This window comes from Diceros bicornis, chromosome 1, assembly GCF_020826845.1.
Source record: "Diceros bicornis minor isolate mBicDic1 chromosome 1, mDicBic1.mat.cur, whole genome shotgun sequence".
Lineage (NCBI taxonomy): Eukaryota > Metazoa > Chordata > Mammalia > Perissodactyla > Rhinocerotidae > Diceros > Diceros bicornis.
Window position 1 is genome coordinate 8,921,722 of NC_080740.1, and position 121,896 is coordinate 9,043,617.

Consider the following 121,896-nt stretch of genomic DNA (forward strand, 5'->3'; position numbering starts at 1 on the left):
ACCAATGGAGTTTAATCACATTTTAAACAAACTGGCTAATTAGATCCATGGGAAATAATATCTCTCCTCTTCATTTCATTATTAATGAATTTGAACATGAGTAAAATATGTAGTAGGCATTTAAATTTCCTATTTTGTGAATTGACCATTCATGTATATGCTTTTCCCTATCTATCTAAGGTCTTAAAGTTGTCAACTTCTATTCTTTGTCCTCACACTACACTATATAAATACTTCTATCCAAATATACATTTGTTTACATGAGTCTCCACTATTAGACTGTGGTTCCATAAGGGCAGTGACCCCATTTTATTGATCTGTGAACAACACGTAACACATAGTAGAGAAAAGGCATACTGTACTTTGTGGAATTATTCTTACTTAGGACTACACGAGATAATGTAAGCAAAGCATCTAACGCAGCGTCTGTCACACAGCGGATGTTAGATAAATTATTTTAAGCGATCAGTAAGTTTCACGGTTTCGCTAAAACCACACACTTCTATTGCAGAATTCTAAAAAGTCAAGATTAAAGAAAATCAATACTAAATATCTTTGAAAGATCACAAACTATAGTTGTAAACTGCAGATTTAGGATTTGAGCACTGATTCTCAACTCTTTCACCACAAATCACACGTGACTAAACTACTCCTGAAATATTACAACTCTCGAAAGTTTCGAAAGACCAGTATGAATTTTGCGCTGGTAAAACCTTTTGGCAACCGATGGATTCTTTCCCCCAGGCCGTAATGATACCCTGATCCCACACGGATGTCTCTTCTTCCCTCCTTTAACCGTATAGGATCTTGTGGTAAAAATAGTCAAGCTCCACAAGCACAAATGTACATCACGTGAGCGGCATTTTATTTCTCCATCAGATGAGCTGGCCTTTGTTTTCAGACAGAGGCGGCAGCTGTTCTCGTGGCCCGTTTACGAAAGCAGAACTACAGCCACGAGACGGAGGGCAGGGCCGTTGGGAATGGCCAGCTGGAGGGCCTGAAGCCCGGGGTGGGTTGAGAGCATTTCCGCTGCTGCCGGGGGAGAGGGACGGGTTGTAAGGCCCGTCTGAAGTAAAACGGTAGGCGTTCGGGGAGGGCAGCGGCGCGGGGAGCGGGCCTGGTCAGCTGCCCGGCAGGTGGGCGTGTCCGGTACAGGCCGGAGCGCCCACCGGCTCCGCGGACGCAGAGGCTGGGGCGGGGGAAGCTGCGTCCAGGTCAGCGAAGGGCGAAGGAAGCCGGACACTGGCGCGCACCGCCTCCCGAGTTCGGCTCCACCGCGTCTAGTGGGAAACCGAGTCGCCTCTAAGGCCGATCTTCGGGAGTTTCCGTCACCCCCGAACCTTCTCAGGCACTTCCGGTAAGAAGCCCGGCGCCCCAGCCTCGGACCGGGCATCGCAGCGCGCAGGCGCCTCGGGCCGGGGGAGGCCGCAGGCGCGGAGGGAGGGGGCGTGTGAGCCGAGGAAAGCCTCCTGTGCGCCTGCGCCGTCTGTTTTCTCGGGGTTTGCGGGGGAAAACAAACGCGGAGCCGCCGCCGCCGCGCAGTCCCGGGACTCCGGGCGGGGGTCGCGTCAAGTCGCCAGAGAGCTTCGCAGTGGGCGGGGAGGTAAGAGCGGCCCGTAACAGACATCCTGGCCTCTCCTCACCCCTGCTGCCCTCCGGAGGGGGCGAGGTGGCCGCGGGACCGGCCGGCCTGGGCGCCGGGTCGGGCCCTCCCCTTCCTCCAGGGCCCCTGACCGGTTCCTTTTCCGCGCCCCCGGAGCTGGCCGGGGAATCACGACCCGCCAACCGCGCGTCCCGTCGGTAGAGCCAGGAGGGCGGGCCCGAGCAGGGAGGGCAATCTCGGCGGCTGTTTGCCGGGTCCCACCCACGCGGGCCGCCCGAGCGCTCGGCGTCGCGGGGTAGCGGCGCCCGGGGCGGCCTGTGCCGCCGGGGGAGGGGCTGCGCCTGCGGGAGGGGACTCGGCGCCCGCGGGAGGGGACGGTCGCGCCTGCGGAGCGGTAGCCTCGGCGCGGAGGGGCCTCGGCCCCCGCAGACGGGTCTGTCATCGCCGCCCGTGCTCTCGCGAAGCCCCTTCTCGCACCGATGCGTTCTCTCATCGTTCTAGACCAGAGAGATGCGATCGTCTTCCTTCCCACTACCTTTCCTTAGGTACCTTGGAAAAATTCTAAAAGGTGACCTAACTTTTCGCTGTTAACTTATTTGTACTACCGTAATTGCAAATTATTATATTCTAGACTGAGTGTTCTTGTTAGTTTGACTTGTACGGAAACTAGCCCAGAGATTTGATTAATCTTTTTCATTTAACAAAATAGGCAATTTGTTGGTCGAGTTAGGTTCCTCCATTTGTTATTTTGAGCTTGTTGTCTTTTGAATTGGCAGAAGTTTAATGGTGTGACCCAGTAGAACTGTATGTAATTTTTCATCTGATTTCTTCCTTTGTTTCTCCCCTGGATATTAAACTGCATGCTTAGTGTCCAAAAATTTTTTTAAATATAATAAAGAATAAGGAAAAATTACTATAATTCCAGCACTGAAAGGTAATCAACCACAGTTAATATTTTGACTTTTGAGTCTTTTTTTCCATGGCATTTTCTTAATGAAGATGATGAGATTTTATATACAGTTGGATTGCCTGCTTTTGTAGCTTGAAATTATATTTTAAGCCTTTCCCCAAAACTTCATGAACGTAACTTTTATGATTTTTGATTACACAGGTAAGACATGAGCAAAATATCCTTGGAAACAGTTCCGTTACAGATAAAGCTAAATTCCCATTTAATTATTATCCCCAATAATAATGTTACATAATATGATGGTATCACAGTTTATTTAACCCGATGGGTCCCTTTACACACTTAAAAATTATTGAGGACTAACAGTTTTTGTTTTCTAATGCAGTATACTTACCTTTTTAGAAATTAAAACTCAGAAAATTTTAAAATTTTCATTTATTCATTAAAAATAACAATAGTAAACCCATTTTATATCAAATTAAATAATATTTTTGAAAAGTAACTATTTTTTTAAAAAATTTACTGAGAAGGGTGGCATTGTTTTATATTTTTGCAGATCGCTTTCATGTCTGGCATTATAGAAGACAGCTGGATCCTCATATTTGCTTCTCCCTTCAATCTCGTGTGCTGTTTTGTTTAGGCTGAAGCATATTAAGAAAATCCAACTTTGCACAGATAGGTATTTGGAAGAGGAAGGACCTCACATACTCCCTAAAAAGCTCCTGAGGTTTTCCAGGGGTCCTCAGAGCCCAGTTTGAGAAAGCTCATACATCATTCTTGTATTGATGAGCTGTTAGGTTCTTGGCAGTTTTATACTATTACAGACACTGCAACATTGAAAGTTCTTTGTGATGTGTTCTTGTGCACAAGTGCTAGTGTTTCTGTAGAAGTGGAATTGCTAGTTCAGAGTATGTACTTAAAAAACAATTTTTTTTTGTTAGATGTAAACATTATTTTTGATGCCTGCATAATTTTCTTCGTGTCCTAATGTTGGTGTTTAGATTGTTTCAATTAATGATTTGGCAAAATATTTTTGTCCGCATATTTTCAGGTGTTTGGATTATATTCTTAAATTTTTAAAAAGAGAATTGTTAGATCAAATGTTGGGAATCTTTTTGATATATATTGTCAGATTGTTTCCTGAGAGAGTGTACCAGTTTACTTCCTGTCAGAAGTGTCTGAGATGCTTTTTATGGCACCCTTACCAACATTAAGTACTTTTATTATTAAAAAAATTATGTTCTGATTTAGTAGGCAACAAGTGGTGTATGTTCTAATTCACATTACTTTGTGCAGATTGTGCATTGAACGTTTTTGCATAATCAGACTGGTGGTGTGCTCATATTATTTGCCCATTTATAGTCCAGTGTCCAAGTATTTTCTAACAGATTTTTATTATCTTTTTTATATTGTAAGAATACATGCTATAATTTTTTAAGGAAAGGAACAAAATTATCTTTCTTTTTTCCTGTTTACAAAATAGTACATTTTTGTTAAAAGAAAATTAAAATACTGTAGAGATGTAGTGTAGATGTGAAAGGCTTACATAATCTCAGATACCATTATTAACAGTTTGGTGTTTTCTTCTCTCTATTTTTTTTCCTGGGCCTTTGCTAATACTTTTTTTTTTTTAACAACTTATTTGTAAAAATGGGTTTGTACTATACGTGCAGTTTTACAATTTGATTTTTTGTTTTTTAACGTTATTGGATATTTTTCTATAGAAGTACATACATCTCCAGGAAAGGTTTTATCCAGAGTGGCTTTAGAACACTGGTTGTGCTCTTTGGTTATCTGATGTCAGGCTCTTGTTCTCTTCTATATTCTCTTCCTAGGTGCTCTCATCCATTAACAGCTGTGTGCTGCCAATTCCCAAATCTTTCTCTCAGACTTCTCTCCTGCATTCCAGATCTTATATTCAACTGCCTATTGGACATCTCCCCCAGGATGTTCTCAAGGTACTTCAGACAACAGTCCAACGTGAACTCATGTTTTCCCTCAGTCCTGCTCCTCCTGTATTGCCTTCATGGTCAGTGGTACCACCATCTACCCATGGTGGTTCCCATGATGGGAACCTGGCAGTGATCTTAGCTTTCTCCCTTGCTCTCTCCAAACGTTCCCATTCTTTAGCCGCTTTATATCGATCTCGTTTCCATCTGCCCTGCAAAGGCCTTCATCATCTCTCACTTTAACCATTTTAGGAGTCTCCTTACTATTGGTTTTCTGATTAATGTTCCATGTTGCTGCCAGTTTTTTTTTAAATCATGAAGAGAATTTTCAAAACCATTTTTTGTAAATATTGCAAATATTTGTTTGTAAATCTGAGAGTACATAAATGGCCAAGTGAGGAAAAATATTACCTAAAACAGGTTATCATATATACACATAAACTTCTTTACAATAGGGAGTATATCTTATTTATCTTATGTGTCTTCTACTATACGGGTAGGTTACTGGCACAATAAGTACATCTTGTTTAATGGAAGTGGGAAGTATGTGCAGTTTAAGATTTCATGTTAAAAGGTTTTGATGCACAGTATTTGCATTGTCATACCTTTTACAAATTGTTGGATTATATTATTGTTATTTATCTTACCTTTTATATATCTTTTTAGGTGCCTCAAATAACATCATACTTAGTAGTACATTGCTATATAGATAGAGATAGTCTGTAAATAGATATTATTCAATGAATCCCATAATTTTTTAGAAAAATTCTGTAGCTTTTTCTAATGAGAAACTATTTCTAGACCTTTCAGTTCCTGTGCTTTATTATTTTTTTATATGTTCTGTATTCAGAGTTCCTTTACTACTTTTTGCTATTATATATTTTTTTAATATAATGTTTATGTTTATCAAAGGGATAGCTGTACATAATTTAAAGATTCAAATCATACTACAAGACTTAAAGGAAAAATAATAGTCTTCTACCCCAGTGCTTCTCTCCCCTGAATCCCACTCTGTTGAAGCAGACTTGCTCAATCAGCATTCCTTATTGGAATCACAAAACACAGAAAATGATTTGAGTAACTGTTTTCTCACTTTGCTCGAGGATGTTTATAACTATTAACACTTTAGATGCATGGGAGAGAAGTTAATTCATTACATCAAGTGGATGCCTTAAGGCATTAAGGCTTATTAGTTCTTTCACAGAACCCTTGTTGAGAAAGGCTGTTCCAGAGTCAGTGGCTCAACTCTTTTTCACCTCTAGGTTTTTAATATGGTTTTTTTTTTTTTTTTGTGAGGAAGATCAGCCCTGAGCTAACATCGTGCCAACCCTCCTCTTTTTGCTGAGGAAGACCAGCTCTGAGCTAACATCTATTGCCAATCCTCCTCCTTTTTTTTTTTTTTGTCCCCCCAAAGCCCCAGTAGATAGTTGTATGTCATAGTTGCACATCCTTCTAGTTGCTGTATGTGGGACGCGGCCTCAGCATGGCCAGAGAAGTGGTGCATCAGTGCGCACCCAGGATCCCAACCCGGGCCGCCAGCAGCGGAGCACGCGCACTTAACCACTACGCCACAGGGCCGGCCCTCACATCTAGGTTGTTAAATAACATGCTTACTTGAACAGCTGTTTCCCCTCCCTACCCCCATCCTACCACAGTTTTAGATATTATTTACCAATTTCCTATTATAGAAGATGGGAGTTTAGGTTTGTTACACCAACCTCCACCTTTAAACACTGCACTTCACCCCTCCTCTATATTTGCAAATTAGTTATATGTCAATTTTTAGTTAAATTGTTAGTGTTCACATTATTTAACTGTATAAATATTGTGTACAGCTGAACCAGGTAGTATATTGTGATGATATTTCCATTCTTACATAATTTTTTTTCCTGGAGTTAAAAATTATCTTCGTTCTTTTATGTATCTTTCTTGTATCTTTATAAAAGTATGTTTTATGCCTTTTTTTTTTTTTGGGTGAAGAAGATTGGCCCCTGAGCTAACAGCTGTACCCATCTTCCTCTATTTTGTATGTGGGATGCCACCACAGCGTGGCTTGATGAGCGGTGCATAGGTCCATGCCCGGGATCCGAATCTTCAAACCCCAGGCCACCAAAGCAGAGCATGCAAACTTAACCACTCTGCCATGGGGCCGGCCCCCTGTTTTATATCTTTTTAATGTATCTTTTATATCTTTTATTTAATCTATTAACAACCCTTCAGACAAGATATGTAAATCTCCTTTTGGTAGATTGAAACCCATCAGATAATCTATGTTTGTCTTGCAACATCTTTCCTGTAATGGTCTGTTACCCTGCATTCTTCTTGATGGGTTACCCTCTAGGCTTGTTGCACAGCTGTCTTCCTAGAGTGTCCTTTCACCATCATCTGTGAATGCCATTTGTCTCTCCCTTGTGTTGGATAGCCTCTTTCCAGGATTTCAGGTCTTCCTTTTTTATGGTGTGTCTCTCATGTTGGTAGAGTACATCTTCTAGGAGCTTCCTGAGAAAGACTGAATGGGAGGCAAATTTTGGGGATTTTTACATGTCTGAACATGTGTTTTTATTCTACCCTCACACTTGATTGATAGCTGAACTGAGTATAGAATTCTAGGTTGTAAATAATTTACTTTTAGAATTTTAGAGGCATGGTTCCATTGTCTTCTAGCTTCTAGTGTTGCTGTTGAAAAGTCTATACTAAGTTGGATAATCAGTCCTTTGTATGTGACCTGTTATTTCTCTCTGAAAACTTTTATATTTGTTCACAAAGTATGTGTTAAGCACATTTTATGTGGCAGGCACTGGTCAAGATACTTTGAATATATGGGTAAACAAAAATACAAGATCCCTACCCTCCTGGAGCTTAAATTTGTTGGAGGGAGAAGTTGTTCCAGATGGTAAACAACAAATTTAATAAATACATTATACAAAATGTTAGAAGGTCATCAAGTAAATAAGTGCTTTAGAAAAGAGAAAAGAAGAGCAGGATGGGATGGAGAGGTGGGGGGGAAGGAAAGATGAGGAATGTAGATTGCCGTCTGAAATGGGTGATCGTCCCTTAAACCACTCAGGTGTTCTGAAATTTCACAATGATGTGGCTTGGTAAGGGTTTTTCATTCATTATGTTGGGCCCTAAATGGACCCTTTCCACCTGGAGACCATATCCTTCAGTTCTGAAGTATTTTATTTGACAACTTCTTCCTTTTCTCCGCCTGCACTTTCTTTCTGGACTTCTTGTTATTTGAATATTGAACCTCATTAGATTGACTCTAGTTTTCTAATCTTTTCTCATGTTTTCCTTCTCTTTCTTTGTGTTCTACTTTCAAGGATATTTTCTCAAGTTTATTTTCCAATGCCTTGATTTCATTTTTTAAAATAATCTTTTTATTTTAGAACAGTTTTAGATTTACAGAATTATTGCAAAGATAGTACAGAAAGTTCCCACACCCAGTTTCCCTATTATTACATCTTACATTAATATGGTACATTTGTGGTGTTTAATGAATCAATATTGATACATTATTATTAACTAAAGTCCAAACTTTATTCACATTTCCTCAATTTTTCGCTATTATGCTTTTTCTGTTCCCGGATCCCATCTAGGATACCACGTTACACTGAGTAGTCTTTTCTCCTTTGGCTCCTCTTGGTTGTGACAGTTTCTCAGACATGGTTTGTTTTTGATTCTCTTGACAGTTTTGAAGATTACTAGTCAGGTATTTTGTAGAATGTCAGTTGTGATCTGTCTGATGTTTTTCTCGTGATTAGATTGGGGTAATAATATGTTTTGGGAGGAAGACAGCAAAGTGCCATTCTCTTCACGTCATATCCAGGCTACATAGCATCAACATGACTTACCACTGTTGGTGTTAACCTTGATCCCCTGGCTTGAGGTAGTGTTTGTCAGGTTTCTCCACTGTGAAGTTATTTTCTTTTTTTCTCCCTTTCCATACTGTACTCTTTAGAAGAAAGTTGCTGTGTGCTGCACACACTTAAGGAGTGGAGAGTTATGTTCCACTTCCTTGAGAGCAAAGTATCTAAATAAATTATTTGGAATTTTCTGCATGAGAGATTTGTTCCCCTTTATTTATCTCAGTATGACCTCAGATTTTTTTTATGTTTTGGGTTATAATCCAGTATTACTTTATTTATTTTATTGTTCAGGTTGTTCCAATTTGGTCCTTGGGAGCTCTTTTGGTTGGCTCCGTATCCCTTTGACATACCTCCTTCATTGTCTGTGTGTATGCACGCGCACGCGCACTTGTACTTTCTTTCTGGCCTTACAAGGAGCTCCATGTTCATCTTGGAGCGTGTATATTTCCCACCCCAATCTTAGAATCAGCTGTTTCTCCAAGGAGCCTTGGTTCCTTTTGTTGGGGAAACCAAGATCTGGGTGCTAAATGTGCTTGTTGCCACTGGGATGCCTTGCTCCTAGGCCCTCTCAGCTGACAGAACAAGAGATATATGTGTTTATACTAACATCTATAAATATTTCAGATAAAATATTAGCACAGATGTGTAACCATCTGCATCCATATTAAGCTAAATATGAGTTTATACTGATGTCTCCAACTCAAATCCATTACCACGTGGATCATTGTAGCTTCCTCACCTTGCTTATCTATAACCTTCCCCTCCAACAGTGAGAAACCTGGCTCCCATATCAGCCATCCATTTACTTAATTTCAATTCCAGTGTACATGTATGATGGTTCGGAATTGTTAACCCATACCCCCATGGGAAACAACTCTATCAGCTAGAGTAAATGCTTGTGTTCCTTTTGCCTTTAGTCGTACAGACTCCACTCATTTCCAAAGGTAGCACTTTATTCCTCCACCCCCTTCAGGAAGGTTGTTTTATACATTTGTAATACATTTAGACTTTTTTGTCACATTCTGCATTCCGTTCTGAGATCCCCCCACCTTCTAAACAGTTTTTTCAAATTTGCATGCATTGAGGTTTATTCTTTGTACTATAAAGGTCTGTGGGTACTGACAAATGCTTGACCTTGTATTCACCATTGTAGTATCCTACAGAATAGTTTCACCACCCTAAAAGATCCACTGTGCTTTACCTGTTCAGACCCCACCCCCCAACCACTGGCAATCATTGCTGTGTTTACTGTCACTGAACTTTTACCTTTTCCAGAATATCATACAATTAGAATCGTACAGTGTGTAGATTTTTTTAGACTGGCTTCTTTCCCTTAGCAATATGCATTTAAGATTCATCCATGTCTTTTTGTGGCCTATTAGCTCATTTCTTTGTATAACTGAATAATATTCCATTGCGTGGATGTACCACAGTTTATTTATCCATTCACTTACTGAAGGACATCTTGGATGCTTCCAGATTTTGGCAGTTATGAATAAAGCTGCTATAAACATTTAGATCTAAGTTCTTGTGTGGACGTAAATCTTTAAATCAGTTTGGTAAATACCTAGTAGTATGATCACTGGATCATATGGTAAGACTATGTTTAGTTTTGTAAGAGACTGCCAAACTGTCTTCCAAAGTGGTTGTACCATTTTGCATTCCCACCAGCAATAAATGACAGTCCCTGCTTTTCAGCATCCTTGCAGCATTTGGTGGTGTCAGGTTTTTGGATTTTAGCCATTACATGTAATAAATGTGAAACGGTATCTCATTGTTTTACTCTGCAGTTCCCTAAAGACAAATGACGTGGAGCGCTTTATCATATGCCTGTTTGCTAACTCTGTGTCTTCTTTGGTGAGATATCTGTTCAGAACTTTTGCCCATTTTTAAAATTGGATTGTTTGTTTTCTAATTATTGAATTTTAAGTGTTCTTTGTAGATTTTGGATACAAATCCTTTATCAGATACGTGTTTTGCAAATATTATCTCCCAGTCTGTGGCTTGTCTTCTCATTCTCTTAACCGTGTCTTTTTCAGAAAAGTTGTTTTTATTTTAATAAGGTCCAACTTATCAACTGTTTTGTTTCATGGATCATGCCATTGGTGTTGTATTTAAAAACTCATCACCAAACCCAAGGTTATGTAGATTTTTGCTCATGTTTTCTTCAAGAAGCTTTGTAATGTTGAATTTTACATTTAGATCTGTTACCCATTTTATTTATTTACTTTTAATTAATTTTTTTTTTTTTTGATGAGGAAGATTAGCCCTGAGCTAACACCGGTTGCCAGTCCTCCTCTTTTTGCTGAGGAAGATTGGCCCTGGGCTAACATCTGTACCCGTCTTCCTCTACTTTATATGTGGGACACCTGCCACAGCATGACTTGAGCAGTGTGTAGGTCCACATCGGGGATCCAAGCCTGTGAACCCCAGGCTGCTGAAGTGGAGTGTGCGAACTTAACCATTATGCCACCGGGCCGGCCCCTGTTATCCATTTTAAACACATTCTTATGTAAGGTGTAATGTCTGTATGTAGGTTCATATTTTTGCATAGGGATGTCCAGTTTTCTCAGCACCACTAGTTGAAAAGATTGTCCTTTCTCCTTGGAATCGCCTTTGCTCCTTTGTTAAAGATAAGTTGACTGTATTTGTGTGGGTCTATTTCTAGGCTTGCTGTTCTGTTCTGTTGATCTGTATGTCTGTTCTTTTGCAAATACTACATTGCCTTGATTACTGTAGCCGTGTTGAAAGTCTTAAAATCAGAGAGTGTGAGTCCTCCAAATTTCTTCTTGTTTTTCAGTATTATATTGGCAATTCTAGGTCCTTTGCCTTTCCATTTACACTTTAGAATCAGTGTCCTGAGACCTACAAAATAGTTTGTGGGGATTTTGATTGGGATTGCATTGAATCTAGAGATCAGGTTGGGAAGAATTGACATCTTAACAATATTGAATCTGCCTATTCATGAACATGGAATATATCTCCATTTATTTAGATCTTCTTTGATTTTTTTTATCAGTATTTTGTAGTTTTCCACATATAGGTCCTGTATATATTTTGTTAGATTTATATTCAAATATGTTTAATAATGTATATCTTTTTGTATGTATCATTGCAAAATTTGTATTGTTTTGTTGTGTTTTACAAAAGTAGCAGTTTTTTAAAAAGTAATAGTTTGCAACAGATTGGACGTTTAAAAAAAGAAAGGTCATTCACCATAGACAGTTTGAGGAACATTGCTGTAGAGTGTTCCACCTTCTGAATTCAGCTGATTGCTTTCTTTTGATATCATTTAAATTGCCCCTCTGTGTTTGAATTTCCTGCAAACATGGGGTTAGTTCTAAAAGCCTGAATAGATTCATGTTCAAATTTTTTAGGTGGGAATACTTTATACGTGATGCTGTATCTTCTTCTTCTTCTTCTTTTTTTTTTTTTTTTTTTGTGAGGAAGATTAGCCCTGAGCTAACGTCTGTTGCCAATCCTCCCCTTTCTGCTGAGGAAGACTGGCCCTGGACTAACATCCATGCCCATCTTCCTCTACTTTATATGGGACGCTGCCAGAGCATGGCTTGACAAGCGGTGCGTTGGTGTGCACCCGGGACCCGAACCTGCGAACCCCGGGCCGCCACAGCGGAGTGTGCGCACCCAACCACTACGCCACTGGGCCGGCCCTTGTATCTTCTACATGAGGCACATGGTGTTTGGTTCTTCCACATTTATTGATGGTGAAATTGATAACTAGATTCAGATCTGTTGGCCTGATCCCACTATTATAAAATTCTGCTCCGACCTTTCATCTAACAGTTTTAACATCCATTGATAGTCATCACCTAGTCCATTTATTGCATTAGGGACTGTGAAGAGATGATTTTTAAAATTTTAAATGAATTTAAAATCCTTTATATTTATTCTCTGGAATTCTTATCTAAAGAACTTTCCCTCAGCAACTATTTTGTTATCCTAAAGGACATTTTGTAAATAAAGGGCAGGATAAATTCTTGGCTCTTTTCCCTTAGTGTATCAACTTTCAGGGTCATGGGTTAGTGCGCTAGCAACCCTCCAGTGAGTGGTGTTTTTGTGGTAGTGTCATGATGATCTCTTGGTTTTTTATGTGTTTGATTTGTGTTCAGTCCTTTGTAGTCTTCATTCATGTGATGTTCAGTTGTCCCATTTAAGCCAGTGGGAGCCCCTTTAACTTCGCTCCTGTGTCCTTTTGGTATTATCTCATTAGTCATTGATAGATTCCTTCAGGGTGTCTCAGGCTCATTTGGTGGAATTCCTGCCACAACTCAGAGGTTCATCTAATTTAGTCATAAAACTGATTTTTAGTTTTCTTGTACCTCTCTTCTATGCTTGTTTTCCATTTCTTTAATTTCTGCTGTTAGCTTATTAGTTCAATCTTTCTTCCCTCATATAAGCATCTAAGGCTCTAAGCATCTATTGAAGACTTTTGCTGAATCTCATAGTTTTTATATGTGTATTTTTATTTGTATGTAGTGTATTTTATATTATTTGATATATGGTACTTATAACTATTTTTAGCTTTCAATTATGAATTCTTCTTTGACCCATGAGTTATTTAGATACGTGTTTTATTTATTTATTTTTTTTGTGAGGAAGATCAGCCCTGAGCTAACATCATGCCAATCCTCCTCTTTTTGCTGAGGAAGACCGCCTCTGAGCTAACATCTATTGCCAATCCTCCTCTTTTTTTTCCCCCTTTTTTTCCCCAAAGCCCCAGTAGATAGTTGTATGTCATAGTTGCACATCCTTCTGGTTGCTTGTGTGGGACGCCGCCTCAGCATGGCCGCAGAAGTGGTGCGTCAGTGTGCGCCCGGGATCTGAACCCGGGCTACCAGTAGCAGAGTGCACGCACTTAACCGCTAAGCCACCGGGCTGGCCCCTAGATAAGTGTTTTAAAATTTACAATAGTTTATATATGCATGTTATGGCAGTAGAGTTGGTTTTCATGTCATTTTTGTACATATAGAGGCAATTTGCCCGACTAAATCGTAGATTCCTCAAAGCAATACTCTTAAATTTTATTTGTGTCTGTTCTGTATGTTTCTTGGATGCAATAGATGGCATAATATTTATACATTAGAGAATTCAATGAACTATCATATTTTTTATTTCTTAGGCATACAAGAATTAAATTTTGAATAACTCTGCAAGTAGGATGGACAGTTATTTTAAAGCAGCAGTCAGTGACTTAGACAAACTCCTTGATGATTTTGAACAGAATCCAGGTTTGTTGGTTTTTCATTTTTGTCACTAATGGAATTTTAAAATGTCTGTAATTCAGTTATCTTAGTTATAGAGTACTTAGCAAAATTTGGTTTCAATTTTGGTCACATGGTTATCTTTTGTAAAAAGTTCACTTATTTCATTATAACGTGTTAATTTATTCTTATGCTGAATGGAACCAATAGCCAGAAATAGGGGGAAACTAGAAGTTTCTGTCCAGATACAAATTTAGCTAAAAGAAAACCCAAAACCAACGTATAAGCCAGCTAAAAGCAACTGGAAAGCTCTACATAAATGGGTATTTCGTTGCTCTGAGAGATTGTGTTTCCTCGTCTTAGAATGAAGACCAGGAAGCTGGAGGGCAGGATAAAGAAGTTAGGTCGTTTTTCGCCTCTTCCGTAGTCTGCCTTTAGAGTACAACTGAGTTATTTTGAGTGAAATTTCTATCATTTTACAACAGTAAAAACCCCAGGTACTTCAAATAAAAATAATTTTGGAGGTTATTACCATTTTGCAAGAGAGTAATCTATCTCTGGTCTAAAAAAAAAAAGTTTAGTTAGTTTGGAAGTCTTAGAAAACATCTTTGTAATAATTTTCACTTGGGTCTCCTGAATAACATCGTATCTCTGTTTTAATTAGACGAACAAGATTATCTCCAAGATGCACAAAAAGCATATGATTCTAACCACTGTTCAGTTTCTTCAGAGTTGGCTTCCTCACAACTAACTTCACTGCTATCAAAGGATCAACAATGTATTAATTGTGCCTCATCAGAAACATGCTATGAAACAAATCAGATTTTCCTGAATGAAAAAACACTTGAGGGACTAACTTCTATACAGAGTGAAAAAAATGTAACAGGACTTGATCTCCTTTCTTCTGTGGATGGTGGCGCTTCAGATGAAATCCAGCCTTTGTATATGGGAAGATGTGGTAAACCTGTTTGTGATCTGATAAGCGACATGGGTAACTTAGTTCATGTAACTAATAGTGAAGAAGATATTAAAAAATTACTGCCAGATGATTTTAAGTCTAGTGCAGATTCTTTAATTGGATTGGATTTATCTTCAGTGTCAGAAACTCTTTGTGTTTCTTCAACAGACCATGGTAATGATGCTGTCAGAAAGGAACAGAATGATGTCATCAACTCTGAATTACAAAATAGAGAAATCAGTGGAACTAAAGAACTGGGTATAAAAGTGGATACAGCACTTTCAGATTCATGTGATTACATCGGAAAAGAAAATTTACGTGATAAAAAGATCTCTAATCGGTTAGAACCAGTTGTTAATTTTAACACATCATCTGCCTTGACTCAACAAAGTTCCAAAACATTTGATGCCAAGGACAACCTACAATACAAGAACCAGCCATGTGAATTAGTAGAAGCTGATGGCTGTTTGGTAAAAGAGGAGATACATGTAGCAGCCATAGCTCCCACAGAATGTTTAAAAGAAGGAGGCAGCACAAGTGCTTTGCCTTGCAGACTTCCAAAAAATGAAGATTTATGCTTAAATGATTCAAATTCAAGAGATGAAAATTTCAAATTACCTGATTTTTCCTTTCAGGAAGATAGGACTGCTATATTTATAAAACAGTCTGCAAAAGAAGACTCAAGAAATTTAGATCTTAATAAAGATGTAATCCAAGATTCCTCTTCAACTTTACATGTTTCAAGTGAAAATACATACTCCTCATTGTCCTGTCTTCCAGTAGTACCTGGGTCTTTGTGTGGATCATTAATTGAAAGTAAAGCACATGGTGATTGTTTACCTCATAATGAACATAAAGATAATATACAAGATGCAGTCACTCTGCATAAAGAAATACAGAAGAGTGTTATTCTAGGTGAGGAGCCATTGAAGGAGACTGATCTTTTGAAACAGGAAAAATGTAAAAACATAGTTCATCAGCCATTAATCGAAGAGATGGGAGATAGAAAGGTAGATCCCCACCAGATGGTAATCAGAGTTGAATCTTTGGATTCCCTTGATAACACCCGTTCTTCTGTAGCAGCAGAATCTCAAATGGAGCTTTCTGGTGCTGATGCCCCAGAGTCTCCTGATTGTTGCAAAGGTCTCACTTTTTCAAGCAGTGATATCGATGGGCAAGACTTAGATTACTTTAATATTGATGAAGGCATGAAAAGTGGTGCACTAATTAGTGATGCTGAACTTGATGCCTTTCTGACTGAACAGTATCTTCAGACTAGTAACATAAAGTCATTTGAAGAAAATGTAAATGACTCAAAATCTCAGATGAATCAGATGGATATGAAAGGCCTAGATGATGGGAACATCAGTAACATATACTTCAATGCTGAAGGAGGAGCTGCTGGGGAAAGTCCTAGTATTAATATGATTTGTGAAACAGTGGATAAACAAAATACAACAGAAAATGGTGGCCTTTCTTTAGGGGAAAAAAGTACAGTTACAATTGAACAAGGGTTATCCAGCAGTAAGTCTGAGATGATGAATGAATTATCAGTCTCTGATATTAATAGTCAGTCTGTTCATGTTGGAGGGGCCAGACCTAAGCAATTGTTTAGCATTCCATCAAGAGCAAGGAGTTCAAAGGAACCAAATAAGCCGGATGTTCCAAATATGCCTGAGAGTGAACCCAGCGTGGCAGATACCATCGTTCCAACAGATTCTACAGATTCTACAACTGACCCTCAGGTTGGCTTCAACTCTAATTACATTGATATAGAAAGTAATGTTGAAGGTGGAGCCAGTTTTGTAACTACAAGCGAAGAGCCTCTCCCTGCAAACACTTGCAAAGAAGGCCTGGTTTTGGGCCAGAAACAACCTACTTGGGTTCCTGATTCAGAAGCTCCAAACTGTATGAACTGTCAAGTCAAATTTACTTTTACGAAACGGCGACACCACTGCCGAGCATGTGGGAAAGTAAGTTATAAAAATCTTTAAGTCTTTTGTTCTTTTGAGACATTTTAAATGAAATTTAACGTGACAAAATAGCTGATTAATAGCTGGTTAAAAGATTAAATTTTTAAATGATAATTTAAAATCATTGTTTTTCACCTACATGGAAATATATAAAGCATCATCATTTTACAGATTGCTTGAGAATCGAATAAATGTCACATTGTCATGGGTATTAAGTACTGGGAAATGAGGAACACTTGTTTGTGAAACTTAAGAATGCATCTCCATATCTCTGTAATGTTAACACATCAGTGGTCCAAATTCAGCTGGATCCTCGTTTGTCCTTGAATACTTAATTTCAAGACCACTCTGCAGCTAGTGTTGTGATCAATACCCAGGGAAACACTGGGAAAAAAAAAAAGCACATTGTCTTCTACGAGATTCAGAACACCGAAGCAGACCTCATTTTACTTTGACTGCCTTAATCATCTATAAACTCAAAGTTGCCTATAGAAATAACATTGCATTTTTTATTCAGCATTTTTTAGTCATATGTTGGTCTCAGATCAACTCTACTCTTTTAGAAAAATAGTATTCTGCTTTTAAAAGTTTTAAATAACCGCAGAAAGCTTTTTAAATTATAAACTTATTCGTTAAAGAGTTTTTGTTCTTCCAATTAAGAGAATTGATTTAAAGGAATTCTCCTTGTCAGAGAGATATTTTAAATTGCAGAAACCTCATTTAAGTAGTAAAAAAGAGAATCATTTTAATAATTACCTATGATTATGGTGATTAGAAAAATTATATCAGAAAAATGGCCTTTGGTTAATTAGATTTTGAGCTTCCCCTCCCCCTTACTTACTTCAGTAGGTATAAGTATGCTTGAAACAAAACCAAATTTGATATTTTATTTTTTATAGGTATTTTGTGGTGTCTGTTGTAATAGGAAGTGTAAACTGTGGTATCTAGAAAAGGAAGCAAGAGTATGCATAGTCTGCTATGAGACTATTAGTAAAGGTGAGTATTAACTGAACATATTTTCTTCTAGTAATTGAATATATCTTAAAAACAATTGAATTGTGACAAAGATAAACTTCTTTATTTTCTTAAGGCGAGGACCTAGTGTTGACTTATCTGGCTTAGGTGGGACATCCCAAGGCTTGGTTTCTCTTTTTGTTCCACTCTCACAATTCATACTACCAGTCTGGAAAGGAAGCATTCAGTTTCTGGAGTGGCAGTTCATTAACTTTTAACAGGTACCAAGTCCCTAAATGCTGCATTTCATCTGCCTATTTGTTTTTGTCATCATCATTGTCATCCTCATCATCTTAATCTAAACATTTATAGAATACCTACCAATAAATAGTATTCAGTCTTATATATTAATAGCATAAGGCAAGATAATAGTTCCCACCCTTTAGAAAATTACAACCTAAAATGAGAATAAAAGATAAGGTAGTAATATTTATGATTTTATACATAAATTCATAGGACTGCCACACTATTTGCACATTTTTGTCTCACATATTTTTTTTCCCTTCTCAGTTTTTAGAGTTTTCTTTGTATGTGTTTCCCGTTGTTTCTCTGGCTCCCTAGCTAGCTACCATTATCAGTAATAATCTTGGTGGTCTTATTTGAGTTCTCACAGTTATGTGTGTGTGTTTTTTCCCTCAAATACACTTTTGTTGTTTTGAGTACTTCTTGGCATTTTCAAAGATTTGTTGACAGTTTGATTCCCAGCAAATATTACTTGGGACTTTTTAAGACTAGGCCTGTGCACTAGCTCAGGCACTGCTTCCTGTTAGCCAGGAGATAAATACCTGATAATAATTTGTTTTTCTCTTTTGAATGAAGATAAATTTTTTCAGCAATTCTCCAAAAAGCTCTGATGTGAGTCTGTTAGCCTGAGGTAAGCTGCTTTACTCCCTGCTGTTGACCTCTGCTCTGGAAGATAATAGAGTGTACATCTTTTTATATTTCCATATTACCACCATTGTTCACCAAGAGGTTAGTTTAAGTGCTTATAGTTGTTTTGTTTTTTCTTAAGCTCTCTGAATAGCCTAGAAGATGACTGCTGGTGCTGTTAGCCAAGGCAGCCTGTTAGAATTCAGAAGTATTAGAGCAAGTTCCTATGTAACTCTCTCTACCCACTTAAAAATAAATAAAACAGCCATGAAGATTTGAGACATTATTTGAGTTGACAGGCCAGATTTTTGGATGAGCATTAAAACATATTCTGACTATAAGGATCCGGAGGGGAGAAATCTAGTCATTAAAGAGACTTGGTAGGATATTGAGCTCAAGCTTTGGTTTATCAAAGAAAATATTTTGGAATGGCTTTGTTTATTTAGTTATCTGTTTTATTTATTCTGTTTTGACGTCTTATAGCATGTAATTTTATTTATGGTTCTCTATCATTAATTTATGCACCACCAGAAACAGAACTAAAAGCTATGTTAACATCAGCTTTAGGGTTGAAAATGGTAGAAGTGATCATTTAAAATAATGTTATTAAATAGGAGGAGAAAGATAGCTCAGGGGTTGTAAGACAAATTTCATGAAGGATTAGAAGAAAAGATAGTTTGAACAGAGATTGTGGATAATGAGGAAGTTGTGCTGAGACTGTGTAAGTTTCAAGGAAGCATGTGTGTTAGTGCCGTTCGGTAGATTTGCGGCAAGTTGGAAATTACTTTGAAACCCAGAGTAAGATATTTGGATTTCACTTGGTTAGTGGAAGCCATTTCGTGAGAGTGCTATCACTGAGTGGCACTCGAGGAAGATTATTTTAGCAGTGGCAGCGTTTATAGCATATCAGTTTGGAAAAATGCTGAAGGGAGAGCTACCAGTGCTACTCCATGTTATTTGGGTGAAAAATCATTCAGCAACGTTCAGGCACTTTTCTGCATTTTGGAGCTCCAGCTGAGACCAAAATAGACTCCCTGTTCTCATGGAGCTTATGGATGTGGGAGAAATGGACAGTAAGCAAAGAGACTATCAGATGATGGTAATATCCTAAACGAGAATAGAAGAGTGTAAGAGGGATAGATAGTAACCGATTGATGGCAAGAGGCATAGTATCTTTTATAGGGTGGTTATAGTAAGGCCTTATGATAATATGATATGTGAGCAGAGACTTGAAAAAAGTAAGAGAATAAAGCTATGTGAGTATCTGTGGGAGAAACATTCCGGAAAGAGAGAACAATATGAGCAAAGAGCCTGAGCTAGGAGAGTGCTTGCTTGACTCTTTGAGGAACAAGGAGGCCTGGGTGGCTGGATCATAGTGAGCGAGTTGAGATTGTAGTGAGAGATGAGGTCAGACAGCCTAATTGGGAAGGCAGAGGAAGTAGGGATGCAGACTGTGTAGGGTCTTGTGAGCTACCGTAACAACTTAAATTTTCACTCCAGTTGGGAAACCATTAAAGGATTTTATTTTAAATGGAGGAATGATGTGATATGAGTTATGTCTTAAAGGAATCTCCCTGAACTATGTTAGAAATAGACTCTCGGGGTACAAGGGCAAAAACAGAGACAGTCATAATAAATAACAATTATTTTCTTTAGTAGATATCAAACATATGCCAAATATAGTATTGAAATAACTAATTGGTAGCTTATACTGAAGTGGAGTGCTGCCAGCTAAAATAAGGACATTATCTTTGCCAAGTGCCACTTCTTTTTCTTGCTTAGCCATTGATTTCTTGCTCCTTACAACATACAAAATAGAATATTTATCATAATTTACTTTGAAGTTCAAAAACATCTGAGATTTTAATATTATTCCTTTCCCTTTATAGCTCAGGCCTTTGAAAGGATGATGAGTCCAACTGGTTCTAATCTTAACTCTAATTGTTCTGATGAATGTGCCACCATCCAGCCTCTTCAGGAGACTCACACATCCAGTGTAACTTCACTTACAACTTTACCAATCTCAGCACTTAAACAACCAGGTGTTGAAGGTAACTAGGAGAAAATGCTGTGTCTTACACTAAAGATAAATTATTAAAATAGAATTTTCCAGTGTTGACGGAGTCTAGTGAGAAAAGAGAAAGCAGACTAGGTATCAGAAGGGATTTAATATGGGGACTGGTTGTATATGTGTGTTAGAAGGCTGGAAGAGCACAAAGAGCACGCTCTGGTGACTCAGAGATGAGTGACTGCGGGAGGCAGCCACCAGCCCTGGGGCTGGGGGAGCGAGAGGGGAAAGGCAGCCTTACTAGAGCTCAGAGCAGGAGCACCAGGAGGTGCTTGGTTCTCAGACCTGGGATTCAGACGCTGGGGTACCATGTGGCTGGTGCCGTGACCTCTGGGGGAACACCAAGTGCCAAATGTTAGAACCACCAAGGAGCCTCATAGGGTTAGTGCTCAGATGCCTGAAGGAATGTTCCAGGGTTGATGTAGGAAGCAGTGAAAATCCTGGGGCATGCAGCTGTATCTGGTGGTGCTGCTGCTGCAAGAATCCTAGCAGGACCTAGAAACAGAAAGAATTCCTTCTCTTCCCACCTTCCAGTCTCCCACCAGTGCCTACGATTGGCAGAACCTGACCTGAGCCAACTAGCAAGGGGGTTTGGGGGTTGCACTTTCCTGACTTCTAGCCTGGCATCAAAGAGCATGGTGCAGACGGGTGGGCTTGGGTTTGAGAGACAATAGGTAGATAACTGGCATATCTCCCTTTCCTTAAAAATCTATTTTTAAATGTATATTTTACCACAATAAAAAATGTTTTTTAAATCTGTTTTCGAATGTTTGGGCTCTCTGTTCTTTTTTACAACCTGTTGTAATTTAGGATCTTGAGTAAAGCCTATGTACATTTTTAAATATAAGCTATTAGTCTGTAACATGCTAGAAAATAGTAAATGCCAGTTAAAGGCAAATTAATATACTTCTGACAATTATTTTGGACTTTAGTTTCTCTCTCACTTAATAGCTATTTTCCATTTATCATTATAACTTAAGGAGATTCAGCATATATGGTTGTATATTATACTCTAAAGATAAATAAATTTGCTTTTAAAAATATTTATGTATTCTCATAATATTAACATTCTAAATTATTAAATTATAAAAGTATTGCAAGTACAAAAAAGATACCTTATTTAGTATGTACACCCATATTGCAAAAATTATATATGATCCCAGTGTTTTCAGTGTTATCTGTATTCTGTTCTGGAAGGTAGATATTGATCCTTTTGATTTTTATGTTGTTCTAAAATCATTTGGCAGCAGTTTTCATAACCTTCCTTTGTAGATGCTATTGTATAACAAAAGAGAACATATTTATGCTGATATCTAGTTATTTCATCCAAATATGGGAGGAAAATAATCACTTAATAAAGTTCAATACCCACATTATAAGAACCAAATGTCATGCTTCTCTTGTTAAATAAATGAAAAGTAAGACGTGACCTCTGATGCACAAGTGATCCTGTTTCCTTTTTTTATGACTCTTTCTGTTCTTCATATGTTTTTCTTTGCTTATGTGCCATGCTCTGGTCTAGTCTATTTCCCATCCCCAATGCCTTCTTCCTTAAATTTTATTCAGTCTCCACTCCACACTCACAGACGTAGCCTTAATAATATTGGCTTTAAACCTGCCCCTGCATCTTCTAAGGTGTAACTGCTCCTGTCCACTCCTTTTCTGAGTAGTGATTCCCAGGGCCACCCCTGCCTTTGCAAAAATTAGAAGAAGCCTTCCACTCTGGGTTTATGCATCACAAAAGGGCATTTCTCTAGGCCTTTGAAACCCTGAGAAGGCAGAGCTTGCCAATGGATAGCAAAAAGTTTTTGGGAACATTTCCTGACCCATTTAGTATTAAATCGTTGCAATAATGCCAAATTAAAATGCTCTCCTTTTTTACCTGATTCTAGGATTATGCTCCAAAGAACAGAAGAGAGTATGGTTTGCAGATGGCATATTGCCCAACGGTGAAGTTGCAGATACAACAAAATTATCTTCTGGAAGTAAAAAGTGTTCTGAAGACTTAAGTCTTCCCCAACCTGATATGCCCTTGGTAAGGAATCTAAAGAATGACTTGTTAATTTAATAAAATTTTATTTTGTAGATAATTCCTTATATGATTATTAGAGTACTTATTTTTAATACTGTGAGCTTCCTAAAATGAGAAATATATGACGTAGTGAATATATTTTAGATTTTACCTTTTTTAATGTCAGTTTAAGGCAATGATTCTCAAACTTGTTGGTCTCAGGATAGCTTTATGCTCTTAAAAATTATTAAAAACCCCCAAAGAGCTATAGGTTTTGTGAGTTTTACCTATTGATAAGTACTGTATTAAAATTAAAATTGAGAAAAAAAATTTAAATTAATTAAAAGATAAACTCATTATAGTCGTGTCGCTTAACAACTGGAATATGTTCTGAGAAATGCGTTGTTGTCAGGTGATTTTGCCATTGTGTGAACATCATAGAGTGTACTGAAGGGGAACAAAATTTGCCACCCCAAAATGTGTCTTTTTTTTTTTTTTTTGTGAGGAGATCAGCCCTGAGCTAACATCCGCCAATCCTCCTCCTTTTTTGCTGAGGAAGACGGCCCTGGGCTAACATCGGTGCCCATCTTCCTCCACTTTATATGGGACGCCGCCACAGCATGGCTTACCAAGCAGTGCGTCGGTGCGCGCCCGGGATCCGAACCAGCGAACCCCGGGCCGCCGCAGCAGAGTGCGCGCACTTAACCGCTTGCACCACCGGGCCAGCCCCCAAAATGTGTCTTTTTAACAGGATTATTTTAGGCTGATTATTTTTAAGAAACAAAAAACTCAAGAGTTTTTCTTGTTACCTCCCCCTTAACTGCCTAAAAGAATTCAGATTAAAAAAACCTGTCTCAGGAAGCGAGCTGTCACCTTAGCACAACATGAACCAGAGGGTAGACAGGGAGGAACCTAGAAAAGCCTCTTTGTTGGGCTCCCCTCTGTGTTCTTCTGTTTCTGTGTGGCCAAAAAAACACCTGTTTTCCAAATTTGCTGCTTTTCACCTACCTGTGAATTGCCCTCCTTCCCTTTGAAGTCCCAGACTCTCCCCACCCCCAGTATCATCTTTTGTCGTTAGCTGAGGATGGTAGTTAAGGTGAGGGCTTTGGCCATTTTGGCAAGTCACTCAGTTTTCCTGGGTTTCTCCCGTGGATACATGTTATTAAACTTTTGTTTTTGTCCTGTTAATCTGTCTCATGTCAATTTAATTCTTAGACCAGCCAGAAGAACCTAGAAGGGTAGAGGAAAATTTCTTCCTCCCCTACAGTACTTAGACAAACCTAGATGGTAGAGCTTACTATACACCTAGGCTATATGGTACTAATTATATGGGACCACCACTGTATATGCGGCCCATCGTTGACTGAAACATCATTATGCAGTGCATGACTGTATATTAATAGAAATATTTTTATGAAAAAATTTCAAAACAAAAGTTTAGTGAGAGGAATAACATTGTTTTACATTTTTGCAAATTTCTTTAATGTCTAGCTTAATAGAAGACATTCTCACGTCTGCTTCTGTATTCAATCTGTTGTGATATGTTGTTTGGTTAAATTATATGAAGAAAATCCTGGGGCCTCACTGACTTCCTGAAAGGATCTTGGGAACCCAGGGATCCATGGACCACATTTTGAGAACCACTGGTGTAGGGATATAGAACTGAGATTTAGTAATTTAATTTAGACTAATAGTTGTTTAATGATTTTCCAACATTTAGTAAAGTATCTGATGGTTATACTTATGTTTGCATTGACAAAATGTGCTAGGTGTTAAATAGACGATAATATAGAATCCCAGCCCACTAAGAACTCTCATTGTAAAGGAGCAAGATACTCATAGAAGCAAGTATTAATACATGAAATAGGAATGTTTTTATTCGTTGAACAATATTTATTGAGCATCTACTCTGTGCCAGTTACATGGTTTATCCTGGGTACATACATTAGGCAAGATGGATATGTATCCTGCTCTGTTTAGTTTTACATACCATATAAACATATACTGTTTTTTGATAAGAATTCATGAGCTGGATTTTACAAATAGCCATAATTACCAAAGGTATGTTTCTTAGCTAGCTTCTACTCTTAATCAATATTTTAACAAAATGAAAGCTCTGAACAGGCTAGTAAGTATTACTTGAGTTCGTAAATGGTTCTCATTTAATATTCACTCAGGTTTGGCCAGTCTAAAAATAAAGGGCTTCATTTAAGCAGACCCGAGGTGTAATTTCTTCCAGGTGGTTACTATTGTGGCATATATTCACCACTCTGCTTCCCAACCACTCCCACTCCCCTCCCAGTCTTCCTCCCTTTTCCTCTCCCTTGCCCACTCAAGGCTTTTTTGGCCATCATGAGAAGGAGAGCCTTGGGTTGAACTCAGCTTGCTCACTGTTGTGATATGGTAAGGATTCTGAAGTTTGCCTTGCCTCTTGTTTCCAGTCTATAAAATTAAAGTCATTAATACCTACCCCAAGCTTATGGCAAAGCCAAACCTTATACTTCTGAATTTAAAAAAGTAAAATGGTACTATTTCTTTGGAAATTTGGCTTCTAAAGAATTTCTGAGCCCATTTTGGTTTTATATATTCTTATTAAAAAGATACGTTTGGTGGACCGGCCCCGTGGCCTAGCGGTTAAGTGTGCACGCTCCGCTGCTGGCGGCCCGGGTTCGGATCCCTGGCGTGCACCGACGCACCGCTTCTCCGGCCATGCTGAGGCCGCGTCCTGCATACAGCAACTAGAAGGATGTGCAGCTATGACATACGACTATCTACTGGGGCTTTGGGGGGAAAATAAATAAATAAAATCTTAAAAAAAAAAAAATGAGTTTGGTTATAGAGATCAACATTTCACAGTTGAACAGAGAATATGAACTGGTTTGTTTTTTTTATTCCATATTTTACAGATGGTAAACACAGTGGATCATGCCCCTTCTCCTACAGTGGAAAAACCAAACAATGAGATAGGAGATATTACAAGAAACGAGATAATTCGGAGTCCTATTTCTCAGGTTCCATCTGTGGAAAAACTGCCTATAAACACAGGAACTGAGGGGTTATCTACTTCTGGTTCTTTTACACTAGATGATGATGTTTTTGCAGAAATTGAGGAACCATCTGGTCCTACTGGTGTCCTAGTTAACAGCAATTTACCTATTGCTAGTGTTTCAGATTATAGGTTACTGTGTGGTATTGACAAGAATGTTTGCAATAAGATTAGCCTTCTACCTGATGATGAGGACAGCTTGCCCCCTCTTCTGGTTGCATCTGGAGAAAAGGGATCAGGTAGGATAATAGTTATTTAAATTTAAAAAAGAGGTTTTTTTTTTTTAAAAAGGATGTACTGATGGATTTTGTCTGTATTGTATGAAATGCATTTTTTTACACTTAGACAATTTGGTTGAAATATGTACTAAGGCTTGGTAACTTTAATTTACAGAAAGTCTTACATAAAAACAAATTCTAAAAAGATCTGAACTTTTGAGTTGAGTCGAATATGATTCATTTATCACATCTGGGTCCCTAACTTAGAATGAGGCAAAAGTCCAGTACAACAGGGAAACTCATAGAGTTTTGAGTGAAACTCAAAATTAAAATATTTCCATTGTATTGGAGTTTTGACTCCATGCCATTTTTTTGTTAAAGGAGCATAGTGCCTAAAAAAAAAGAGTATTGGATTGGACGACAAAGCTAGAAATTTTAGATCCTCATCTGCTACTTAATACATGTATGACTTGTAGCATGTTATTTAATCTCTTTAGGCCTCAGTTTCCTTTGTAAAAGAAGAGAACCTAGATGATCTCTAACATCCTTTTCAAGTTGGAGATTCTGTGGCTAGCTCCGACCTCAAAAGTAGTTCTCTAGGATATATCCTTGTCACCCCAGGCATTAAGCTGCATCCTGCAGCATGAAATGATTATGTTCTGTGCATGATAACATATGGGAATGAAGCTTAGGATCTCTGTTCTGTGAGTAGGACCTATTTCATGAACCTAGCTGTAGTAGCAAAACTACCTTAAGCTTTTTTCTTTGCATGCCATGCATATTTTCCTATTGATTGTCAAGATCTTTTTTTGCCACTTGTCACTGACATAGGGCATATGGCAGCAAGCAGCATGTGCAACTTGGGTCTAGGTTATTTTCACAGACTTGTAGATTTCAGAATTTATAATTATAGCAGCTGGCAGACTGGAATCCACTTTACAAAAATGTTTTAAAACTTTAAAGGTGCTAAAATTGTATAAATATGCTGTTTAACATATTTGCATGTACACTATATATATATCAGGATTATATGTATTACAGTATTGATATCTTTACTAAACAGAAAAGTAACGATGAGTATATAACAGTTGTCTAGGGTGTTGATTGATTTTATGAAACATGTTTGCTTTTGTTTTTAAATTTGATTAAACCATTGGTAGATTTATAAATGTGTTTTTTTCCTTGCAAGCATATTTAACAGGAAGTCCTATTTATCCTAATTAACATGTTACTTTCATGGTTTAGTGCCTGTAGTAGAAGAACACCCATCTCATGAGCAGATTATTTTGCTTCTTGAAGGCGAAGGTTTTCATCCTGTTACGTTTGTCCTAAATGCTAATCTACTTGTGAATGTCAAGTTAGTATTTTGTAAGTAATGATTCATCTTTTTTTGCCTAATTGCTAAGCAGAGTTTCTGAATTAATTACTCTTCAGGTTAGATTTTGACTGGCAACTGTGAAAAATAAGGTGCATTGGATATTGATTTTTCAGCCAATATGAATATAAATAAATTTTGCAAATTTATATTCAGTAAGACTTGAAATACAAGCTTACAGATTTTTACTAGTGTCCCTCAGTCAGTACTAGGTTAAGGTCATGGGCTCAGCTGAGCTGTATTTTTGTGCTCATGATATAATTGAGTCTTTCATATAGCTTTTAGATAAACTGAAATTTGGTAATTGAGATAAGCAAGAATCCTGATTTAGTAGCAATAAAGACACTTTTAAAGTAAGTGACATGTGACCTAACTAAAAGTAAGGAAATAAATAATCCTCAGTAATAAATAATCCTCAATACTCAACAATGCATCTCTCAGCTTTTTGTTCTTTGAAACTAAACTGATTCTTACCCACTACATTTCAGCATATTAGTGCATCTTTTATTTTAGTGTTATTTATTAATTAACTCCATAAGATAATGTTTCATCCTTTATCTTGTTTATACTAATCTTATACAATTCAATTTAAAGTTTTTGTGAAGAGAACTTTGGGAAAATAAGGAATTTGAAAAGTGGTGCTTCACGCAAAGAATAATTATGTTTAGTTTTTTTGGTTAATAGAAGTTGACATTTATAATTGTATGCTTTTATCACTTAAGATTCCTCAGACAAATATTGGTACTTCTCAACCAATGGATTGCATGGCTTGGGACAGGCAGAAATTATTATTCTATTGTTATGTTTGCCAAATGAAGATACTATTCCTAAGGACATCTTCACACTATTTATCACCATATATAAGGATGCTCTCAAAGGTATAGCATTTTATTTTGAACTGTTCAGACTAGGGAATGGATAAATTAATTAAAGGCATTTATGCTTTTCACTATGCTAACTGTACTAAAGATTTGTTTTGTGAAGAGACTGTTGATTTCTTAACAAATCGTAATCATTTTCAGTCTCCTTAAATCTAGCATTTTATGTGATTAGTGTCTTTATACAGATTTTTTAAAATTTAAGAAATGGAAATATATTTGCCTTCTTGATTTTTTTTTTTTTTTTTTAATGTCTATATACTTTTCTTACTGTCTCTATAAGATTGAGGGAACAGGATGATTTTTCACTTGACCATGCAGTAAGGAGAAAATTTTAAAAACACCTGTGGTTAGAAACATTTTCAAATTTTTGTTCACAATTCCGAGTCTCCAGGAATAACTGAGCTTTGTGCACACAAGGTATTCAATAGATGCTTCTTTAAGAATGGAAATAAGAAAAAAAAATTCTACATTGCCTTAATTTAAGAAAGTTTACATTGAGACATTCAAACTTAGAATGCCTCTTTAAAACAACTTAAAATCTTTTTATTAATGATTTTATTTCCAGGAAAATACATAGAAAACTTGGACAATATTACCTTTACTGAGTGTTTTCTCAGTAGCAAGGATCATGGAGGATTTCTGTTTATTACACCTACTTTTCAGAAACTTGATGATCTCCCATTACCAAGTAATCCTTTCCTTTGTGGAATTCTTATTCAGAAGCTAGAGATTCCTTGGGCAAAGGTTTTTCCCATGCGTTTGATGTTGAGATTGGGTGCAGAATATAAAGGTAAGTTTTAGAATCATAAGTTAAATTACATAGGTTCAAATATACTGATTGTAAAATAAGAATTTCAGGGATATCATTAAAATCAATTTTTTTGTTTTTTGTGAGGAAGATCAGCCCTGAGCTAACATCCATGCTAATCTTCCTCTTTTTGCTGAGGAAGACCGGCTCTGAGCTAACATCTATTGTCAATCCTCCTCCTTTTTTTTCCCCCCAAAGCCCCAGTAGATAGTTGTATGTCATAGTTGCCCATCCTTTAGTTGCTGTATGTGGGACGTGGCCTCAGCATGGCCGGAGAAGTGGTGCGTCGGTGCGCGCCCAGGATCTGAACCTACCAGTAGCGGAGCGCGCGCACTTAACCGCTAAGCCACGGGGCTGGCCCTTTTAAAATCAATTTTTTAATGGATTAATGGGACTACTTTTGTATTGATGTACTTTTAAAATTCCAAAACAACCCTCCTCTACTACCAAATTAGTCTACACAACCTTGGTGTGTCATGAAGTTTCTGGATGTTCATAATTATTATATTAACTTACCTTAAAGAAATTTTTTTTGAATTTCAGAACAAAACATATAAACCTTGAAAAGTTTTCTTTTTTTTTAAATATTTTGTATTTTATAATTTTATTTATTTATTTATTCCCCCAAAGCCCCAGTAGATAGTGTATGTCATAGTTGCACATCCTTCTAGTTGCTGTATGTGGGACGCGGCCTCAGCATGGCCGGAGAAGCGGTGCATCGGTGCGCGCCCGGGATCCGAACCCGGGCTGCCAGCAGCAGAGGACGCACACTTAACCGCTAAGCCACAGGGCCGGCCCTTGAAAAGTTTTCTTAAAAGCATGTACTGTAAGGAGTTCATTTTGTTATGTTGCCTACATATTAAGGTAAATTTTTGCCCCCCCATTTGTGTACATCATAAAGCCAAACATAAAGGATTTTTGGATTATCAGTGCTATTGCTTTTAGTTACTTACTATAATCAGGAATTGACTTTCTAGAGAAGGAAATACTTAAAAATAGTGCGTGCCATCTTTTTTAAGCTTGAGGTTCCCGATTCTTAATTTTATATTCCTGATGTTTAGCTTATCATCCAAAAGTGATGTAGACTATATCATTTATGTATAGACTATATCATTTATGTATATGTGAGTGTGTGTGTGTGTATTTACATATCAACTGGAGAGTCTAAAGCTGTTATGAAATATGTTTACAGTTATTTCTAAGTTGAAATCATTTCTAGTGTTAAACTTTTTGAATTCCTACCTTTATCCCTTGCTTTTTTCAAGAAATAACTTATTTATTTCATGTGCAGTACATCACATGTAATGAAGTTTCAGGCATTGGATTCTAATATAACTTAATAGATATTTTTTTGGAGGAAAATTAAATGTAGGGAAGTTATAAAAGTGACCATTACTATTTCAAAATGGGCAAATTCAGTGAAAGAGATATTCATTTAAATCCCTCTATTTGGCAAATTTTATTAAACTCTGATTTGGGGGGAGGCCCTACCATTTAGGATGTAAATATGTAATGCTATTAAATTGTGTGAAAAGAAAGAAGATTTAACTTTCATCTCAGGTTTTGTACTATGTAAACCAAAGAGCTTAAGAAATTTCATTCTAAGCCAACTGTTTCATCCATTCAGCCTGATATTTTCTCTGATGTTAATATTTGAATGCTATTTTTATAGGTTAGGTCAATATACTAGCTAATCTTAAATCATTATGGCACATATAATCTGTACGTTTGGCCAGTATCACTTCTAGATACTAAGTCTGTGTGTCTCACATTGAAGTAGGGAAATCATGGAGCAACATGAGGAACCTCTCAAGAGATCACAGGGCTTGGTGCTGTAAAGCTGTGACAGCTGTTCAGCGATGATGAGGGCAAATCACTGGTTACACACACAAGTTAACCAGCCTCGGCTGTTTCCTGAGTTCTTGGTGTTCTGCTGGAGTTTAGATAGACTGGCATTTGATGTTATTGGTGCCTGTGCCTCTTTAGATATCAACTTGGAAGTGTGATGTGTGTGAATGTGCGTTTACTTTGTTGTAGAGGTACATACGTATGGAAAAGTTAACGTCAGATGTTAGAGTTCCAAGATTAAAGACTGAAAGACTGTCCGAAGTTAGTAATTTTCAAATGGGGATTATCTGTGCTTTTAGGTTGAGACCATTTGTTTGGATTATTACCATTAAATGTTAGATTAGATGATTTATGGAGTGCCTTTGTAACTTTAACGGGATGTCATTCTAAGCCATAACCTTTTGAAAATAGTGTTTTAAATAAAATTACCTCTATCAAGTTGCAAGGATGCTTCCACATTCATAAAAGATGAAGTAAAAAGTCAGCATTTACCTTAATCATATTATATATCATTTTAATGTCTTTTACACTCTTATTTTTTTTGTTATCTACACCCTCTGTCCTCCAAATAACTTAGTTGTCCTTTTTGAAACTACAAAATATGTTTGTAATAGCAAAGATGTGAGTTACTGTGACTTAAGTTTTTAGAATAGATAATGTCAGGGGCCAGCCTGGTGGCATAGTGGTCAAGTTCGCATGCTCTGCTTCAGCAGCCCAGGGTTCACGTCGCAGGTGTGGACCTGCACACTGCTCATCAAGCCATACTGTGGCGGCGTCCCACATACACAAAATACAGGAACATTGGCACAGATGTTAGCTCAGGGACGGTCTTCTCAAGCAAAAAGAGGAGGATTGGCAATCGATGTTAGCTCAGGGCCAATCTTCCTCACCAAAAAAAAAAAAAAAAGATAATGTCAAGTGTGTTTTCTTAGAATTTTAAGGAAGTATATTTATATAATAGGTATTAGAGAGGTTTGTTTGCTTATGACCTAAGCTGAGAACTGAAGGTTAAAAATGTGTCTGCTTTTTGTCATCATAGAAATAGTCGTACCTTCTCTTTTCACCTTCCTTTTCTTCCAGAGGCCCTGCTGCATTGCCAGCAAGTTATCTTTTCCTTTTTGGTGCACAGTATTTTTAGTGCCCTAAAGAAAGAGAAAAGTAGTTAGGTGACAGACTCCACGTCCCCTCTTCTCTGCATTGATTTCACTCACTCTGCATGCCCCTTTTCATCATGCTGACACAAGAACTGTAAAAGTTTACTACCATCCATGAATTAGCACAATTGAAAATTAATTGTAAATGCCTTAAAAATCTTTAATTCTTTGTATTTCTTTTTTAAATTATCAGAGCTTTAGGAGTCTAGCCCATTATTGTAATTTTCCAGCCATAATAATTTGGTGGAAACAGGTATAATGAAAACATGAAATGCTTTGGAATCAGGCAAGCCTAGTTTCAAGTCTGTTTCACTGGTTATTAACTTAGTCACCATAGGCAAATTTATTAATCTCTGTGTCTCTACTTTCCCATTTGTAAAGTAGGGATAGACATACTTGCCTCATTGGGTTGTTATAGGGTTTAAATAAGATAATGTATGTAAAGTTCTCAGTTCAATGTAGCATCTAGTAGATACACAGTATGGGTTAATGTCATCTCTCACTTTCCACAAAGAACTGATTTGGTGGTATTTATCTACAATGTTTGAAAAATGAGAATTAAAGGTAATAAATTCAAGACTTTTTTGGGTTTTTGTTGACAGTCACCTGTTGTCCTTTCTTATATATAGCATATCCTGCTCCTCTAACAAGTATCAGAGGCCGAAAACCTCTTTTTGGAGAAATAGGACACACTATTATGAACTTACTTGTTGTGAGTAATTGAACTATTTTTATTAAATGTTCTTCTATTGTTACTTTAAAATTTTATTTAGCAGATTTTACACATTTGTATTTTCCTATTTTACTTTGGCATATTTGGTATGATGAAAGTTCATTGGTAATAAATCCTAATTCATTTAATATAAATGGGTCCTGTTTTTGATGAATTGCTTTTTAGAACACATCTCCTAATTTATGTGTACCTGATTCTAATTGCCTTTTGATTCATTCTGCTGCAGTGCTTACACATTTAGGTAATATGAGATCACACAATTGTTGAAGCTTTTGAAGCTTTAGTGAAAGTGTTAGTAAAGTCAATCAGTTGGGTGATATTGAGCAAATTGTGGCCTAAGTTTCCTCATTTGTAATAGGAAGGATTGGATTAGATGAAGTCGCAGGTTCCCTTCCACCTCTAATTTCTGTAATTTTGTGTTTACCTGTTACCATAGAAAAGTATTTCAGTGAACTTTAGTTTTCTTTATATGTGTTCAGTTGAAGACTTATTCTATTTTGGAAGATCTATAACTAGGAGGAGATGAACCCCAAATATTACAGAATTCTTCCTGAGAACAATATTCCTTATTACTGTTGTGGAGGAGCTAGAAGGATTAGTTGGTTTTTTAAGTTGGTACTGCTTTCTGGATGGCATTTGGACAGTTATGTATCACAAGTCTTAAAATGATGGATCCTCCTAAAAAAGGATTTAATGAATGGGTAAATGCTCATGGATAGTAGTTTAAGGTTTATGGAAATGTCATTATTTTGTGTAGGACCTTCGAAATTACCAGTATACCTTGCATAATATAGATCAGCTATTGATTCATATGGAAATGGGGAAAAGCTGCATAAAAATACCTCGGAAAAAATACAGTGATGTAAGTATAATCACTTTCTTCAAATCTGGAAGATAATTATTGAACATTAGATTTCCTTTGAAGTGTGTCAAATTAAATTTGTTTTGAATCAGACTAATATATAATGGCAAAAAATACTATTTTTGAAATTTTAGATTTGTTTCCTAGTAAGGGATTTGTTTAATCCTATTTTTTCATCTTTTTTCTTTTCTGTTTTATCTGTCTGTTAATTGAGGTGATTTTGTCTTCAAACATTTGTTTCTATCACATTCTCAGAGAGTTGTTCAGATCAAAGCTTGATAATTATGAAGCTGGTCAGAAATGTGACTCTTTGAATTACTGTAACTGATAAAGGCATAAAATGTTAATAAAAGTGTTTCTAAATGGATGTTGTTTTTTTCCAGGTAATGAAAGTAATAAATTCTTCTAATGAGCATGTCATTAGCATTGGAGCTAGTTTTAGTACAGAAGCAGATTCTCATCTAGTCTGTATACAGAATGATGGAGTTTATCAAACACAGGCCAGCAGTGCCACTGGCCATCCTAGAAAAGGTGAGTGTTGGTTCCTAGTGTTGACCCGTAAAACCACCTCAATAAATAGAATTCCTTTCAAAGAGGAAATATATATATTTTACTTATTTGCTTAATCCATGGTAATAAAACAGTATGCTTTAAAATTTTAGCTACACAGATTAAAAAATTGCTTTTGTGTTTTTCTCTTGGGCGACATTAGGTTTAAAGACTTGGAATACTGTATTTAGGTATCTTCAGGCTTATTGTGTCCCGTATGGTAGAAGTCTTATTTTCAGGAATTTCTCTCTGGAGTGAGGTTTTTTCACCTTTGTTTGCTGTCTGCTCCAACTCCTCTTAGTTAGGGGAACGCAGGGTGGATAAGGATCAAGAATGATTTATAAAACCATAAGTGGTTGGAGATATAAAAACTATAAAAATGGTGGAGTGTGTAGCGTGTGTGGGTGACATTACTCTCAGCTCTGGCTGAATGGCCTCAGTAAATGCTGCAATTACCAAACCCTTGCAGTAGAGGGCCTAACAAGTTGAAAGTTAAGTGGAAGTAAATATTCCATAAAATGAATACATTATGATAAAATAACATATTTAAAATAGTCTGACATTCTGGCAGCTAATAAAATGTTTTCTTCTGCTTATAAAATTAATGTATACTTATTTGCAGTAAGCTTGGAAAATATGTTTTGAAAAATAGTAAAAGAAAAGAAAGTGCCAACATATGGCCATTGTTGACATTTTACTATATTTCCTTCCTATATTAATATATATGTTAAATAGATGATTTTATACTGGATATTTTTATACTTTTATATTGTGCTTTTTTAACTTAACATGTTATTGACATTTTTGTCATTAAAAGTTAACAACTATTTGATATTTATTTGTTGAGTAGATATATATTTCTGTGGTATAAAATTCAAAAGATAAAGGGCCGGCCCGGTGGCGCAAGCGGTTAAGTGCGCGCGCTCCGCTGCGGCGGCCCGGGGTTCGCTGGTTCGGATCCCGGGCGCGCACCGACGCACTGCTTGGTAAGCCACGCTGTGGCGGCGTCCCATATAAAGTGGAGGAAGATAGGCACAGATGTTAGCCCAGGGCCGTCTTCCTCAGCAAAAAAAGAGGAGAATTGGCGGATGTTAGCTCAGGGCTGATCTCCTCACAAAAAAAAAAAAAAAAAAAAAATTCAAAAGATAAAAATATTTATACTATAAAATCTCGTTTCTTCCTGTGACCCCCAAGCCTCCCTCTTCCCCTCCCCACAGACAACCAAACCAGTGTTACCAGTTTCTTGTATATCCTTTCTGAGACTTTTTTGCTTATATGTGTAATTAAGCAAACACACACACATCTTTCTTCCACTTTTTTAAACAAGTGGTAACATTTGTTCCATTCTGTACCTTGCTTTTTCTTTTGTTAACATATCTTCAATATTATTTTATGTTAGTATTTAAAGAATTTTCACATTCCACATAACTTTCCACTTTATACGTTTACATCATTTAATTGTCCCTTATTGATGGATATAGCTGTTACCAATCCTTGGCTATTTATAAAAATGTACTGTGGGGGCTGGCCCGGTGGCCTAGTGGTTAAGTTTGGCGTGCTCCGCTTTGGCAGCCTGGGTTTAGTTCCTGGACATGGACCTATACCACTCATCAGCAGCCATGCTGTGGCAGTGACCCACATACAAAATAGAGGAAGATTGGCACAGATGTTAGCTCAGGCCGAGTCTTCCTCAAGCAAAAAGGGAAGATTGGCAACAGATGTTAGCTCAGGGTGAATCTTCCTCAGCAAAAAAAAGTACTGTGAATAACGTTGTATTCGTGCCATTTATTCCTAGATGTGGAATTGGTGCATCAAAGGATACATGTATTTGTAACTTTAATAGATAATTTTCAAGTTGTCCTCCACAGAGAGAGTTTTGATTTATGCTTTCACCAGTAGTGGATGTTTGATTTCCCACACTCTCTCTGACACAGACATAAACATTTCAAATAATACAACACTCCATCGATTATTAGATACAAACATTAAATTACCTTTATACAGTATTTTATCTTAATTTTGTTTAGTTTGGTTGTTTATTAGCTTTCTAATGTAAGTGGTATGGGCATGGCATTCATTGAGTACTTAAAATTTGCCATGCTCCAAATCATGCATTTAACAAATAGCAGATAAAAAAGAGGAGCTTAAAACATAATTGTTGTATTTTTTTTTTTATCAGTTACAGGTGCAAGTTTTGTGGTATTCAATGGAGCTCTAAAAACCTCTTCAGGATTTCTTGCTAAGTCCAGCATAGTTGAAGGTATGAGCACCATCTTTAAGGTTGTTTTAATGTAAAGATTTTTTCCATTTCCTTTTAAAACTGCATTTGATACTTATAAAAGAATATATGTAAGTTATAAAGCATAGCACTGCAAACTTATATGAAATTAACCCAACCCAAGAACTAGAACATGACCAGTATTTGGGTCTACTTACGCCTTCTTCCTCCTCTATCCAAGAATTAACTATTAGACTGAATATTGTGTTTATCATTCTCTTAATTTTTTTTTACTCTGTATAAACATATGCCTAAACATATGTTATTGTTTGTTTATGCTTATTTGGGAGATTTATAAAAGTGATATCATTCTTCACATAGTCTTATGGAACTGTATTTATACAACATTATGTCTCTAAAATTTTTGCATGTTGTTGCCGGCAACTACAGCTTATTCAATTTCAAGGCTATTAAATATTTTATTTTGTGAAGGTATGATAGTTTATCCATCTTTTGATCATGAACATCTGGTTTTCTTGCTTTGTTGCTATTATCAAATGTTGCTCATAGCATTCTTAGTGGTGTATGTGGGCATTTGGCACGTGTCTGAGAGTTTCTTAGAGTATGTATCCAGGAGTGGAATTTCTTGGCCAGTAGATTAGTAAATGTTCAGCTTTACAAAATATTGCTAAATCGTTCACCAAAGTGGTTGTACCAGTTTACATTACCCTCAGAATATATAAGATTTTCCATTGATCTGCATGTTCTCCAAACATGGTGTTATCAGACTACTTAATTACGTCAATCTGGTAGGTATCTCTGAACATGGTCATAATTAGCATTCCTCTAATAAGTAGAACATCTTATGACATATTTACTGGACACATATATTGCCTCTTCTGTGAAATGCCTGTTCACATCTTTTGCCCATTTTTCTATTGTTTTGTGTCTTTTTCTAACTGATTTATAGTTATATAGTTTTCTATGTGTTGTAGATTTCCCCTACCATTTTATAGTCTCTTTTTAATAGAAGGCCTTCATTTTAATACAGTATAATTTATTAATCTTTTATGGTTATTGTTTTTTGTTTAAGAAATCTTCCTATCCTGTGGTTAAAAAGATGTTCTCTTGTCTTGTCCCTGAAGATTTAAAGTTTTACCTTTAACACTTAAGTCCTTAATTTATCTGGAATTTATTTTTATGCATTGTGTAAGGTAGGGATCCAGTGACGTTTTTCTACATTTGAATAGGAATTGATCAAGCGTCAGTCATTGAATAGTCCTAATGAGAGAGATTTTTCACTCACACCACCTCTCATACCAAATGTGTGAGTTTTTTTCCTCACACTAACCAGTTTTCTCTGACACCAACTGGGTGTCCAACAATTCAGTTCAGTTCTGACATGAACCACCCAGAGTTAGCACAGACCCCGTAGGTTAAGGGCTCAGTCCCACAAGACTGCCCCCTACTTTAGATGCCAGTCACAAGTCGGGCCTGTTGTACTTCTGAATAACTGGCTATAAATCAAGGGATCCCACCACCTTCTCCTCAAGTTGGCTGACTTGCTAGAATGGCTAACAGAAATCGCTTTACTTATGTTAACCAGTTTATTATAAAGCATTTGTAAAGGATACAACTCAGGAAAAACCAAGTGGAAGAGATGCATAGGGCAGGGTATGGGGAAAGGGTCATGGAGTTTCCACACTCTCTCCAGGTGTACCACCCTCCCAACACATCACCCTTCCAGCACTTTAGGTGTGTTCACCAATGTGAAAACTCTCCAGACCCCAATGTTTAGGGGTTCTCATGGAACTTTCATTATAGAGGCATGATTGATTAAATCATTGGCCATTGCTGATTGAACTCAACCTCCAGCCTCTTTACCCTCCCGAGAGGAGATGGGGGTGGGATGAAAGTTCCAACCTTCAATCCTCTAATCATGCCTTAGTCTGTCTGGGGATCAGCTCCTATACTGAAGCTATCTAGGGGCTCTTAGCCACCTCTTATCTCATTAGCATACAAAAGATACTCCTATCCCTCTGGAGATTCCAAGGGTTTTAGGAGGTGTGTGCCAGGACCCAGGGACAAAGACCAAGTATACATTTCCTATTATACCACAGTCCCTTTTCCCCAGTAATCTGTAATGTAATCCTGTTGCATATCAGGTTTTACTTGTGCAAGACTCTGTTTCTGGGCTCTGTGTTCAGTTTTTATAACTGTTTTGGCTGGTCTGTCTTACTTGGCACCAGTACCATACTATCTTATTTTTATTTTTTCATTTTTTACTTTTGCTATGAAAACATCAAAGATACATAAAAGTAAAAAAGAATAATAAACCCTTAATGGACCCATCATCCATCTTTAATAATTATTAATTTAGGGCCAATCTTATTTTACTTATATCCTTATCTATTCTCCCCTCATTGGATTATTTTATTATATAATTTCATTCATAAATATTTCAATATATATCTCTAAAAGAAGCATCTTTTCAGAAACACAATCACAATACTATTATCACACCTAAAAAATGTATCAATAATTTCTATATATCAAATATCCAATCCCTAGTCACATTTCCCCCATTATCTCACTTTTTTTTAAGTTTGTTCAAATCAATATCCAAATGAGATCCAATAACTTCAGATGATTATGTCTCCTCAAGCTCTTTTAATATTTAATGTATTAGTCCACTTGGGCTGCCATAACAAAATACATAGACTGAGTGGGTTAAAGAACAGAAATTTATTTTCTCACAATTCTGGAGGTTGGAAGTCCCAGATTGAAGTGCCAGCAGGGTTTGTTTTTGGTGAGGCCTCTCTCCTTGGCTTGCAGATGGCACCTTCTCACTGTGTCCTCATAGGGCCTTTTTCTGTTCATGTGTATGGCTAGTGAGCTCGGTTGTCTATTTTTATACAGATGCCAGTCCTATCAGATTAGGGCACCTCCCTAATGATTTCCTTTAAATTTAATTACCTCCTTAAAGGCCTTGTCTCCAAATACGGTCACAGTCTGTTTTTATTGGTCATCCTAGCTAAAGATTTGTCCATTCTTTTTTGTTTCTTTATTCCTCCATTACTGCCTTCTTTTGTGTTAAATATTTTCTAGTGTACCATTTTAATTCATTTGTCATTTCTTATATATGTATTTTTTGAGTTATTTTCTTAGTGCTTACCATGGGCATTACAATTAATATCTTAACTTATAATAATATAGTTCAAGTAAATATCAACTTAATTTCAATAGTATACCAAAACTTTGCTTCTATGTAGCTTCATTCCCTCTCTCCTCCTTTGTGCTATTATTGTCATACAAATTACATCTTTATACATTGTGTGCCCATCAGCAATGATTTATAATTATTGCTTTATGCAGTGTCTTTTAAATCAGATAGGAGGAGGGCCGGCCCCGTGGCTTAGCGGTTAAGTGGGCACGCTCCGCTGCTGGCGGCCCAGGTTTGGATCCCAGGCGTGCACCGATGCACTGCTTCTCCCGCCATGCTGAGGCCGCGTCCCACATACAGCACCTAGAAGGATGTGCATCTATGACATACAACTATCTACTGGGGCTTTGGGGGAAAAAAATAAATAAATAAAACATTTAAAAAAAATAATCAGATAGAAGGAAAAAAGAGTTACAACCAAAAATACATTTATATTGTCTTATATATTTACCTATGTAGTAACCTTACCAGTGCTCTTTATTTTTTCATGTAGATTCGAGTTACTGTCTAGTGTCCTTTTAGTTCTGTGTGACAGACTCCCTTTAATATATCTTGTAGGTCAGGTGTGCTACCAACAAATTGTCTCAGTTTTTATCTGGGAATTTCTTAAATCCTCCTTCATTTTTGAAGGACAGTTTTCCTGGATATAGAATTTCCTGTTTAACAGTCTTTTTCTTTCAGCACTTTGAATATGTCATCTCACTGTCTTCTGGCCTTCATAGTTTCTGATGATAAGTTAGCTGCTAATTTTATTTGGGATTGTTTGAATGTAATGAGTTGCTTCTCTGTTGCTACTTTCATGAGTCTCTCTTTGTCTTTCACAGTTTGATTAAGATGTGTCTAGGTATGGATCCCCTTGAGTTTATCCTCATGAAGTTAAGTTTCTTGGATGTGCAGTAATGTTTTTCATCAAATTTGGGAAGTTTTTCATCATTATTTGTTTACATATTCTTCCTGCCTCTTTCCCTCTGTCTCCTCTCATTCTGGGACTTCTGTTATGCATACATTGGTACTCTTGATGATGATGATGTTCCCACAGGTCTCTGAGACTGTTCCTTTTTTGTCATTCTTTTTTTCCTTTCTGTTCATCAGACTAGATAATCTCAATTGACCTGTTTTCAAGTTCACTGATTCTCTTTTCTTCCTACTCAAATCTGCTGTAGAGCTCCACTTGTCAATTTTTCATTTCAGTTTCTCTACTTTTGAAATTTAGAATTTGTTTGGTTCTATTTTATAATTTTATAATTTCTGTGTCTTCATTGATATTCTCTATTTGGTGAGACATCATTGTCATACTGTCCTTTGGTTCTTTAGACATGTTTTCCTTTAGTTCTTTGAACATACTGAAAATAACTCATTTATAGTCTTTGTTTAGTAAGTACAGTGTCTTGGTTTTTCTCAGGGACACTCTCTATTACCTGCTTTTTTCCCACTGTGTGTGAGCCATATTTTACCATTTATTTGCATGTCTGGTAATTTTATTTTGAAAACTCTTTCCAGGGCAGCGGTTTGCCCTGTGACCTCAATTCTCTGATAGATCTAAGAGTTGTTCATTTTCACTTTGTTCAGCTTTTTTCTTACTGTGAGGATAGGAGTGACGACTTCCAAGCTCTTTACACATTGGAACAGAAACCAGAAGTTATTAGCATTTTTTTGTAGCACAAATAGGTGGGCTTTCATTTATCTGAAGCTATTTTTGTTTCTTCCTCATTTTTGAAAAATATTTTTGCTAGATGTAGAATTCTGCTTTGCAAGTTATTTTCTTTAAAGATGTCATTTTATTGTCTTTTGGCCTCCATTGTTTCTAATGAAAAGTCAGTAATAATTTGTTTCCCTGTATTTAATGTGCCCTTTTCCTTAATCTGTTTTCAAGATATCCTCTTTATCTTTGGTTTTCACCAGTTTTACTGTGATGTGCCTCAGTGTGGTTTTCTTTTTATTTATCCTGCTTGGCATTTATTGAGCTTTTTGGATATGTGCGTCAATATTTTTCATCAAATTTGGGGAATATCTTATTTTTATCTCCCAGTCTTTCTTCTTTGGGGAAATGTCTAAATTATCTACCTATCTGTCTATTAGACTGCCTTATACCATCTCATGGGTCCTTGATGCTGTGTTCATTTTTCTTCAGTCTTTTTTCTCTGTGTTCTTCACATTGGATAATTTTTATTGATCTTTCTTCATGTTCTCTGATTCTTTCTTTTGCCATCTTCAAGCTACTATTAAGCCTGTCCATTGAGGTTTCAATTTCAATTAGATTACACTTTTCAGTTCTAGAATTTTTTTTTGATTCTTTTTCCAGTTTCTATTTCTCTAAGATTTTTTTATCTGTGTATTCATTTAGTCCATATTTGCTTTTTGTTCTTTGAATGTGTTTTCCTTTAGGTCTTGGAATGTATTTAGAATAGATGTTGTAAAGTGTTTGTGTGTTTAAGCCAATGTCTTGGCCATCTCATGGTTGGTTTTGGTTATGTAGGGGCTCACATTTTCCTGTTTCTGTCTAGTAATTTTTTATTATGTATTTGCCATTGTTGATATGCTTTAGAGACTTTAGATTCTATTGGCTTTTGCTGAAGAAGGTTATTTGTGTTGCCAAAGGCATTTTCATGGCTGATCACCTTCGGCTTCTGTAGACTTTATTTTTCACTTTAGGATGGATCTGTGGAAATTCTAAGGTGTTTACGAATCTTCTCTAATCTGACGAGACTCATTCTCCAAATCTGTTTTTTCTGTAGATTTTGTAAGGCCTTTGTTTGGGCTTTGCTACAGCTGAAGTTGGTGAGGTGCTAATGAGGTCTCTCTACTTTGCTTGGGTCGGGCCACCAGTATCCTCTAAGATTGCTTGAGTTTTGGTATCTCTGTTCTGTTCCCAGCACTATAACAGCTGTTCTCTGTTAGGCTTCATCTAGTCTCATTCTGTTAACGTGTCCCCAGTTCTAGTCCAGAGACTCAAAAGGACCCTTACAGAGTCTTCTGGTGCCCCCTTTTCAGTGTCTTGACCCCAGGTTCCAGGCTTCCCCAAACTCTCATCTCTGACTTCTTTGCCCAGTAGGGCCATTGTAGTAGTGTGGTTCACCATGTAGAAGTTGTGCCCAAGCAGAGAGCCTGGGCAATTGTGGGCTCACCTGCTGAGTTTTCCTCTAGGGATCATCGTACTGCACTTCTACTGTCCAGTACCTGAAAACAATTGCCTTATACATCTCATCTAGTCTTATGGTTGGTTGTTATGAAAGGGCTAATTTTATATCAGTTATTTCATTATAGCCAGAAATGGAAATTCTCACCTTTTTTAACCATTAAAAAAAAAGAATCCTTAACTTTGTGAAATATTTTTCTTATTTCCTAGTAGAAAAAAAACATTAAGATGATTTAACACATGATCTAAAACTTGCACAGAACATATTTTGATAGCAAATTTTGTGGCTTAGACATATAAATTGATATTTAGTAAAATAAATGTGAAACATAACTGTCATTTTTAGATGGCTTAATGGTACAAATAACTCCAGAGACCATGGAGGGCTTGCGGTTAGCTCTACGAGAACAAAAGGACTTTAAAATTACATGTGGGAAAGTTGATGCTGTAGACCTGAGAGAATATGTGGATATCTGCTGGGTAGATTCTGAAGAAAAAGGAAACAAAGGGTAGGCATTTTTTGTGACTAAAATCTAATTGATTTGTTCAATGGGGGAAGGATAGAAACATCCTGTTAATAAAATTAAATATTTATTAATAAATATAGAATTATACCATGAATGTAAATGCTTATACTCCAGTTAATGAATGCAGTCTGTTTTTTCAAACATGTGCCTGACCAGCCACATGGGTGTTTTCTTGGCCGGGATGCTGCAGATTATTAAAGGGTGGTCGGTTTGGGAGGGGGCCAATGATAAAATGTCCATTGTGTAGCACTGTGGTCTTGATGCCAGGGCTGAGAAAGATAAGACACTTTTTCTGTCATATGGTACCTATTTTTGTCAAGTAAGTAAAGGATTCCTTTTGGATGTTTATTCTGCATTATGTTGATTCACTGTAACTACAAACAACTGAACTCAATAATATATACATTAGTGGCCTTACAGAATATTACTGCCACTCTCTCTTTTCAGTTACTCATTTTCTTTCTTTTTTGGAGATTGGCTAAGGGTTCTGGAGCAAAGAAGGAAGAAGAGGGCTAATGCTGAAGGACTCCAAAGTAGAGTTTTTGAAATTCATGAGACAGCTTTTCTGTTAGGAGACTATTTAAGGTATTTTAAGTCTCAGGTCTGAACTGGGCATATGAAAAAAGTAGATATAATTTGCTACACAATCAAGAAATCTTGGTAAATGAATATGAACTACAGTTTTAATTATTTTGTATATAATTGAGATATCTTACTACTGCTTTAAATTTATAGCTTTCATAATTTTTCTCCTTATTCCATTTGTTCAAATCTAATAGTTCATTTCATAGGAAACACTTTGGTACTAATAATTCTGTTGTATTATGTCGTATATGTAGTGTTATTAGTTCAGTGGATGGAATATCATTAGAAGGATTTCCAAGTGAAAAAATAAAGCTGGAAGAAGATTTTGAAAATGGTGAGAAGATTGTAAAGTGTACCGAGGTAACTGAGAAAGAAGATTCCTTCCCTTTACATGCTGTGTTTGGATATGGTTTTTGTTTTTTTAACGTGGAGATTTTGCAGTAGTTAAAATCTGAAGGTTTAAGTGCAGCTTATTATACTATTTACATTATACCTTGAGACACACATGTATTCACCCCAGACTGCCTTTTATACAGCAGATTTGGATTTCCATAGGATTATTTCAGGCTGTTGTAGGGTGGTACTGCCTGCCAGCTCACAGTTAAGTTTTGGCATCATTGCCATCTTTGTACAGTAATGTGTTGTTTGACCATATTATTTTCATTTTTCTCTTATTTTACAAAAAATAAAATATTGACATCAGTTTATAATTAGCATTCACATATATATGACAGTTATTTTCGTATGTTCCAATTTTTTTTTAATAAGAGGATATGAAATTATAGACTCCCAACCCCTTAGTTCATGTCCATACTCCCCCTCATTCTACCACCCAGGTCAGGCAATCAGTGTTACTCATTTCTTATGTTTTCTTTGTGGTTTTATGCTTGTACAAGATAGATCAAAACTATAGAGGACACAGAAATTATAGAATATTATTTATTTGATCTTAACTTCATTAAGATGTCCTTATCAGATAGTAATCTTATAGGATGGACTCATTAGTCCCCTTCTCTAAACTGAGTTAACAAGGCTTTCGTTACTACAGGTTAACTTTAGGCAAAAATAGCTAAATCATTTCCATATTCCATAACCTTCAGTTTTAAGTTTTTACTTACAGTATAGATTAGGCTATATATATATATATAATGCTCTTAACTAGTGAATTTCATGGCACTAACATTGGGATTTTATTAAAGTTGAATTGAAAGTATCAATTGTTGCATTTTTAAAGCTTTTAGTCTTAATCATGACTTGTTTCCTAATAAATACATTTCAGGTGTTTTACTTCCTAAAGGACCAGGATTTATCTATTTCTGCAACTCGTTATCACTTTGCAAAAGAAATAGCCATGGCTTGTAGTGCTGCACTGTGCCCTCACCTGAAAACTCTAAAGAGTAATGGGATGAATAAAATCAGCCTCCGAGTTTCCATTGACACTGATATGGTAAGGCATGTTTTTGTGATATCTTTTTGAAATGAATATGTCATGTATTAATCAAAAGTTTTCTCTTTAGCCTTTTATTTTGGGGTGAATGAAGAGAACTAAAATTTGTTGATCATCATTGTATGCTACACACTTCATGTACATTATCTCCTTTACTCTCCACAACTGGGATCAGCAAACTTGTTTTTGTAAAAGGCCAGACAGTAAATATTTTAGGCATTGTGGGCTGTATGATTTCTTTCACAACTACACTCTGTCATTATGGTGCGAAAGCAGCAATAGACAGAATGTAAACTAACAAGCTCAGCCGTGTTCCAGTGAAACTTTGTTTATAAAAATGATGGGCCAGATTGGCCCTCAGGTCATAGTTTGCTGACCCCTGCTCCACAACAATCCTGCGTGATAAGTAGGGTTTTTTATTTATTATTCTGACTAGATTCTATATTCACATGATTTAAAATTACAGAAGTCTAACAGTGTGTCTGTAACAGGACCACCTCATTGACCGTTTCCAGGGAGCAGCATTCACACTGTAGTCTGTGTACTTGGTGGCCCCTGGAGATAATAACTCCAGGCTACAATATAAATGCTTCCCAGTAGAGTTATGTAAGATTACAGTCCTGGAAAGATCTCCTTCCTAGCCTTGATTCCTAACCCTTTAGTCTACCTCTATACTCCCCTTCATCCTCCTTTCCTGGTCAGGCAATGAAATGTTACCCATTTCAATGTATTCTTTGTGATTTTATGCATGTACGAGCAAGTAAGTATGTGTGTCCTTTTTGTGCCCCCCCTTTGCACTGTTTTTTTTTTTACCTCGCTTATTTAACAATATATCTTAGAGATATTTCGTATTACTACATATTCTTTTTAACGGTTGTGTAGTAGTAGTTGATTATATAAATGTACCATAATTTATTTAACTAGTTCTTATGCATGCTTGGTATGTACTGATTGACATTTAAGTTATCCACAATACTTTGCTTTTGCGTGAGTATATAAGAAACATTCCTAGAAGTAGAATTGCCAGGTCCAAGTATGTACTCAATAGATATTACCATATTGTCTCAAATAGAGGTTTTGCCAGTTTATATTTCTACCACAATTTGAGAGTGTTCTTTCCCCCACATCCTTATCAAAGCAGTATGTAATCAAACTTTTGAACTTTGTCAATTTGATAGGTGAAAAATGGTACTCCAGTATTATTTTCATATGCATTTCTAACTGTTTCCAACATCCAATATAGGAGATTTCAAAGCAGTTTCTTAATTAGAATGGTTAATATAAACATGAATGAGTTCATATGCTGAAGGTTTGCTCTTCTTCAGCCAGGATGTGTTATACTCATAGTTCTTATTGGAAGGAAGAACTGAGAGTTTCACCTCACTGTTAAAAGTTCATGTTTCAAGGAAGCATCGGGTAGTTGTTGAGTAAGCACTGTTAATATATTTTTTAGTCAAATGTATTAAGGTGTAATTTTCACAAGCAACATGAAATTCAAATATTAAATATTATTGCAACAACAAATTCAAAATATTTTAGATTATTTTTTAATACCAATGTGGTTTTTATTAAAGTCATGTTGATCGTCATTCAAAACCTTAGTCCTCCAATGTATTCACATGTTCATTGAAAAGAAACTATATGAAGTAGTGGCAATTTTTAAAATTTTTATGTTATCTGTGGGAGGGACAATTATAAATTATGTAGTAGATGGATAAAAGAAGTATAGGAGAATGTAAAACATTTTATGAATAAAATATCAAATATTTTCTTAATATGCTTAAACTGAATGATATTTTTAAATAGTTTAATTATTTTATATTCATCTGCTGAGCTAAACAAGATTGCTCACTTTCTAGGGTTGACTTATTCAGATTTTTTTTTCCAGGTTGAATTTCAGGCAGGATCTGAAGGCCAACTTCTCCCTCAGCATTATCTCAATGATCTTGATAGTGCTCTAATCCCTGTGATCCACGGTGGGACCTCCAACTCTACTAGTTTACCATTAGAAATAGAATTAGTATTTTTCATTATAGAAAATCTTTTTTAGTGAAAGATGTGGGTCATATATATTGCAAACTGATTTGTTAAAACTAACTCCAGCATTAAAGCTGAAATGCTACAAACACTAAAATTAAATATATATGTAATGTTTGAAACATGTAAGCTTTGCTTTAGGCAGGAATGATTTTTTTAAATCATTAGCACAATATTTAAATCTCTAAAAATTTAAGAGATCCACAGTTTTTGAAGCTTTACACTTAATACAAGTACTAAAAAGACAAGGATTTCTTCTGCCTTTAAGATATTTGTAGCATTTACTGTGTTATTTAAATGCTAAGCCAAAGTATCTGCACTTAGGTATACCTCTTTATGCCAAGAATGATTTTAATGAAGGCTCTTTTCAGATGTAACGTTATAAGGGAAATATCTGCTTTGTGTATTTGGTTTCTAAAATCTATTAAAAATGTATTTCAATGGCACAGACCAGTTTCCAGATCTTAGACTTATATGATAATTCTTTGAATAAGGCAGATAACTTATTTGTATAATTGGAGTGGAGACCTACCTCCATGATTAGATAAACTCTGGATTAAAATCAGAATTTTTGCCTTTTTTCTTCTCAGATTATTATATATATATATATATGGTTTTTTCTTGATTAAGTGGGTATTCTTAAAATAACTGTGGGTGCTTCAGGATTTTGTGCTTCTACATTTAACTATATTGTTTTTATAGCGAGAACATGTGATTCGGTATGTGTTTTATAAATCTTTAATAATTTATAAATAGGTAATATTTTTGTATTGCAGTATATTATTTTTCCTCCTTTCTTTCCAAAGTATACCACTGTATTTACCACTTCTAAGAGTGATTGACGACAGGCCAGATGACCCTTGAAGTAGTCATTATGTAGCAATAAATGAAGCCTGAAACAGGTTTTTTTTTCTACTTTTTACTTCTCCTTTAAACCTTAGAAGTTTCTTGGCAAGTCTGCATATTTTCATTGACACCAATGTATTAAATATAAATTTTAATGAACTAAGCACTTTTGCATATTTTAAATTCTTTCTATGATAGTTATTTTTTATAACAGGATATTAACATAAGTTATCTATGTATTTGAAACTGTTACAGAGCTTTCCTCTTTACTTCAAACAGCAAAAGAAAAAAAGTATGTTGCATTAAAGAAAAGGGCATATTTTAGTTAGACCTGTCATTTAAGTTATATAAAATAGAATCATTATTTTGATGCTTCTTTTCTTCTCATGTGCACTATATATGTTTTTGTATCAAAAACACTCACTGTATATCTCAAGAAAAATAAACTACACTAAAGAGCCTTGTTTTAAGAAAAATATTTACAAAGCATCTCAACGTGAAGACCAAGTCAGGGTTGTAACTCAGGATCTGAGGTCTCAGGCTAGGAGAGACTGAGAATGGTAATCAGTTTGGTCATATGGTTCTTACTGAATCACATCTGTAGTACTAGCCAAAGACACAGTATGGAGGAGAATATCAGTCTTCTGGAAGTAGCTACTTCATAAACAGTGTAAAATGTTGCAGATATCAAATAAAATGGCAACACGTAATAATTTGTGAAATTTATTGAAATGGTGTAAGATAAAACAATTACATATCAAATTCAATTTATATTATTTTTCTTTATATAGTGTGTTTCTTTTGCAGTATAAGTAATTGCACAATCTCTGAATACTGAACTTTCAACCTTAAAATAACCAAACGGTGGAGGACTCTTCCCATGATGGGATAACTTTGGATTTGTTTTCATAAAGTCTCTACATTTAATAAAAAGTGGAATTATGTGCCTTTGGAGGCACATTTCAAAGTATTCTTTGTAGATGTATAATATGTTTCTGAATGCATTTGTTACTTATTTGGTCCTGTTCTTCACATTGGTACTTAATTTGAAATTTTAATTTTTTTAAAGGTGAAGAAATAGAATGGTTCTTTGTAGTCAGTCTGCAATGATCTATTTTTGGTCTTATGCCTTCTAAAACTACTCTCTTTCTCTGAATTTTGAAATATGAAGTAAACTCTAGCTCATTTGTTTTATGCAGCCATCCAGCAAACAGTGTCTATATACTTGCTATATGCAGAGTACTTTATTAGGCTTCATTGATTGAAAGGTGAATAAAATAGTTCTTTCCCTCTTGGAGCTGAATGTGTGAAGCAGATAATTAACAAAGTAAAAGTAATTGTCATAATAGAGACATGAGTCTTGACTGGGTGGTTAAAAAATAACCCAAGAGGAGAGCCATACCAGTAATGAGAAGGCAGCCTGAGACCCTGTTAGGTGGTGGGCATTAGACTTGTCCAGGCAAGAGTTGAAAATCTGAAAAGTAGGTAATATGTAGAAAGAGTTGAACTTTCCCTTTTAAGACAATTTACTTTAGAGTCTTCTGTGTTATGTGAATATCTTACCTTATAATTTAATCATAAAAGTAGTAGCCTGATTATGGTGTCTCAATTGCCTAAGTTAATAACAGCCTGGGGCCGGCCCCATGGCTTAGTGGTTAAGTGCGCGCGCTCTGCTACTGGCGGCCCGGGTTCAGATCCCGGGCGCGCACCGACGCACTGCTTCTCCGGCCATGCTGAGGCCGCGTCCCACATACAGCAACTAGAAGGATGTGGAGCTGTGACATACAACTGTCTACTGGGGCTTTGGGGGAAAAATTAAAAAATTTTTAAAAAATTAAAAAAAAAATAACAGCCTAGATTTAGATATTGTTTTATAAGTAAAGAACAGAACTTTTTTTAATAGTAAGCATAATTTTGATAACTTGACTCAAATTTTAAAAGAAAATATCTTGATATAAACCAGAAACCTCCAAACCATCCTAGGTTTTGTTTTGTTGTGTTTTTTGCAGAGGGGGTTTTATCACAAGGCAGCCAAGTGAGGAAAACGGGAGAACAAGTCTCAAATCCGCCTCCTGTCGTAGGTTTTAATTTTTCCTTTGTGATTAAAAAAAGACTTTCAAATAGGTAATATATACATGATTCAAAAATCATAAAAAATATTAAAAACTTATCAATGTAAGTTTTATCTCCCACCTTGCATGTGTCTACTTGTTCTTCCCACTCTCCAATCTCAACAACTAATCATTTTTATTAGTTTCTTGTGTATCTTCCCAAGGTTTAGGTGCAGTAGCAGCAAGTACAAATTATTTTTTTCTCTCATTTTTTTTATACAAAATGTGGCATGCTGTTTACAGTGAAGAACACAATGTCACCTCCTCAATTACTTTGTTTTGTGATTTATTTATATTTAGAATCTTAAAGGTTTTGTTGCTTCTCAAACCGCTTTTACTTGATGATTGATAAAAGCAGCTTAATTGCAGAAAGGCAGGAAGAAAATACATTCTTGGAATTATGACCATATGTTTCAGTAGGACTATTTTTCTTATAACAAAAATTTTTATTACTAAAACACTTGCAAGCTTTTCTATTTCAGCTATATTTAAAACCTTTATTTTTTTCTACCAGACTCTAAGCCTCACCATCTAAATTTATCTTTTACCACTTATTTGATACATTGGGTTTTTTTTTTCACATCAGATTTTTAGTAGTTTTAAATCTTTTCTTTATATTCTGTTTTGAATTTAGCTTGGAATGATACACAATTTAATATTTAACACCTTTGGGGAAACATTTTGTGCATTTGCACTGATAAAATTACAACTATATTTTCATTCTTTTTACAGATGAAGAAATAGATCTAATTCAAGTGCTTTATTATGAACCTCTGAATATAATAAAGGGTTTTTTCTTTCCTTTGGTAAAATAAGGTGGTAGACAGCCTCCAAGATAGCCCACAATGATCCCTACCTCCTGGTATTCCCACCTTTATGTAGTCCCCCTCCCACACTGTACCATTGTTGGTCTTTGTGACCGATAGAATAAGGCAGAAGGAAGGGATGTTATTTCCAAGATTTTGTTATAAAAGACTCTTTGGCTTCCAACTTTGGTGCATTTCTCCCTACTCTTTCTTCCTTTCATCGCTCTCTCCCCACCACTCCCTCCCTGTCTGTCTGTGTGTGTCTCTCTCGTTCTGTCTCTATTGGATCACTCCCTCTTGGGGAAGTCAGTTGCCAGGCATGGGCAGCCCCATAGAGCGGCCCATCTGGCGAGGAACTGAAGCCTCCTGACAACAGCCACATGAATGGAAGTGGATGCTCTAACCTCAGTCAAGCCTTCAAATTGCAGCCCCAGCCAACAGTGTGACTGCAACCTCATGAGAACCACCCAACTAAGCTGCTCTCAGATTCCTGAATCTCAAAAACCGTGTAAGATAATGTCTGTTATTTTAAGCTGCTAAGTTTGCTGGTGATTTATTATGTGCAGCAACTAATATTAGATAACTAGTACGAGATACCTATATCTTTGAGCAGCTGTCTGTAAAAATTGCTAAAAATGATTAATTGCCCTGACAGAAGTAAGCATATTTCTTATCAACAGTTATGGATTCCATGCCATACGTAGTATGTGCTAAGTGCAGAGAATACCGAGAGAGAGTAGGATTTGGCCATGTAGGAACAAAGATGCAATTGTGGGAAACTTCCTGTTTCTGGAAATTGCATACTAGATATTTAGATCCATGCTTCTGCTGAAAAAAACCAAAGCTGATTAAAATACAAAGTCATCTTAAAACATCAAGGAGATTTTAAGACAGTACGGAATGTCCGGTCCAAAAGTAAAGAGAAAAAGAGAAGTCAACATGGAGCCCTACTGTGACAACCTTATGGGGTGAGGGGGACAGATATCAAAGTTCAAGATCCACACAAGGTAGTGAATCTAACAGGAATCATGAATCTAACAGGAGAACTTGCCCTCAATAGGCTGAGACACCCCCACCCCCTCCAAAGTGTTTCAGCCTTTGGATGAGGCTGAACCAGAAGTATAAATTATGTAAAATTATAGCCAAGTTTAGAATTGCCGAGGGGCCGGCCCCGTGGCTTAGCGGTTAAGTGCGCGCGCTCCGCTGCTGGTGGCCCGGGTTTGGATCCTGGGCGCACAGCGACGCACAGCTTCTCCGGCCATGCTGAGGCGGCGTCCCACATACAGCAACTAGAAGGATGTGCAGCTATGACATACAACTGTCTACTGGGGCTCTGGGGGAAAAATAAATAAATAAAATTATAGAATTGCCTACATCACCCAAGGAATCTTAAGCATTTGGTGGTCCCACACTGGTGATGCCTCCAGGTGCTAGGAGGAATAAAAATGTAAATCTCCATAGAAAAGTAACTTCACCGTAGGCTTCAAATTACTTTTCAAATATAACATCTGCTAACACAGGTAAAAATAAGTAGGCACAAAAGGAAATGACTTAAGAGGCAAGGATTAGTAGAAACAATGAAAACAAATTCATATAGACTTAGGTATTAGATTTATGCATTCTGTGTTTAAAGAAATAAAGTCAGGTGTGAGGTACCTGTAGAGAATGGGAAACTATAAAAAGTGATGGAGCTAATTTGGGAAAAAACAATACAAATATTGCAGGAATATATAAAAACGGAACTTTAAAACTCAGTAAATAGGTTTAATGGCAGAACAGAATACAGCCAATAGGAAGAATTTATAAACTGGAATATAAATCAGGGAAATTATACAGAGTACAGCATGGAAAGACAAGATGGAAAAAACAGGAGACATACAGGGGATATAGTGAGAAGTCCTAACATATGCTTAATTAGCTGCACAAGGAGAGAGGAGAATAGAACAGAGCAAATATTTTTAGACATAATGTAGACTTTTCAAAACTGCTGAAAGACATGACTCCATAGATTGAAGAAGCCAGACAAATCCCAAACAGTCTACACATACGCTTAACAGGAAAACAGGAACTGCCAGCTGGCACAGAGTCCAAGGAACAGTTTGCTGTCTCCTAGTCAGGGGACCAGGAAGGGGGTTGGGGCATGTGAGACAGAACCCTTTTGAATTTACTTGCCTTATTCTAGGAGAGCTGCAGAAAAGCAGCAGCACCCCTTCCTCCCCACCATGTGTAAATCCTGTGAGGTGGAGCCTTGTGAACTTTCCCTGCCCTACACCAAGCTGGAGACAGCAAAAAGGTAGCACCCCTCTAACCACTGGTGCACTGGTGGCAGACTGCAGGGCAGGACACTAGCACTGCTGTGGGGAGGCTAAAGCCCTGACTTTCTAGCCAAAACACCAAGAAAGGGGATCTTGGAACCAGTGAGCGTGGAGAAGATAATAGGCAGGAGGAAACTGAAGAAAGGGAACCTTTAAATTTGTGTATAAAATCCTGGGATCACCCTCAAGCTGTGCATGTGTGAAACTGACCAGAAGCAGCCAGGCAAAAGTTTTGTTTTGTTTTTTTTGTGAGGAAGATCAGCCCTGAGCTAACATCCATGCCAATCCTCCTCTTTTTGCTGAGGAAGACTGGCCCTGAGCTAACATCTATTGCCAATCCTCCTTTTTTTTCCCTTTTCTTTTTCCTCCCCAAAGCCCCAGTAGATAGTTGTATGTAATAGTTGCACATCCTTCTAGTTGCTGTATGTGGGATGCCGCCTCAGCATGGCCGGACAAGCGGTGCGTGCCCGGATCCGAACCCAGGGCCACCAGTAGCGGAGTGTGCGCACTTAACCGCTAAGCCACAGGGCCAGCCCCGGGGCAAAAGTTTTGAACACCGAACCACAGTGTAGATCACTATCCAGGTTTACACTAGCCACTGGGTGGTGCACAGTTGGGGCTGACTAGAACGGCACTAAAAAGGTGTTGAAAACTAAATTACCATTGGAACCACAGCCCACAGAAAGCTAGCCAGGTTGTGTGGTCTGAACTAACTGGATTGACTGCCAGCTAACACAAGACAAAACACAACAAAAACATTCTTCTGAAGATTTATACAGGACTGAGAGTTTCCTAATATTCAAAATATCCAGGAAATAATCCCAAATTACTCAACCTGCAAAACACTAGGGAATCTAGTTATTTAGGAAATAGACATTTCTCTAAAGAAAATATACAAATAGCCAATAAGCACTTGACAATATGCTCAATATCATCAGTCACTAGGGAACTGCAATTGAAGACCACAATGAGATAGTACTTCATTTCCACTTGGATGGCTAAAATAAAAAAAATAAAAATTTAAAATAAAGAGATAATAACAAGTGTTGGTGAGGATGTGGAGAAATTGGAACCCTCGTACATTGCTGGTGGCAATGTAAAATGGTATAGCTGCTTTGCAAAACTGTTTGGCACTTCCTCAAAAAGTTCATCACAGAGTTACCATATGAACCAGCAATTCCACTCCTATGGATACACCCAAGAGAAATATGTCCACATACTTTCACACAGAACTTGTACATGAACGTTCACAGCAGTATTATTCATTAGCAGCCAAAAAGTGGAAACAATGCAAATGTCCATCAATTGATGAACAAATAAAATGTGGTATATGCAAACAATGGAATTTTATTTTGCCATAAAAAAGAATAAGGTACTGAAACATGCTCCAACATGGATGAACCTTAAAAACATTATGCTAAGTGAAAGAAGCCAGTCACAAAAGACTATATGTTGTATGATTCCATTTATATGAAATGTCCAGAATAGGCAAATCCATAAAGTGGTTGTGTAGGGTTGGGGAGGAAACGGGGAGTGACTGCTTTAGCGTGATGAAAATGTTCTAAAGTTGGTTGTGGTGTTGGTTGCACAACTCAGAGTACACTACAAATACATTGAATTGTACACTTTAAATGTATAAAACTTTTAATCATTAGGGAAATGCAAATCAAATACAATCAATTGTATATCAATAAAGCTTTTGTTTTTAAAGGCCACTGAAGTCATTAAAAGTTAGTGTTTTCTGAAACTCAAGAAATCTTTTTCAACTAGAGAACATCAGAGAATACAAATGTCTGATCAAAGATAAATTGAGATAATTACAACTCAAGTCTGGAAAGACAATATATTAAAATCTCAAGGGCTGGGCGAGAAGAGCTGCCATTTGTGTTGCGTCAGGTGGTGTATTGTTATCCTAATTTTACAACTGACAGAGTTGTATTAGAGTCACAGGACCAGAAAATGGCAGCGCTGTTGTCAATTCACATAGTCTGACTCCACCGGCGCTTTTTCCAGCCTCAGCTCGGCCGCGGAGAGTAGGGAGTCAGGAGGGCACAGAAGGCAGCGGGTGGGCGAATCCAGCTGCTAGGAGGGTTTTCCGAGTGAACAGTGGGGGAGAGAGAGGAAGAGGGGACAGGACACGTTCAAGTCATCACTTCAGCACCCTTGTGCAGAAACACTGATTCTTACGGAGAAATGACTCCATGTCATTTCAGGACGTTACCAAAATTAAAAAGAGAAAATATACCCAGCTTTGGAAATTCGTACCCCACACCAGCAACTGCTCTCAATCTCGGGTCTCATCCTCCGCCTCGGTCACCCCGGCCGCGGCGTCCTTCAGAAGGACTAACCTGTCTTCTGACTACCTTTCAAAAGAGCAATTCGCGCGACACTTGGACGGCCGCGAAGACTGCGCGCAAGCGAACCTCGAGCCGCAGTCTCTGCGCGTGCGCGCCGCTGCCCCGCCCTTCCGCCTCCGCTGCCAAGCTGCAGGCAGGGCCCGGTGGGGAGCGGCTGCTCTGTCCACCTTCTGTGGTGGTGGCGTCCGGTTTCCACGCCACCTGCGACGAGTCAGGCGGCGCCCCCCGCTCAGCGCCTGCGCGGACTGCGGGCGTCCGTCACCATGACAGCGACCGCGGGCGGCCCGGGTAAGCGCGGTCCCGCGGCTGCCCCAGCTGGCTGGCAGTGGGCACGTTCTCCGGCCTCGTGCCGGTAGCTGGGGGCGCTCTGAGAGTCTCCCCTGGCGGCACCCCGCCCTTTTCGGACCCTCGCGGTCCGCATTCTCAGCGCGCCCGCATCCATTGGCCTGGAACCCTGGTTCCCGCGTGGGCGTTAAGAGAAAAGCGTTTGGGGCGGTCAGGAATGGCGAGAATATGCGCCCTTTTTAAGTGGAAGACTGATTTCCATATACCCCCTATCCCCACACGCAGTAGCCTCCCCACTATCAACATCCCCCACCGGGGTGGTACATTTGTTACAATTGTGAACCTACATTGACACATCGTTATCTTTCAAAGTCCATAGGTTACTAGAGGGTTCACTCTTGGTGGTGTACATTCAGTAGGTTTGGACAAATGTATGACATGTGTCCATCATTAGGATATCCTACAATGTAGTCTCACTGCCCTAAAAATCCTCTGTGGTCCACCTCTTCATCCCTCTCCCCGCCCCGATCAACACCTGACAACCACTGATATTTTTACTGTCTCTGTAGTTGTGCCTTTTCCAGAATGTCATGTAGTTGGGTTCATATAGTGTGTAGCCTTTTCAGATTGGCTTCTTACACTTAGTAATAGGCATTTAAGATTCCTAATGTCTTTTCATGGCTTGATAGCTCATTTCTTTTTTAGCATTGAATAATATTCCGTTGTTTGGATGTACCACAGTTTATTTATCCATTGACCCACTGAAGGACATCTTTGTTGTGTGAAAGATGACATGAATGGAGCCATATTACGTAAAGCCAGAGCAGGGGCCCCCCAAGGTGCCATAGTAGTTAAATTCTGTAGTTAAGTTCTGTGTGCCCTGCTTTCAGGGGCCCCGGGTTGGCAGGTTCAGATCCTGGGCACGGACCTACACCACCCATCAAACCATGCTGTCATGGTGACCCACATACAAAAATAGAGGACAGATTCGCAGATGTTAGCTCAGGGCCAATCTCCCTCACCAAAAAATAAAATAAAGCCAGAGCAGCCATTTCAGAGGTGTTCTCTTGCACATCTTGTTTTCTTTATCTTCCAAACTGGACCAAACTGCCAACATTCCAAGTCAGTAAGGACAAGAATATCCTATCTGTAAGGAATGATGAAAGGGCACTTTGCTGATGACCGAATGGCTAACCAATCAATGAAGGACAAACGTAGCCTTACATCATCTAGCACCAATGAACTCTTCCTTAATACAACTCACCTTATCCTCCCTTTTTCTGGTAAAACCCCTAAGTCCCTCTCCTGTAATCAGGACACTCTTTGGGTTTCTACCTGAATCTCTGCTCCCCGAATTGCAATTCTTTGATCCCAGATAAACACTTTGCCTCTTAAACTGGTTTCTGTTTTTGTAGGTTGACACTTGCTTCCAAGTTCTGACAATTATGGACCATAAGTTTTTTTATGGACCATAAGTTTTCAGCTCCTTAGGGTAAATACCAAGGAGTGGGATTGCTGGATCATATGTTAAGAGTATGTTTAGTTTTGCAAGAAACTGCCAAACTGTCTTCCAAAGTGGCTGGACCATTTTGCATTCCTACCAGCAATGAATGAGAGTTCCTGTTGCTCCACATCCTCGTCAGCATTTGGCATTGTTAGTGTTCCAGATTTTGGCCATTCCAGTAAGTGTGTAGTGGTATCTCATGGTTGTTTTAATTTGCATTTTCCTAATAACATATGATGTGGGACATCTTTTCATATGCTTATTTGATATCTATATATCTTCTTTGGCTAGGTGTCTGTTAAGGTGTTTGGCCCATTTTTTAATCAGGTTGTTTGTTTTCTAATTGTTGAGTTTGAAGAGTTCTTTGTGTATTTTGGATAACAGTCCTTTGTCAGACATGTCTTTTGCAAGTATTTTCTCCCAGTCTGTGGCTTGTCTTCTCATTCTCTTGACATCATCTTTTGCAGAGCAAAAGTTTTTCATTTAATGAAATACAGCTTATCCATTATTTCTTTCCTGGATTTGGTGTTGTATCTAAAAAGTCCTCACCATACCCAAAGTCATCTAGGTTTTCTCCTATATTATCTTCTAGGAGTTTTATTGTTTTGTGTTTTACATCACAAACTTAGTCGTGGGTAGTGTCATCACTTTGTTCTTCTCCTTCAATACTGTGTTGGCTATTCTGGGTTTTTTTTGCCCTCCATATAAACTTTAGAATCCATTTGTTGATATCCACAAAATAACTTGGTGGAGTTTTGATTGGGCTTGCTTGAATCTATAGATCAAGTTGGAAGGAACTGACATCTTGATGATGTCAAGTCTTCCTATCCATGAACATGGAATATCTTTCCATTTATTTAGTTGTTCTCTGATTTTGTTCATCAGATTTTTGTAGTTTTTGTCATATAGATCTTGTACATATTTTGTTAGATTTATATGTAAGTATTTCTTTTTTGGGGGTGCTAATGTAAATGGTATTGTGTTTTTCATTTCAAATTCCACTTGTTCATTGCTGGTACATATTAATTCCAGGAGTTTTTCTGTTGATTCTTTCAGATTTTCTACGTCGACAATCATGTCATCTGTGAACAAAGACAGTTTTATCTCTTCTTTCCTAATCTGTATACCTTTTATTTCCTTTTGTTGTCTTGGTGCATTAGCTAGGACTTCCAGTATGATGTTGGAAAGGAGTGGTGAGAGGGGGAGGAATATTGCTTTTTGAGGTCTTGGTTGAAATGAAAGGTATGTGACATTTACCTAATCCATAATTTCAACAGACCAAATGGAAAGTAGTTTTGGTCAGTCCAGTTTCTCTTTGGGAATTGGGTGAGGATGGGAAATGCAGAGGGACATGGCCAAGCATTATTCCAGCTTTTTGTTGACAACCTTTGGAAGCTGGTAATTAGTGTGTCTCTGTTATTTGACCCCAGAGTGAGAGGTGTTTTAAGCCAGGCAGTTCTACTCCAGAAGGTTGCAGTATCTTTTATATAAACGTAAGTAGTCACATTAGACGGCTTTGGTGACACATTTCTTTTTCAGTTGAAATTTTTTCCTGATTGCAAACATAATACATGCTCATTCTAGAACATTTATAAAGTATATTGAAGTAGGAAAAAAAACCCACATAATGCCAATACTCAGAGGCACCACTAGTAACTTTTAGGTATATTTTCTAACAATCCTGACTTTTAAGAAAATATAGTTAAAATCACGGTAAATATACATTTTTTTATCCTGCATCCTCTCATAACATACCACATCACAAAAGCTTTTTATAAACGTAAGTTTGAATGATTGATTATATTGCATCATACAATTATACTCTAATTTACTTAGTCTCCTAATTTTAGACATTTTTAAGTGTTTCAATTTTTTATTGTTGTTGTTATTAGAACTCATGCTGTGATGAACATCTTTGCATTGTTCTTCCTCATTTCTGTTTTTTTTTTTAATGCTAGCCTGAACTCCTTTAACAGGAATTACTGGATCAAAGGAAATGAACATTTTTTTAAGGCTTCTGCTAAACCTACATCAAACGTTCTATTCAGACCAGGGCTTTCCTTTTTAAACCTTGGGCTCTTTCCCTTACATCTCATTATAAATCCATTTAATGCCTAGTTTTCCTTAAAAATCCAAATCTGGGTCAAAGCTCACACTCAAAAGACTTTCACCATTCTCATTATTAGGCTATATAAATACAGGTTCTCTTCTGAATTGAAACAAAGTTTACAAACTTCTCAGAATGAAACGTGCTCAGGTGAAAAATGTTCCAGATGCTGACACATGCCATTGAAAAAAAAATTATATTCTCATTGCTAAGTTACCAATGAGGCTAATTTCTTAACCAGATTTTTCCATTATATGAATCATTTCCTCCTCTTTTAGAAAAATAAGTAATACATTCTCCTGACTTTGGGCTTTCTTTCTTCTTCTTTTTCTAATTCTGTTAGGTGTAGTTTAAGATTGCTTATTTGGGATTTTTCTTGTTTGTTAAGGTGGGCCTGTATTGCTATGAATTTCTCTCGTAGGACCACTTTTGCTGCATCCCGTATGAGTTGGTATGGTGTATTTTCATTTTCAGTTGTCTCCAGATATATTTTGATTTCTCCTTTAATTTCTTCAGTGATCCAGTGATTGTTCAGTAGCATGTTGTTTAGTCTCCACATATTTGTCACTTTCCTAGCTTTTTTCTTGCAGTTTATTTCTAGTTTCACAGCATTGTGGTTGGAAAAGATACTTGATATGATTTCAATCTTCTTAAATTTATGGAGGCTTGCCTTGTTTCCCAACATATGGTCTATCCTTGAGAATGTTCCATGTTTCACCTGAGAAGAATGTATATTCTGCTATTTTTGGATAGAGTGTTCTATATATGTATCTATTAAGTCCATCTGGTCTAGTTTTTCATTTAATTCTACTATTACCTTGTTAGCTTTCTATCTGGATGATCTATCTATTGATGTAAGTGGGGTGTTAAGGTCCCCTACTATTATTGTGTTGTTGTTAATATCTCCTTTTAGGTTTGTTAAAAGTTGCTTTATGTACTTTGGTGCTCCAGTGTTGGGTGCATATATATTTATAAGTGATATGTCCTCTTGGTGGAGTGTCCCTTTTATCATTATATACTGCTCCTCTTTGTCTCTCATTGCCTGTTTTATCTTGAAGTCTGCTTTGATATAAGTATGGCAATACCTGCTTTCTTTTGTTTGCCATTTGCTTGGAGTATCGTCTTCCATCTCTTCACTCTGAGCCTGTGTTTGTCTTTAGAGCTGAGATGTATTTCCTGGAGGCGGCATATTGTTAGGTCTTGTTTTTTAATCCATCCCACCACTCTGTGTTTTTTGATTGGAGAATTCAATCCATTTACATTTAGAGTGATTAGTGATATATGAGGGCTTAATGCTGCCATTTTATCACTCATTTTCCAGTTGTTCTGTATTTCCCTTGTTTCTCATCCCATGTATTTTGGACTACCAATTCAGTTTGGTAGTTCTCTGTGATGGTTTTCTCAGTTTTCCTTTTATTTATCATTTGTGTCTCTATTCTGATTATTTGTTTAGTGGTTACCATGAGGTTTGTATAAAAAAACTCATAGATGAGATAGTCCCTTTTCTGATCGCCTCTTATTTCCTTAGTCTAAGCTGATTCCATCCCTCTCCTCTTCCCCTTCTAAGTTATTGTTGTCACAACTTATTCCATCTTCTGTTATGAGTTTGTGGTTAAAACGATTTTTGATGTTTTCCTTCACTTTATCTTTAGTGTTATAATTGTTTGATAACCTGTTCTGATAGAGAGCTGCAATTTCCTGATTTTGTCTGCCTATTTATCTCCTTGCTCAAGGCTTTGTAAACCCTTTATTTTTTTTCCCAAGTATGAGGGCCTTCTTGATATTTCTTATAGGAGGAGTCTTGTGGCAATGAACTCCCTCAGCTTTTGTTTATCTGGGAAAGTTTTTATTTCTCCATCATATCTGAAGGATATTTTCACTGGATAGAGTATTCTTGGCTGAAAGTTTTTGTCTTTCAGAATTTTGAATATATCATTCCAATCTCTCCTAGCCTGTAAGGTTTCTGCTGAGAAATCTGCTGCAAGCCTGATAGGGGTTGCTTTGTAAGTTATTTTCTTCTGCCTTGCTGCGCCTAATATTTTTTCTTTGTCATTGTCTTTTACCAGTTTTACTACTATATCCCTTGGAGAAGGTCTTTTTACATTGCTATAGTTAGGAGTTCTATTAGCTTCTTTTACTTGTATTTCCAGCTCCTTCCCCAGGTTTGGGAAGTTCTCAGCTATTATTTCTTTGAACAAGCTTTCTGCTCCTTTCTCCCTTTCTTCTCCCTCTGGAATACCTGTAATCCTTATGTTGCATTTCCTAAGTGAGTCAGATATTTCTTGGAGAATTTCTTCATTTCTTTTTAGTCTTAGTTCTCCTCCTCCATCTGAAGCTTTTCTATATTTCTGTCCTCCAGATTGGTAATTCTGTCCTCCATAATATCAGCTCTGTTATTCAGAGATTTCAGATTTTTCTTTATCATCCATTGTGTTTTTCATCTCCAACATTTCTGATTGGTTTTTTGTTATAGTTTCAATTTCTTTTGTGAAGAATTCCCTCTGTTCATTAATTTTGTTCCTGATTTCATTGAACTCTCTATCTGAATTTTCTTGTAACTAATTGAGTTTTTTAATGATAGCTATTTTGAATTCTCTGTCATTTGGATTGTAAATTTCTGTGCCTTCAGGATTGATTTCTGGGTGCTTGTCATTTTCTTTCTAGCCTGGAGTATTAATATATTTCTTCATACTATTTGATGGTGTGGATTTATGCCTTCGTGTAGTGATAGTATCTGGTCACAGATTCCACCTGCTGCCACTGGGGGGGTGTGGTCAGGCACTGTGTATTCTGAGCCTGCCGCAATCCCTGGCGTCTATGCCTGTCCTTTGGAATCTATGTTTATAGGGCCCATCTGCAATTGCTGGCTCACTTGCTTGCAGCTGCTGCTTTTCTAACGTATGCACGGGCACTCTGGCTGACCGGCTGAGCTGGAGCGCCGGGAAGGGGGAGAGGTGCTTTCTTTCACCTGCGTGATCCCTGGGGCATTCTCCCTCTGCCCTCACTATCTGCTCTCTTGGGGTGCTGGCTTAATGAAGACACCCCCGCAATAGCTTAGCCTTCTCTATGTGGAACTTTCCCATGGGCTGTGAGGGAACTTGGAGAACAAAGGCGTTCCCCCAGAGAGCTGCCGCTCCCCCCTCTTTACTCAGAGCTGCATGCAGTCCTGTGCCCTGGGGCACTGCTGGGGAGGGAGAGAAGCTCTCCTTACCTCCTTCCACTTCCCCCTGGAGGGTCCAGCACCTCCACCTTCAGACCTATGGCTGCGTGGGTCTCTCAGATGTCTTTTGTGTTGTGTGAATGTCCTCTGTTGGTTTATGAATGTCCATTTTGTTGTATTTTAGGGGGGAGAGTCTAAGGGAAGAGCTCACTCCCCCATGATGCTGATGTCACTCCACCAGTAATACATTCTCAATATAAAAAAATTCAAAAAGCACAATAAGATTTATAATAAAAAGTTCCAACCCATCTCATCCCTCAACCAATAAGTTCCCCTCTACACACTCATTCTGTTACTAGTTCCTTGTGTGTCCTTTCAGAGATATTTTATGTACATGCCACCATTACTATATATCTCTTTTTTGTTTTTCTCTCAACTTTTTTTTTTTTTTAACATACAAATTAATTTCTTAGAGCATTAGTTTTTAGTGGCTTAGAAGAACACAAACTTATTTTCTTACAGTTCTGGAAGTCAGAAGGCTGAAAGGGGTCTCACTGGCTAAAATCAAAGCTACTCAAAATTAGCATGGCTACATTCCTTCTGGAAGCTCTAGGGGAGAATCAGTGTTTCTGCCTTTATCATCCTCTAGAGACTGCTTGAGTTCCTTGGCTCATGGTCTCTTCCTCCATTTTCACAGCCAGCAATTGCTGGTTGAGTCTTCCTCACATTGCATCACTCTGACACTGGCTCTTCTGCCTCCCTCTTTTAGTTGTAAGGACCTTGTGATTAAATTGGGCCCACCTGCATGATCCAGGCTCCTCTTCACCACTTCAAAGTCAGCTGATTAGCAACCTTAATTCCACCTGCAACTTTAATTCTCCCTTGCTGTGTAACATAACATAGTCACAGTTTCCAGGGATTAGGAGGTAGACATCTTTGGGAGCCATTATTCTTCCTACTACAATACCTATACCTATTGTTCTCCACCTTGTGTTTTTTTCAGTGAACATCTCTTTGAGATTACTCTATATCGGTACATATAGGTTTGCCTCATTCTTTTTAATGGCTACATGATGTTCCATTGCATGGGTATGCCACAGTTTTTTTAGTGAATCCACTGTTGATGGATATTCGGGTTATTTTCACTCTTTTGCTATTACAAACAATGCTGCAGTAAATATCCTTGTATCAAATGTGTCATTTCCCACATATAAGCATATCTGTCTATGGGATAAATTTATGAAAGTGGAATTTCTGGGTTAAAGAGTAGATGTATTTTTTTTTAAGTTTTTCTTTTTTAACCCTTATTGAGATATAATTTGCATATAATGCAATTCACTCATTTAAAGCATATAACTCAGTGGGTTTTAGTATATTCAGAGTTGTGTAACCATCACCACAATCAATATTAGAATATTTTTATCACCACAGAAAGATGTAAAGAAAAGGGAAAATTGAGGAGAAGGGGAGGAAACAGAGGAGAACTCTGTACTTTTTTTTTGTTTGTGAGGAAGGTCAGCCCTGAGCTAACATCCATGCCAATCCTCCTCTTTTTGCCGAGGAAGACTGGCCCTGAGCTAACATCCATGCCGGCCTTCCTCCACTTTATGTGGGACGCCGCCATTGCGTGGCCTGACAAGTGGTGCGTCAGTGCGTGTCCGGGATCTGAACCTGGGCCACCAGCAGCGGAGCACACGCACTTAACTGCTACGCCACAGGGCCGGCCCCGAGAACTCTGTACTTTTCACTCAATTTTTTCTGTAAACCTAAAACTGCTCCCCCAAAAAATCTTAATTAAAAAGATTGCAACTGGCCGGCTTAGCGATTAAGTGCGCGCACTCCGCTGCTGGCGGCCCGGGTTCAGATCCTGGGCGTGCACCGCTTCTCCGGCCATGCTGAGGCTGCGTCCCACATACAGCAACTAGAAGGATGTGCAGCTATGACATACAACTATCTACTAGGGCTTTGGGGGGAAGAGTGAAAAAAAAAAAAAAAGATTGCAACTAATTTTGCCTTTCTTTTGGCCCTATTTTCAGAATTACAGCCTACCTAAAATATAATATCCTAGATCGTAGGTAATTGGAGCCTTCTTAAATTCTAAAGATATATGCGGTTGTGGCTAAGGATAAGGTAGCAGTTTCACCCATTAACAGGGCAAGGAGAACTTTTTACTTCAAATGGTTTTAAATTCTGGAGGTATGGTGTTTTATAATTAATTTGTTAGTTGCCCTTATAAAAATTTTTAATGCAGTGTGTTTAGTTGAAAGGTGCTACAGACACATCCAATAGACACCATTGACTAACATTTAGTTTTTTTCTGGTAACACACATGATTACTGTTTCTGAGAGTCTTTTGGTGTACCTCAAAAACTTCATATTTAACAGCCAAATCAGGCACATATTTTATCATGAGGATATACTATGATTTAATTATTTTCCCATTGTTGGACATTTCTGTTATACCTAATAATTAATGTGCCTTCTAAAAATGCCTAACTTAAATATAAAAAAAATGGTGGCCATGTACTTTCATCTAAGTCTGAAGGGTCTGTGACTCTATTGCATATGCTAAATAGAGTCATGTGTTGTAAGTAGGAGAGAGTGTGGGGCTAGTGGATCCCACAACTGACTCTCTCCTTTCTTGATTCTGTAGCCTGATATACAGAGTGGTTGCTAAGTTCACGCATGTTAGTTAGAAGTTATTTTTATAGGCCCCTCCATCCTCTAATCAAATTATACTTTTTCATATACTTTTCGTATACATTTTTCGTATACTTTTCATTATACTCAATGTCTCATTGGCAGTTTCTGATAGTCATTTTTAGATTTTTAATTGTTGTTATGTGGAGTTAATAGACAATTAACAGAAGACACAATCTCATGCATAGGAAATTTGCAGCCATGTGGTAGGCACTTAAATGTTTAAATGAATGAACAAAAATTAGGGAGGTAAGATTATAGATAACTATTTTCACTGTTTTTCACCTTTTTCTCATTGTTATATTAGAATATGACATAATTTGGACCTGGATTCAAGTGTATTAGTCTGAGTTAACTCACATATTTTAATGCTTAATTAAGAGAATATCTGGTCTGCCAAAAAGTACTTGATAGATATGGGAGTTGTGTATATTTGTACATGCTCCATAAATCTATGAATACTAACTCAGGAGTTTGCTTAGTCACTCATATAAATGTTGCTGAGTCACCTCGTAATCTGAAGGTGAATATGCTTAAATGTGTAATTTAAAACTGTAAATTGTTATAGAGAATGGGGCTTCAGGTGGAGAAAACAATTAAGTTGTACAAAATATAGAAGTTTTTAATATAGCTTTGGCTTTACATACATTTTACTTATTTATGGGGCTAGGATTGGAGAGGATATCTTATGTAAATTCCTGCTTTAAAATACCTGCTTCTTACCAGTTTTTTTTCTTCCTATATACTTTCTCGTGCTTCTGAGGTTCAGACTATGCTATATGTTTACTAATTACTACTTACATCATATATAGCATGTTTATATATATATATATACATATATATATATAATGTACCTGCCACATCATAATACTTGTTCTCAATTTTTAAAATCTTGTATTTTTCCCAATTTAGTTACTTTATTTCTCAATATATTCTGTCCCCTTGTTTGTTAAAAAAATTTTTACTCCATAAAAAACAATCTATCCTTTTTAATCTAAATGCTGTTATTTTAGGATCTTGGAGTGAAAATATACTGGAATATTTTCTGAGAAATAACCAGATCACAACAGAAGATGGCGCCCAGATCACCTGGTACCATGCAGCTAACCACAAGGCACAAGTGAAGGCAGCACTGAAAAGTAAGTCAGATTTACATTGGATGGGAGATGAATTCACCTCTTGATAGCTGGGCATATTTGCAGGTATCAGAGACGTAGATGACCCAAATGTAAATTCTAGGCTGACAAAACATTTTTATAAAAGATCCCATTTTGTTTATAAAATGAACAAATTTCCATAATTGGGGAATTTTCCTATTTTTCAGAAGTGATTTGCCTTTTCTATGTCCTATTTGAAACTCTCATATGTTATTACACTTGCTTATATATTGTTGTGATTTGAGTAAAATTTCTAAGATCAGGGTCATATGTGTTACATATTTTTGTGTCTTTCACAGTGTACTAAGGAGAGGCTCAGTAAATATTAGTTGAATGGGTAGATGAAGCCACTGTATACTAATATATAGTTAATTGCCTTGGGCAGTATTTACGCCTAGGCTAGAAACCAAGCCTTCTGATTTACTAACTCAATGTATAGTCGTATATATCCCCTTCGTTATGTAGATGAACTATGGCAGGTTCTCAGCTGTTTGCTATGAAGTACCCCTTTTGGCTGCAGCAGCAGAGGAGGATGAAAGCATGTCACCAGAGGGCTGGGGCATAGCTTGAAGTGATCTGGTCCAACAAGGAAAATTCCTTAAGTCCTATGTTTTACTGTAAAAATTTATGCATTTTTTTTTTGAAGTGATAGTGTTAGATTTATTTAATTTGGGTAAAATAAAGTAATGTGACATTTTTCACCACCAAGTTTGTGGAATAAGATTCATCCTTTCTAAAAAAGTTAAATAAGACTATTTATGTATTACATCAGAGGATACTGGATATTGGGAAGACATATGCTTGAGATATCAGGGAGTGCTGGGAATTTTGAAACATGTGGGGGCAAGAGAGAGTTAAATTCTTACATTGGTGCTGATGAAGATCGAAGGATGCCAAGGAGACTTTTGGCTCTCATCATTCTGCCGCTTCTATACCATATCTTTCTGTTTACTATTCCAAAACTTTGTTTGCATCTGTTCTCTGTTTTGGTCCCTCCTGGATTCACAGCATTTGCTTCCAACTTAATACTCTATGTCAGATCAAATGACTTTGTAAATAATTTAGAAATAAGTTAGGACGATGCCCAGAAACTGCACCCAGGCATCCTGTTGTAGAGCTCTCCTTAGGAGGCATGTTGCCTTCTTCCCTAACCCAGGCCTTTGGAATTTTGCTGGGCAGAATTTCTACTTTGTCCAAGGACTGATGGTGAACACATAAATATGTATAAACACATTTAAGTAGATAAAGGCAAATCAAAAATATGAACATGTGATTGTGCCTGTGAGTTGCCACACATTGAGAAACCATAATACATACAAATTAATAAATAATATTTATGTTGATATTTATATTACTAGTCTTGTGGTTTGTTCATTTAACATTTTTTTTTTAATTTTTTGTTTATTGCAGTAACATTGGTTTATAACATTGTAAAAATTTCAGGTGTACATCATTGTACTTCTATTTCTGCATAGATTACATCATGTTCACCACCAAAATACTAATTACAACCCATCACCACACACATGTACCGAATTATCCCTTTCACCCTCCTCCCTCCCCCCTTCCCCTCTGGTAACCACCAATCCAATCTCTGTCCCTATGTGTTTGTTTATTGTTGTTATTATCTACTACTTAATGAAGGAAATCATACGGTATTTGACCTTCTCCCTCTGACTTATTTCACTTTGCATTATACCCTCAGTGTCCATCCATGATGTCACAAATGGCTGGATTTCATCGTTTCTTATGGCTGAGTAGTATTCCATTGTGTATATATACCACATCTTCTTTATCCATTCGTCCCTTGATGGACACTTAGGTTGCTTCCAAGTCTTGGCTATTGTGAATAACGCTGCAGTGAACACAGGGGTGCATGTACCTTTACAAATTGGTGTTTTCAAGTTCTTTGGATAAATACCCAGCAGTGGGATGGCTGGATCATATGGTAGTTCTATCCTTGATTTTTTGAGGAATCTCCATACTGTTTTCCATAGTGGCTGCACCAGTTTGCACTCCCACCAGCATTGTATGAGAGTTCCCTTCTCTCCACATCCTCTCCCACACATGTTGTTTCCTGTCTTGTTAATTATAGCCATTCTGACGGGCGTCAGGTGATATCTCATTGTAGTTTTGATTTGAAAAATTTATGCATTTTTTGCATCCTACTCAATTATGTATCTGGATAATGTATCTGAATAATATATCTGAGTATGTATTTCTTTTATTGTAAGAATATTGTTTTAAATTGCTTTTCTTTGCTCCTCAAAGGGAGGAACTTTGTCTTGTTTAATATTGAATCCCTAGTACCTACAACAGTGCCTAGCACATAACAACCACACAGTGATTATTTAATAAATGAATTTTAGCAAAAGCAACGCTTCAGGAAAAAGTTAGTTAGTGATTGCCGGGAGCCGGTGGGAGTAGGAAATAGGGAGTGAATGCTAATGGGTACAGGGTTTCTTTTGGGTATGATGAAATTTTTCTGGAATTAGCTAGTGGTGATGGTTGCACGATCTTCTGAATATTCTAAGAACCACAGGTATACTTCAAAAGGATGAATTTTATAGTATGTGAATTAAATATCAATTTTTAAAAAAGGGAAAAAGGATAGGAAGAAATAAAACTATTATTTACAGACAGTATGATTGTGTATATAGAAAATGAAAAAGATTCTATGCATAAATGATTGTAATTCATAGGTAAATTTAGAAAATCTCAGGATACAAAGTCAATACTGAAAATAAATTCTATTTCTATGTAACAACCAATATAAAAATTTGAAAAAATCTTAAAAATTTACCATTTGTGATAGTATATGCAGAAATCTCGTACCTGGAAATAATCTAATTAAATATGGATACTTTACTTTTAAGATTGTTTTAAAAATTACTAATGGAAAATCATTTCCAATTGCTGGCAGTCTGGTGTTGATCTGAGAAGTTTTCATAGGTTACTTAGTCTTCAGATACCATCCTCTTTACTTTCTGTTGGGCAACCAGAGCCCCAAGTTTTATAGTTTGGGAATGCTGTTCATCAAGTCCCTTTCCTCAGCCTTGGCTGGTCTTGCAATTTCTTTCTAGTCCAAAGGAAAGAAAACAGGTTCCTGGAGACGTGAAGGCTATATTTCAGTGATTTATCTCATTTCTCCCAAAATATTTGAGTTCAGTACAACTATTATTAATAGAGCTGTTTCTATTTTGATTAACATGTGAAACTGGATTTTAGCAATGTCTATGATTAAAAAAAAAAAAAAACAAAGTCCAGGAGGAGCAGTGTAAGAGCACCCCTTGGTGTTCCATTGTCAACACATCCAAATCTGAGAATAGTCAAAATTGTTCATAGGAGTTATTACATGTAATGTAATTTTATGTTATAACATTTCTGCATTTAGATTTTTAAAAACATGTATATTAAAAGATATGCTGGTTCAAAAAGTTGAAAACATTGTGTTTTCGAGAATAAAAAATGTATTTTAAAAAAGCCTCTGTAACATCTTGAGGAAAAGAGTGACTATAGTCATTGAGTAAAGGTATTAATAGAACTATACTAAATGCAGCACATAAACGGTATAGGCAAAATAGATGTTTAACTTCATTTCTATACACATACTTATTTGAGTTTTGATTTGAGTGTCAATAGTAACTATTTGGGATTTTCTTCTGTTTTCTTTTGAAAACAAAGCTGTACAATTATTTGGCCTTTGGATAGATAGATAATATAGTTGAACCAAGATTGGCAACAGATGTTAGCTCAGGGCCAGTCTTCCTCACAAAAAAAAAGAAAGAAAGAAAGAAAATTAAACAGAAGCTTGACCTACTGCATCTCAAATATGGCAGTAGAAAATTGAGTTGGAGATACCATGGGCCCACAACCCATTCCCCCAATTTCTCATCCTGGGAAAGTAATGAAAGAGATTAGATCATCCATCTTTCTGCTAATTCAGTTGCCTTGTTGTCCCAACAGAGGTTTGTCCATAGGCTGAAAGAAAGACTTCTCTGCATCTGCCCCCCATTGCCCGGTGAACCACATAAGCATCTTTAACTATATGAGCAATCCCACCTTTGGCGGGGGGCTGGAAGCTGTTTTGATAGTACCTGGATATTGCTTAGAATTGCATTTGTAGAGCATAAAGGGGGTACAAAACTGTGATTGGCCTTGGTCTCTCGTTCTGTACTTTACCTCATTATGAGCAAAAGAACCTAAACATGGTAGAGCTTAGGGAAAAGAGATATAATAACAAACACCGTTGGCTGCTTACCCCGTCACCATCTCCCTTTTCTTCCTTCCTAAAAGAACTTGGGTTTTATTAAGGTATCCATCGCTGCTCCATACAACCACATGGAAGCTGACTCCATTTCTAGCCCCAGGGGTGGGTTAGAATAAGGGAATCAGCACTTGGAGTTGCCTTGATGATTCATATTGTTCCCATGGTGAGCAAGTGATCTAACCTGGCTCAATCAGACCCAGGGAGAGTACTTATATCCATAATTATTGAAGAAGAGTTCTGTCTTAAAACTGAACTATGTGGATGTGAAAGTATGTAGCCCCAGTGGTCTTGGTAGCCGCCTTATAGTCATGATAGAGATCAGCCTTAAGATGAAGACAATACCAGGGACGGTAAAGAAGAGCCATGAAGACTCTGATAACATCACTGAGCTGCCGATTATGCCACACCTGGAGCCCACCCTCTCTCTGAACTTGCAGTTACATGAGATGATACGTTTCTTTATTAGCTTGAATCTGAGTTGCTGTTAACTTGCAGCCAGAAGCATCCAGTAGATATATGGGGCAGCCTTGATTTGGCAAATCATTTTCCCTGCTTCCACCTTTGCTCCTGTCCAGTTCATTTTCCACCCAGCATCCAAAATGGTGTTTTTAAACATAAATCAGGCCTTTTTTGCTCAAAACCCCTTAATGGTTTTCCATTTAAAATCCTTAGTATAACTGTTAGATGGGAGCTCTTTTAGTTCCAGCAGTCTGGTTTCCAGCGGGGGAGATTTTTCCCTAAATGCTTTGGCCCCTTGCCTCACTGGTTATCCTCTCACAGAGGTAAAGAGAATTTTTTGGTTTGTGGATTTTGACTGGGTGGACCTGATCTGTCAAAGGTGCTGGGCCAAGGAGAGTGCTCCTCTCTGCTCTTCCCCCGGACAGTGGGAGGCTGGGTATTTGTATGTGCTGGAAATTGCTTCACAGAGGCTGTTGCAGAGTTTGGACTGGGAGGGGATGGTGGAAGTTAGGAGTCGGCAAGCTCATTTAGCTCTCAGCTAAGCTGCATCCCCTGACCTAGCTTCATAGGTAATAAAGGTAATACCGTGAGCCCCATCTACTGACTTGGCTATTTTATTTCTCAGAATCCATCTGGAGAATGGGATGCTATTTATTGGAGTCTTCAAACCACCTCAGTAACCTGAAAAACCCTACATAAACTGGCCTATTTCCCTAACTTCTCCTGTCACAGAGAATGTGCTTACATTCCTGCTGTGCTGGCACTACAGTTCCTCACGTAGCTAAACTCTTTTCCTCCTCAGGCAGTCACAAATATGCTTTCCTGGAATGTTCTTTCCCCACACTTGGCTTGGGTAATCTCTTACACCTCCTTTGGTATCAGCTTAATTGCCATGTCCTCAAAGAGACTTTTCCTGATCCCAGAATCAAAATTCAGGGTAGCACCTTGTACTTTTCCTTCATGTGTGGCCTTCTGTGACAGGCTTCTTTCACTTAGCGTGTTCTCGAGATTCATCTATATTGTAGGATTTATCAGTACTTCATTCATTTTTGTGGCTGAATAATAATTAGATTGTATGGTTATACCATGTTTTGATTACCCATTTGGGTTTGTTTTCATTTCTTAGCTACTATAAATAATGCTGCTATGAACATTTGTGTACAAGTTTTTGTATGGACACATATTTTCACTTGCCTTGTATCTGTGTCTAGGAGTGGAATTGCTAGGTCATATGGTAACTCTATGTCCAAGTTTTTTTTTTTTTTTTTTTTTTTGTGATGAAGATCAGCCCTGAGGTAACATCCATGCCAATCCTCCTCTTTTTGCTGAGGAAGACTAGCCCTGGGCTAACATCTGTGTCTATATTCCTCCACTTTATATGGGACACTGCCACAGCATGGCTTGACAAGCAGTGCGTTGGCGCGTGCCTGGGATCCGAACCCAGGCCACCAGCAGCGGAGCTTGCGCACTTAACCGCTATGCCATGGGCCGGCCCCTATGTCCAAATTTTTGAGGAACTGCCAAGCTTTTCTAAGGCAGCTATACCTTTTTACATTCCCACCAGCACAGTGAAGTAGGGTTCCAATTTCTCCATGTCCTTGTCAGCACTTGTTATTGTCTATCTTTTTCATTATAGCCATCCTAATGTGTGTGAATAGGTATCTCATTGTTTAGATTTGCATTTCCCTAAAGCCTGATGATTGTGAGCATCTTTTCATGTATTTATTGGCAAATGGCCCATATTTGCAGCTGAGTAGCTTTTTCAGCCTATTTTCTGCCTGTAGAAATTTGAGAGCCTATCTCTTTTCATTTTGAACTATCTTTTTGGGTCCAAGTGGATACAGCTCCATTAAAAATGTAGTAGGAGGGCCGGTCCAGTGGCGTAGCGGTTAAGTTTGCACGCTCCGCTTCGGTGGCCTGGGGTTCACTGGTTCAGATCCTGGGCGCAGACTGATGCATCGCTTGTCAAGCCGTGCTGTGGTGGCGTCCCATATAAAGTAGAGGAAGGTAGGCACGGATGTTAGCACAGGGCCAATCTTTCTCAGCAAAAAGAGGAGGACTGCAACAGATGTTAGCTCAGGGCTGATCTTCCTCACACACCCACACCCACACACACAAAAAAATTGTAGTATGCTTTCTAGGGGCCAGCCCGGTGGCATAGTGGTTAAGTTTGCACGCTCCAGGGCCGGCCCCGTGGCTTAGCAGTTAAGGGCGTGCGCTCCGCTGCTGGCGGCCTGGGTTCGGATCCCAGGCACGCACCGACGCACTGCTTCTCCAGCCATGCTGAGGCCACGTCCCACATACAGCAACTAGAAGGATGTACAGCTATGACATGCAACTGTCTACTGGGGCTTTGAGGGAATAAATAAATAAATAAAATAAAATTTAAAAAAATTTGCACGCTCCGCTTTGGCAGCCTGAGGTTTGCAGGTTCAGATCCCAGGTGCACACCAACACACTGCTTATCAAGCCATGCTGTGGCAGGCATCCTATATATAAAGTAGAGGAAGATGGGCATGGATGTTAGCCCAGGGCCAATCTTCCTCAGCAACAAGAGGAGGATCGTCAGTGGATGTTAGCTCAGGGCTAATCTTCCTCACACACACACACACACACACACACACAATAAAATGTAGTGAGCTTTCTATATATCAAATTATAAACCATTTTTTGAATCAAAAACTTTACCCCCAAATCTCTTTGATGTAGGCCTCTTTCTACGTTGGGGTGCTATGGGACAGCACCCTTAAGATTCTAGAAGTTCTTTTGTCTAGCTGTGTGGGTCCACGAGGCACTGTATTTTTGAGGTCTTAGCAAATGGTTCTGTAGTTGCTTCCTTGATTGGATCTTGACCCTGAAGCCATAGTTTACGACAGCATCCTGGATTTGACTTTTGGCCTGAGGCTGTCTCTTACTTTGAGAATCTTTTGCCCGCTGGAGAGGGTGGGTTTTATTTTCTAACTTGGCACAACTCCTAAATTGGAGATGTTTTCTCTATATTGCCTAAAATTTGACTAGTTAATTATTTAACTCAGCTCTCTCTTCCTGTTTTTATCATAGGCAGCTAAAAAAAGCCATTGGCGCTTTCAGCATTCTGCGGGGAAACCTCCTTAGCCAAATCCGCAAATTCGTTAGGTACGCTCTCTACGTTCTCCAGTTGCTACAAGTGACAGTGTTGCCAAAAGTTTCACCACGAGACAGACTGTCTGTTCTCAAGCTTCCAATAAGAATTTCCTCACTGCTCTTCCAACTTCCATTAACAGCGCACTCCCCGCCTTTCTTGAAGCCACCAGAAACTAAAGTGTGTCACATGTTTCAGGTTTTTGTTATGGCAGTACCCCACTTCCAGGAAACATTTGTTTGTTTTCTATTGCTGGATAATAAACTACCTCGAAGCTTAGTGGCTTAAAATAACAATGATTTATTATCTCTCATGATTTTGGGAGTCAGCTAATTGTTCTCCCGTTCTATGTGGTGTAGGCTGGGGACACTCATATTGCTGCATTCGGCTGGGAGCTCAGCTGGGCCCAGAAATTCTAAAATGGCCTCACTCACATGTCAGAGGTCTTAGTGCTGTCTGTCAGGCAGGAGGTCTTAGTCCTCCTCCATGTGGCTTCTCTCCCTCCACATGGTCTCCGAGTCTCCAGTCGTTTGCCTGAACTTCTTTGCGTGGTGGCTGGCTTTCAAGAGGATGAAAGCAGAAGCCACCAGGCCAGTTTTACTTCCACGACCTTGTATTGGTCAAAGCAAGTCATAAGTGCAGTGCAGACTCAAGGGGAGGAGAAAGAGATGAGAGGAGAGGTGTGTATGTACGGGAGGGATTGTGGTCTACCGTCTGACCGGGGAGTCAGTCTACCACTGCCTGCTAAACACAGTCACGCCAAGTGACTGGTGAAGCGTATTGCCTATTCCAGGGATGCATGCTTGTAAACAGTAGCTACGCTTTAAGTCAAAGAACGGAATCTGTAACATAGGACTTCACATGTAAGCAGTAATATCTAGTTTCTAAATGGAGGGATGAGAAGATAAAAGTGCTACTTTTATTCTCAGAAACTTAAATACTTATTAAACTTTCCTTTGTATACTCACTTTGCAGTGTACTGGGAAGAAATTAAATAATATGACAACAGCTTAAGAGCTGTGTGACCTGGGGAAAGGCATTGAACTCCTCACTGAAATTGGCAAAGTTAGCCATTGATGGTTAAGCAGCTAGTAACTATGGGGGATCAGAATTGGCCCCCACCCCCACTAACTAACCAAAGGAGTTTGGGATGGGAGGCCTGCCCCCAGAACAGGCCATTACCATAGACATCTCTGGTATCTGGGTGGGTCCGTGCTAAGCCCATTCTTAGTTCTGGTTACCCTTTAAAAGAGACATTTACATTTGTAAAGAAAATCTCCATCTGTAAAGGCATCTTCTTCCCTGTACCAGGAAGAAAGGGGGGATGGCCTTACCTAGAAATTTATCAGAAGGAAGGCGAGGACTTAAATCTGCATGATAAACCTACCCATTGTTAACCGAGCTGTTTAGGCAATATGCTATCTGACTCCCACTAGGTTCCTGTAGGTAACATCCCCCTGGAGTCGAGGTCACCATGGTAATGGGTGTTTGAGCTATATTTTTCCAGGAACTGAACCCCTTGTCCACTTCAGGCCAGATTGAGACTGCCAACCCATCAACTGGGCCCACTCAGACATGTGTCCAATAAGTGACCTTTTGACGGCAAGAGGTTGGAACTGCACCCTCAGGGCATGCGAATGCCGCCATTCTGTGCGCATGCAGCGGCACGCAGCCTGACTACGCTTGCGCAGACCATCAATCACCTCATCTCTCCTCACCTCCTATCATTTCCGAACACCTTGTCCCTACCCCATAAATATCCCCGAGTCCCTATTTTCGGGGAAGAGGGTTTGAGATTCATTCTCCCGTTTCCACACTTGGCTGCCTTGTGATTAAACCCTCTCTCTGCTGCAATCTCATTGTCTCGGTGTTTGGCGTTCTGGGCCGCGGGCAAAACCGGACCTGGTGCGGTAACATCACCACCTGTTTGCTCATCTGTAAAAAGTAAGAATGACATGCAAAGGCCTCGCCCAGTATCTGGCACTTAGTAGTTACTCAGTAAATGTTAGTTTTCTTTCCTTCCTTTTATCCTCCCCAGAAGGATGCTGGACGTGGCATCTCCTGGAGTCCCTGTTTTAGTGGCATTAACTTAAGTTCTCTTATTTGAACAGGTACTGCGCACATGATAGAGGCTGATGTCCTTCTTCCAGGTGATGGATCAGAACCTGGCCAACCAATCATGGCCCATCCTCCTGAAACTGACAGTGATAACACTCTACAGGAATGGCTGGCTGAAGTGATGAAGAGCAATAAAGGCATCAAGCTGGATTTCAAGAGGTATTTGTACAAACATGTTCAGTTTTCTGGTTGTTACAGAGTAACTTTGGGGAAAAAAAGATTAATAGCCTTATATATCTGTGCCTGACTAACTTTGTGCTTTTATTTAAATTGAAAATGGGATTGCCCACTAATATGTTTCAGGAATGGACCTAAGACCCACTGAATTGTTTGCTAAAATTGCTTCTTGGGGATCCTTTGAGGCTAAAATTAAGTCAATTTTTATAAAGGAATTTATCATAAGTGACCATTGTGATAATAAAATGGTATATTTAACATGCTACTTTCATTAAAAAGTAGTCCAGGAGAGAGAGAATTGAGAGAATTTTATTGAGATAGTTAATGCATATCCTACTTGATTTATGTTATTCTATTTGTTTACAGGGAATTATTTAGAATTCTTCAATAACTGAAATATTCCTTAAAAATAGTATTTTGGAGGCATTGATAATGAAGAACAAGATTAAGTGTCATTTCCTTCCCTGTGGCTGACCCAGGAAATTTTACTTTTGTGGTATTTTGGCAGTGTAAAAATTATGTAAAGCTAGGAATATATTTTAACACCACAAAAGCTCACCATAAGGCATGATGGCAACTTCTGTGAAAATCTAGGATTTGTGGTAAACCTACCTCATCTCTGAACAATTGAATTATTATAAATTGAATTATCTCCAGAAATTAATAAGGATTTGGAAATCTTCCTCATGGGGTTATTGAGATGACTCTAATAATTTGTTGTAGAGCTAAATAGACCAGTAAACCTTATTATACTGTTAGTGAATGAAAGAGTTATTTAAAATTGAAAAGCTTTTAGGGTGGTGAATGGTCCAACTCCATTTTATTCACAAAGAGTGCCAGAGAGGTTAAGTGATTTTCCCAAGAACAACAGCCAAGCATGACAGCTGAGCTAGGACCAGATCCCAGGTTTCCTCGAGCCATTTTAGTATTCTTTGTACCATGAAACAAAGCTTTTGATCTTTAGTGCTTGGCGACTCAAAGTTTTAGATCTCCTTGCCTTTTAATGTGCTCAGTTTTTCATGTTTACTGTTGCCCCTTGAATTGTTTCCTGTGACATATTCTTTGGCTCCTCATCAGTCAAATCAGCTCATTCATTCCTAAACACTAGTGGCTGCCACAAAAGAGCTGAGCCACTAGAAAAAGATTTTCCAAGTTTTTTGGTCATGACATATTTGAAGGGAGCTGCCAGTCTGGCTGGAGAGTTCACACTCTGAACGAGAGTATACGAATAATAACTAAGTAATATATGATGATTTTTAAATTTTATGTGGAGTTTTAGCAAACTCCTGTGTTTTAGCAAAGAATTATTTTCCTTTAGAATGTAATTTTAAATGGTTTATTGCAATTTCAAGTAGGATTTTTATTTTGTCATTCCCAATTTCTTAATGAAATTAATAGGAAAGTAAGATATGATACTCACAAGTTTGACTTAAAAGTAACTTTTCAGGAAAAAAAAACTAGTCTATAAAAACTAAGTTTATATTCTTTCCTAGAGAATTAAATAAGTGCTACCAAAGAGAAATTTAGGTAGTATTTTGATCAGGACTTCCCTCTTCAAATGGTCATCTTGACATTTGGCAGTTGGGAAACTTAATACTAATACATGTAAAAAATTGAGAATGTTGGCCACGGTATTTTAATTAGAATTACATAGAATTTATAGATTAATCAGCAGGGATGTGTCATTTTGCAGTATTTACAATATTGAGTCTTCCAGGCTAGGAACATGGTATGATGTTCCTTGTAGTGTATATTCTGTTTTGCTGTTTGGCAAAGTTTGTCCTCAGTCCTTTTGTTTTGCTCCCAAACATGTTATAGCTTTTCCTCCACATTTACTCTCTTAGGCTTATTTTGTCAAGTTCCAGAAAAATAAGAACTACAACAGCAAAAGTTTTATTTTGTTTCATAAGGTTTTATGTTTTTCTTAATGTAGGTTTTGGTTATGTTATTTAAGTTTCCAGTAAGGGAAAGTGTCATTACTGTAGTCTATATTAGTGGTAATTAAAATATTCACATATAAAATGGAATATGAGTTTTGGTTCAGAGTGTGAACTCTCCAGCCAGACTGGCAGCTCCCTTCAAATATGTTATGACCAAAAAACTTGCAAAATCTTTCTCTAATGGCTCAGCCCTTTTGTGGTAGCCACTAGTGTTTAGGAATGAATGAGCTGATTTGACTGATGAGGAGCCAAAGAATATGTCACAGGGAACAATTCAAAGAACAATAGTAAATGTATGAAAAACTAAGCATATGCAAAGGGAAAGAGATGTAAAACTTTGAGTCACCAAGCATTAAAGATCAAATGCTTTGTTTCATGGTACAGAGAATACATGTCATAGCTTCTTAAGTTTAACTACACAGTGCTTTGCATGTAGTAGACGCTTAATATATGCTAGTGGAATTTCAATTTTGGGGAGAAAATACTGTTTGCCACTAGATTATCAGATGGAGAACCAATCTTAAACCGCCCTATGTCAGCTTACTAAATTGAGAAAGCCTAAAAAGTTCCCTCTGGAATGTAAACTGGAAATTAGTGTTTAACCCAACTTTCACGGGCACCAGATTTCTTAAGAAATCCGAGTCCTTTCTGGAAAAAGAGGTGGAGGGCGGCAGATGTGCATCGGTTAGTTTTAGGGTTTCCCTCCTTCACCCGTGAAGAGCTGAACCCCACGGGGACTTGGCTGCTGTGGGACTTGCAGACAAAGCAAGCTTTGAAGTCACAGGCACAAGTTGCTTGCTACCAAAAAGGCGAGACTTTTGGGGCCGGCCCGGTGGCGCAAGCGGTTAAGTGCGCGCGCTCCGCTGCGGTGGCCCGGGGTTCGCCGGTTCGGATCCCAGGCACGCACCGACGCACTGCTTGGCAAGCCATGCGGTGGCAGGGTCCCATATAAAGTGGGGGAAGATGGGCATGGATGTTAGCTCAGGGCCTGTCTTCCTCAGCAAAAAGAGGAGGATTGGCAGATGTTAGCTCAGGGCCGAACTTCCTCACCAAAAAAAAAGAAAAAATGAGGGACTTTTGTAGGAGATACAGTGCCAGATCTCAGAATTGTGGTTTTAACATGGTATCGATACCTTCGAGGCAGAAAGCACTGGAGACAGAGAAATGACAGCATCTAAATTAGAGTCTGCAAAGTCCAGCATTAGAACTTATTAATCCACTAACATCTAGGGCCTCCATTTCAGGGGCAGAAGAGTGAGAAAAAAGAAGCTGACCACATGGGAGAAGAGTGAAAGGCTGGAGGCTGGCTTCCTCTGGCTTTAATACACAGTATCCTTGCTCACTAATAACTATGACCCAATAAATAATGAGATTTTCAGTGTTTCCTCTTGAAGTAGAAGGTCCAAAAGGAGTAGAGTGAAGAGCGGTGGAGGCGTAGGTGGAAGGCTTCCCGTCAGTGAAGAAGAAAGGTGGCAGACTGCGGGGGGTGCTGAGCGTCTTCCCCTCCACGCTCCTCGCCCAGATTCTTAGCCTTCCGTCAGAGTATTCACTAAAAGTAATTTGCTTAGGAAATGAATATAGGCCCTAAAGGTTCAGAAGAGATTCAGAATTATTTGTGTAGTTTTCCAGTAAAGTTTGTGTATATATTTTTAGAAAGTAAAAATTATGTAGGCTGATTAAAACTGTATTGTTTCAAAATCTATAGATGTCAGAATAGATGTAGGGAAGTAAAAAGAATGAAGCTGCTTTTTTATTTAAAAGTAACTAAAATATAGTTGTCTCTAGTTTCCAGAAAAGCTGTTTATGATAAAGGGGGAAAAGATGAAGTTTATAAAAGCTTTAAGGAACTGTTATAATTTTATGCTTGGCAATCATTTTTAGAAATGTGTTTGCGTGTCCAGACTCACACAAGAATACATGAAGGAAAAGAGACTCTGTTCTCCAAGGTCGTGAGCCAGTGTTAGAGACACGGTGCCTGAGTGCACTGTGGGTATTTTCATCAATGTGAATTTGCAGGTTATGAGTATATCTAATTTTTAAATCTTTATACATTCTTTGATGAGTGAATATTTGTCTTACATTGTTTTTATACTGAGTGATCCTAATACAGAATTTTGAAACCTCTGTCCACAAATAGTGTCATTATTCACATATTTATAGAATCTTTGTACTGTAAATATAGTAATAGGGTAGTTTGATGAGTAATAAGCATGAATCAACATTTTGGGATGCGGCATATGTTAACTTACCCCTCTGGTGCTGTGTGGTCTTTAATTTTATTTAATTCAAGCATTATTATATTACACTTTCATTATGAATTTGAGAACATTAAAACTACTAGTCTAAAAGAACTTCTTTTTACTTTTACTTCAGGACTATGTCTCATTGACAGCAAACTGTGTTTTTAGTCTGGCAGCTGTAGAACCATCCATGATGCTCTTGGAAAATGTGAAGAGGCATCTGAAGCGTCCTGTGTGGATTAATGCTGATATTCTTCCTGGTCCAAATGCAAATAGCAGAGTAGTGGATGCAAAATCTTTTATAGAAACTGTGACATCCTTCTTTCCAGATGTGACACTTTCCCTGGGTTGGACAACAGGATGGCATCCTGAGAAAGTCAATGAAGGTAATAATTTTAAAAATGTATTTCTGGTTAGTCAAATTAAAATATACTTCAGGGCCGGCCCCGTGGCTTAGCGGTTAAGTGCATGCGCTCCGCTACTGGCGGCCCGGGTTCAGATCCCGGGTGCGCACCGACACACCGCTTGTCCGGCCATGCTGAGGCCGCGTCCCACATACAGCAACTAGAAGGATGTGCAACTATGACATACAGCTATCTACTGGGGCTTTGGCGAAAAAAAAAGGAGGAGGATTGGCAATAGATGTTAGCTCAGAGCCGGTCTTCCTCAGCAAAAAGAGGAAGATTAGCATGGATGTTGGCTCAGGGCTGATCTTCCTCACAAAAAAATAAAATAAAATAAAATATACTCCAAATATAAAAATAATACCTTTAAATACAAAACTGAAACACATTCCACAAAATCTAAGACCTAATGGAGAGAAAGATCTGGCCTTGAAGATATATGTATGACTGTTCTTTCTGTTGTTTCAGATAGACACTGCATTCGTTGGTGATGTTTTGTCACCAAGCTTCCATAGGAAATATTTATTTGCAAGGTCTAGAATCACCAAAGCTGCCTCTTTAAGTACTTTAAACAAATCCTGAGTTGGTCTCTTTGAACTTGAAAAACATTCTATACTCTTTTTTTTTTCTTTTTACCTTGGAGCAAACTCCCTATGTCAGATGAAAGATAAAGAAGTGGTAATCAGAGCTTTTCAAGCAATGTGACGCCAGAGGCAGGGGGAGTGTGGTTGAAGAGCACGAGTTCTGCCCCCTAGACATTGGAAGGGAACCTTGGTGCCCTCCCACTCTCTTTGGCTGGAGAGGGGAGGCCATGAGACCCTCCTCTAGGCTGGATTCCCTCTTTCCCTTCACATATTCTTACAGATGGACCTAATAGTCAGGTGCTTTTTCCTGGCTGAAACTTATTACACTATTTGGATTCATCTTTCTGTTTCTTCATACAGTCATGCCCTGCATAATGACATTTTAATCGACGACAGAACACATGTACAATGGTGGTCCCATAAGATTGGTACCATAGAGCCTAGGTGCATAGTAAGCTATACCGTCTAGGTTTGTGTAAGTACACTCTGTGATGTTCACACAATGACAAAATTGCCTAACGACACATTTCTCAGAATGGATCCCCATTGTTTAGCGACGCATCACTGTACATCCCTAGGTAGTGATTTCCAGGTAAACAGCCAGGAAGCAATCAGGTGCTCTGGAACACCTGTCCACATGGTAAAAATAATAAACTAAAAAGGTATTTAGAGTCTATGGAGATGTTGACCTTTATCTTGTGTTCCGGACATTCATTTTTTACTTATTTGCTATTATTATTTTTAGATGTAAAGTTTTTAAGTCTAACATGAAATTAGAGTCATCTAATTTCACTGTCATCTAGTGAGTAGTGACATTTAGGTTATAACCCCCTGGACCAACAATTGATATAATTGAGAGAAAAAATAATATGCTTTGACTTAATTCTATTTTAATTTTCTAATCATTTTAACTTTTATTAGTTTCAATAAAGAATATAGCATAGAATTCAAAGTGTTTAAAGAAGGTAAAATGGAAACAATTTAGTAACTTCCTAACTGATTCTAAACTCCTTTTAGTCACTGTTCAGTCTAACTGTCTTTAACCTCAGGCTTGAAGTGAGTTAACCATTTCTGGGTCTCTAAGTCATGTTGGTGTTGAATGTTTCCCGGCTGCTTTTCCCCACTGGCCTCCCGTCATTACCAACGTGTTTTTTATCCTCCCTATTTCTTATGCCACAAATTTGGAAAAGAGAGTTTATAAGTTTATAGTCATGTAAGTATAGCTCCTGTTAGCAATCCCTTTTTCTAATTAAAAAGGTATAATTTTCCAGATTTTAAAGGAAAGCAGACATTTCCCTTCTTTCATGAGGCATTTAGCTCCCAAACTAACTTATTCATGTAGGCTTTCTGGAAAATGTTCCTTTGCTGACCAATACTTTTTACAACCTGCTTTTGATAGAGTTTAGGGTTATTTAAAAATAGATAAATTTTTTTCTGAAGCTATTTATAAACAAGCAAGTCTGTTTTCCACAATGTCTTAACATGATTTAAAACACATATATAAAAGTCAATTTTACCGCTATTTCAGTTTTAGGTAAAATATGTAAGTAATTTGGACAGGCCAAAAAAATTGAAGTTTATTATTACTTAAACAGCTAGTAAATACCTAGCAGCCATCTTTCTCTTGGAAAAGAAAACTTAACACAAATGGAAAATCTAAATTTATAGAGAATATTAATGATGTGCATGTACCTAAGAGCCTTAAAATCTTTAAATATAGTATCAAAATTGGCTTTTTTTGCACTTGAGAGATTAGTAAATTCTTTTTAATATTTTAATTTTTTGTTAAATTTGCTCTGGGTCACTTGTGGCATGATTTTAGATTTAATTTTTTGTCTACATTTTCCGCTCAAAATATTTTCTTCCATTAATTGGTATTTTAATTCACTGTAACTCCAAATGGAAATTTTTATGAATTATCTATGAATTTACCTATTCATATGTAATTTAGTTTTTTATTTAATTGAGTTTTAGGATTCCAATTAGAAAAGTTGAATTGCTTTCTTTTCATTTCAGGTTACAGTTGGACAATGGTGAAAGAGATGGAATATATATGTAATGAGCTAAATCAGCCTGTAACATTTCCTGTCAGAGCGGCATTGGTCAGGCAGTCTTGTTCTCAGTTACACTGGCTGTTAAAGAAGTCAAATAGGTATGTGTAAGTTTAACAGTATAGTGTGTGCATGTGAGTGTATGTGAGAGACAGAGACAGAAAAGGGAGGAAACCTGATTATGTAAAGACAGTGTGTGTGAGAGAAAGATAGAGACAGAGAGAACAAACACTGGTTCTGTAAGCGCACAGGCTCCCTCACTAGAATGAAGCTCCTCAATGAACCTTAACTCACTTAACATTGTGTCTTTCACCTCTATTCCTCACAAAAGTTTTTGCACATAGTAGATGCCCAGTAAATGTGTCGTATTTTTCATTATGTTATACATTCACAGAAAGCTATAAGTGGATAAAATAGTTTCCCTTTGAATTCTATCATAATTTCAGAAGTCTTTTCCATATAAAATTTTATTATTTTAATATGTAATAAAAATTAGTTGGACCACCCATTAAGTTTTAAAATGTTATACAGGTACAGATATTGAAACAGTTTTGATACTGTCTTTTTAATAGACTAGTCAATGGAACAGCAGGGAAAGTCCAGAAATAAACCCAATTCTATCATGGAACTTAGTATCGGAAAAAGCTAGCATTTCATTGGAGCCCAAGTTCAATAATTCGTGTTGGGACAACAGGCCAACTATGTAGGAAAAACAAAGCTGGCACCTTCCTTAGTCCTTCCTCCAAAATCAATTCCACATAAATTGAAGACTTGAACATCAAACATAAATGCATAAAGAAAAAACATGATTTTTTATATAGTTGCAGAATGGAGAAGACCTTTCTTAGTAAGGCACAAAACTTAGAAGCTATAAAAGGAAAGTTTGATACATTTGAATACAAAAAAATGGAAAGATTCTGGTAAAAATATCCTCAAGACATATGTCAGACAGATACAAAGAATTCTAACAAATAAAGAATTTTCACAAATCATCCAGAAAAAGACCCAGTTTGATAATTCACTGTATCGTAGAGCGTAAGGAATGCTGACACTCGTACATTAAAGAAGTATCTATACTCCTGCAGATATTGAACTTTTACTGAATGCCTTTTCTGTTTCTATGAAAATAACCGTATTTTTCTCCCTATATCTATTAATAACATAGATTACATTAATATTTCGTAATATTGACCCATCCTCACATTTCCAGAATAAACACCACTTGATCATGATTTATCATTCTTTTAATGTGCTCCTAAATTTTATTGCTAACATTTTAGTTAGTATTTTCTGCATTTGAAAGTGAGATTGGGGGCCAGTGTGGTGCCATAGTGGTTAAGTTCGTGTGCTCTGCTTCAGCGGCCCGGGGTTCACAGGTTCAGATCCCGGGTGCAGACCTAAGCACCGCTCATCAAGCCATGCTATGGCAGCATCCCTCTCTACAAAGTAGAGAAAGATGGGCACAGATATTAGCTCAGGGCTAATCTTTCTCAGCAAAAAGAGGAGGATTGGCTAGGGATATTAGCTCAGGGCAGATCTTCCTCAAAAAAGAAAAAAAAAGAAAGTGAGATTGGTCTGAATTTTTTTTTTCTTGAGAAAGAATGTATCAATGTCATGTACATTTCATTACAAAACTAGGAACCTGTCCTTCTTTTTATGCGTTCTGGGATGTTAAAAATAACATTGAAATGGCCTGTACCTGAGTTTTGGTAAACTCAGCAGTGAAACCATCTAAACCTAGTGCCTTGGGGAAAGCTTAACTCATACAGTCTTTTCTATTTCTTATATGGTAAATGGTCTGTTTTGATTTTCCATTTCTTGAGGAGTCAATTTTGGTATATTGTATTTCCCCAGAAAATTGTTCATCTCATTCAGGTTTTAAAATTTATTTACACACAGATGATTAAAATAGTTTCTTATTCTTTTAGTTTCTTCTGTGTCTTTAAAATAATTTCCTTATTTTGTTATTTGAGCTTTTCCCCTTGTTTCTTGATTAGATAATGATTTATCTCTCTCTTTTTTTTAAGAACCAGCTCTTGGATTTATTTATTTTCCTAGTTTATGATTCATTCATTTCTGCCTTTTATCTTTCAAAATTTTGCTTTTTATAGTTTCTTCTAATTTCTTGAGTTGGATGCTCAACTTATTTTCGCTTTTATATTTATTAATATAAGTATATATGACTGTAATTTTATCTGACCACTGCTTTAGCTGTATCTCATTGTTTCTTATGTGTAGGTTTTCATCACTGTTAATTCATTAATATTCTGCAATTATGGCTTTTTCTCCTTTGTCTCAAAAGGTGTTCTAAGAGAAATTTTTTGGGGCATCTAGGTGGTAGAATTATTTTTTTATTTTGGCTTTGTTAGTAGTTTTCAAGCTTTATAGTATTGTAATCAGATAATGTCTATATTATTTCTACTTTGTAGACTTTATTAAGGTTGTATTGATGGCTTAATATATGGATATTTGTATGAGTTCATGTATTGTTTGAGGATATAGTTTGGCTGTTATAGTAGAAAGCTACATTAACAATAGCTTAAATAAGTCTGTTTCTCTCTCACGTAACTGGGAAAGCATAAATAGTCCAGGGCTGATTCAGTGCCTCCACAGTGTCAGGGATCCAGAATCCTTCTCTCTTGGTGCCCTGCTTTTCTTAGGATATTGACTTCAGAATATGGTCAGATTTGATTACTGCTTTGTCTGAGTTTCAGTTGGTAGGAAGGAAGGAAAGAAGAGAAGCTCAGGTCCTGCCCCTCTCTTTTAAGGGCATGACTTAGAAACTTCTAAGTTTCAGTGAGCACACTCTCACTGGCTGTAACTTGGTCATGTGCCAGTACCTGCCTGCAGGTGAAGCTGCGCAATGTAGGTGTTATTCTGTACAATCTTGTGCCTAGAATGCAGGGGATTGTCATGTAAGAAAGAAAGGAGAATGGCTATTGGAGTGAAACTACTAGTTTCTGTGACACATTAACATACATTATTAGTTATGTTAAGTCTTTTATGCCTTACTTTTTGTTTGCTTTTAAAAATATTTTTAATTTAATTCTTTGAATAAGTAGTACATTCACATGGTTCAAAAACAAAAGAACAGAGTTATACTGTGAAAAGCCTCTCTCCCATCCACCCAGTCCTGCCCAACCTCACTGACCACAGTGGTTAGTTTCTTATACAACCACAGTCAGTAGTTTCCTTATGCATGTGAGAGTGAATACAGATACAGATTCTTATTTTCTCCTCCTTTTTAAAACAAAAGGTAGCATATTATATATCTTGCTTCTGTTCTTTGCTTTTTTTTTTTTTTAAACTTAACAATACATCTTGGAGCTCTTTCTAAGGTTCCTCATTTTTCTTTTCTGGGTGCATCATATTTATGTATGTATTATAATTTATTTAACCACCCTCCTATTGATGGACATAAAGGATATTTCTAATCTTTGATATTACAAACAACGCTATAATGAATAACCTTATGAGTGTGACATTTTGCATGTATGCAAATATATGTCATCTTTAATTTTTTGGCCACTTGCTCTCTTATGGACTAAGAGAGTTAAAGTCTCCAACTATTAAAATACTTTTGTCTGTTTCCTCTTATACCTTCATAGTTTTTGCTTATTAAGTGTTCATGATATATTATTTGGTGCATATTCACATCTGTTTTATCTTCATTAAAAATTATACTTTTATTATTAAAAGGTCTCCTTCTTGGTCTCATTTAATGATTTTTTTTTTTACCTAAATTCACATCATCTTCCTTTTCGTTTGTCTTGAATAACTGCCTTATCTTTTCTTTGAAAAATAGACTTAGAGAGTTTTATTTTTCATTGACTTTTTTAAGGATGATTTATTGTCATTTTTAAAAAATAGTTTTAAACCTATAAAAAAGTTGCAAAAAATTGCTACAGCTCCTTTACCTGATTCGCAAATTGTTAACATTTCCTGCGTTTATCTATTCTCTCTCTCTCTTTCTGTTTGTATTTTTTCTGGCATAATGCCTCATTATCCTTAAGTACTCCCGTGTGTACCTCCCCAGACAAGGGCACTCTTCTGTATTACTACTATGCAGCCTCCCTGTCAGGAAACCAGCATTGAGGCAACACTACCATGCAGTCCACAGGCCCCATTCACATTTTACCAACCATTGCAGCAATGCTTTTTATTTCCTGGTGGTCCAGGAAACTCTCCAAGAATGTGCGTTGCATTTAGTTGTCATGTCTCATCAGTCTCCTTCTATCTGGAATAGTTCCTCAGTCTTTCTCTCTCGGGTACTTGACAGGCTTAAAGACTCCAGGCCTTTTATTATGAAAGATGTCCTCAATCTGAGCCCGTTCTATATTTCCTCATGACAGATCTTAGGTCCTGCATTCTTGACAAGTTCATCATTTACTTTCCCTGTCCCAATTCTCAAATCAGCCACTTCTTTAAGGATCCCTGCTTGATTATAGTGGCAGATGGTATTTAGATAGCAAAACCTGAAGTTTAATCATTGCTCCTAGGGTGTCATTGCTTCTGGCACCTCTCAATGGGGACAGAGCTGGGAAATATGTGTGTGTGTATATGTGTGATTATGGTCTGTGTATGTATGTATGTATATACAAACCACACCTATACAGACATACACACACACCTGCCTACATATACATATATAACCATTTCTATATCTGTGTGTGTGTGTGTGTGTGTGTGTGTGTGTGTGTGTGTATATATATTTATTTTTGTGTGTGTGAGGAAGATCAGCCCTGAGCTAACATCCATGCTAATCCTCCTCTTTTTGCTGAGGAAGACCCGCTCTGAGCTAACATCTATTGCCAATCTTCCTCCTTTTTTTTTTCCCCAAAGCCCCAGTAGATAGCTGTGTGTCATAGTTGCACATCCTTCTAGTTGCTGTATGTGGGACGCAGCCCCAGCGTGACCGGAGAAGCGGTGCGTCGGTGCGCGCCCGGGATCCAAACCCCGGCCACCAGTAGCGGAGCGCGCACTAACCGCTAAGCTACGGGGCCAGCCCTATATTTTTTTTTTTTTAATAACCCATGAGTTCATACTGATACTTCTGATTTCAACCCAACCCCTCAGAGTTCTTTCTAGCCTTCTCCCTTTCCATGTTGTTAAATTCTTTATCATATGCTTAGATACCTGGCTCCCATTAATCTAATTAGCAGTCTTTTTCTTTTAAAAGAAGAGTTTAACTTATTTACATTTGTTTATAACCCAGATATGTTTCGTCTTGTTTCTGCTATTTTTTAAAAACTAGTATACTTGCTATTTTTATAGCTTTAAGAAACATTTCACTGTAGCTACTTTCTTTGTTTTGTATTTTTAATTCTGATAATTTGTTGTTAGTTATTTTCCTCTTGGTTATTTATTACTGCTGCTTCATAAGATATGCTTAATCTGCTTCTTCACAAATGCTCATTAACTTCTATGCGCAGTAATAAAATTAGCGTATTTCTTCCCCCTTCTTCCCTAATTTTAGTTGACCTTACTCTCTCTCTCTTCAAGTTCAACTTTGTACTTCATACTGAATGATAGATTGGCTGGCTGTAAATTCTTGGCTCATAGTGCCTTTCCTTGAGGATTTTGAAGGCATCACTCCTCTGCTTTCCACTGTGAGCGTTGACATGGAAAAGTATGAAGCCAGCCTGATGATTTTTGCACCCTTACAGTGACTTGACTCGGGGGCGATGGGAGGAACTGAATGTAGAAAGGACTCTTTGTCTTTGAGGCTCAGTAATTTTACTAGAATACGTCTCAATATGGACCATTCTGTACCAGTTTTTTCAGGGATGTGGTGTTCTTTTCAATATATAGATTCAAATGTTCTCCTTCCCTGACGTATTTCTGTGAATTATATTTTTAAATACTTGTTCTATTGCATTTGTAACACTGTTTTTTCTTTCAAGGACTTCAGTTATGAATATGTAGATCTCCTTTGCCTATCTTTGGTATCTATTATTTTCTCTTTAGTCTTTCTTCTCTTTTTATTTATTTGCATTTTATTTTACTTGGTTTTATGATTTGTCTTCTCTGTACCTTACAATATTTTCAACAATATTTATTCTCCCTTGTGTACCTTCAGCTTTCACCTTATTTCTGTAATAGTATTAATTTTCCACTTTTTTCCTAAGATCTGCCAGTTAGTGTTTCGTCATCTCCTTTCTATGGTCTTCAGCCTCTTCCATGAGCTCATATCTCTGCTTTGTGCCCTTTCTTTAAAGAGGTAATGGCGTCATTTAAAAATGTTTGCTCGTGGCTTTCATCTGCTTTGTGGCATTCTTGTTTTTTTTTTTAAGTTTTACATCTGTTTCAGCTGACAGTTTTGACAGTTTTTTAAAGATGAGGTTTTTATTTCTCCGTTTGCCATTTGTTTTTCCTTACATTGTCTTGTACTCTCTTGTGTAAAACCTCTGCCAATTTTATTTTGATTACTCTACTTTAAAGAAAGTGAGTTTTTCCTGGACCAGCTACTTGCCCAAAGTTCATACTGGCGAGGCACCAGGGCTATGCTCCTTATGAACTGAGAGTCTCATGTGTGAGTTTGTTTAGCCTTTGACTTCTCCTCCGTCAGTGGAGATGGGCAGCTGTGGTATCTCTAAGTAAAACCTTTCATCTGTCTCTTAAATTTAAAATTTTGGGTTTCCACAGAACAGACTGATTCCTACAACTATGGCTTTCCTGTGTTGACTCATTCCTTGTCTCTGCTGCTTCTTGGGACCAGACATAATCCGGGGACGCCATTCCCACTGTTGCAAGGTGTTTGGGTGGAATATGCCCCTCATCTAGAAGTGTCTTTTGTGGGCTTTCTCTGTAATCTGCATACCTGGGCCAACGCTGTCTATCTCCTCACATAGCCATCTGGCCTTAATCTCTGTTGCTACTGGAAACCTTTTCACCTGGTTTGTAATTTGTAGTTTCAGCTCTTTCTTGATTTCATTGAAGATGGGATTTCTATTTTCATTCTTTTGTTCTTTTTACTGCGTTTGGGTGATTCCTAGGAGAAAAAGGAGGCAGTGCTGACTTTATAAAGGCTGCCATGTTTCAATAGGAGGTTCCTACCGTCCCATTTTTTTCATTATCTGCTGCCTCACTTTCCTCACCTTCCACTTCCTATGTGGTCAGTTACTCTCCTGAAATTTCTCCTTTGAGGATCACACTGTGTTCAAGCCAAATTCTTAACCTCTGCAACATTTAAGTACTGCTGGTCGCCCCCTTCCGTTTGAACTCCCTGTCCTTCGGCTGGATGGCATCGCACTAAGTGGGTTCTTCTGCTTTTCTGTCTAGTTCTCCTTTGTGTTTTATTGTCTATTTGTTTTCCTCTGTCCTAATTTTGGGTTTTTCTTAACTCGACCTTTTTCAGAGTCTTTTTTTAAATATGAAAGGTAAAACAACCAAGTTTTAGTGGAATACGTCACTAGAGAATATCTTAGGGGCCGGCCCCGTGGCTTAGTGGTTAAGTGCGCCGCGCTCCGCTGCTAGCGGCCCGGGTTCGGATCCCGGGCGCGCACTGACGCACCCCTTCTCCGGCCATGCTGAGGCCGCGTCCCACATACAGCAACTAGAAGGATGTGCAGCTATGACATACAGCTATCTACTGGGGCTTTGGGGAAAAATAAATAAATAAATAAAATTTAAAAAAAAAGAGAGAGAGACTATCTTAGTAATTGGGGATGGGAAGGAATTCTTAAACAAGACACAAAAATCACTAACCATAGAGGATATGTGTGAGTAATTTGAATAAATTAAAATTCAGAAATTCTTTCCATCTAAAGATATCAGGAAGAGCATGAACAGGTTAGGCACAAGGTTGAGGAAGATTTTTGTAACTCAAAAGGGCTCTAATTTGGAATTTATAAGGAACTATATATTCTATTATTTGTATGTCACTATTTATCTGCTCTGTTATTGAATGACATTTGGATTATTTCGTGGTTTTGACAATTACAAAGATCGCTGCTGTGAACATTCATACATTTTATACACACACACGCACACATCCTGGTGCACACGTGCCTGCATTTATAAAGGTTATACAGGAAGGGAATTTCTAGGAGTAGAATTTCTAGGTCATAGGGTATTCATATTTTCAACTTGAGTAGATAATGCTAAGTTATTCTCCAAAGAAAATGAATAAACTGCAGCTACATGTTTCAACTTGGATAAGTTTTACAAACAATATTCAGCAAAAGAAGCAACACTGAAAAAAATATACCATATGGTTTCATTTGTATACAATTAATTAACAGGCAAAAATTAAACTGTATTGTTTAGGGATGGATATATAGGTGGTTAGCAAGAAGAAAGTAATAAAGAAAGAAAAACAAGAAGATGACTACCACAGAAGTCAAGGTCATGAGGACTCCAGGGAAGAGGCGAGGTTGTGATGGGGCAGTGACACACAGGGGCCTCCCGAGGTGCTGGCCGTGTTCTGTGTCTTGATTTGTGTTTTGGTTACACTGGAGTTCATTTTATAGTAATTTGTTAAAATGTACATTTATATTTCATGCATTTTTTTCCTATATATGTGATTTCACAATAAAAAGGGCTTAAAAAATGAAACGAGAATTGATTTAAATGAATACAATTTAAGATACCCTTCAGCAATTTTATTTTTCCTATTTCAGGTTAAATACAATAGAGGCAGGATTAAAAGAAACAAAGATAACGCTGGAAAGCTCTTCTTTTAACCTAAACTCATATCTGTGTCTTTTTATAAGATATGTCACCATGGTGCTCAAATAAAGTAATAAAGATGCCATTTTAGCAAAAACATAGGTTTTTAAAGTAATTCTCATTTTTTCTTTTCTGTGTTCTCAGCTGTAGTTTAAAAATTCTTTTTGGTTTTTCACATAATACCACTGGGAACAAAATCCAAAGTACTTTCCTCTGTTACATTTCCAGAATGGTGTCACCATCCTTAAGGACAGAAATGTGTCAATATGACAAGAATATATACTGTAGTTGGACTATTATCGTTAGTAGAAGAAATGCTTTGGAGATTTTCCCCGGGATTCTGACATGTTTATGGGGAAGATAAATAGGAAACTACTTAACAGCCTTGCATTTTCCTAGACTCTAAAGCAATAGGAGTAATGATATAGGACTAATATCACCGGAAAAAATGAAACCTATGCAATTTAAGTAACATTAAAATTCCGAGCATATTCTTACATCCGTAATAAATCTGCGTATATTATCATTGCTTTTTAACTCTAGAAATGGATCTAAATCTATTCTGGTCAACCTTAGTGACATCTCTTGGCATTCTTGTATCTCATACAAAAACCCCCAGAAGGGACAGTGGGGCCACTTAGAAGTGAGTATGAATGTCGGTGATGCTCGTGTCTCGTCACGGTCCTTTCCAGTTGTGCTTTTGACTCTGAGCAGGCTACTGAAGAAGTCGGGGTCAGAGCTGTAGTTTTGTGCAGGGAACAGATTCCTTGATCAGCAACACAGTCTCTTCAGTTCTTTTGTCCCAAATTTGGCCCATTTCCAGCGCTACCAGTCTGGGTTTCTAAGCCGTTTAACATTCCTGTAGTTCAGATGCAGCAGTTACCTAATTTCAACAACAGACGTGAATTTTTTTCTCTCTGATCTCTTTGATGTTGATGAAGGAGTGAAACAGGAAAGTACAGTTCCGCCATTGCTAATGAATTTTTTCATCTGTGTGAATTTGGGTTAGAGACAAATGAGAGTAACTATTTTTAGGCTTATTGGAATTCCTCATCACTGTTTCTTATCTTTCACTTTTAACTATATAATTCTGTTTTATTTTAATGCAGGTACAGCCTGACTATTTGGACTGGAAAAAATGATAACTATTCCCTTGAAGATTTACTTTGTATTAGAGACCATTTTGACAAAAAACAAGTTTTCTATGACATCTTGGAACCACAAAACCAGGAGTTTAAACGAGCCGTTGGAATCGAAGTTAATCTCTAAGAAGATTCTTCTAAATTATTTCATGTTTTGGTTGCATAACCCTTCTCTGCTTTGGTCTGAATTAATTACCATATAAGTTATGATGATTGATTTAGGCTCCAGTTCATCCAATCAAAAAACGCTTATTGAGTGCTTACTCGATTAGGCATATGTCCTTATAATCCTGTACTTACCTAAAAGATTTGGAAAGAAGAGATTTCAGTGGGCCTCGTCTAATAATAATTTAGGGAAATGATGCTTTAAAACCCTTTATAAGAAATAATTTTGATATACTGAAGATAATTGAAAGAATCCATGTGTCATACATAATACAGGTATAAATCATATTTTGTTGGCATTTGCTTCAGAGATTCCACAGAAATATGGCACCCTCTTTCCTTTTTCCTGAAGAAATGGTTATTTCAGAGACTACAAAAGAGTAAGAGGGCTTTAAAATGTTTTTAACTTGCACAGGGGTGAGCAGGTTTCTCATAACAAAATCAAGTCCATTTACTGAAAACAATATAGATTAAATTAGATGGATCTAGAATTTCCATATTGTTGGGAGCATGCTGACAGCTACCTGTGTTTTTTGTATTCTTTTTTTCGATCATAGTATCTTATCTATTGTGAGCAAAATAGTGTTGGAGAGCAGAATTTTAATCCTGGTAATCTTATCATCTGATTTCTGTTTCTCACCAGTACCACCTTAGTCCAGGTCCTTGTACTACTAGAACTTCAAAAAGTAGTGCTTCATGACTCATTCCTCATACTCTACTCAGAGATACCCTGAGTATTTCTTTTTTTTTTTTTTGTGAGGAAGATCAGCCCTGAGCTAACATCCATGCCAATCCTCCTCTTTTTGCTGAGGAAGACCAGCTCTGAGCTAACATCTATTGCCAATCCTCCCCCTTTTTCTCCCCAAAGCCCCAGTAGATAGTTGTATGTCATAGTTGCACATCCTTCTGGTTGCTGTATGTGGGACTCGGCCTCAGCATGGCCAGAGAAGCGGTGCGTCAGTGCGTGCCCGGGATCTGAACCCGGGCCGCCAGTAGAAACGCGAACACTTAACTGCTAAGCCATGGTGCCGGCCCCACCCTGATTATTTCTGCTGAAGAAACCTCCAGGGTCGTCTTAAACTCAACTTCATTGAATTTTACTCTTTCAAGACCCTTCATAATAAAGTCCCACTCTAAAAGTCAAGTCAGTGTCCTCCAGCACAGTCCACTTCAATGCCTACAACATCAGTGGTCTCTAGATCTTACTTTAACAGTTAACTTTATTTAATATTGTTCACTAATTGTGTCATATGTGTTAGTTCTGTCTCCTCTGCTAGATTATAAAATCCTTCATGGTGAGGGGACGTTCTTAACTGTCCTTTACGGTGGCTGGCATAGTCCTGAGCAAGGCATTCAGAAAAACATGTTGCTTCTTTGATTTATGGAAACATAGTTCACCAATGAATGTCATAAGATATGTAATTTGGCTTTTGTTTATGAACCATTTTCTCCCAGAGAATGAGGTAGTTCTATATAAAGAAGAGAGCTTGGGTTTTGAATTCAGACAGACTTCTCTCACAGCGCCACCTCTGTCCCTTACTAGCCACAGATTTTGGGAAATATTTAACCTCATTGAGTCTTGGTTTCTTCTATAAAAGAGGGAGTGGGTCGGGGATGAGGATTCTCATTTAGGGCTGTTATGAAGATTGAGGGATTCACGTAATGGAGGCATCTAGCCCAATGCTCACTACATGGCAAATGCTCAACAGATAAAATTAGTTCCCTTCTTTAGACTTATCATGTGATCATATCCACTGTAGGTAGGTAGGTAGGTAGATGGCAGTGAGAAATATAACATGAAACATCGTAGACATATAAATACTTAAAGACGTAGTTATATTTCCACTTTAAATTTTAGCTCCAACTGAATGCAGTGCTATTTATTTGTCAAGTACCACCTAAAACTTCACTTTCTGTGGTTATTTGCCAAAAGCAAAAGGTGCAATTTCGTAATTATAAAATTCTAACAATTGTAACAAAGAATAACTAAAATTATAGTAAAAAATAATGTTTAATTTATAAATTTTCTAAAATGACCATGCTTTACTTTTATAAAGAAAGTTGAATTTATAAATGAACTGCATTTTGAAGTTTGAAGTAAAATTTATTTTTCCAGAAGATTATTTTTACTACTTGATTGATTATCTGAGCATTGATAGTCTTTTTTAAAATATTAGCATTGGGGGCAGCCCGGTGGCGCAAGCAGTTAAGTGTGCACGCTCCACTGCGGCGGCCCAGGGTTTGCTGGTTCGGATCCCGGGTGCGCACCGAAGCACCGCTTGTCAAGCCATGCTGTGGCAGCGTCCTATATAAAGTGGAGGAAGATGGGCGTGGATGTTAGTCCAGGGCCGATCTTCCTCACACACACACAAAAATAGTAGTCTTAAGGCAAAAATGTTTTATGTTGAGAAATTTATCAACTGAATGTCACTTAGATTAAGATTTAAAGGTATATTTTAAAGTGTTCTCAGGAACAAATATATAAAAGAATTATGAAATATGTTCTGTTGAAAAGTAAATTTTTAATGGATATCTGTATGGAAAAAAATAACCTTGATCCCTACTTCACACCATACACAAATAGTAATTTGAGTTGGATCTTAGGCCTAAGTATGAAAGCTGAAACTATAAAGCGTTTAGAAGAGAATAAAGGAAAATGTTTTCATGACTTTGGCGTAGGCAATGATTTCTTTTTTTAAATCAGCTTTATTGAGGTATAATTGACATATAAGATTGTAAGACATTTCTAACCTCTCCCTATTTCCTCCACACCCCAAGGAAATGATTTCTGATAAAACAACACTAACTATAAAAGAAAAAAATCTATTAATGGGCTTTATCAAAATTTAAAATTTCTCATCAGAAGACACCATTTACACATATCTGACAATGGGTTCATACTCAGAATCTGTGAAGAACTCTTAAAAACTGATTTTTTTTGTTTTTTGGCTTTTTTTTGGTGAGGAAGATTAGCCCTGGGCTAACATGGTGCCCATCTTCCTCCACTTTATATGGGATGCCACCACAGCATGGCTTGACAAGTGCTGCGACGGTGCGCGCCAAGGATCCGGACCTGCGAACCCCGGGCAGCAGAAGTGGAGCGCATGAACTTAACTGCTATTCCCCGCCCCGGGCTGGCCCCTTAAACTGATTTTTTAAAAGAAGCTAAACAACCCAATTAAAAATAGACAAAGACTTGGGGCTGGCCCCGTGGCTTAGCGGTTAAGTGCGCGCGCTCTGCTACTGGCAGCCCGGGTTCAGACCCCGGGCGCGCACCGTCGCACCGTTTGTGTGGCCATGCTGAGGCTGCGTCCCACATACAGCAACTAGAAGGATGTGCAACTATGACATACAACTATCTACTGGAGCTTTGGGGAAAAAAAAAAAAAGGAGGAGGATTGCCCGGTCTTCCTCAGCAAAAGAGAGGAGGATGGCATGGATGTTAGCTCAGGGCTGATCTTCCTCACCAAAAAAAAAAAAAAAAAAAAGACAAAGACTTAGACACTTAACAATTTGGTTATTAAATAATATTTTAAAGGATTTCATGTAGAAGAATGCAATACAGTACTATGTAGACACTGAAAGTCTACATTTATTAATATAGAAAAATGTTACAACATACTGCAGGCTGCAAAACAGATGTATGGTATCATACTATTTATGTAAAATTGTCTTTATGTGCATTTATATACCTAGGAAAATATTTGGAAAGAAATTCAGAGACTCAAAATAAGTAAATGGTTAAGTACCACCTATTTTTCCCCTCCCGGTTCTCGGGTCTAACATATTGGCATTGAGATCCCATAGCATCTGGGGGCTATTCCCCAAGCCTGGCAGAGCAATCCTAGCCCTAGAAGAGACTTTGGTACAAATCCAATTGTTAAAAAAATCAGAGCTTTAAAAAGTACGGTAGCTTGTGGCCCTGTAGGAATGATGTAATTGCTAATTAGCCAGAAATGTACTCATTTATCCAGTGAGAAATTGTTAAAAGTTATTCAGAACAGATTGTTTATTTGCTTGTTTGTTGGAGCTAGGGTCTTGGATTTTTTCCTTGTAATTAAAAAAATTAAGTACCTAACGAATGTATAGAAAAATGCTAGTTCTATCACTTGGGAATTTAAGACGTGAGCCTACCTAGTAGGATAGGAGCCTACGATCTGCTTATAATCATAAATTCATGAATCAACACAAGGCAAATAGGTGAGTGTTCAAAAGAAAGATGAGGAGAGTAGTGCTAAAGAATGTCTTTATCTAGAAAATGGGAGTCAAATGAATACGTGAAACCAAGAAGAGCTGATAACCAGGTCTTGGAAGAAGTGGGGCGGGATTAGGAGCTCTTGGGACCTCAGCAGCAGCGCGTGGGTCTGGTCTAGTGTTCTGCGTCAAGTGTCACTCATTCTTCTCTGAGACTGCCTCTCTTCTCTGTACGCACCATCTTTTGGTCCAGGGACCCTAATTTGTCCAGTGACTTGTGTCTTTCATGAGGGAGACGTGAAGGGACTCCAGGGCTCAGTAGGAACTCAGGGGGAGGGATGGGGCAGACATCTAATTGATGTCTGATGTGCTGAGGCTGTGCAAATAATTAAGAAATGATTCCTACCTCAAGGATAGTAGGGAGAGAGAGACCTGTAAACAGTAATTTGGATATAACTCCTGTGGTGAAACTAGTATACACGAGGTTGTGGTGAGAGACAGCAGTCTGTTCTAATTGAGAGAAGACACTTCAGTTGTGTCTTGAACGCTAAGATTCACCAGGTAGACTTAGAGAGGGAAGAGCCTTTCAGACAGAGGCACATGAGCAAAGCAACGTGAAGTGGGAAAAAGCCTGATCTGACCTGCTCAAACAAGTCTGTGGAGGCGCTGTGCTGCGAGGCTGGACATTTAGGCGGGGGCCAGATTTGTCTTCTGAGCCAAGGAGGGCACTGCTATTCTCCTAGACCGTGGGAGCCAAGGCTTGTTAAGCAGGGAAGCGTTATCATCAGGTTTGAGTGTTAGAGAGGTGACTGCAGTGGCATGAGAAGGAGATGTGGCATTCTTGAAGTGAAGGGAGATGAAGCCCTGATTAAAGTGGTGGCAAAAGGGGAGGAAAGGCTCGAGGGACAGAGGACAGGTTAAGAAGGAAGAGCTTGTCAGAGGTTTTAAACTAGTGAATGGGGAGTGTGGGTGAGAAGGAAGAGTCTAGCATTTGTATTTCGGGCTTGGGTAACAGGGGGTGCTACTGACCCAAACAGGCTAGGACAGAGGCCAGGTGTAGCCGTGTTTCTCAGTGATTTGTCGATATTGCTGCTTTATACCAACTTGGAAAGAAAAATGAAAACTCCGTCTGCCTATCCCTGAACTCTCCTCCCACTCTAACTTTAGAAAGGATGCTTTTTTATTTAATTCTGTCAGTTTCTTAAAGACACCTCCTCCAATAATTGCTACTTTACTACACATTTTACATGACTTCATAATTTTAAACAATAGAACTAACCGCACAGTCCCACCATCAGAGTAGCTAGAAAACGGGCAGGGCGTGCAAGGGGCTCCCCCAGCCTCCTGGCCTCTCCGGAGGCTCTTTCATTTCCATGCTTCTGCTCGTGAGAGGGACCCGTCTGACTAAATCTAGAGGCTGAGCTGTTCTGGGTTTGGTTGCTGCTATAGAATCTTCGTTAAGGCTGGGTATTGCCCCTTTCTTCTTTATTCCTTCCTTGGGGTGAAAGAATGTAATAAGAGTTTAAAAATTTTAATTGAAATATTGGCTGTGTGAGTCTGTTGCTACTTTGTGAATTCAAGAGCTAATCAAAACTCAAAAGGGCATGACTTCTTCACGGAGCCTGTTGAGCCCTGCCCCTAAACCAAGGTTCTTTTAAGGAGCCTTTCATGACTCCCCCAGGCAGACCTGTGGGCTTTCTCCTGATGCACATTCTCTGCTAGACTATAATTATTTTGCAGGTTTGTATTTTGCCCTCAACTGTGCTGTTTTGGGGAATGAAACTGTTCGTTTTTACGTGATACCTGGCCAGAATAGGCCCTTAACAAAGGGAGGGAGGGAGGGATGGATGGATGGATGGATGGATGGATGGATAACAAAAAACCTCAGTAATTCTCTTAGACCAGTTGTTCTTAAAGCGTGGCCTGCAAACCCCTCAGTTCCCGAGACACTTTTAGGAGATCCCTGAGGTCAAAACCATTTGTGAAATTGTTATTCTTTCACAAATAATGGTATTTGCCTGTCTCACTGTGTTGACATTTGTGCTGATGGTGGAAAAACAATGGTAGGTTAAATTGTTGATGCTTTAGTATGATCAAGTTCATGGCATCCACTGGCAATCATACTCTTCACTGCCACACACTCACATTAAAGAGGAAGAAAAAAGACTTAATATCAGATTCAGCAAAAATTATTAATTTTAGTAAATCTTGACCTTGAGTACACATCTTTTTAGTATTCCATAGATGAAATGGGAGGTAAGCATAGAATAGTTCTGTATACTGTTCAGTGATTGTCTTAAAAGCACTTGTTGCAAACTGAACTAGCCATTTTTTCATGGAAAAAATATTTACTTGAAAAAATGACTTACAGACTAAGTTACTCAGTCTTGGGTATTTGGCAGATATTTTCTCAAAAATGAGCAAAGCAAGCTTGTCGCTTCAAGGAAAACAACTGACAGTGTCTGTTGCCAATGATAAAACCTGAGCTTTTACATGAAAAATTAGAATTTGTATAAACTTGAATCCCATCGTGAGCTTGATGATTCCCAATACTTAAAGACTTTTCTCTGAAATCAGTGGTAATATTAATAAATGTTATTTTTTTGTTATATAATGAAATGTATCAACATTTGGAAGATCTGCATAACTCAAGGAATCAATATATTCCAAATGACTAGTGCATGGTATAAAATCTTGCATGGGTGAGCAATCCGTTCAAAGTGCAAGACAGAACAATGAAATTGAGTGTAACCAAGTATGGAAGTTCATTGATGTGGTTTCAGATTCTGCATTACAACTAACCTTTTACGAAACTACCACTTACCAAGTTTGGGTACAGTATCAAAGAAGACCATCCACAATTATCTGAAAAATCTATTAAGTTATTTCTTCTTTTCCAATTACGTATCTGTGTGAAGCCATATTTTCTTCATATGCTTCAACTAAAACAACATGTTAAAACAGATTGAAGGCAGAGACACAGAGGAGAATCCAGCTGTTTTCTATTAAGCCAGACGTTAAAGAGATTTGCAAAAACATAAAACAATGCCACTTTTCTCACTAAATGTATTTTGGAAAATGTAGTCATTTTTCATAGAATATTTATGCTAACATGTAATGGGCTTATTGATATTTTAAAAGAATTAACATTTAAAAAATTTCCCAGTTTTAATTTCTCATGTAGTAAACATTGATACACATAACCCAGATTAAAAAAAAACCTTTGGAGTCCTCAATTTTTAAGAGCATGAAGAGTCCCTCAGACCAAAAGATTTGAAAGCCTTTGTCTCAAGACGTTTTAGGTCTTCAGCATATATGGATAAAAAGATTACCATTTCTGCTTTAATCATTCTGAATTCAAAGCATTGTTTCTTTAAGCTATAAAATGTGTGTAACACATTTAAATTCATTGTGTCTAAATATATTCAACTCTTGAAAAATAGTTCTATTACTTTTTAAATTGAAAAAAATACGTGCAGGTGGCTTTAAAAAATTCAAATAGTACAAAAGTATGATGTATACAATGACCCATTGGAACTTTGTAGGGGAAAGAGTATAATTATAACCATTGTTTTACCAATTTATCAAATAAATTAATGCTTTTGAGTTTTCCAAAATTCTTTATCCTCACATTTATGATGATGATAAGAGGCAGTAAAATTTTGGAGTGCGTACTATATGTCAGGCACTGTTCTAAAGAGCCTCTGTGACAATTACAGTGTCACTGATGAAGACACTGTCTGCTGATACTCTCTTCAAAGCTGAATCCTTAGGCGCCAAAGCTGCTCTTATGAGTTTGAACTCTCTGTGCCATGCGGTTCTTGTTCTGTTATCTGAAATTATCTTATTTCTGGACCATATTTTCCATTTTGATCCAACTGATATTGCTTTAGGTACTGTTTTGGTCAGAAACATTTTGCATGCAATAATAGAATGCTACTCAGTTAACTCAAATAAAGGAGGCTAGGCAGGAGTTATCATAAGGAGACATATCCAGAAAATTTAGGGAAAAGCTGGACATCTAGGCTGCAGGAAGGGCAAGAACTGAGACAGGGTCCCCAGCAGTGGGAGGTCACCGACTCCAGTGCTCCACTAAACAAACTCAGACTGCTGCGAGAAAGCCCCACTGGCTCATCCCAGTCTGTGGTTTTATTCCCTTGGGTCAGTTGTCCATCCTTGGTCCATTCTACCACTGAGGAGAAGAAAACCAACAGGGTTGTATGATACCTTAGGCTGCCCCTTCCAACAGTTGTGGGCAGAAACAGATAGTCAAGAACGTAACTTGTGGTGTACTCCAACCCTTCATTCTTGAGGAGTCTGAGGTCTTGATGGTCCTGCCTGTGTGGGACTGTGATAACCTACATTTACCACTGGCTGTGATAAGGGGGTACCCCAGTGAGTTACTCAGATTCCACCCATACTCCTTCTAGTTCCTATTTGTAGTTCTGAGAGTCACTCCAACCAACAGCATGACCCCCTTTGCCCCCAAGAAGGAGCCTGGAATGACTTGGAATGGTTATCTCAGTTTCCACTTCTGTGGAACTACGATTGCGTCCCTTGGTGGATGTGTTCTTCCCTTGGACGTCAAATTCTTCCTATTAATAGGACTCAAAGTTGCAGGGATACGATAGCAATTTTTTTTTTAATCGACAGGAGGCTCCTTTTTGAAATGTTCTGCCTGGCAATCAAAATTTAAATTTTTGTCACTATAACCAACACTTAACAAATGTGAAAATAAAGCTAAGAAGTCATGTGGATGATTGAAATCCCAAAACATTATTTCAATCATTAGTTTTCAACTTTTCCCACTGAAACTAGAGTTGTTAATAAGTAAAAACTGTCTCAAAGAACCTTCTAGTCAAAAAGATGTTAAAGATTTTTCAATAAAAAGAACCTCTTTTGTTAAATCTCTGATTAACACTTACCCTCTGCCTATTTCCAAAAATGATGGTTCGTATTTTCCTAGGACAGACTTTTCCATAGATGGACAGCTCTAGTAGCTAAAAGAGTTGAAATACTTCTGTAACTTCAATTTTCTGGTCCTAGTTTATCTTAATTTGCAGGATTCTAGACTAAGTCAGTGCCTCAGTCCTTTTATAGTTAAGGTCAGCTGTCTAATCTCAATTGAATCTTTTTATGTCCAGGCTAAACACCACCAATTCTTTCACCTATTTTAAAATTTTTTCCCAGACTCTTTATCATCTTTTTCATTTTCTCACATATATACTTTAAGATGTGGTATCTCAAATTAAAAACACTATTTCAGATTTGCTCTACCTGTGCTAAGAGTCAGTAATAGAAACCCATTAATCTTTTAATAAGATAGTCTTAGCCCTGTTAGCAGTCCCGACAAACTTGGATTATATCAGGCTAGTATTTAACTAAAACTGTCAGATTTTTTTCCACATAAATTATTGATCATTCTAATCTCATGCAATTGATTTTCAAAACTGAAATATAGGCTACTTGTAATCATTAAGCCTCAGGGTATTGGTTTTGATCCAATATTCCAACCAATTCATATTCTTTTAAATTGTTTTTGTTGTTGTTTGTTGTGTTAGCTATTCTTCCCAGTTTTTCCTTTCCTGGCCTTCTCTTTAAGAACTGTAGACATTCAAAGAAGGTGCACAAAGAGACAGGATGTCACCTTGGAAAGGCCAGTGGACAGCTCCAGTAACCTCGTGAATTTACCATAGTCCATGATCTGGCCCTCTTCTTGTGGAGACATGGAGATGGGATCTAAGGAATACTGGCATTAAACAAGGCTCCATAGACTCAACTATTGATTTATTAAGAATTATGACTTCCGGGCCAGCCCCGTGGCTTAGTGGTTAAGTGTGTGTGCTCCGCTGCTGGCGGCCTGCGTTCGGATCCCAGGCGTGCACTGACGCACAGCTTCTCCGGCCATGCTGAGGCTGCGTCCCACATACAGCAACTAGAAGGATGTGCAACTATGACATACAACTATCTACTGGGGCTTTGGGGGGGAAAAAAATTAAAAAAAAAAAAAAAAGAATTATGACTTCCAATGGATTGTGCCTTCTTGTTTTAAAATGTAGACTTTATTATTACTCAGGTGTGGTTAGGCCAACAGATCAGGAGACAACTGCTGCTGAGAATACAGTGTGTTACTTAACAGTTCCTAAGAGGAGGAGGGCCTGTCACACCATGCAGGGCCACGCGGGAAAGCACCAGTGTTGGTCCGGAGGCAGAGGGTGGGAGGGGAAAACAGGGGCCTACGTTATAGTTTCTGTGGGAAGGAACAAGCAAGACAGGGTAAGCAGGCTTAGGACTGGCTAGTTTGAATAATTTCAGCGGGCTCTGAGTGTAGTGGCTGTCTCTACTTGTCTGGTACCTGCCCCTGGGGTGATTAGAGCAGGGGGGTGTTGGCCCTGAGTGTGAGAGCCTGATAAAGGGGGTGGTTGGAGTGTGGGCTCTGGGTTGGTGGGTTTGCACATGAGAGTGGTACTCCTGTGGCAAGTTGTTTTCTATCTCCAGGAATTAGCTAAACCTCGGAGGGGCAGTCCCTCTGGTGTCAGCAAGACCCCAATATATCAAAGCATCAGAAAATACGAAAAATAAAAAACAGGGTTAATACAATTCCCCTCACCGTGACGTTTGTTCTTTCCTTTAAATAAGCTATATGGGAATCAAATTATTAGAAGGCTACGCAGTGAGTATCTAATCAGAATAAGGGTAGTTAGTTTTATAATTTGAGATTTTCAAAAGGTTCAGGTACTGGATGCCTGATGGGTGTGCCTCCACAAAGAATATGCCAGGCAGGTGTTCGCCACCTTCCCTGGGCACTGCTTGGATGGGCACTGTCGACACTTGTCTCGGTAACTGGGGTTGCCGCGTCCTCCACAAATTTACCCTTGCCATGAACGGTATTGGCTGTACTCTGGAAATCCTAGCCACGAGTAACCAAAAATGGCACCTGTCAAACTAATGAATGAAGGGTCATCGTACCTTTAAGTTCAAGTTAAACCATACTTTTACGTTGTTAAAATATAACTTTAAATATATATATATTCACACAGACAAGCACACGGCCGATTCCTGTTGCAACACCTATGACTTGCCATCGAGATCCCAGTGACATATTCCACTTGAGGGAGTGAAAAGTCCCATTGGATGGTTTTACAGTCAGGCTCAGTCTCAGCTGCTAAAATGTTCTTAGGATTGCTAGAAGGCTAAAAATTTTCCAAATATGGCCAACAAAGCTTTAATCCTAGTAAATATTTTTTTTATGTTGGGATGAGAATAGCAACAAAAGTGATTCTTTCTTTGTTTTCTATTTACTCAAAGTAAACAAATGGGGCACAATTTCTCTTGAAATTATGCTGAAATATTTACCATCAGTATTTGAGATAAATAAAAATGAGTGATAATCAAAATGACATTTTAAATCTTTATTGATACCATTTTATGAACTAATCCAGTTACATATTCTTCCAAATTGTATCCTCACAGCTTAAAGCAAAGTACTTTTCTCAGTACTAAAACTTGCAAAAAAGGGTTTAGCTACCTATAAACATCAGGCACAATTCTAAATTCTGAATCAAAAAATATTTCTAATGTAATTAATATTAATGTTCTTCAAATGGAAAACCTCCAATTATTTTTTTTCAAACAAAAGCCACAAAAAATTAAATAATTACTATGTACATCACAACGTGCTTATATCAAATTACCCAGAACAGCATCATGCCAATTGTTAGGATCTCCTCCACTGATGGAAGGCGAAGAAATAAAGTTTTATATGACAATCATCAAATTAACACACTCAGGTTTTGTATAGTTTGATCTATTCTTTGTTGTAAAACAGCTAGATTGAAATAAGAACTCTTTATATAAACACCACATTTTGAAATCGTATAGATAATTTAGTCATTTTATAATACTGTATGATGGTAGCATGGTATTCATTTATTTTGTTAGAAGTTATTCACAGGTCCTAAAATACTAGATGATTGGAATGTAACACTAGGGAATTTATCCTTACATATCCTTATTATTTAAATGTCTAATAATTATATATCAGAAATAAAAAGATATTGTTTAATATTGAGTGAATATTTAGTATATTTTGTAATTAAGTTTCTACTGGCTTTCTTAATTTTAGCTAACCTAAGATAATCTAAGAATCAGTTTTTCTTTTTTAAAACAAAGCAAGCATTTAGTTTGTATTTGTGATAAATCCCAAACTTTTTTCTTTCTCAGAAAGACAAGAATAATTTGATATAAGTAAAGAGGATCGTTTTTAACTTTTATATTATCTTGTTACTGGGAACCTATGGATATGCTTCAAAAAATAATAACAGGAATGAAAAGATATGGAGAAAGAAGAATTCCGTAAGATAATGTTATAGGAACGTTTGTTTAAAAAACAAAATAAAGCAAAAGACAGCACACAGACACTTGGCCTCGGTTGTCACTAGCTTGTAAAACTCGGAGCTGCCGTTTTGACACTGACGAAGCTGACAACATGAGTATTAGCTGCCCAGTCTACTATAATGGTTGACCTTTTAAAATTTTAATTAGATTTTCACCCATCTGCAGTCAACATTTTTTAAGAATTAGTTCATTCTTTCTTTGTGGCTTAGGCTTATTGATCATAGAAAATTTTATAACTGTCAATGTTTTCTTTTATGCTTTTGACCTCATGGAAAATTAGAATCTTTCTTATTTATTGATTTGAAATGTTCAAAGAAACTTATTGACTTGAACACAATGTTTCCTAATAAAATATTTGGCAAATCTGAAATTTTTTAAGTTATCTCCAACATAGGTGACCTTTGTTCTTTGCTGATTTTTGTTTAAATTAAAAACTGGGACGACATGAAGGTTGTTAAATATTGGAAGTTTTGAGAAAAATAGCTTTAATTTTGTTTGAGAGAATTTCCTCAGCAGAAACTATATATTATTTGTGTGTTCACAGTACTTAGTATGATACACAGTACATTTTGATCTCCCTAACCATTATGGATTAACTGATTACAAGATTTAAAAGGATGAACATTTGAGATTTCTTCTCTAGTTCTATATTTCTGATATAGACATTTGATCAAAATGTGTCTTCTAGCCATCTCTTAAAAATTTACTAATTGCTTAATTTGTTCTGTTTGCAATGATTGTCTCCTTAACAACATTTTCTTACTTTTGACTTCTTTAGGGAAGATAGGAACTGTTGGCATAAGCACTTTTTGACCACAAGAAAGAAGGCTGGAAATCTTATTGCTGACATTGATATCTGAGATGGGAGGGTGCGGACTCACATTTAAGGGTGGTAGAAATCCTGGTCTGGTCTGGGTAATACCATGATCTAAAGGGAAAGCTCCTGAACCACGCCTTTCTAAAACTGCATGATTTCTCCTGCTCAGGGGCCCTGGGGGGATATTCTCCAACAATTCTTTGGACCCTGACAACAAGGAAGAAGAGGGTGAGAGGATCTTTTTCTTTCCTATAAATGCTTTGCCATCTTCCAAGGTTGCAGGGGTTAGACCAGCTGAGAGCTGGGAATCAGAGCTGTAGTGATTAGCCCCTGAGTTTCTTTTCTGAACTATATTTCTTAAGGTGGAAGCAAATATTGTCTGGTTAGAGTCTGGGTCCTGGTCAACAGGGATTTCAATGCATTGTTGATTTCCTTCTGAAAAAAATGATTGATAATTTATTTCATCATATGACATCTTTCTTGAGCTCGCCTGATCAAAGGCTCTTAGCAAATGTGCAGTGTCTTTTATATCAATGCTTTGGTGCCTGGTGATGAATCGCTTGGAAAGTGCCAGCCCGTTGGTTTTGTAGGATAATTCTTCCTCTGGAGTAATATCCTGGAGCTCCTCTTGCAAAGAGGCCACTCTGTGCTGGTGCATTAATGAGGGGGGACTCTTGATCCAGGGTGGGGCCTGGGGTAGCTTGGGCCCATTAGGAGCCACAGCAGGCTTCCTCACAGGGGAGCCTGGGTCCAGTGTATCATCACTGCTTCCTGAGGGCTCCAGATCTTTAAAGCCAAAAAGTGTCATTTCGGTTTCAGGAGAATATGGAAGTGGCGACGAGGCTGTTTTTATGTCTATTTCTGAAGGAGTGGCACAGGTGGCTGGCGCAGGACTCCCGTCTGTATCCCCAGGAGGCATGTTTAAGTACTGTCTGGTTGTGTGCCTGCCAGAGGGTGATTTCGCTGTCGTTATGATAATGACCTCTTTCCCTTTTGCCTTGCAGGCACTAAGCAGAACTTTCAGGGTCTCTCTATCTTCTGAATTTATAGCATAAACGAGGGCTGAGTAACTAGAATGGTCTTGCAAGCTGAGATCAGCCCCACTCTTGAGAAGCAGAGACACGACTTCTGGACCGGCTTTTTCTAAGCAAGCATGCATCAGAGCGGTTTTCCCAGACTTGTCCTGTATGTTGGGATCAGCATTGTTTTCTAGCAGGTATTTAACCATTTTGGCTTTACTGACACTCTGGTGATCAACGTGTTTGCTCTTACAAGCAATCATTAAAGGCGTCTCCCCGCGGTCATTGCTCTCGTTAATGTAGGCGCCGCCCTCCAGCAAGAGTCTTGTGAGGCGAAGCCGGCTCTGATGGACGGCTTTGATCAGGGAATTTCCATCACGTGAAACTTCTACACCTTCATCCATCTTCAAAAGTCAGAAATCAATACCTGGGTATAAAAGAAGAAGAAGACCAATAGATTAGCCAGAATCAATGTCCCAATTTATATTCATGTTGTTATCCACAATTTCTCAAATATGTATAGAGAAAGAAGACATAAACGAGATTATGTTACTAATAAATACCGAGCAAAATAGTGAATTGCAAAATAAAAGAAAGTTTAGAATAGTAACAATGTTTAGGGAATTAGAAAGGAAAATTTACTTTCAAAATCTTCATTGAATATTCATAACACCAACTTAGTACTTCCCTAAATCTGACATTAATTAAACAATAATCCACTTATTTTCTACTTGTGAAAAATATTTTTAAAATAAGACTAAAATGTAAGTTTAAGCAAAAAAGGCAAAATTCTGTGTAACTGCAACTGAATCAATTAAAATATAGCATGTTTATGGTAGCTTAATGTAAAAATTTCATAGTATTATATTACTTAAACAAGCTCTTCAGTTAAATAACACAACTAATATCCAGATTTTCAATTTGAGGGGCTATGTTTATTTTAAAGGATGAAAAGTTATTCGGGCTACCAGACGTTAAAATAACGTCAGGAATTCACACTGAGATAGGAATGGTGAGCATGTGACTATGCATTTTTCTTGATTCCATTATTCAAATCATACACAGATTATGTTATGGGGTCAGCGACATACTGATGGGTTAAATTTTGACAGCAGTACATTTGCTCTGAAAAAGGAGTTTTCTAGGCTAGAAACATGAATGAAGACATGCAGACTTTATAAAAATTTTATTTTTATCACTAAAACTGAAAATTTGCTTAATTTATCTAAATAATTCAGATTCAATCTCTTTCAATTGATAATTCCATTAGTTGAAAAGCATTATGTCTTTATCTAGAGCTGAGGAAATGTCTGTCTTTTAACAGTCCTTAGAGCTGGGGAGAAAAATCAAATGGAGTTTATATAATACTTAAATCTATTTCATTCAATTAGCTAGTTTTTAGAAATTGGAAGTATTATTTATTCTACTCATTTACTTTTAAAATTAAGAATATGGTACATAAATTTCTACCGGATAATAGGTTAAATAATAAATATAATGACCTCTTAACAGACAGAAGAAGAGATGAAGAGAGCAGAAAGAAAGTGAAGAAAAAGGGGAAAGATAGACATGCACGCAGAAATTAATTCAACTGTAAGCTCCTAACATGTGCCGGGCACGGAGTCAGAAAGGTAGGGGCGCTGGCCCTGGGGAGTGGCCACGGCTGTCTGGAAGAGACGCTGGAGAAACAGCTGCTTACGAGTTCAAGTCAGGAGAACACACAGGCTTTAATGACTTGGGGACTGAAGGGGGCTTCACAGAGGCCAGCCACTGGAGCTGGGTCTTGAATATCGTGTGAGTTTGGCAGGCAGACAAAGGAGGAAGAGAGAAGTAAAGAACATTCCTTGTTGAATAACCTAGAGGCTTAAAACAGCACAGACATTTATCATAAATCAGGCTCTATTTACGCTGATATAACCAAACTTTAGGAAAATATTTTAGCAGATGGTTATAGTTAGAGTGAATATGGCAGAATACACACATCTAATTTTGCCCCTTCTTGAAATCCCCTAAAACTAAAGAATTTTTAGAAAGACATAAACTCACAAAGATAGCAGGAAAAGGAGAGAAGATGACAGCAACATTTTGGAAGCCAGAATGCAGATGGGCCAGTGGTAACTGACTCAGCCAGCCTGAAAAGGCTGTGCCTCGAGTCATTGGTGGTAAAGCTGAGAACTAAGTCCATGGACACCACAGAATCCTCAAAAGAGGCAGCAGCAGGAAGCTCTAGAACTGGCGGGTGGAGAGGACAGCTAAAATGAGGACTAGGTGAGAAGCTGTGAGAGAAGCGGTTGGATCCCTAGGTTCTTGCTACTGGAAGTGTGATCCCACCTTGTACCAGCAGCAGCAACAGCATTACCTGAAGCTTGTTAGATCTGCAGAATCTCAGGCTCCAGCCCAGACCTACTGAACCAGAGCCTACAGTTTAACTAGATCCCCAGGTGATGTGTATGCACATCAAAGTTGAGAAGCACTGTCTCAGGTCTTTCCTCCACTCTAGCTACCAGGAGATGGGACACTGCCCCTCCCAGCTGAGGAGATGTCCGGAGCTTTATTCTCCAGAAATGGTGAAACAGAGAGTATCCGGGCTGGGAGACACCGAGGATGTTTGAGGACAAGAAAATGGGGGAAAAGTGATTGTATGCCTACTGACCACTGAATGAAGGGACTCACAGCCCTCTGCCCCAACTCGACTTCAAGAAGGCTGGCAGCCACGCCCTTATCCCTCAGGAGAAAACTGCTCTACTCTTCTCTCAAGAATGTGACCTGCCTAAGAGAAAAGACAAGGCCTGACCACAGGGATCCCCCAACATGCCACCCAGATCATCCTATAGTGAGGCTTAAAGGTGACCATGTGCTCCAGACTTCACATGAGCTTTTTAACCCAAGCCCTTTAAACATGAGCAGACAGTCAAAACAAAAACAAACCAAAAAGCCTCTTATGTTAAAGATAGAGACCAAAACAAATAGAAAAAAAAAAAAACAAGTTGGAGAAAACAGATATTAGGAAAATGAAAACTTCAAAAACTTATTATCCTCAAAGGGATAAGATGTTTTAACCATGAAACAAGAATAAGATTCTATGAAAAAAGAATATTCAGAGACCACGAAAAGCTCTCAAAAGATACAAACTTGATACAAACCACAAAACTCAATAGAAAGGGTGGATAACATTGACAAAATCTCTAACACAGTCAAGCAAAAAGAATAGAAGAGAAAAAAGTAAGAAAATTAGAAAGCTAGACCAGGAAATCCAATATCCAACTAACAGAAGTTCCTGCAAGAGAAGGAGGGCAGGGGAGAGGTGAGCAGGAGAGGAAATGATCAATGAGATCAAGAGAATTTTCTAGACCTGAGGGACATTCGTTTCCAAATTGAAAGGGCCCAATTAGATCATAGCACAATGGATGAAGACACCCTGACCCTGGTGCATGGCTGTAAATTTCCAGAACACTGAGAACAGAGAAGATTCCACAAGCCTGGAGGCAAGAGGTGGGGAGTGGGAGGGATAAGTCAGATACCAAAGGATGGAAAATTAGAATGGATTCAGATACATCAACAGCAACAGTGAAAGACAATGGAGGAATGTTTTTAGAAATCTGAAGGAAAAATGATTCCCAACTTAAAATTCTGTATCTAGCCAAAGTATCAGTCAGGAGTTGGGCTACACACTCAAGAATCTACCGGCAGATGTAATCTACTAAGATGAAATGGTAGAACAAGAAAGAAGAAATGAGATACCAGAGGCTGGAGATCTTTATAGAGAAGAGGCGTCGAAAATCCCCAGGAGGATGGCGAGAGGAGATGCCAGGATAATGGAGGTACACAGACATCATCTCTGAGATCACTCTGCCATTTTACCACCCTGTTAACTGGGGACCAAACGCTCAGGTGAGCTTGCCCTCTGTTCTTTGATCTCCTTGCTTTGTCCTGACCTCATCTCTGCTCTCTTCTTCATGCCCTGCTTTCTGGGGCAGCCAGTGGAACTCATTTCAGCCCTGCTCAATTGTTCTGCTTTGACCTGCTCTGAGATCTGGGGATAAGCTGTGGGGAGAGTAGGAAGAGAAAGACTGAACGCCCATTCCCTTTGGATACACAGTCCCTGGTCTACACGACAGCCCTCCCAGAAGCCCTGTAATGGTGAGCCCCGTGTTTCCCCGGACTCACTCATGACTTTGCCCAGAAGGGGCTCTTGTAAACGTTCAGGGATGCTGAGCCAAACTAAGATCCAGAAATGGTTCAACTGATCTTCTCCTGAGAGCATTCATCGTGTATTGGCAATACTGACCTTTCTTTTATTCATCTAATTTTGTGCTTGCTACCCAGTTTTCCAAAAATAAACACTTAATTTACTTAAGGAATATACACTACTGGGAAACTGGGGGGGAAAAAAAAAGCAAAGAAAGTGATTAACACAAAAGTCAAGAGAAAGTTTCTTCTTTGTGGGGGTAGGGAGAACAATGCAATTTGGGAGGGACACACAGAGGCTTTTCAGGTTCAAGTAATGCTCCGTTTCTCAACCCGGATCGTAGGTACATGGATGTTCACTTTACTCTTCTTTAAATGGTACATATTTCACATACGCTTCTTATGATACTGCTATTATCTGTTGTCAAATAGAACATGTATATAGAAAAGAGCACAGTGTTTACGTAAAATATGCTTCACAATAAAAAAAGTTTATAAAGAGTCTACTAGGTCTTACTTTTTGCAGCATAATTCAGTTTTTGTGGTATTATCAATAGTATTTCTGCCTAGACTTTCAAGGAGTTTCAACTAGTAAGCTCCTGAAAGGCAGTATTCAAAAGAATATACTTTTTGTTTCCACTTTAGTATCATTCATGATGTTAAGCAAAGGACAACTACTCAATATATACAGACATAAATACAATGAAAGCGAATGACATGATTTTTGTCTCCCTGTGCAACGTTCCATAAAAGCTATTCCAGAGCCACACGTACCTGCAACTCAGGAACTTGGGAATTTAGGATTGTCGACAGCTTGGGTCCCAACTCAGAGGTCCATTCTGGATGCAAAGCATCTGAAAAGAGCTCACATAAGATGCTGGTCACAAAAGAAACCTTTTGTTAGCATTTTCATATACAAATGGATTTAATAAAGCAAAGAGACTCCGAGAAATGAGCTGGAATATAACATCACCTAGTTATGTTACTTAGAAACCACTTAGTCACTGTAATTCAAGAAGAGATACAGTATCAATCATGTAAAAACACCTTTGACCAAAAGTAGCATTTGAGAAACAGATGACTTGAAAACAAGTTGCCAGACAGCAGATTTCAATACTATACTCTCATATAGTCTAGTATTTGGGCCAATCTTGCTTAAAAAAAAAGAAGTTTTATAAGAATCTTTTGGAAAGATTTTCAAACCTTTTCACCTATCCTCACATAAAGGTCTTTCTCCACAACATGAAGTCTCACCACTTTCTGTCACAACTTTATCTCATCGAGGTTGGCATCAGGACGTTCTGGGAGAAGAAGGGGAGCTGGCAATGCCAGCTGGGATGCCTGAGGGGGGCAGTGGCCCCACTGCAGTCCTGTGGAAAGGGAGGGTGCTGTGGGCTCCAGGGCCTCAGAGATGCTGGGCAGTGGACCACTAGCTAGTGGCCACTAGCGAATCTATCTGCCAGGTGGGCAAGGCAGACCCCTCCCAAGTACTGGAAGACCGTCTAGCAAAAAACAACTGTCTAGCAAAAACAACAAAGGTTTCCTCTTTGTCTGTTATAAACTTTTAAATTGTTCACATTTAGTAGAGCAATTTTGAAATTGTTTAAACATTAAATTTTTCAGAGAAAAAAGTGGTCAGACACTTTATTCTCCACATGTACACGTTTGGTTCCCGAGTGTCTCGTTTTGTAATCAATGTTTTATTGGAATAATCCCCTCGTCTTTATGCCTTCACTCTCTTTCAGCTAGTTCTTTTTTCTTGCCTCATCCATTTGCACATCAAAAATGCTCGATATTGAAGTTTGACTAATTTACTCTTCATAGAGGCAAGCCCTACCTGTGGTGAAGACCACTTCTCTAGCCTCCAATTATCCCAGTTCAGAAGTGTTCTTGGCTCCTGTCTCCTCCTGTGAAACATCCTCACTGAGCACCCAGGGCTGATACTGTATTAACATTCAGGCGGACCCTTTGTTAAAATCTAGCTTAGACATGATTCCCAAGTTCAGTTACACCTTCCAAGAGGATCACAGTTCAACTGGAGAAAGTTCGGGGGTCAGACAGACCCAGATTTCCATCCTAACTCTCCTACTTACTAGCTGTGTGCCCTGGTCAAATCTGTCAGCCTCTCAGAGTCGGGGTCCTCATCTGTGGAACGACAATCATATCACATTCATCCTGAGGGGGCGTGATGAAATCAGACGACGTCTAGAAAGATTGCCCTGTTGTGCTTCCTACTCACTGCATTCTTCTTTTTAAAAATTTTATCTCAGAATTTAGCCTTCTTTTATTTTTATCATGTCTCTAATCCACAGGCTATTTAAATAACAGATAGAATATTTAAAGTGTTGTTTTCTTAGGATCTGTAAATAATGTTTGTAAACATAAATGGAATCTAATAAGTGAAAAATGGATAAAAGATATCCTTTAAGTGCATTTTCCTTATAATTTCCAAATACAATAATTTCAGTATTATTATAAGACATTAATTATTAAATAGCTGGATAAATTGCTTTTTATTTTAAAATTAGAATGTCTTTAACATCACTTGCAACTCATCATGGCATATTTTCTATACTCTCTTAGTGCCTCTATTCCCAAGACCCCACTAAAATTACAGTTTAGTTATTAAAAAATAATAATAAAGATATACATTCTGAAGAACAAAGAAAACTAGAGCAGAGATATCATCAGACAAGCAATTTCAAACAAGCTTTGGAAAGAGAGGGGGATGGTGGTATGGGAAACTGCATTAGCATAGCATAGGGTGCAACACAAAGCATCTGGGGAGGAGGCCCCGATGCCAAGGGAGACAGCTTACCCACAGGACCCACGAAGTTTAGGACCTGAAGGCCCCAAGTGACACAGAAAGTGGCGATGAGGTGCAGGGCTGAAATGAGAGGATGATTCAAAGTCTGTGGACAGAACAACCGGACCCCCAGATCCTTTACCCACTCCGCCCACAAGTAGACAGCCACTCTCCTAGGCAAGAAAAAAAAGTTTTCTTCTCTGAACAGATTGATCAGAAACGTTCCAAACTTGGAGGCAGCAAGCTGAAAGCAGAGCATAGAGTAAGAGTCTACAGGCTGGATGGTGGAATTCCCAGTTCTCTGTCCTGCTACCAGAAGACTGAAAGCCAGGAGAGGGAGGAAAAAGCCTTGGATCTTAGATGAGCCCTATTAAAAATATCTGTCGATAAATGAAGCAATTCAAATCATAGCTACATTTGCCCCTTCAGACACCCACTCTAAATGGAAATAGAAAGCTACCTGAAAATGTTATTCAAAATTTCATACTTCACTTGTGTCTTTTCTCTCCCTGGATGAGTTTTCTGTCAGCCAGCTGTCAGTTCCTACTGAAAGAAATCAAAGCTATTCAGAGTTACATAAACACCAATAATTTGTTCCACACATCTCTCCCATTTGGAGTCTGGTTTTTCAATTCCTTGTGAAGACATTTCTACAGTGTTTGTTCACTTACTCATATTTCACTGATTATGAGTCTGCAGAAGTATGTGGAGTGGATCCTATGCACGGCCATCCGTGTGTGTGTGTGCACGCGTTCGTGTGCGTGTGTCTGCAGGACTCAGCCTGCTCTTTGAGGACTGCTGGGATTGGATCCCCAGGTCCAGCCCGCATTCTGTGCAGACGGGGAGGTGGGGGCAGGTACGGGTGGGAATTCTCCCAAAGTCCTCTTACTGCCTGCTCCCCAGGACTTAATCAGATATTCCCGTGCCCTTTCTCTTATGTCTCCTTGTTTCTTGGATGGCCAGCTTCCCAGAGTAGGGTTCTGTTTTGAGCATCTGATTTGAGTGGTATGTTACATGGCAGTGCCACACGGCTGTGCTTTAAAAGCCGTCCTGGAGATGATAGGTTTAGCAGTTCCTGTGGCTTTTTCTCCCCAAGCCACCCTCAGTTTTCCTCTCATTCAGAGAGAAATATTATTTTCCTCTGAGCCTCTTACTTCACCTCCAAACAGGATTCGTGTTCCCTCCCATAAAGTTAGTTGTCTGGCCATGGTGGGGGAGGGCGGCAAGGGGGTGGAAATCAACAAATGGGTTTCAAGCTTGAAATGCAGCCCCTCACCCTGGCTCCAGGTTGCCCCCTCTTTGTGCTGCCCACAGGGGGACCAGAGCGAGCTCAGAGGAGGCAGCAGGCTGTGCATCAGAGAAAGGGCTCTGCCTCTTCCTCGACCAACCCTCAGGAAGCTGTTCCTCTGAGCCTCATTTTAGGGATAATATCTACTTTACAGAAGATGATTGTGAGGATTTAAAAAGATCCTAATAACACTTGCCACTTAGGAATTCAACAAATGTCGGTTGCTAAACACACATCACTAACTGGGAATCCTCTGGGCTGGTGGGGTCTGACAGTCGGAGGCCAAGGTGCCTGACAGGTTCTCCACCTTCTGTGTTCACAGGAATCACGCAGGGAGCTTGCTCAAAATAAGAGTGCAGGCTCCACTCCCAGATAGGCAAGACGGCGCGCTTCCTCTGTGCACCTGGAGAAGATCTGCCACAAACTCTCCCCTCAGTCCACTCTCACTTCCCACCTGCTATCAACCCCGCCTCAGGCTGCCACCAGGCTGTCTCCTCATCACCTCCAGGGGTCTGATGCTGAACTCGCCTGTAGGAGCAAGGGCACAGATGACTCCTGCAGCCCAGAGAGGAGTAAAGGGAGCCCACAGCTCCAGAGAAGAGTGCAGCCTCCGGTGAGAATGGGCCAGAGGCTGGAGGTTGCTGTCCTGCCCTTCCCAGCCAGGTCTGAAGAAATCCAGGGCTGCAGTGGGCAGCCCAAGGCCAGGATGCCGGGGCCAGACCCCCTTGGAATGAGGTGGCCTGCCTGCCACAAGCAAAATGTGTCTCCTCCCCATGCAAGGCAAGGGGCAGAGCCAGAACAAAAGATGCAGCTGAGGTTGTCTCAGAAATGTAATGACTTGCCAGGAAAAGTATTCTTCTCTGGCACCGCGTGTAAGAAATATTTAGAAACTGCCCATGGGGAGGAGTAGCTGGTAAGGTTTGCTGTGTTTCCTACACATACCCCAAAACCGCTGGTGTGTTCTAGTTACTTCGGCTGTCCCCCAGGCCTCTGGGGCTGGGCCCTGGGGCAGCTACACCCCCATCTCTCTCAGCAGACTCCCTCCTAGCACACACACATACACACACGCAAACCTATACCTTCAAGTCTCAGGGAACCAAGGTGATGGATTTCCAAGCTGTTGAGGATTCTGGCCGCCTCTCCACAGTCCCAGCTGGCTCCGGGAACCGAGTTCGTTTCCTCGGCTTTTGCCCAGAGCGGGAGGGAGCGAGCCCGAGGTGCTGTCGGAGAAGGGCAAAGGAAGGTGACTGGGGCGACAGCGCCGGGGCACCGGTGGGGGCGGGGTGCGCGTTTCGTCGCCTGGTCTCGGAGCCAAGGCAGGCAGCTGGCGGGCTGAGGCGATCGCCATCCACGAGCAGGGGTTCTGCCCAGAGCCGTTGGGGAGCGGTCCCCGCACCGCCGGCCCGGAGGACGCGGCCCTCCCCTGGGAAATGGCGCGCCCGAGGGGAGCAGCCATTGCCCCCATCCTGGGGCAGGCGCACCTCTGGACCCCGGCTCTCCGGTAAAGGGGGTCCGGGGTCCTGGTGCCAAGGCTGTGCGCCCCCGAGAGGCGCCGGGACCGGGCTGCCCGCCCCTATGTGGCTCCCATTTGTCGAGCCAGTGGGTGCAAACGGCTCCGCAGCCCCCAGCCCGCACCTCCCGCTGCCGGGCGGCGGGAGGCACCTGCGGAGACGCGCCCAAATCGGACGCTCTGACCCGCGCGCTCCTGCGGCCGAGCGCGCGCCGCTCCCGCAGAGGCGCCGACCCGCGCCCGCGAGGCCGCTGCCCGGATCCTCCCCGACATCCCGGGGCCGCGGGCTGCCCCCACTAATTCCCCGGCGCGGCCAGGCCGAGAAAGAAGCGAAACCCGCCTCCCGGCGGGAGCCAAGCCTGAGCCGCCGCAAAGCCCGAGCCGAGAGCGGGCGGGGACTGCGGGAGGCGCGAGAGTGGGCTCCGGCGGAGCGCGCCCCGGGATGGCGGGGCAGTGCCTCCGGCCAGGCCCCTGCAGCCGGCGGCCCTTGGTCGGCGCCGGGTCCCTCCGCGCTCGGGGCACTGCAGTGTCAGGGTGCGCGGGAGGGGCGGGCTCCCGGGGCCTGAGCGCACCCGGCGGGGCACACGGAGGCCGGGGCGCCCTGGGCTGCACCCTCGGTGCCCTCCGCCCGGCAGCCAACACTGCAAACAGAAGTTTCTGTAAGTGCCGCCTGCAGAGACGGCGCCGCACACTAACCGGGACGCGCTGTCGGGGCGGCGGCGGCGACTCCCACCTCCCGGTCGGCTCGGACCCGCCGCGCCGGCGGCCCCAGGGCGCTGTCGGCTCTGGGCTGTGGTCTTCCGCGGCTCCTCGGCGGCTCCAGGCGCGGATCCCGCAAGGTGCAGCCCTGTCCCCGCGCCTGCTCAGCGGAGAGGCGGGCGGCGGGCTCCGAGCGGGGCCCGCGAGGCGCGCACCTCGCCAGACGCCCGGGTGGCACGGCGCTTTCGCGGCGAGTGACGCGCGGCTCGGGCTGCGCTGCAGGTGGGGGCGGCGGGGCCAAAGTCTGTTGGGACTCCGGGGGCCAAAGTCTGGCCTCGGATGCCCTGCCTTCTGTCCCTACAAGTACACACACCCCAACCCGGCCACCGCGCTTTGGCCGGGGCGACTTGGCCCAGAGCAGGGCAGCAGGGTCTTCCCCACCGCAGGGAGACGGCCACCCCTACATCAGGGCTCCTGGTTCCTCCTGTCCTTATCTGCATCCCTCCCAGTTCATATCCACCTGGCCGGTCCACGTGTCTGGTCCCCACGGGTCCCTCTTGCCCCTTCCGGTCCCTCTACGCCCTTTAGGTAAAGCCGGAGTCTCACTTCAGGTTGGGGCGTTGGTGGGAGCAAACGCTCTTGTTTTTGTTTTTATGAGTTTATAACTTTATTACACTATTATTAAAACATTAATATAACACTTTAACAAAATTTCAGCAAATATATTTTATGAGTTAAACTCCACTGCGGGATAAAGAGAGATGAAATTAAGAAGCAGCAATGGTTTTAACTGTTCCTTTATCAGGAATCGTCAAGTGGAGAAAAGACCATGACCGTTTTTTGTTGTTCAGTTTCTAGTTTTGGGTCCTCAAAGGGAGAAAGTAGACTCATCTCTGGGCAGGCTTCTTTTATTTAGGAAAATAATCCGTTGAAAAGGGCCCGATAGTAAATATATGAAAAGCAAGTTCACAGGACATTTTAACCCAGAGTTGGGCTCTAGTCACCTGGAATCCTGGATCTGGGTTGCCCTCTGCCCACACCATTGTCTGGGGAGATTGGAGGTTCCCAGGGAGGGTCGGGGCAAATTTGCATGAAAGCACAGGTCTACTTGCCCCCACTTAAAAAAAATTTTTTTTTATTAATGTATATTACATATTAAAAGGTGCACATTTCACGAGTTCAATGAGTTCCCACAAACTGAAGCATCATTAAGATCAGGAGACAGAAGACTGCCAACTCCCCAGAAGACTTCCTCATGTCCCCCTTTGTGGGGACAGGGTGGTGGCTTCAACCAGCATAGATTACTTTGCTTGTATTTGCACTTTATAGCAATTGAATCATACAGGGTATACTCTGTTGTCTGGCTTCTTTCACTCGACGTTATGTTTAAGAGATGCGTACTGTGTGGTCATAGTTTGTTCATTCCTTTTGCCATGTAGTATTCCACTGTGTGAACGATCCTCCATTTATTCATCTTACTACTGGTAGACATCAGGGTAATTCTCAGGTTTGGGACGTCACAATAACAACATGACTACAATAACACTGTAGTAGACGTCTTTGGGGAACATGCACACGTTCCCGTTGGGTACGTACCCGGGAGTGTGGACTTGTGAGTCACGAACAGGCATCTGTTCAGCTCCTGTAGATATTGCCAAAAAATGGTTTTTCCAAGTGGATGGTCTAATTTTCTCTCCTATTTTATTAGTTTCCTATTGCTGCTTGTAACAAATTACCACAAACTTAGTGGTTTAAAACCACAGAAATTTATTTTCTTACGGTTCTGGAGGTCAGATGTCCAAATTGGGTTTTCCATGACTAAAATTAAAGTGTTGGCAGGGCCGCATTGCTTCTGGAGGCTCCAGGGATAATCCATTTCCTTGCCTTTTCCAGCTTCTAGAGGCTGCCTGCATTCCTTGGCTGGTGGCCCCTTACTCCATCTTCAAATCTCAATTTCTCACTCTCTCCACTGTGCTTCTGTTGTCACGTCTTTCTCTCCCTCTGCTCCTTCTTTCCCTCTGATCCTCTTACTTCACTCTTGTAAGGACCTTTGTGATTATACTGTGCCCACTCTGATAATCCAGAATAATCTCCCATCTCAAGGTCCTTAGTTCAACTTCACATCTGTAAAGTTCTTCTTGTCATGTAGGGCAACATAGTCACAGATCCCAAGGATTAAGACGTGAACCTCTTTGGGGCTCCACTATCCAGCCTACTACAGCCTACTACTACTACAGCAGGGTGTGGAACATAGAGATGGAGAGAGCCCCGAGTGAAAAAACCAAAGGACAAGGAAGCCCTGAGATATACTTCACCTGGAGGATTGGCACTAGTGACCTGGGTGTGTGCCAGGGCTGGTAGGCAGGAGAAGGAGGCTGTTGCTACAATATCACCTCTGGCCACCATCATCCTGGCACCACCAACGTGTCTGGGACTTTCATATAGGGAATGAGAGTCCAGGTTGATGTGGGCCCGGGCACCCTGCTGAGTGAAACATTAGGGAAGGCAGACCCTCCTTTGTCTGGGTTGGTAACAGCAAGAAAACAGCGGCGAGCAGATCACATTTTGCACTGCAGGCAAGGCCCTGTGTCAGCGGACAGTGCCCCCACCCTGTGCCATGTCCCTGTCCATCCATCCCCCAGGCTCTGGGGACTGATCTGCTTCAGGGTTGATGGTGGAATTGTGGAGACTGACTTCTCACAGTAGGTGAGGTAAGGTGAGGGTGGGATGAGGTGGCATAGCCTGCTAACCTAGGCAGGTGTGCCCGTGCCTTCATCGTAACTTGAACGTTAAAGGAAGATGACTTTAACATTCAAGGCTTGAGGATGAGGACATACAGTTTCTACCTACTTCTGGTCTCGTTTTAGTCCAGCAACCACACCCTTGAAGGAGATAGGACAGATGTCATTATCCTCATTTTACCAATGAGACTCCAGGGCTCCAAGAGGCTCTCTGGTTTACACAAGGAGCCTCAGGAATGGAACCAAGAACAGAATGAGCCTCACAGCTCTTCCTGCTGTCCATGGTGCTGCTCCACCGCCCTAGTGTGTGAGAGTCACTAAGACCCCAGGTGATGGGAGCTGAGAGGCAGAACTGACCCAAGGTGTGCAAACCAAATGGGACACATCCTACTTTATGGGTGAAAAGTGGGATTACCTGGAATATGAGACGTCCTGTCCTCACGGTTTTATGCCA

The 121,896-nt window shown here is 38.8% G+C and overlaps 3 protein-coding genes across 19 annotated transcripts; 2 read left to right on the plus strand and 1 right to left on the minus strand.

Annotated features, from left to right (window-relative positions):
• Positions 1–1,184: 1,184 nt before the first annotated feature.
• Positions 1,185–48,653, plus strand: ZFYVE16 (zinc finger FYVE-type containing 16). Of its 8 annotated transcripts, XM_058570002.1 has the most exons (20): positions 2,042–2,171; positions 3,070–3,192; positions 13,472–13,580; positions 14,218–16,484; positions 17,384–17,480; positions 20,258–20,419; positions 22,329–22,471; positions 25,354–25,732; positions 26,957–27,079; positions 27,809–27,964; positions 28,533–28,757; positions 32,407–32,489; positions 33,268–33,372; positions 33,756–33,903; positions 36,101–36,181; positions 42,845–43,007; positions 43,509–43,610; positions 43,865–43,970; positions 44,890–45,057; positions 46,946–48,653. In XM_058570002.1, the coding sequence occupies exons 3-20, from the start codon at positions 13,511–13,513 to the stop codon at positions 47,105–47,107; spliced, it is 4,740 nt and encodes a 1,579-aa protein (XP_058425985.1). In that variant the 5' UTR covers positions 2,042–2,171; positions 3,070–3,192; positions 13,472–13,510; the 3' UTR covers positions 47,108–48,653. The 8 variants fall into 8 exon arrangements, with proteins under 8 accessions (XP_058426229.1, XP_058426147.1, XP_058425675.1 ...); XM_058570164.1 differs by lacking the exons at positions 2,042–2,171; positions 3,070–3,192 and adding an exon at positions 1,186–1,357 and having other exon boundaries at positions 14,680–16,484; XM_058569692.1 differs by lacking the exons at positions 2,042–2,171; positions 3,070–3,192 and adding an exon at positions 1,187–1,357.
• Positions 48,654–55,565: 6,912 nt separating this feature from the next.
• Positions 55,566–94,071, plus strand: FAM151B (family with sequence similarity 151 member B). Of its 2 annotated transcripts, XM_058570457.1 has the most exons (6): positions 55,566–55,817; positions 66,299–66,424; positions 76,404–76,569; positions 80,936–81,153; positions 83,772–83,907; positions 93,586–94,071. In XM_058570457.1, exons 1-6 carry the CDS (start codon positions 55,793–55,795, stop codon positions 93,743–93,745), a joined length of 831 nt encoding a protein of 276 aa, XP_058426440.1. In that variant the 5' UTR covers positions 55,566–55,792; the 3' UTR covers positions 93,746–94,071. The 2 variants fall into 2 exon arrangements, with proteins under 2 accessions (XP_058426440.1, XP_058426351.1); XM_058570368.1 differs by lacking the exons at positions 55,566–55,817; positions 66,299–66,424 and adding an exon at positions 75,980–76,236.
• Positions 94,072–105,385: 11,314 nt separating this feature from the next.
• ANKRD34B (ankyrin repeat domain 34B) lies at positions 105,386–118,733 on the minus strand. 9 transcript variants are annotated; one of them, XM_058570607.1, is made up of 5 exons: positions 118,699–118,733; positions 117,572–117,712; positions 115,665–115,750; positions 113,173–113,275; positions 105,386–108,637 (listed from the first exon to the last, which is right to left on the minus strand). In XM_058570607.1, exon 5 carries the CDS (start codon positions 108,612–108,614, stop codon positions 107,070–107,072), a length of 1,545 nt encoding a protein of 514 aa, XP_058426590.1. In that variant the 5' UTR covers positions 108,615–108,637; positions 113,173–113,275; positions 115,665–115,750; positions 117,572–117,712; positions 118,699–118,733; the 3' UTR covers positions 105,386–107,069. The 9 variants fall into 9 exon arrangements, with proteins under 9 accessions (XP_058426590.1, XP_058379112.1, XP_058426614.1 ...); XM_058523129.1 differs by lacking the exon at positions 118,699–118,733 and adding an exon at positions 115,217–115,285 and having other exon boundaries at positions 113,173–113,252; positions 115,692–115,750; positions 117,572–118,002; XM_058570631.1 differs by lacking the exon at positions 118,699–118,733 and having other exon boundaries at positions 115,665–115,747; positions 117,572–118,002.
• Between the last annotated feature and the right edge of the window lie 3,163 nt (positions 118,734–121,896).

Bases quoted from the DNA above. Each gene is read 5' to 3' on its own strand.
- ZFYVE16 (XM_058569692.1), top strand. From the start codon at position 13,511: ATGGACAGTTATTTTAAAGCAGCAGTCAGTGACTTAGACAAACTCCTT. The intron at 17,481-20,257 runs GTGAGTATTAAC...TTCCCTTTATAG, and splicing joins CTATGAGACTATTAGTAAAG to CTCAGGCCTTTGAAAGGATG. The intron at 28,758-32,406 runs GTAAGTTTTAGA...TCTTATATATAG, and splicing joins ATTGGGTGCAGAATATAAAG to CATATCCTGCTCCTCTAACA.
- FAM151B (XM_058570457.1), top strand. From the start codon at position 55,793: ATGACAGCGACCGCGGGCGGCCCGG. The intron at 66,425-76,403 runs GTAAGTCAGATT...TTATTTGAACAG, and splicing joins AGTGAAGGCAGCACTGAAAA to GTACTGCGCACATGATAGAG. The intron at 83,908-93,585 runs GTATGTGTAAGT...ATTTTAATGCAG, and splicing joins CTGTTAAAGAAGTCAAATAG to GTACAGCCTGACTATTTGGA.
- ANKRD34B (XM_058570607.1), bottom strand. From the start codon at position 108,614: ATGGATGAAGGTGTAGAAGTTTCACGTGATGGAAATTCCCTGATCAAA.